Genomic DNA, 134,497 nt, shown 5'->3' with positions numbered 1-134,497 from the left:
CGCATCACAACATGCTTTAGGAACAGCTCTATCCAAGACTGCAAGAAATTGCAGAGAGTTGTGGACCATCACACAAACCAACCTTCCTTCCATTGACTCCATCTACACTTCACGCTGCCCCGGCAAGTCCACCAGCATAATCAAGGACGTGTCTCACCCAGGTCACTTCCACTTCTCCTCTCTCCCTTCAGGCGAGAGATACAGAAGTGTGAAAATGCACACACCTCCAGGTTCAGGGACAGTTTCCTTCCAGCTGTTATCAGGCAACTGAACCATCCTATCAACAACTAGAGTGTGGTCCTGACCAACAATCTACCTCATTGCGAAACCCTTGGACTATCAGACTTTACTGGACTTTATCTTGCATTAAACATTATTCCCTTTATCATATATCTGTACACCGTCGATGGCTCGATTGTAATCATATATAGTCTTTCCGCTGACTGGTTAGCACGCAGCAAAAGCTTTTCATTGTACCTCCGTACACGTGACAATAAACTAAACTAAAATGAAACCAAATTTCTCCAGCCTTGTTGGTGAACAATCATTACATTTGTGTGATCTCTTTGATGAGGTTAGACTGCATGCTTGTTGGAACCACTTTCTGCAGTCTCATATAGATTCACTTCTCGTGGTTATTGAGATAGATGTGTACGTGTGACATGTTTCTTGGATTAGGGTGTAACATAATCCAATGCCTTCCCAGCAAACCCACTAATTACTAAGCGCATCCCGACCTACTTTTTATTTTGAACAACTTATTCCTTTGGCTCATAAGGTTATTAAAACAAGGTGCAGTGGAGCCAATCCAATCTCAGGACACGTCTCACACATTTGACCCTGTTGGGCTGGTAGGCTAGGAGCAACCACGATAATATTAGTCAGCGTGAATTAACTGCATTGCTATACAATGCGCTGGGCGTTCCATTTGAGGATTATAAATTCAGAAGTCATAGGAGCAGAATTAGGTCATTTGGCCGATCAACTCCACCTTTCAATCATGGCTAATCTATCTTTCCCTCTCCACCTTATTCTCCTGCCTTCTCTCCGGAACCTTTGGCACCCATACTAATCAAGAATCTATCAGTCTCTGCTTTTAGAAATACCCAATAGAAACATAGAAAATAGGTGCAGGAGGAGGCCATTCGGCCCTTCAAGCCAGCACCGCCATTCATTGTGATCATGGCTGATCATCCCAAATCAATAACCAGTGCCTGCGTTCTCCCCATATCCCTTGATTCTACCAGCCCCTAGAGCTCTATAAAACTCTCTCTTAAATCCATCCGGTGATTTGGCCTCCACTGAATTCCCCAAATTCACAACTCTCTGGGTGAAAACGTTTTTTCGCATCTCAGTCTTAAATGGCCTCCCCTTTATTCCAAGACTGTGGCCCCTGATTCTGGACTCGCCCAACATTGGGAACATTTTTCCTGCAGATGTGTTGGCCTCCACAGCCGTCTGTGACAATGAGTACCACAGATTCACCACACTCTGGCAAAAGGAATTTCTCCTCATTGAGTCATAGAGTGAAAACAGGCCTTTGGCACAACTTACCCACACTGACCAACATGCCCCATCTATACCAGCCCCACCTGCCTGCGTTTAGCCCATATCCCTGTAAACCTACCCTATCCATGTACCTGTTGAAACTTTTCTCAAACATTGCGCTAATACATGCATCAATTACATCCTCTGCCAGCTCATTCCTTACATTCACCATCCTTTAGGTAAAAAAGTGGCCCCTCAGGTTTCTATTAAATCTTTCCCCGATCACCTTAAACCTATGTCCTCTGGTTCTCGATTCCCCTTCTCTGGACTAGAGACTGTGCATCTACCCAATCTATTCCTCTCATGATTTGATATACCTCTCAATAAGATCACCCCTCATCCTCCTGCGCTCCAAGGAATAAAGTCCCAACCTGCTCTCCTGAAAGCTCAGGCCCATCTCCTCTACTCCTTTCTGAAGGTATGTACCTTTATCCAGGCCAACAAGGCAAAGCTTCACCAAGAGCTGCATCAAATAACTAGACCCAAAATTCATTCCTTGGTGATCGTTTCCTTAAATTAAAACTTGATTGAAACATCGACAGTTCTTAAGCTACAGTCAGCCACCGATCTAGCTGAGAGCAGTCAGCTCAGCCTCTGTGATAACTATTGCCCTGAAACATATGAACAGAGAACAGTACAGCACAGGAACAAGCCCTTTGACCCACAGAGTCCATGCCAAACATAATGCCAAGTTAAATTAATCTCTGCCTGCACGTGATCCATATCCCTCCATTCCCTGCATATCCACGTGCCTATCCAAAAGCCTCAGAAACACCGCTATCATGTCAGTCTCCACCCCCATCCCTGGTAGCATATTCCATGCCAGAGACCCGGGTTCGATCCTGACTACGGGTGCTGTCTGTGCGGAGTTTGTGCGTTCTCCCCGTGACCACGTGGGTTTTCTCCGGGTGCTCCAGTTTCCTCCCACATTACAACGACATGCAGGATTGTAGTTTAATTGTGCCGCCTCCCTACAAGTGACAATAGTAATCTAAACTAATAATAAACTCTCCCCATCCAGGATTCAGCGGCTGATCTTGGCTCACCTCAAAGCCAGCCTCCCCCCCACACTGGACCCCCATCAGTTTGCCTACCGGACCAACAGATCTACAGAGGACGCCATATCTGCGGCCCTACACTCTGCCCTGACCCACCTGGACAACAACAACTCCTACATCAGGTTGTTGTTCATCGACTTCAGCTCCGCCTTTAACACTGTCATCCCCGCCAGCTTGATCACCAAACTCAGCGGACTTGGCATCACCACCTCCCCCTGCAATTGGACACTGGATTTCCTCACCAACAGACCACAGTCTGTTAGGATCAACAACCTCACCTCCTCCACTCTGACAGTGAACACCGGCGTGCCACAGCCCTCTCCTCTACTCCCTCTTCACCCATGACTGCATCCCTAAGTATGGCTCCAACGCCATCATAAAATTTGCCGATGACACCACGGTGGTAGGACTGATCAGGGACAATAACGAATCAGCCTATAGGGAGGAGGTCCAGAACCTGGCAGCCTGGTGTGCCAACAATAACCTCGTCCTCAACTCCAAGAAGATGAAGGAAATCATTGTTGACTTCAGGAAGACCAGAGGTGGCAGACATATAAACGGGACTGAGGTGGAGCGCGTCTCCAACTACAAATTCCTCGGGGTACACATCTCAGAGGATCTGTCCTGGTCCCTCAATACCACCAAATTGATCAAAAAGGCGCAGCAGCGCCTTTACTTTCTGAGGAGGCTTAAGAAAGCTCACCTGTCCCCCCAGATCCTGTCCAACTTCTACCGCTGTACCATCGAAAGCATCCTGACCACCTGCTTCACGGTATGGTACAGCAGCTGCACTGCAGCTGACAGGAAGGCACTGCAACAGGTGGTGAAACCCGCTCAGCACATCATCGGTGCCCGGCTCCCTGCCATGGCTGCCCTCCACCGAAAACGGTGTCTGAGACGGGCCGGGAAAATCATCAAGGACCCCTCTCACCCTAACCATGGACTGTTTGCCCTCCTCCCATCAGGGAGGCGGTACAGGAGCCTCAGGTCTCACACAAGCAGGCTGAGGAACAGCTTTTTCAATAACACCATTATACTGCTGAACTCTGAGTCCCGTCGCTAGCTATCTTTAGACTCTCCCATTTGTATACAGTTATTTGCCTGTGTACCAGTTTAATTCATCCACAACCCACACATTGTTAACCAGTATTTTTATTTTTATTTGTATTTTTATTTTGTATTTTTTATTTTTACTTCTACTATCTTGCACTATGACCAGACGCTAAACTACATTTGGGTTGTACCTATACTTGTATTTGTGCAATGACAATAAAGTTGAATTGAATTAATTGAATTGAATTGAATTGACTACAGCAGTTCTTCAGTCAGAAATCCCCTTCCCTTTGAGTCATTGGGTTGTGGTTTGTAGACCCCTCAAGAGACTGCGGCACGGAATCAAGGCTGAGCCGCCCAGATAACCACTGAGGGAGTGGTTCACTGTCTGCTGTGTCATCATTTGGACCAGATCTGATGTTGATCTCATCTGTGAAAATAAATTCACTTGGTGAATTTAGTTGGTGAGAGTATGGTTCAGTTGCCTGATAACAGCTGGGAGGAAGCGGTCTCTGAATCCAGAGTCGTGCGTCTTCAAAATTCAGGGGCGGCACGGTGGCGCATCAGTAGAGTTGCTGCCTTACAGCGCCAGAGACCCGGGTTTGGTCCCAACTACGGGTGCTGTCTGTACAGAGTTTGTACGTTCTCCCCGTTATTGCGTGGGTTTTCTCCGAGATCTACGGTTTCCTCCCACACTCCAAAGACGCACAGGTTTGTAGATTAATTGGCTTGGTATAAGTGTAAATTGTCCCTAGTGTGTGTAGGATAGTGTTAATGTGCGGGGATCGCTGGTCAGTGCAAACTCGGTGGGCCGAATGATACAATACAATGATACAATTTATTTGTTGTCATTTGAACCTCATTGAGGTTCAAACAAAATTTGGTTTCTGCAGTCATACACACAAGTAAATGGCCTGTTTCCGTGCTGTATCTCTAAACTAAACTAAACTAATCACTGAAGGAGGACATTCGACATTGTATTCTATTGCTTTGGATAACTCTCTACGGTTTACATTGCTTTAGATATAGATACAGCACAGAAAAAGGTCCTAAGGCCCTCTGAGTCCACGACGACCAACGATCACCCTGTACACTAGCACTATGCTACACACTTGGGGCAATTTATAATTACCTTGCCAACCATCGATTACCTGTTCTATGTCATCCCACTCGCATCCACTCCCTCGGGGCAATTTACAGAGGCCAATTAACCTACAGTGCTGCACGTCTTTTGAGATGTGGGAGAAAACCGGAGCACCCGGAGGAAACCCACACGGTCACAGGGAGAACGCACAAACCGCACAGACAGCACCCGAGGTCTGGGTCGAACCCGGGTCTCTGGCGCTGTGAGGCAGCAAGATGACCAGTTGTGCCACCAAACATTCAGCGGGTCAGGCAGCATCTGTGGAGAAGGGATCAGTGCTGGCAGTTCAGGTCGATGGCCTTTCATCAAAACTGGGGAAAGTTTGAAATGGAACCAGAGTTGTAGAAAAGGCTAGGAGACGCAGAGAGAGAGAGGAAAGGGGGATGAGTAATAATGGGTGAAGCCACAAGTTGTAAAACTGACAGTTAACAAAGGGTGGTGAAAAACAAAAGAGGAAGGTGTGAATATTAGGAGATAAATAAAATCGCACAATACCAGACGAGGACAGTGAGAAAAAAACTTGAATGCTGGAAGTTTGTGATAGGGGGCTGGAGTGTTATCTATCTACAATTGTTGGATTTAGTGTTGATTCTGAAAGTGAAAGTATTCTGTTGAATTACCCTATTGTCTCTCACCATGCCACAGGTGGATATTCAGCCCATTAGATTTATGCTGGCAAGACAAGAACCTGCTGAAACAGACACAAATTGCTGGCGCAACTCAGCGGGTCGGGCAGCATCTCTGGAGAACCCTTCTTCAGACTGCCTCTCCCCTTTTCCAGCTTTGTTCCTCCACACCCCCTACAATCAGTCTGAAGCAGGGTCTCAACCCATAACATCATCGATCCATGTTCTCCAACGATGCTGCCTAACCCACTGAGTTACTCCAGCACTCTGTGTCCTTTGTGCATTTACCAGCATTTGCAATTCAATGTTTCTACACAGAAGGTCATAAGTGTTAGGAGCAGAATTAGGCCATTCGGCCCATCGAGTCTTATCTGTCATTCAATCATGGGTGATCTATGTTTCTCTCTCAACCCCACCCCTGCCTTCTCCTGTCATGTTGGAATGGGTCACTCCAGCACTTTTCACTTTGCTCAAGATTCCAGCATCTGCAGATCATTGTAATCTCCAAAACCCTCAGATGGTCGGGTAAGATCACCTTGACATCAAGTCCCACAAGTGTACAAGGAACTTGGCGTACCATTGAAACATGCCACACAGCTCGCATTGCATCACCTCCCATTCCTCCCCTGCCCCCCACCCCGCCTGTCTCCACCCCCGCCCCTCCTAATGTTGTTACAGCTGAGGGCTCCCATCATAGTTCACACATCACGTCCCTCTTCCTGTCACGTGAGGGATAAACTCGGCATTCTCTAACAACCATGAAGACATCAAACAAGAAAATAATACAAGAAGTACTTTCCGTGAACTCAACCTCAACAATGACGAGACCCAGAGCCTTGGGAATATGACACCAAGTCGACTAAGTTATTACATTTCCCAGCGGTGAATATTGTATATACTGTACAGCATTAGAAAACAGTGCAGCTGAATAGTTTTGCATTGTGATCCTGTAACATTACCTCAGCTTCCCTTGCCTATACAGACAGCTTACATGCAGGGCTAAATCGGGAGACGAGGCATATATTCACCCTGGACATATTTCTAAATAATAATTAAATTCTTAAATAAAAACCTTGCACTAAGGGGCCAACTTTTCATAACCCAAAGAGCTTTACAGCCATTTGCAATGTGAAGGGCAAGCATCCCACCCCCCACAGAAGGCAACCTGAATGATCCGTTAGCTCTGCTTTATCGAGCTGTTGTCCAAGGTCTGATTATCACATAACACAGAACAGTACAGCATAGAAACAGGCTCTTTGGCACACAATGTCACAGTTATAGACTCATCGAGTAATAAAACCACCGGGCAGTGAAACAGGCCCTTTGGCCCATCTTCTCCATGCCAACCAAGGTGCCCCATCTTTGCTAGTCCCACTGCCAGTGTTTGGCCCATATCCTTCTAAACCTTGCCCAGTCCAAAGAAGGGTCTCGGCCCAAAAGGGTCACCTTTTCCTTTTCTCCAGAGATGTTGCTTGACCCGCTGATTTACTCCAGCATTTTGTGTGTATCAGCAGTTCCTTCCCACACTTTCCAATCCATGTATCTGTCCAAGTATTTTTTTAAAGTTGTTATAGTACCTGCCTCAACTACCTTCTGTGGCTGCTCATTCCATATACCCACTGCCATCCATGTGAAAAGATTGCCCCTCAGGTTCCTATTAACTCTTTCCCCGCTCACCTAATAACTATATCCTCCCGTCTTGGATTCTCCCTACTCTGGGTAAAAGACTGTATATTTACCCTATCTATTCCCCTCATGAGCTTATACAACTCTATAAGATCACCTCTCAGTCTCCTGTGCTCCAAGGAAAAAAGTCCTAGCCTTGCCAACTTCTCCTTACAGATCAGGCCATCACATCCTAGCAATATCCTCGTAAATTCCGTAATAAATCTTGATTAATCCTTTCACCAAAAACCATGTTGTTACCACAAACCATGAAGAACATGTTCATGGTTTAAATCACCAGGCCAGAGGGAGTGTAAATAGCTTCTGAAATAATTCAAGTCCCCTTGAGTTAATTATAGACTTTTCCAAGTTTTCTCGAACCCAGGAAACACATGCCAATGTTATTTCCACCAGTGGGAGAGTCTAGGACCAGAGGGCACAGCCTCAGAATAAAAGGACGTACCTTTAGAATGGAGATGAGGAGGAATTTCTTTAGTCGAAGGGTGGTGGTGGTGTGGAATTCATTGCCGCACACTGCAATGGAGGCCAAGTAAAGTGGGTATTTTTAAAGCGGAGATTGAGCAGTCCTGATTAGTTAGGGCTACTGGGAGAAGGTTCCAGGAAGAAAGGATAATGGGGTTGAGCAGGAAAGATAAATTACCCATGTTCGAATGGAGGGGCAGAATTGATGGGCTAAATTGCCTAATTCTGCTCCAATGTCTTCAGATCTTATGTGTTTAGTTTTACTTTAGTTTTATAGATTCAGTATGGAATCAAGCCCTTTAGCCCACTGAGTCCACGCCGACCAGTGATTATGTGTACACTAGTTCTATCCTACACACTAGGGACAATTTACAAAAGTTATTTAGCCGACAAACCTGCACGTCTTTGGAATGTGGAACCAGGAGAAAATCCACGTGGTCACAGGGAGGACGTGCAAACTCTGTACAGACAGCACCCGTGGTCGGGAATGAACCAGGGTCTCTGGAGCTGTGAGGCAGCAACCCTCCCGCTGCACCACCGTGCTGCTATTGTCTTATGTAAAAACAAGAAACTGCAGATATTGGTTTGCAAAAAAAAGACACAAAGTGCCGGAGTGACTCAGATGATCAGGCAGCACATCTGGAGATGATGGATAGGTGCAGTTTTGAGTTGGCATCTTTCTGCAGACGCACGCTGATGTTTGTCTTCAGAGATGTTTCTGGACTGTCCGGATCGGAGAATGCGTTCTCACTTTACATTAACTCCGACCTCTTGTCTTCATACAGCACTGTGTTCATTTAGGATATCTGCTGTGCCTTGCATTGGAATCACACCAAAGCAAGGTTGTTGGCCAGTTTTAACAGCGTGCTAGACTCTAATTATGCACCTGAAAATTGGCAGCCCCATAGTACGTTAGAGAGTTAAGTGCCTGTCCCACTTTCACGTCCTAATTGGCGACCTCTGCCGAGTTTGCCCTCGACTCATACTCGCAGCATGGTCGCCACGAGGTGGTAGGAGATAGAGAACAAATAGGGAACATCGGGTAATGAGTAACTTAGTAACTTTGTCAGCACCAGATATGCAACGAGTCTTTACATACTTTGTGAATTGTGTGCAAAATATTCGTAACTCTTCCTCATGCTCGTGAGTGGTCTCCGCGTACTCGTGGCCTCAGGTAGGTCGCGGCGTTTTTTTCCAGCCTGATAAAAATTGTCCACGAGTAAAAAAAAGTCGTCAAGAAAAAAATGGATACTTTTTACTCGTAAGTAGGTCGTAGTAGGTCGTGATGGTAGGTCGTGATGGTAGGTCGTGATGGTACGTCGTGATGGTAGGTCGTGATGGTAGGTCGTAGTAGGTCGTGATGGTAGGTCGTGATGGTAGGTCGTGATGGTACGTCGTGATGGTAGGTCGTGATGGTAGGTCGTAGGTAGTCGTGATGGTAGGTCGTAGTAGGTCGTGATGGTAGGTCGTGATGGTAGGTCGTGATGGTAGGTCGTAGGTAGTCGTGGGTCGGTAACTGGCCCAAGAAAAAAAATGCAAACATGACATCATTTTATCATGTGATCATTTCCACTCATAGCTAGTCATAGTTGGTCTTAGGTGTGGAAGACTGAGGTCGAGGGGGGTCGTAGGAGGTCTTTTACTTCGGCGAGTCAACACGACCTTGACATTTTTTTCAACTCGTCTAGGGTCTTCTAAACTCGTGGATTAGGTCGTCCAAGTGAGACAGGCCCATTACAAAGCTGTTGCAAGTGTCTTCATACTCAGTGCGCAATAGAGGGGGGGGGGCAGCGTGGGGGTGTCGCCAAGAACTAAGGGGGGCCCTCTGTGGGGGGGGGGGCATGGAGAACTAAGGGGGGCCCTGCGTGGGGGAGCTGCCGAGAACTGAGGGGGACCTAGCTTGGTAAGGGGGCCAGGAACGAAAAAGGGATTGAATACCTTTTGTAACTTTGTCAGCACCTTTGTATGCAAAAACAAAGAATTTCACTCAACCTAGCCAGGTACAAGTGAAAATAAAGTATCATCATCATCAAACCAGAACTACAGCGGGTAAGACTCGGCATATCCTGCAGCTATTGACTCACCAGCTGAAGTTCTCCAGCACGGGTAAGGAGTGTGACAGAGTGCTCTCTGCTTGCATGGATGAGTTGCAATAACACCCCAAGATGTTGACTCACTCCACATCCATCGTCTTTAACATCCATTGCCTCCACCTACACTGAAGCCCATTCAGTCCATTTTTGTTTAGTTTAGTAGTATGTGTAGGAAGGAACTGCAGATGTTGGTTTACACCAAAGATAGACACAAAATGCTGGTTTACACCAGTCTGAAAAAGGGTTTCACCCCAAAATGGGAACTGGGAGGAGAAGAGAGTCGGCGACACCGGCCAACGCTGGACAAAGGGCCGGTAGGAGGAGGTCCAGCATGGTCTAACCCCAGCGAGGCAAAGTGGCGCAGCGGTAGAGCTGCTGTCTTATAGCGCCAGAGACCCGGGCTCCATCCTGACTACAGGTGCTGTCTGTACGGAGTTTGTACATTCTCCCTGTGACCATGTGCGTTTTCTCCGGGTGCTCCGGTTTCCCCCCACACTCCAAAGATGCACAGGTTTGTAGGTTAATTGGCTTCGGTAAATATTGTAAATTGTCCCTGGTGTGTATAATATTGAGGACACGGTGGGCTGAAGGGCCTGTTTCCACGTTGTATCTTCAAGGTGGGCTGAGGCAGGTGACCCCAGAGCACAAAGCTGAAGGGCCGGAGAGGAGAGGGGAAGCTCGTTGGTGAACCGTGTGGTGGGGAGGCTGAGGACGGGCCTTGGAGAGGCGGTCAGGCAGCCGAGAACAAAGTGGGAGTCAGCGGTGGGAGGAAGTGCGAGAACAAATAGGGAACATCGGGTAATGAGTACTTAGTAACTTTGTCACCACCAGATATGCAACGAGTCTTTACATACTTTGTGGATTGTATGCAAAACTAAGAATTTCACTGTATCTACAGGGCATTCAGAAAGTATTCAGACCCCTTCACCTTTTCCAGATTTTGTTACGTTACAGCCTTATTCTAAAATGGATTAAATTCATATTTTTAATCATCAATCTACACACAATAACCCATAATAAAAAAGCGAAAACAGGTGTTTAGAAATTTTTGCAAAGTATCGGTAATTAAAAAGAAATAACTGATATATCACATTTACATAAGTATTCAGACCCTTTACTCAGAACTTTGTCGAGGCACCTTTGGCAGCGATTACAGCCTCAAGTCTTCTTGGGTATGACACGACAAGCTTGGCACACCTGTATTTGGGTAATTTCTCCCATTCTTCTCTGCAGATCCTCTCAAGCTCTGTCAGGTTGGATGGGGAGCGTCGATGCACAACTAATTTCAGGCCCCTGCAGAGATGTTCAATCGGGTTCAAGTCCGGGCTCTGGCTGGGCCACTCAAGGACATTCACAGACTTGTCACAAAGCCACTCCTGCGTTGTCTTGGCTGTGTGCTTAGGGTCGTTGTCCTGTTGGAAGGTGAACCTCCGCCCCAGTCTGCGGTCCTGAACGCTCTGGAGCAGGTTTTCTTCAATGATCTCTCTGTACTTTGCTCCGTTCATCTTTCCCTTGATCCTGACTAGTCTCCCAGTTCCTGCCACTGAAAAACATCCCCACAGCATGATGCTGACACCACCATGCTTCACTGTAGGTATGGTATTGGCCAGGTGATGAGCGGTGCCTGGTTTCCTCCAGACGTGACACTTGAGGCCAAAGAATTCAATCTTGGTTTATCAGACCAGAGAATCTTGTTTAGGTGCCTTTTGGCAAACTCCAAGCGGGCTGTCATGTGCCTTTTACTGAGGAGTGACTTCCGTCTGGCCACTCTACCATAAAGGCCTGATTGGTGGAATGCTGCAGATATAGTTGTCCTTCTGGAAGGTTCTCCCATCTACACAGAGGAACTCTGGAGCTCTGTCAGAGTGACCATCGGGTTCTTGGTCACCTCCCTGACCAAGGCCCTTCTCCCCCGTTTGCTCAGTTTGGCCAGGCAGCCAGCTCTATGAAGAGTCCTGGTGGTTCCAAAGTTCTTCCATTTAAGAATGACGAAGGCCACTGTGCTCTTCTGGACCTGCAATGCTGCAGAAATTATTTTATACCCTTCCCCAGATCTGTGTCTCGACACAATCCTGTCTCGGAAGTCTACGGACAATTTTGTCGTCTTAAGGCTTTGTTTTTGCTCTGACATGCACTGTCAACTGTGGGGCCTTATATAGACAGGTGTGTGCCTTTCCAAATCATGTCCAATCAATTTAATTTACCACTGGTGGACTCCAATCCAGTTGTAGAAACATCTCAAGGTTAATCAATGGAAACAGAATGAACCTAAGCTCAATTTTGAGTGTCATAGCAAAGGGTCTGAATACTTATGTAAATGTGATATTTCAGTTATTTATTTTTAATTATTTTGCAAAAATTTCTAAACACCTGTTTTCGCTTCTTCATTCTGGGCTATTGTGTGTAGATTGATGATTAAAAAAATGAATTTAATCCATTTTAAAATAAGGCTGTAACGTAACAATATGTGGAAAAAGTGAAGGGGTCTGAATACTCTCTGAATGCACTGTAGGTACCTGTGACAATAAAGTATTGAATCAATGAATCATTATAGATTCCAGCATCCGCTTTTCCTTGCGCACACCATCCAGACTTGGACACATGCAGGCTGCTCCCTTTTCAGCAGAACCCCGACTGCACTTGGACCGCGAGTTTTGCAAGAGTCAAGTAGACAGGGCGGCACGGTGGCGCTGCGGTGGGGTTGCTGCCTAACAGCGCCAGTGACCCTCGGTAAATATTGTAACTTGTCCCTGGTGTGTAGAACAGTGCTGGTGAATGGGGTGATCGCAGGTCGGCACGGACCCGGTGGGCCAAAGGGCCTGTTTCTGTGCTGCATCTCGAAAACTAAAACTAAAGCCACCTTTTCAAGGACTATTAGCAATCGGGATTAAATGCTGCTCTTCCAACGATGGCAGATGTTACTGATGAATGATTAAGAAATATCATGCCTGCAAGAAACGATGTGGTGAAATTCATCTTGGGAGGTACCACAAAGCAGACAACAACAGTCTATTCAACAACACACCCTATTTTGGCTTCAGTCCCCATACTAATTGCAATGTGTTTTCCTTTATTCATTCATAGGATGTGGGTGTCAATGGCAAGGCTGGTATTTAATTCCCAGCGCTAATTGCCCTTGATCTGAATGAGGCCATTTCAGAGGTGGTGAAGTGTCATTGTCGACATTTCCCATTAAAGGCAACAGCGTTTATATTTTTAGTTTAGTTAGTTTAGTTTATTCTCACGTGTGCCAGACAGTGGAAAGACAATACATGATTACAATCGAGCCATCCACAGAGTACAGATACATGATAAAGGGAATAACGTTTAATACGAGGTGAAGTGCGATTAAAGATAGTCCGAGGGTCTCCAATGAGGTAGATAGTAGCTCAGGACTGCTCTCTTGTTGGTGATAGGATGGTTCAGTTGTCTTATCACAGCTGGGAAGAAACTGTGGCTGAATCTGGAGGTGTGCGTTTTCACACTTCTGTACCTCTTGCCTCAAGGGAGAGGGGACCCACCTAAAGAACACTAACTTAGTTTGGTTTATGGAAACCTGGTGGTTTTATGGTCGCCATAGCGGAGGGTGGCACAGTGGCGTAGCAGTCGAGTTGCCACACAGTGCCAGAGACCCCATATTGATCCTGATCTCGGGTGCTGTCTGTACGGAGTTTGCACATTCTCCATGTAACTGCGTGGGTTTCCTCCAGGTGCTATGGTTTCCTCCCACATTCCAAAGACGTGCAGGTTTGTAGTTTACTTGGCTTCTGTAAATTGTCCCTAGTGTGTAAGATAGAACTAGTGAACGGGTGATCGTTGACCGGCACGGACTCGGTGGGCCAAAGGGCCTGTTTCTACACTGTGTCTCTAAACTAAACTAACATTTTAATTCCGGAATTTGTTAAATGAATTAATTTAATATCTGTATCCTGATGAGATCATTTCAGGTCACTGAACAGCTGTACTGTCATGACTCAGACACAATGCAAGCTGCCAGTTCACTTCCACATATCTTCCTGCTCCTTTAACCAACTTTCAATGGTTCAATGGTACTTTATTGTAATCAGTGTGACCCATTCTTCATTGTACTGCAGACTGGATTGTGCACTATTATGGTTACCTAGGATTATGGTTATTGACAACACAGGAAACAGGCCGTTCGGCCCCCTGAGTCCACGCCGACCATCGATCACCCGTCCACACTAGTTCTATGTTATCCCACCTTGGCATCCACTCCCTACACACTAGGGGCAATTTACAGAGGCCAATTGAACCTACAAACATGCATGTCTTTGGGCTGTGGGTGGAAACCGGAGCAATTCAAACAGGAGGAATTCATTTATAGTAAAAGCTGTTCACCGTAACTCGGTACATGTAACAGTAATAAACTAAAGTAGACTAAATTGAACTAAAGAAACGCATGCAGTCATGGGGAGAACGTGCAAACTCCACACAGATAGCACCCGAGGTCAGGATCGAACCCGCGTCTCAGATGCTGTGAGGCAGCAGCTGTACCAGTTGCGCCACTGTGCTACACCAATTTTATATTATTATATATATTCCACATGTTATTTTGTTTACGGGCCTGTTAAGCTGCAGCAAGCAAGTAAGAAGCAAGCAAGATCATTGGAGATGTCCTCATTCTTTAGGAAACGGGGGTTCCCCTCTTCCATTATAGATGAGGCTCTCTCTAGGGTCTCCTCGATATCCCGCAGCTCCGTTCTTGCTCCCCCTCCCCCCATTCGTAACAAGGACAGAGTCCCCCTTGTCCTCACCTTCCACCCCATCAGCCACCGCATACAGCATATAATCCTCCAACACTTTCGCCACCTCCAACGGGATCCCACCACTGGCCACATCTTCCCATCTCCACCCCTTTCTGCTTTCCGCAAAGACCATTCCCTCCGCAACTCCCTGGTCAACTCGTCTATTCCCACTGTAACAACCACCTCCCCAGGTACTTTCCCCTGCAACCGCAGGAGATGCAACACCTGTCCCTTTACCGCCCCCCTTGACTGCATCCAAGGACCCCGACAATCTTTTCAGCTGAGGCAGAGGATCACTTGCACCTCCTCCAATCTCATCTACTGTATCCGCTGTTCCAGGTGTCAACTCCTGTACATCGGCAAGACCAAACGCAGGCTCGGCGATCGTTTCGCTGAACACCTCCGCTCAGTCCGCCTTAACCTACCTGATCTCCTGGTTGCGCAGCACTTTAACTCCCCCTCCCATTCCCACACTGACATTTCTGTCCAGGGCCTCCTTCATTGTCAGAGTGAAGCCCAGCGCAAATTGTAGGAACAGCACCTGATATTTCGCTTGGGTAGCTTACACCCCAGCGGTATGAACATTGACTTCTCTAACTTCAAATAGCCCTTGCTTTCTCTCTCTCTCCATCCCCTCCCCCTTCCCAGTTCTCCCACCAGTCTTACTGTCTCCAACCACATTCTATCTCTGTCCCGCCCACTCCCCTGACATCAGTCTGAAGAAAGGTCTCGACCCGAAACGTCACCCATTTCTTCTCTCCAGAGATGCTGCCTGTCCCGTTGAGTTACTCCAGCATTTTGTGTCTACCAAGAGTTTCTTTGTTCACTCACACTAGGGACAATTTACATTTTACCAAGCCAATTAAACTACTAACCTGTACGTCTTTGGAGTGTGGGAGGAACCCGGTAAAAACCCATGCAGTCACAGGGAGAACGTACAAACTCCGTGCAGACAGCACCCGTAGTCGGGATGGAACCCAGGTCTCTAGCGTTGTAGGCAGCAACTCTACCGCTGCGCCCGATACAGGAGGAGAAATAACCTGAAATAAAACCCAGCCAAGCTCCCGAGACACAAATTCTGTTTTGAGTAAAACGAAAGTATCTTTTGAACTTCTCCCAAGGTGATTGTGTTACATCTACAGTAACGAGGATCTTTATTTCGCAAACATAGCCTGTCCGATATGGAAGCAAAACCACACTTTGTCATGGACTTCCCATTTAACACTGAGACCAGAGAGAAGTTTAGTTTAGTTTAGTTTAGTTTAAAGATACAGCACGGAAACATGCCCTTCGGCCCACTGAGTCCATGCCGACCAGCGATCCCCACACACTAGCACTATCCTGCAGAAAAGAGACAATTTACAATTTTAATGAAACCAATAACCTACGAAACTTTACGTCTTTGGAGTGTGGGAGGGAACTAGAGGCCTCTGAGAATGTGGCTCTAACAGCTGCCAGCCACTGTGCTGCCCGTTATCTTCTAACATTGAATGATTTTAGCGGGTAGCACAGGAGGAAAAGCCGTCCCTCATAATGCCAGAGCATAGACCTTGGGTGCTGTCTATGTGGAGTTTGCGTGACCCCGTAGGTTTCATCTAGATGCTTTTGTCTGTAGTATTAGTGCTTGAGGGGAGACCTGATAGAAGTTTATAAAATTATGAAAAGCATAAATAGGGTTGATCCTGACTACGGGTGTTGTCTGTACGGAGTTTGTACGTTCTCCCTGTGGGTATGCAAGGAATTGATCACATGCAGACAGGAGATTAGTTTAGCTTGGCTTCATGTTCGGCACAGACGTTGTGGGCTGCAGGGCCCGTTCCTGTGCTGTACAGTTCTATGTTCTAATGCAAACAAATGGTGACTAGTGTGTTGGAAGGAACTACAGATGCTGGTTTATACCGAAGATAGACACAAAATGCTTGTGTAACTTAGTGGAACAGGCAGCATCTCTGGAGAAAAAGAATAGGTGACGTTTCGGGTCTGAACCCTTCTTTAGACTGACTGGGGACTGGTGTAGATGGACGAATAGTTGGGTTGAGTTGTAGTGGGCCGAAGGGTCTGTATCTGTACTGTACGACTCCATGACTTATCTGAAAGGCATTGCAACACTCCTACAGTCCATCTCCGGAATGTAACCTTTGATTTTGTGGCTAATTTTCTGGAAAATAACTTGAACCCACGATTTACTGACTCAGAGGACACAGCAGGACTGACTGACCTATTTGTTTCGCTTTTTTAGCTGCTAAGAAAACACAATCCTCTTGTGCACCAACAAGTAATTGAAATATCATTCACTTGGGTGGGTTCTCTCAAATGTCTTTGCTTTGAAGAGATAAAGAAAGTATTCTTTTCAACAGCGGTACATTGGCGCAGCAGGTAGAGCCGCTGCTGCACAGCACCGGAGACCCAGGTTCAATCCTGACCACGTGCGCTGTCTGCGTGGAGTTTGCAGGTTCTTCCTGTGACCGCATGGGTTTTTTCCGGGTGCTCCGGTTTCCTCCCACACTCCAAAGACCTACAGGTTTGTAGGCTCATTGGCTTTGGTAAAAATGTAAATTGTCGCTCTATAGTAGGTTACTCAGCCTCTGTAAATGCACCCAGTGTGTAGGGAGTGGATGCCAGTGTAGGGAGTGTAGGAACCAGTGGGAACGGCGCGGACTTGGTGGGTTGAAGAGCCTCATTCCATGCTGTATTTCTAAACAAAACCAAACGTCATGTCTTCCCAAGAAGGGACTCTCGCCTCTCGTCACCACTGAAAGGTTAGACATGGAGTCGTACAGCACAGAAACGCCCTTCGACCCACTACAACTATGCTAACGTATTTGCCCATCTACACTAGTCACATTTGTTTGAATTAGAACATAGAACGGTACAGTACAAAATAACTACTAAATTAAGGATAATCCCAAGAGATATTGAGGAAAATCCCAAGAGTATTAAGGATAATCCTAAGATTTTATAAGCACATAAAGGGAAAAAGGGTAACCAGAGAGAGTGTGGGACCCCTCAGGAATCAAATCGTTCAATTCTGTGTGGCCGCAGGAGATGGGCAATGTCCTCAACAAGTATTTCTCCTCTGTTTTTACCATGGAGAAAGACAAAAGGACAGGGGATCTTGAGGTAGTCGCTGGAAGTGCCTTGAGAGTAGTCAGTATTGTGATCGCAGAGGTGCTGAAGGTCCTGACATGTATGAAGATAGACAAAACTCCCGGGCCTGATCAAATATATCCAAGGACACTGTGGAAAGCTAGAGAGGAAATTGCAGGAGCCCTCGCGGAGATTTATGAGTCGTTGTTAAATATAGGCGAGGTGCCAGAAGACTGGTGGGATGCAAATATTGCATCACTATTCAGGAAGAGTTGGTAGGGAAAAGGCTGGGAAAAACAGGCCAGTGAGTTTAACGTGTGTGGGTGGAAAGTTACTAGAAAGTATTCTGAGGGAAAGAATATACAGGCATTTAGTTGGACAATGGCTGATTAGGGATAGTCAATATGGTTTTGTATGTGGGAGTTTGTGTCTCGTGAATCTGATTGAGTTTTTTGAGGAAGTGACCAAATAGGTCGATGAACGCGGACCAGTAGTTGTTGTATACATGGATTTTAGTGAGGCATTTGACAAGGCTCTGTATGGTAGGCTGCTCTGGAAGGTTAGATCCCATAGGATTCAAGGAGAAATACTAATGGATAGAAAATTGGCTTCATGGAAGGAAGCAGAGGATGATGGTGGAAGGTTGCTTTTCAGACTGGAGGCCTGTGACTAGTGGTGTGCCTCAAGTTTCGGTGCTGGGCCTGTTACTGTTTGTCATCTATATCAAAGATTTGGATGAGAACATACAAGGCATGGTTAGCAAGTTTGCAGATAACACAAAAGTGGGTGGTATTTTAGATAGTGAAGATGGTTGTCAAAAATTGCAGCAGGATCTTGGCCTGGTGGGCTGAGGAATTATTGATGGAATTGAATACTGAGAAATATGAGGTGTTCCATTTTGGGAGCAGTTGTCGAGCAGAGGGATTTAGGAATGCAGCTGCATAGTTTGTTGATAGGATGGTCAAAAAGGCTTTTGGTACATTGGCCTTCATCGATCAAATCATTTAATATAAACGTTGGGAGGTCATGTTACAGTTGTATAAGACGTTGGTGAGGCCGCATTTAGAGTATTGTGCACTAAACGTTATTCCCTTTATCTTGTATCTGTACACTGTGGACGGCTCGATTGCAATCATGTATTGTCTTTCCCCTGACTGGGTAGCTCGCATCAAAAAAGCTTTTCACTGTATCTCGGTACACGTGACAATAAACTAAACTAAACTAAAATAACCAATAGTCGATTGGGAAACCAATGGTGGGTTGGCGGTGCAACCGACGTCGCAGCAGCCTCTGCAGTCCGTCTGTCTTTTTTTATTTTATTGTCCTGTTGAGGGTATAGTTTGTGGTGGGTTTTTAACTGTGTATGTGTGGATGGCGGGGGGGTGGGTGGGGGAAACTTTTAGATCTCTTCCCTGTACGGGGAACCAACCATTTACCTGTTGGGTCTCCATTGCCGTTGGGGCCTAGCGCCGTGGAGAGGCCTCCAACCGGAACGACAGCTCAAGTCACGGAGCCGGTGGAGCTGCGGACCTACCACCGTGGAGCTGGCCAGCTTCGGAGCGTGGAGAGCTGCGGTGGCGCGCTGCTGCGACCCGACTCCGGTGGATGGTGACACCGGGAGCTCGCGGGTCCCCGGTGGGAGACTGCTTTGCGGGGCATCAGCAACGGCGACTTCTCCAGCCCAAATTGCGGGGTTGAGAGTGACCTGGAGCGGGGCCTTACATCGCCCAGCGCGGCTTAAACAGCCGCGGGACTTTGCTAGCGCCCGCCGGGGGCTCCAACATTGGGACCTGGAGCAGGGCCTTACATCGCCCGGCGCGGCTTTAAGTGGCCGTGGGACTCGCTAGTGCCCGCCGGGGGCTTTGACTTTGACTTTGGGAGAGGAGTGGAGAGCAGGGGAGAGACAAGACTTTGCCTTCCATCACAGTGAGGAGGAGATTCACTGTGATGGATGTTTGTGTAAATTGTGTTGGTGTGTGTCTTGGTTCTTTTCTTGTATGACTGCAGAAACCAAATTTCGTTTGAACTTCATGTGAGGTTCAAATGACAAATAAACGGTATTGTATTGTATTGTTTTTTGATGTGGATTACACATTTCTTCATGCTGGATTTTAAGGCGTCTTTGAATCTCTTCTTTTGTCCGCCTCTTTTCCATTTGCCTTCTTTAAGCTGGGAGTAGAAGGTTTGCTTTGGTAGAAGCTCGTCTTCCATCCGAACAACATGACCGACCCATCCTAGTTAGTTCTTGATGACGAAGGCTTCGATGCTTGATTTTATGGCATCATTCAGCACGCTGATGTTGGTTCTTCTGTCTTCCCAACTGATACTTAAGCTGCTTCGAAGCCATCGTTGATGGAACTTTTCAAATGTTTTCAGATGGCGTTGGTATGTTGTCCAGGTTTCTGATGCATACAGGAGCGTTGGAATCACCACTGCTTTGTACACTAACATTTCGGTATCTGTTCAGATGTCACGATTTTGAAAGACTCTCGTTTGAAGATGTCCAAAAGCTGTTCCAGCACACTTAAGATGATGTTGGATCTCGGCATCAAGGGTCAACATTGGAGGAGAGGAGACTTGCAAGGTACGGAAAGTGATCCGCATTTTCCAGGGTGGTTTCACTAAGTTGAATTGACGGTTCTATCCGATTTGTCTCAGTTGGTGACGATTGATAGATAACCTGAGTCATCTTGGAGTTGATGGTAAGTCCAAGTTTCGTGTATGGCACTGTTGAAGGCAGTCAGGATCTGTTGCAGTTAATTTTCTGAGAGAGCTGCAACACATTTGTCGTCTGCGTATTGGAACTCGATGAGGGAGCTCATAGATGTCTTCGTTTTGGACTTGAGTCAGGCTGTACCTGCATGCTTACTTTCAGTGACTGATGAACAAGGACACTCAGATCCCATTGTACTTCCCATTTTCCTAACTTGACACCATTCAGATAATAATCTGCCTGCCTGTTCTTGCCACCAAACTGGATAACCTCACATTTATCCACATTAAACTGCATCTGCCATGCATCTGCCCACTCACCCAACCTGTCCAAGTCACCCTGCATCCTCATAGCATCCTCCTCACAGTTCACACTGCCACCCAGCTTTGTGTCATCTGCTAATTTGCTAATGTTACTTTTAATTCGCTGTTTTCTCTCTCCCTCCTTTCTTAAAAAGTGGGACAACATTAGCTACCCTCCAATCCACAGGAAATGACCCTGAATCTATAGAACATTGGAAAATGATCACCAATGCGTCCACGAATTCTAGAGCCACTTCCTTAAGTACCTTGGGATGCAGACCATCAAGCCCTGGGGATTTATCAGCCTTCAGTCCCATCAGTCTACCCAACACCATTTCCTGCCGAATGTGAACTACCTTCAGTTCCTCTGTCATCCTAGGTCCTCTGGCCACTAGTACATCTGAGAAATTGTTTGTGCTTTCCTTAGTGAAGACAGATCCAAAGTACCTGTTCAACTCGTCTGCCATTTCCTTGTTCCCCATAATAAATTCACCGGTTTCTGTCTTCAAGGGACCCACATTTATCTTAACTAATATTTTCCTCTTCATATGCCTAAAGAAGCTTTTACTATCCTCCTTTATATTCTTGGCTAGCTTACCTTCGTACCTCATCTTTTCTCCCCTTATTGCCTTTTTAGTTACCTTCTGTTGCTCTTTAAAAGTTTCCCAATCCTCTGGCTTCCCAGCTCATCTTTGCTATGTTATTCTTCTCTTTTATTTTTATACTGTCCTTAACTTCCCTTGTCAGCCACGGTTGCCTCTTACTCGCCTTAGAATCTTTCTTCCTCTTTGGAATGAACTGATCCTGCACCATCTGTACTATTCCCAGAAATACCTGCCATTGTTGTTCCACCGTCATCCCTGCTAGGGTCACTTTCCAGTCAACTTTGGCCAGCTCCTCCCTCATGCCTCCATGGTCCCCTTTGCTCAACTGTAATACTGACACTTCCGATTTTCCCTTTTCCCTCTCAAATTGTAGATTAAAACTTATCATATTATGGTCACTACATCCTATTGGCTCCTTTACCTTGAGTTCCCTTATCAAATCTGGTTGATTACACAACAATAAATCCAGAATTGCCTTCTCCCTGGTAGCCTCCAGTACAAGCTGCACCAAGAATCCATCTCGGAGGCACTCCACAAGCTCCCTTTCTTGGGGTCCAGTACCAACCTGATTTTCCCAGTCTACCTGCATGTTGAAATCTCCCATAACCACCGTAGCATTACCTTTGCGACATGCCAATTTTAACCCTAGATTCAACTTGCACCCTATATCCAGGCTATAGTTTGGGGGCCTGTGGATAACTCCCATTAGGGTCTTTTAACCATTACAATTCCTCAGTTCTATCCATACTGACTCTACATCTCCTAATTCTATGTCACCCCCCCCCCCCCCCCCCCCCCCGCAAGGAACTGAATTTCAATCCTTACCAACAGAGCTACCCCACCCCCTCTGCCCACCTGTCTGTCTTTTCGATAGGACGTATACCCCTGAATATTCAGTTCCCAGCCCTGGCCCTCTTGCAGCCATGTCTGTAATTCCCACAACATCATACTTGCCAATTTCTAACTGAGCCTCAAGCTCATCCACATTATTTCTTATACTCCGCGCATTCATATACAACACTTTAACTTCGGTATTCACCTCCCCTCTCGCACCGGTCACTATTGGCCCTGAACTTACTCTCTTATCCCTTCTCGAACTTTTCTTCCCATTAATTCGGAAGCCTTTTGTAACTTTTCCTGTACTCACTTCCCCTTTAACTGCCTTTATACTCCCAATTTGTAAATCCCCCCCCCCCCCCCCCCTCCACTATTTAGTTTAAACCCACCCGTGCATTCTTATGTACTATCTGAAAACAGAGGCCCAACATAAGAAGTAAACTGTGCAGAAAGCACACTTTGAATTACTCAGAAGTGGGTGTGGCAAATCACTATGTAAATTCATTCATGCCACAGCATCAAGAACACAACTTTTATAAGAACGTAAGAAAAACCAAGAACAGTTCCTTAAGGCGAATCTGATCTTGACCTGAACTCTCCCTTCTTTCTTGCGACTCTTGAACCCCCACCCACAGTCCAAAACTAGCTTGGTCCAGGATATATTCGGTGACTCGGCACCCAAAGCTCTTTGGAGCGGAGAATTTCAAAGATACACAATGAGAAGAAATTCCTTCGTCTTAAATGGGCAACTCATTATTCCAGGACAATGTCTCTTTGTACTGAACTCCTCCATCAGGGAAAGATTCTCTCAACACTAAGCCTGTCTAGCTCTCATGGAATCTTACACACCACGCTGCTAAATGTAGTGGGTGCAATCTTCAAAAAAAACCTTAGGCTTTGGAGAATTGCAAAACTACCAATATGACATCTTAGTTTTAATTTTAGTTTAGTTAAAAGATACATCGTGGAACAGGCCCTTCGACCCATTGAGTCCATGCTGACAATTGATCACCCATTCATACTATGTGTTTAAGAAAGAACTGCAGATGCTGGAAAATCGAAGGTACACAAAAATGCAGGGTTTCGGCCCGAAACGTTGCCTATTTCCTTTGCTCCATAGATGCTGCTGCATCCGCTGAGTTTCTCCAGCATATTTGTGTACCACCCATTCATACTAGTTGTGTGTCCAACACACTAGGGGCAATTTACAGAAGCAAATTTACCTCCCCATCTGAAGACAGACACAAATTGCTGGCGTAACTCAGCTGGGTCAGGCATCACTCCTGGCCAACATGGATGGGTGACGTTTCAAGTCAGCATCCTTCGGGTCTAAGGGTCCCGACCTGTAAATGTCCTCTATCCATGTTCTCCAGGGATGCTGCCTGACCTACTGAGTTACTCCAGCAGTTTGTATCTTGCCAAGTTAAACTAATCTCCTCTGCCTGGCCGTGGTCCATATCCCTTTATTTCCTGCATATCCACGTGCCTATCTAAAAACCGCTTCAACGCTCTTATCATATCTGCTTGCACCACCACCCGTGACAGGCTGTGGGAATTGTTGGAATAAATTGGTATTGTTATCGGTTTATTATTGTCACCTGTACTGGGATGCAGTAAAAAACTTAGTTTCATGGGCAATCCAGGCAGATTAGACCAGATATGAGTACATCAGGTGGTGCAAAAGAGATAATAAATACAGTGTGGAATATTGTGTAACAGCGACAGAGAAAGTGCAGATTAAAAAAAAGTGTGAGTACCACAATGAGGTAGGTTGGAAGATGGAGAATAGCGCATTTGGAAAATAGTAATCTAAGCAAGCATGGTGTCATGATGGGGGAATTACGTCAAACTTTGAAGTGTCGACATTGGCCAGGACAACTCTTTGATGGAGTTTACAATTTTACAATTATCTACAAATCAAACAAGGTCTTGGACCTCAAAATCAGCAGTGAGGACAATGGAACTGCCCGAGAGAAAGACACAAAGTGCTGGAGTAACTCAACAGGTCAGGCAACATCTTCGGAGGACGAAGATAGGCGACATTTCAGGTCGGCACTCCAGAGATGCTGCCTGACTCGCTGTTACTCCAGCACTTTGTGTCCTTTTGTTGTATCTTAGCACCTGCAATTCTTTGCTTCTACACTCCACTAGAGTTTCAACTGCAGTCCTCAAGCCCCCCCCCCCCCCCCCCCACCACCTCTACTTTCAGACTGAAGCAAGGTCCTGTCCTGAAACATCACCTATTCTCCTTGTCCAGAGATACTGCCTGTCCCACTGAGTTACTCCAGCATTTTGTGTCTATCGTCGGTGTAAACCAACATCTGCATTCCTTCCTACACAAGGCTTGGAGTTGGGCACTCCACCTCTTGGTGTGTTTCCGTTGGTGATAATGGGTTGCTTGAGATTCCTTAAAGCTTCGTTTTTCATGGCTCCTTCTCTCCGCCCTTACGTAGTGAAACCAAACTCTGTGCGATCCTTCAGACAAAATGTTGCCATCCATCTGTACACTGTCAATACAATTTGTTCTGACTTGTAATCCAATGCCCTCCAGAGGTATCTGAGCACTGATTTACAGCTGATAAGTGCTTCGCACTCACCAGATGCTTTCGGGGTATGATCAGTAATCACTGCCAAATCCTTTTTGGTCGCTTCTATCCGGAAATCCTTTCATGTCTTTCTCGTTTGCTGTTACCATTTCCTGCTTCTTTATCCGTCTTCTGTATCTCAGCTTGGCTGCACAGCTTTGATGAGGATCCCAGTGCCCTTTTGTCTACGGAAAGAAGTTAACAGATGTCGCACCTGCCCCTCCGCTTCCTCCCATCGCCCTTCAAGTTGAGACAGCGGTTCACGTGCACCTCTTCCAACCTCATCTACTGCATCCGCATCCGGTGCTCCCAATGTGGCCTCCTTTACGTTGATGAAACCAAGCGTAGACTAGGCAACCGTTTCACCAAACCCTGGATCAACTCGTTGCTAAAATTGGACAATTCAATGTTTATATCAAAAACTGACACAAAGTGCTGGAGTAACAAGGCAGGTCAGGCAGCATCCCCTGGAGAACATGGATAGGTGACGTTTCGGATCGGGACGCAATGTTGCTAACTTTAGGTCATAAGCTACCAAACCTTTTCACAGCTACATTTGGGCAGAGTATTAGTTAAGACCAATGGCACAGTAGTACAATGGTAGAATTGCTGCCTTGCAGCACCAGAGACCCGGGTTCGATCCAGGCATCAGGAGTTAGCACGTTCTCCTCGTGACCACGTGGGTTTTCTCAGGGTGCTCCAGTTTCCGTCCACATCGCAAAGACGTACAGGTTTGATCGTGTACAGGCGATCGCTGGGCCAGAAGGGTCTGTATCCATGCTGTATCTCTAAACCAAATAAAAAGAGTTGAGAGAATCAATTCTTGTCAGGAAGGAACTGCAGATGTTGGTTTACACTGAAGATACACAAAATGCTGGAGTAATTCAGCGGGTCAGGCAGCATCTCTGGAGAAAAGGGATAGGTCATGTTTCGGGTTGAGACCATTCTTCAGACTGAAAGTCAGGGGAGAGGGACACGAGAGATATAGAAGGTACAGAGAACAACTGATGAAAGATAAGCAAAAAACAATGATCACCTTCCCCACAGCCTGCAATGGACCATTATGGGCTCCACCTTTCCTTGATCATCGTTGTATTTTGCTTATCTTTCGTTGATTTATTTTATGTACCTATATCTCTCATTTCTCTCTCCTCTGACTGAAGAAGGGTCCCGAAAACGTAATCTATTCCTTTTCTCCAGAGATGCTGCCTGCCCCTCCAAGTTACTCCAGCATTTTGTGTGTATCTTCGGTGTTGTGCACCAACAAGGGAACAATGAAATTCTTTCATTTAGACAGGTACATGGATAGGATAGGTTTAGAGGGACGTGGGCCAAACACAGGCAGGTGGGACTGGTGTAGATGGGACATGTTGGTCAGTGTGGGCAAGTTGGGCCGAAGGACCTGTTTCCATGCTGTATGACTCTATGATTGTGACCCTAAAAGGTAAGTTTAGTAAAAGGCCTCGTACTGTTGAGTTGCCTCTTCTGGCAGCAATGTTGCCATACTGTAGCACTGAATGTACATTCATCTCATCTGCAAAATACACTATTGTCATTATTCAGCACTTCACCACCTAATTATGCAGCCCTTTCCACTGAAAACTTGCAGGTTGCAATGAAACAGCCTGGAACAAAATCCGTTCGAGTGTATTTGAATTACAACAGAAATCCCCGCTGAACATTTACACACAAAAGAATGGAATTAGGATCTGATTACTTCATCGGTCTCTGGAGAATAGTTTCAGTGTGGAAGTGGCCACTTTATATGGCCATGTTCTTCTCCAAAGCCCAGCAGAGTAAAAACAACTTTGAGGAAAGATTTAGAAGCATCTTTGCTGGAAAGATGCAACTCGAGAGGCCAGTCAATCACAATCGTCACAGTATTCTGACTCGTTCAATCAATTGCTGCTCTTTTTACAGTTATCTTCTTGTTTTACACAAGAGGAATGGGAATAGGATTACTTTGTCACACGTGACTAGGCACAGTGAAATTCTTTGCTTGCACACACAATGTATACAAATACAGGCAGCAGTTCATAATAAGTTCATAAGTTATTGGAGCAGAATTAAGATATTCGGCCCATCTACTCTGCAATTCAATAATGGCTGATCTATCTTTCCCTCTTAACCCCATTCTCCAGCCTTCTCCCCATAATCCCTGACATCCTTACCAATCAAGAATCTGTCAATAGACACAAGATGCTTGAGTAACTCAGCGGGACAGGTAGCATCTCTGGAGAAAGGAATAGGTGACATTTCAGGATGAGACCTTTCTTCGCTGCCTGACCTGCTGTGTTACTCCAGCATTTTGCGTCTGTCTTCGATGTAAACCAGCATCTGCAGTTCCTTCCGATGCAAGAATCTGTCAATTTCCGCCTCAAATATATCTATTGACTTGGCCTTCACAGCGTCTGTGGCAATGAATTCCACAGATTCACCACCCTCTGGATAAAGAGATCTCCTTTCTAAAGTTATGTCTTTTTATTCTGAGCCCTCTGATCCTAGACTCTCCCACTAGTGGAAATGTGCTCTCTACATCCACTCTATCTGGGCCTCCAGGAGGGAACTTTGTGTACGTTTAGGACACATCAAATGAATCGGCCACATAAAACTTTTCAGTAAAAACAAAGGCTTTATTAAGACTAATTATGCACACCCCCAACTCTCAGCATGGATCTGCCACGTGGGATGGCAATGTGGATTACACCAAGCTTTGTTTCACTTGATCTCTGGGAAAAATGAATAGAAGTCATGGCCAGGGACTAAGAAATGTCACAGCGATCAGGACACATAACAATAGGAGAGAGCTAAAGGAGGTCTCACCTCCCTGTCTGCACGGCTTGGAGCAAGTGGTAGGGCTCTGCTGCTCTACATTACACAAGGGCATAGAATATGCATGGAACAGTACAGCATAGGAACAGGCCATTCGGCCCACAATGTCCGTGCCAAACATAATGCCAAGTTAAACTGGAACAAGCTGCCTCGGTAAGGCCACCAGCATAATCAAGGTCCTCAGTCACTCCCTCTTCTCCCCTCTCCCTTCAGGCAAGAGGCACAGAGGTTTCAAAACACATACCTCCAGATTCAGGGACTGTTTCTTCCCAGCTCTTATCAGGCAACTGAACCATCCTATTAACAACTAGAGAGTGGTCCTGACCTCCCATCTACCCCATTGGAGACCCTCAGACCATCTTTAATCGGACTTTACCTTGCACTGAACGTTATTTCCTTCATCCTGTATCTGTACACCGTGGACAGCTCGATTGTAATCATGCAGTCTTTCCACGGACAGGTTTGTAGCACGCAACAAAAAGCTTTTCATGCTACCTGACAATAAACCAAATTAATCTCCTCTGCCTTCATGTCATATATATCCCTGCATACCTATCTATCCAAGAAGCTTCTTAAACTCCACAATAGTATCTGCTTCCACCACCACCCCTGGTAGCTTGTGCAAAAAAACATGCTTTGCTCATCTTCATTCAATGTTTGCTCTCTCACCTTAAAGCTATGCCCTTTAGTCTTTGACATTTCCACCCTGGGGATAAGTTTATCACTGTCCATCCTATCTTTGCCTCTCAGAATTTAAAATACTTCTACCAGGTCTCCATCAAACATTGTGTGTTGCAGAGAAAATAATGCAAGTCTGCCCAGTTTCACCATGTAGCTAATCCAGGCAGCATTCTGGTAAAGCTTTTCTGCATTATCTCCGAAGCCACCACATCCTTCACTAAGGAGGACACAAACAATCTCCCTGATGGACTAGTGGCTAGAGGATCTGGGGTGGCGGAGGAACTGAAGGAAATCCACATTAGGAAATGGTGTTGGGTAGACTGATGGGACTGAAGGCTGATAAATCCCCAGGGCCTGATGGTCTGCATCCCAGGGTACTTAAGGAAGTGGCTCTCGAAATCGTGGACGCATTGGTGATCATTTTCCAATGTTCTATAGATTCAGGGTCAGTTCCTGTGGATTGGAGGGTAGCTAATGTTATCCCACTTTTTAAGAAAACAGGGAATTATAGACCAGTTAACCTGACATCGGTGGTGGGGAAGATGCTGGAGTCAATTATAAAAGATGAAATAGCGGCACATTTGAATAGCAGTAACAGGATCGGTCCGAGTCTGCATGGATTTACGAAGGGGAAATCATGCTTGACTAATCTTCTGGAATTTTTTGAGGATGTAACTAGGAAAATGGACAAGGGAGAGCCAGTGGATGTTGTGTGCCTGGACTTTCAGAAAGCATTTGATAAGGTCCCACATAGATTAGTGGGCAAAATTAGGGCACATGGTATTGGGGGTAGAGTGTTAACGTGGATAGAAAATTGGTTGACCAATTACCTTAAACCTGCATGTCTTTGGGATGTGGGATGGCCGCCTCACCAACAGTCTGTCTTGTCCCTTCTGTTTTTATTGTTTTATTAAGTATGTCTTGAATGTATGTTTCAATGTTTCTTGGTATGTTTTATGTGGAGGGTGAGGGATCGGGGGAAACTTTTGCCAGCCACTTACCTTGACAGAGATGCGATTTTTTACCGTGTTTTTCCATCCCCCCCTGCAGTCTAACAACGTGGAGTGGTGCGGCCTTTCCTGGAGACCGGCCCCGTGCCTCAAGCCGAGGGTGCGGCGCAGACTTTAACATCACGGAGCGGGCGAGCCTTTGCCGAGGATCGCCAGCGAAAGTGCTCCAACCACAGGGCCTGCGGACTTTAACACCGTGAAGCCCGGTCTCCGGTAAGAAGAGGCCAGCCCGGAGCTCAGAGTGTTCTGATCCGTCCCAAAGCCGGAATTTCGATCATCCCGACATGAGAGCTTGAACATTGGACCATCAGCAGCAGCGACTGCGGAAGGTTCAAAGGCCACGACCATAGGTGAACCAAGGAGGAAGGTGACTGAACTTCATTGCCTTCCATCACAATGAGGAATGTTGATTCCACTGTGGTGGATGTTTATGCTAAATTTTATTTTATGTGGCTGTGTGTATTGTTGCTTTTCACTTAGTATGGCTGTATGGTAACTCAAATTTCACTGTACCTTAATTGGCTAAGTGACAATAAACGCAAACTTGAACTTGAATCCCCACCTGGAGGAACCCCTCTCGGTCATATGGAGAACGTACAAACTCCACAGAAAGAGCGCTCAATATCAGATTAAACCCAGGTCTCCGACGCTGTGAGGCAGCAAATCTACCAGCTGCACCACTGTGCTGCCTCACGAAGGAAAGTTATCCTTGAACTCGAGGGACCTTAAATTATCCATAACACTCCTCACTGACAAATAAAATATTGTACCTTAAGCTTTTACTCGATATTTATTTTGGCTTAATTTTCAGGTTTTGATATTTAAAATATAATTTTTTTAAATCTGCAGCTTTAGACCTCCGGTGGTTGAGAATCTTTAAATTAAGGGAACGGTGCCAGAGAATTTTAAGCCTTTTACTCCCAGGAACAGGATTTTTGAACTATCATCCGAGACCACCAACATAAAACAACATACTTTCCAAATACAAAGGAATACTTGCACAAGCATATCACCTTTCACAACTGCAGAGTGACCTAAAGCACTTTACTGCAATTGAAGCACTCCTCTTCAACATTTCCCATCACAAGCAATTATTGTCCCGTGTTCATCCTCCCATGCTCTACGAGCTACAAACATGTAGCTGTCTTCCCCAATCACTTCCATTACTCCATGTTCTGAAGCTTTGCAGGGCAGTGGAACAAGTTTAACAGATACTAAATGGGATCAGGTATCATTTAATCATAGCTAACCATGTCATCTAGTCATTGCGTTTTAGTTTCAGTTTAGTTTAAGGAGAGCATGGAAACAGGCCCTTGGCCCTACCAAGTCTATGCTGACCATTGATCACTTCCTCACACTAGTTCTGTGTTATACCACTTTCTTATCTACTCCCTACACGCTAGGGGCAATTTACAGAGGCCAATTAACCTACAAACCCGCATGTCTTTGAGACGTGGGAGGAAACGGGAGCAAACCCACGGGGTCACAGGGAGAACGTACATACTCTACACAGATGGCACCCGAGGTCAGGATCGAACCTGGGTCTCTGGCGCTGTGAAGCAGTGACTCGGGCCGCTGCGCCACTGTGTCGTTACACTCTTGTACAGGAATATTCATACATGACCAAACTTCCCCAGCAAAGCCACACTTACTGTTACTTACAGAAGCCTGGCTCCATCTTAGCTGACTGGAGACACTTAAACGGAATAATGGGCAAAACTGTGGCAAATTAGATATCATGTGAGGCCATCCACTTTGGATCCAGTAAGAAATTTTCTACAAGCTAAAATAAACGAAACCTCGGACCTGAAACATAATACCATGAGCTAAGAAAATGAAGATTTTATTCATCTTATAGGTATGAGGAAAAAAATTATAAAATGCAAAAAGATGGACATTGTGTGCAATAGGACTTTGAAAAATACAAAATGCAAAACAAACACTTTAGGGCTGAAATGTCATTACAAAAGATACTCCATATGGTATCTTCAGTCTGCAAATCAAACAGTTTTCATATATTATCTAGGAACTGCAGATGCTGGTTTAGACTGAAGATACACAAAATGTTGGAGTAACTCAGCAGGATTCCCAGCAGCATCTTGGAGGGAAGGAATGGGTGACATTGCAGGCCAAGACACTTAAAGAGCATTCTGGTGTAAACGGACATGTACTTTATCAATCAATCTGAAGAAGTGTCCCAACCCAAAACACCACCTATCCATGTTCTCCAGGTATGCTGCCTGACTTGCTGAGTTACTCCAGCATTTTGTGCCTATCTATTTTATTTTATCATTGAGTATCAAGGTGGTGCAGCGGTAGAGTTGCTGCCTTGCAGTACCGGAGACCCGGTTTCGATCCTGACGGGGGGTGGTGGGTGTCGGTACGGAGTTTGTTCGTTCTCTCCGTGACCTGCCTGGGTTTTCACCAAGATCTTCGGTTTCCTCCCACATTCCAAAGACATACAGGTTTGTGGATTAATTGGCTTGATGAATGTATAAAAAAAAAAAAATTGTCCAGTACAAAATTGTCCAACTTTTAGGTGGACTCTTCGGAAGGTACAAGGTACACCCATACACTGTACAAAGTAAAGACATTCAGCAGGTTTTTGCTAACAACAAAACACCAAAATACCAGCACAATTTTAATAACAGCACAGTTGACTCATCATACTTAAAAACGTGAGATTATGGATCTGATCTCCCAAAGCAGCTTGCAATATTTGAACCTCACATAGACAGAAAATGCTGGTGTAACTCAGTGGGTCAGGCAGCATCTCTGGAGAAAATGGAAAGGTACAAAGAAGGGTCCTGACCTGAAACATCACCTATCCATATTCTCCAGAGATGTTGCCTGGCCAGCTGAGTTACACCAGCATTGTGTCAATCTTTGGTATCAACCAACATCTGCAGTTCCTTTTTATTATATTTGTACCTCAGATCTATTTGCTGTTCAATAAACTATTAAGCTCAAATCTTATAGATAATTTAACAGGAAGTTATAATAAGGAAAATAAAATAATGTCCATTACATTATAAGATTGAGACCAATTGATGAAGTAAGAATTTCTGCTATTATCCATTGTGCTAGTGTTAGGAATTCAACCAAACAGATGGACAGCAGGAGAGGAACTTTGCACGTAAGAATCTGTTCAACCTTGGCAAAAGTGAAACGAGGAAATAACTGGGGTTTAAAATAATTGTAAATAACCTCTTGTCATGTACATTTGAAATTTTATACCTACAAAACTGCTTCCTACAAAGATAAACGATGTACTGATATTCAATAAAAGAAGCAGGTTTCAAAATGTTTTCTCCCAATACACTTCATGGTAAATATAGATTGCAATCCTCTACCACTCTCCCTCTCTCCCCCCCCCCCCCCCCCCCCCCCCCTCAAAGTTGTTCACATCTGTGTAATGCCATATGACATATTCAGTTCATGTTATAGCTGTCAGACATGTCAACGACTATGCAGTCACATGGATACACATAACTGTGTCAAACATGGTTTCAGGGGAGCTTTAAAAGACTTAATCAGTTAATTGTAACAGTGCTTATTTTTAAACAAAGAAAAATATAAACACAACAACACATGTTCGTGATGCTTTATTTGACGAGAAAGCAAAGGCATTACATAAAATTATAGAAAATATACCATTATTATTGAGAGAATAGTAACTTTTTAAACTGAATTACATGCCATACTGAATATGCAGCTGAGGATCAAAAGCAATATTCTGGAATCTGCTTACTACGTGTGAAATAGACCACAATTAAATAAGTTCTTAAGATCAGACCAATGTTTCATAAAATAAAAATAGCTAATTAAAAAATATATATAAATAAGTGTAAAAGAAGAGTACACAAAATATCATAAACCTTCATTGTGAAGTTTGTTTTAGACATTTTTAAAAAACACAAAAACTTAAAATGCTGGAACCTGTTCCTCAAGACCTCAGAAACAGCTGCAAGATCACCGAGACTGCACTGGAAAGCAGAGCTGATTGAGGACCCCCCACTTCAGACATTAATGATTATACTTCAGTGCACACAAATAAAAATGCCTGCCACACCTTGCAAGTCGTCACTGACAAGATCGCGGATTCTGGCAGAAGCAGCTTGAAAGAGGATGCATGTTTAAATAATAAACAAGACTTGACCCCCAAGCTTGAATATGCACATGAAATAAGGAAAACTCACAAATTTGAAGAATGTTCCATTAATGTAACTCTTGAAGCGTACAACCGTGTCACAGTTTCTCAATGTTTTTCCAAATAAATGCAATCATTAAAATTGGCCACGAAACATAACATTCTTTACATTTATGATCAAAGTCAGCTGTATGGTCAAGAATAAAACATCATCACCCATTTAGCTCTTAGATTCAGAACTTCAAGTCATTTGATGTATGCAATTGACATGCAACATCTTTTGAAACAGCTATAAACAGAGAAACAAGTTGCATTAACTAGCAATGTACTTGGCCACCTACAAGTTTATTCAGATGTTGTTCTGTCCTATTGCAGCAAATTAAGCAATAAAATTGAACCCATTATTAAATATCACTTACAAATGCAACAAATTTGAGCTTTCATTCACAGAGATCCCTACTTCATGGTCACCCTGCTTCTAACGGCCTTTCAAAAGTAGTTAAGTTTGTTTCGAATGTTACTGACATAAAACATGTAATATGCAACTTATTTGCATAAAGCTACGCGACACCACTCAAGTTCAAGTGCACGAGATAACACAAGTCAGCAATTGCGTACAAGAGTCTCAAACAGTTAGAGAAATGAAACTATTATATCGTTGAATATTTCGCTTAAGGATTTCAGAGCATGGACCCAGAACCCGTTCAAAGCGTGGACGATCCAACTTGACGCACTTCAGCGGTCCACGTGCAACTACAGTTGCTGCTCGCGGCCGATTCAACATGAGGGCAATTTCACCTAAGTACCAACGAGGTGGTTAGAATGAACATGACATCATATTAATGTTCACACATTACACGACGCATTAAGTTATACAAGCTCTTTCAGTTTATGAAGAATACCTTACACAAAGAATAGACTACTTGATTGGTTCAGGACCTTGAAATTAAAAAAAACAAACGAGAAATGCAGCACAGTTGCTGCCTCACAGCGTCAGAGACCCAGATTCGATCATGACCTCGGGTGCAGTCTACGTGGAATTTGCATGTTTTCACTGTGACTGTGTGGGTTTCCTCCAGGTGCTCTGGTTTTCTCCCACATCCCAAGGCCTGTGGGTTTGTAGGTTAATTGGGCTATGTAAATTGTCCCTAGTGTGTAGAACATGGATGAAAAAGTGGGATAACATAGAACTAGTGTGAGCGGGTGATTAACGGTCGGCGTGGACTCGGTGGGCCGGAGAGCCCGTTTCCATGTCCAAATTCCTCATATTTCACTTGGGCAGTTTGCACCCCAGCGGTATGAACATTGACTTCTCTAATTTCAGGTAGTCCCTACTTTCTCCTCCCCTTCTCAGCTCTCCCTCAGCCCACTGGCTCCACCTCTTCCTTTCTTCATCCACCCCCCCCTCCCCCACCCTCACATCAGTCTGAAGAAGGGTTTCGACCCGAAACGTTGTCTATTTCCTTCGCTCCATAGATGCTGCCTCACCCGCTGAGTTTCTCCAGCATTTTTGTCTACCTTCGATTTTCCAGCATCTGCAGTTCATTTCTTAAACAAACTCCATTTCCAAATTGTTAGATTGGATTCTTATGACAATTATCACCAAACAAACCTTGCAAGTGTTCTAGGGAGTTATTGAATTTCGTACTACGATACTAAGTACAAATAATGGAGACCTATAATTTCGCGATTCAGCCTAACAAACTAGGATTGAATTGACTCTTAGAAACATAGACAACTAGGGAAGGCCATTTAAAGGCTGAGCACGCTCAAATTGAGTTAGAGTGCCTGTCACCTTTAGATATTCCTTTACTTAATGTCTCCAGCTGACAAAAAATTCACCCAAGGAATTTGAACTGGGAAGCAGAAGAGAGAAAATTTACCTGGCAATGTTGTAAGGGATTTAAAAAGCAATTTATGTTGACCATATAAATAAAAAGGCCAGGCTTACTTCCTCTAATCTGTGCCAAGACAGTTAGCCTTAATGCAGCTTTAAAAATAGGGAATGTTAGAATAACCTCTGTAAGGAGAGAGGCCAGTGCCATTAGCCAGGTTTAATGCTCCTGATTGTTATTTAGTGCCTCCTGGTGGAATCTGTGGTGATTTAGACATCCAAGATGATCCAAACCTATTTGGGCAGACATCAGTAATCAGTTTATCTGAACAAATCTGTTTTGCTATGAACATCCTTTAAGAATAACTTTGCATAGATTCAAGTGGAAGCTGAATCTCTTTAGTCCAAAAGCATTGGCTGGTTAGTCAGCACATTTTAATGTGTCCTGCGTTTGAACTTAATGGAAACCATGAATTTGACCGAGGACTTTCTGTGAGCATTGCAAATTTTTAGATATTTATTCACAGGGTACATGGAATGCAAAGGATGCATTTCGCATTAAAGCTCCTGGAGCCCATTGGAGTGAAATCAACTGTACTTGCGGACTTTAACCGAGGGATTCAGGGTCTGTACGGAGTTTGCACATTCTCCCTGTGATCATGTGGGCTTTGTCTAGATGCTCTGATGCCCTCCCATATCCCAAAAATGTAGGTTAATTAGCTACTAAATATGGGTGGCATAGCGTCACAGCGGTAGGGTTGCTGCCTTACAGTGCCAGAGACCCGGGGTTGATCCTGACTACGGGTGCTGTCTCTATTCCCCAAGTCTGTATCAGTCCCTGAAACTGGCCAACTTTGTGTTCATAAATGAGATGTAACAAATTCCAATTTCTACCGCAAGCTTCTAATCATTGGAGACACAAGAGTCTGTAGATGCTGGACACTGGGGGGAAAGACAAAAAAAAAACAAATTGGTGGAGGAACTCAGTTGGTTTAGCAGAATCTGTGAGGGGGGAAGGAATTTTTGACATTTCATGTGCCAAAATGGCAACAATTCCTTCCCCCCTATAGACGCTGCCCGACCTGCTAAGTTCCTTCCGCAGTTTGCTTTTTTGCTCCAAATCATTAGCATCTAACGATGCAGAAACATTTAATTACAAAGGTACCAATGCACATACTGAGAATTAACCAATGGCAAAGACAAAATGTGATTACTTTATCATTTTGCATATTTTTCAAGAATGTCAAAATGGTTTTGTTGTGTTTGTTGTTTAACAGTTTTTGCTTTTGCCTTCATATAAATGTCTAAGAGCTGAAGGTATCAGTTAAAGGAATTCCACACATAGCATTGTGACAATTTACAAAATGTAATTACGTTTTTGTGAATGCTGTTATACACTTGATTGGAGTCGAACTTTTCTGAGCCAGTCTGTTCGCATATTTACAAATTTTCAAAGCCCACAATAACTTCCACTGGAAATTATACAGGTTATTTCAAGAGGAACAAGCAAACAAATCTGCATTAAATACCAATGAAAGTATTCAATGTTATTGATTCTCACTTTTTTTAATACGCTAGAATTTTTTTGTTTTTTTAAAAAAGAGATTTTTTCTAAAGAGATTTTTAAAATTTTCACAGCCATGTAAAATGCTTTTAAGTGACAAACCTACAGCTAGTAAAATCAATTCATCTTGTGCCCATATCGTTAACCAGTTGATGACCGATTCTGTATTTCTTATAAATAGAGAAATAATATCAAGTCATGAGGGAAGCACAAATATTCATCACGTCAAAATCCTAGTTAATTTATGTGATTTAGTTAAATAATTTAACATTTTATGTAAACAACTAACCACTTAATTTTCATTTGGAAACAAACCTTAAGTAGACACTTACCAAAATAGTCTGATGGCCCTAGTCTCCCAACCTCCACATATTCTTCATTATCAGATCTGCGCTGTAGCACTGAAGCTGTGCCCTAGTGAATAAAATTGATGAATTGTACATGAAAATTCAAAACACATTTTTTTTAAACAATCAAGTGATAGGAGCAAACAACCAGAATAGGATTCCGTGCTGGGTCTTTAAATTCATAGTGAATACCATCCATTCACATGATTATCTATTCCAACTTACGGGTACGTTTTCAATAGAAAAATATTAGTAAAATGTTAATATTATCCTGTACCATCCATGGTAAAGCATATTATTTTGGCCTATATCTCAATTTTCACACAAATATCATAAAATATTAATACACGTCAAAATAAATGTCCTTCACAAAATGTTTTATCTATACTATTACTAAACTTCTCATCTTGTCCTCTTCCGGTTTGCATTAAAAAAAAAAATTTGTGCAAAAACGGTACCCTAAATCGCTAGGATTTTTTCACCTCTACTCTAAGCGCACCAACCGGTTGTTCCGATCGGTGAAATATTAGAAAATTTATGAAGGTTTAAAAAATCGTGAGATCAGCAGATTGGACTTCTCGCCTGTCAGTCACCATGAAGGTAACGCCCCTTCCAGCACCCGCGGGGGAAAAATCCCCAGAGGCGGGGCTGAGTCCGTGAGCAGCGTGCAGAGAGTGAGCAATGTACGGACAGTGAGCAGCATGCGGCCTCTGAGTGAAGTCGGAGTGGGACCCGGAGCTGCTGCGTGAGGCCGAAAGCTGAAGGTGCGGGGTAAGCAGGGTGCGAGCTGCGTCTGCTGCGACCACCCCCCCCCCCCCCACACCTCCCCCTCCTCCCACCCCCCCCCCTTTAATTTAGAATCAGAGTCAGTTGAACATATCAAAGAGAATATGAAAGGCTTTACTCGCAGGAATAATAAACATCTACTAACTTTTTCCGTTATAGTTTTGTTAGATATTACATACATTAACTATGACTGTGGCAATGTCATTTCTGCTGTTTATTGCATTTTTCTCCCCCCGTTCATCCGTTGCGTCCTGCCTTTTTGTCTATATTTGAGCTCACTGGGGTTATAAAGAATGCTGTAAGCTCAGTGAGCATCATCATGTTGGGGATTCCCATGCAAAAGTGAAGATCCATAACCTGCTGGCTGCTCTTCTTCAGCGATTTCCTGACAATGCTCCAAGTTGGACCCAGAGTCCAGCAGCTGAATGTGAGCTTGCAGTAATCTCCTCACTGAACCTGTGCCAGGTCAGAACTGGTCATTCAAACAAGCGGAACTGTTGATGGTTCGGTTCAGGCAATTCTATTTAAAAAACCCATATAATGTGCTTTCAAATTCAAAAATGTATACACTTTTTCAATGTTTTTTTTAAAATGTTCTAAATTGTAAAGATATTTCGTTTTTGACAGAACAGTTTACTAAACCGGCAAGCATGCTTGAGCCAGCTATTGGATTTATTTCTGTTTCCTGGGCAGGGTTCATTCCAACACTAGTGCTTCCTTGGCACTAAGTCATGCATGGACCACAGACTGCCTTGCCACTTTGCATCAGGTGGATGCAGGAACCATTTTCAAAATGAGCAGTTTGTACACAGGCCTTGCTGTCAAAGAGTTCTGGAACACTTTCCAGTTTCCAAATACCCCCACACAAAAACATGTGTTCTTTCCTCATAGTGATTAAACTGTGCATTTCCAGTATTTTCGAGTTATTTTTCATTAGTATTTTTTAAATATATTTTTCCTGCGTACTATTTCAGTTATCACATCTTTTCCAAGAATGCTTATTCCCAACCCCTGCTTCATTCAACCTTATTATAAAGCTGACTCATATTTCACTTCACAGATGCCACAAAGGGTTCTTACATACTTTTTTTCTTAAAGACAATGACATGTTTGTGTCCTTTCAGATTTGATTTCAGATTAACAGCATTTGCAGTCGATTCTTTTTAACTAAATTATTTCTCTTGCCATCACCAGAATATAGAGCACACCATCCCATTCTCTTCAATCTTTCATCTAAGCTTCAAAGTTGCTTTACAACTGTGTTATGAAAATTATTCTGAGTAATAACTGTTGAGTGGAGGAGGCGGTGGCATTAACAATTAATGCCTGCATCATTTGAATATACAAGTATAAAACTCTCTTTTATACTTGGAATAGTGTAGCAGGTTATATGCTGATCTGGAAAGTTTGTGTCCTTGCATATCATGTGAAGTAGCCTTAAATCCCAACTGCTGACAATAATAAACTAATCTAATTTAATCATAAAAATGTCCAAATGGCATTGATTTTCCCCCCCAGAAATTTCTTCCCACAGAAAGCCACTCTGAAAGGTCAGTTTGATTGTCTACAGAATATCATTTAACAGTGAGTCACATCTAACAGAACGGAATGCCCTTATTTGCCTTCATCTATACCAGCAGAACAGTTCAGCAATTTATGCAAAAGCATCTGATTGCTTAATACATTACTTACTGTCAAACAAGATAACATGACATTGATAAATGAAGAGTGTTTGTGCATAGAAAGTCACGGAAAAATACGAAAATATTCACCTACACTGCTTCAGGAAGGGTGCCACTTAAATTGAACAATAAGTTCAATTTAGGGGGGGTGACACGGCGCTGCAGCGGGAGACTTGCTGCCTTACAGTGCCAGAGGTTTGATGCTGACTGCTGTCTGTACGGAGCTTGTACGTTTTCCCTGTGACTGTGTATTTTCTTTGGCTGCTCCGGTTTCCTCCCACACTCCGAAGACATACAGGTTTGTAAGTTAGTGGCTTTGGACAGTCTTGTTGTGCGTGGCCCCTTGGGCAAGAGTGACCATAATATGGTTGAGTTCTTTATTAGGATGGAGAGTTACATAGTTAATTCAGAAACAAGGGTTCTGAACTTAAGAAAGGTAACTTTGACAGTATGAGACGTGAATTGGCCAAGATAGACTGGCAATTGATTCTTAAAGGATTGACGGTGGATATGCAATGGAAGGCATTTAAAGACTGCATGGATGAACTAAAACAAATGTTCATCCCAGTTTGGCAAAAGAATAAATCAGGGAAGGTAGTGCATCCGTGGATAACAAGGGAAATCAGGGATAGTATCAAAACAAAAGATGAAGCATACAAATTAGCTAGAAAAAGCAGCCTACCAGAGGACTGGGAGAACTTCACAGTCCAGCAGAGGAGGACAAAGGGCTTAATTAGGAAAGGGAAAATAGATTATGAAAGAAAACTGGCAGGGAACATAAAAACTGACTGCAAATGTTTTTATAGATGTGTGAAGAGAAAAAGATTAGTTAAAACGAATGTAGGTCCCTTGCAGTCAGAAACAGGTGAATTGATCATGGGGAACAAGGACATGGCAGACCAATTAATAACTACTTTGGTTCTGTCTTCACTAAGGAAGACATAAATAATCTGCCGGAAATAGCAGGGGACCGGGGGTCAAATGAGATGGAGGAACTGAGTGAAATCCAGGTTAGCCTGGAAGTGGTGTTAGGTAAATTGAATGGATTAAAGGCCGATAAATCCCCACGGCCAGATAGGCTGCAGCCCAGAGTACTTAAGGAAGTAGCCCCAGAAATAGTGGATGCATTAGTGATCACTTTTCAAAACTCTTTAGATTCTGGAGTAATTCCTGAGGATTGGAGGGTAGCTAATGTAATGTAATGGGACCCCAGCTATTTACAATATATATTAATGATTTGGACGAGGGAATTGAATGCAACATCTCCAAGTTTGCGGATGACACGAAGCTGGGGGGCAGTGTTAGCTGTGAGGAGGATGCTAGGAGGCTGCAAGGTGACTTGGATAGGCTGGGTGAGTGGGCAAATGCATGGCAGATGCAGTATAATGTGGATAAATGTGAGGTTATCCACTTTGGCGGCAAAAACAGGAAAGTGGTGGCCGATTAGGAAAAGGGGAGATGCAACGAGACCTGGGTGTTATGGTACACCAGTCATTAAAAGTAGGCATGCAGGTGCAGCAGGCAGTGAAGAAAGCGAATGGTATGTTAGCATTCATGCAAAAGGATTTGAGTATAGGAGCAGGAAGGTTCTACTGCAGTTGTACAGGGTCTTGGTGAGACCACACCTGGAGTATTGCGTACAGTTTTGGTCTCCTAATCTGAGGAAAGACATTCTTGCCATGGAGGGAGCACAGAGAAGGTTCACCACTGATTCCTGGGATGTCAGGACTTTCATATGAAGAAAGACTGGATAGACTCGGCTTGTACTCGCTAGGATTTGGAAGATTGAGGGGGGATCTTATAGAAACGTACAAAATTCTTAAGGGGTTGGACAGGCTAGATGCAGGAAGATTGTTCCCGATGTTGGGGAAGTCCAGAACAAGGGGTCACAGTTTAAGGATAAGGGGGAAATCTTTTAGGACCGAGATGAGAAAAACATTTTTCACACAGAGATGTGGTGAATCTCTGGAATTCTCTGCCACAGAAGGTAGTTGAGGCCAGTTCATTGGCTATATTTAAGAGGGAGTTAGATGTGGCCCTTGTGGCTAAAGGGATCAGGGGGTATGGAGAGAAGGCAGGTACGGGATACTGAGTTGGATGATCAGCCATGATCATATTGAATGGCGGTGCAGGCTCGAAAGGCTGAATGGCCTACTCCTGCACCTATTTTCTATGTTTCTATGTTTGGCAAAAAATTGTAAATTGTCCCTAGTGTGTAGGATAGTGTTAGTGTACAGGCTAATCGTTGGTCGGCATGGACTCCGTGGGCTGAATGGCCTGTTTCCGCACTGTCTCAGTAAAGTCTAAAGTTTTCATGTTTAATGAATTGGAGGTTGATCTATAGCAGAAGATCCTTCCGATGATAAAAGGAAAAGATAATAAGAAGGGTGATCTGTATAAGGACCCCATCTCTCTGCGTCAATGATTTTTAAAGTCATAATTTTACAATGATTCGACGGATTTTCAGTCTTCTATAGCAGGCAATTCCAGGTGTAGTGAAAGCAAAACCAGAAATTGATAAGATTTCTACAAGTATTTTAAATTACAAAATAATACCATTGCATAATGTATACCAACTGCAACAAGTCAAAATAAGAACGCTTTCCCGATTTAGAGTTTCCAAGCGTGTCCAGCTCTACTCAAATTAAAATTGAGATGTGCATACATAGGGGGTTGGGTTTGAGAATGGATATCGAGGCTAAAACAAACTGATATGTAACTTATTTGAAGGTACACAAAAATGCTGGGGAAACTCAGCGGGTGAGGCAGCATAAATCAAGTAACTTATTTGAAGTGACCAAAGTATTTTGGTATAGAGAGCTGAAACCGATTTCAACTACTGAAGACATTTAATATAATGTATAGGAAAGAACTGCAGATGCTGGTTTAAATCAAAGATAGACACAAAATGCTGGAGTAACTGGAGAGAATGAATGGGTGACGTTTCTCCAGCATTTTGTGTCTATCTTAATATAACGTACGCAGGTTAAAAATCCCATTATTTTTCCTGTACCATTGAGATAATGTTATGCACTCTAGACAAGTCATATATCTGATAGTTTTCTATCGAAAATGCAGCCATAAGTTAAACCACAACCATTGTAACTTCTGACATAGTCTTGAAGCGAAAATGCTAACTCTATTTATCTTTTCACGGATGCAGCCTGATCTGCTGAGAGTCTCCAGTTTTTTTCTCTTGTTTTAGAGAATTTCAGTGTTTTATTAAAATTTTCGGTGCTAAATGATATGTGGCGAACCAGGATGGGCAATTTCCAGATCTGTTTTCCTGATCCACACCAACCCTTCTGCCGGGAACATTTTTTGGGGAGCATTACTGTCTCACTAAATTGTTGGGACTTGCTGGTAGTGCTGGGATAGACATAGTTGCTTTTAATTCTCAGCTCAGCCTACCTGAGGAGATGCTCACTCCAATTCTTGGTGCCCTGAGTTGCTCCCACCTTTGAAATTTGAATGAGCAACAGGTAAGCCTGAAAGTGGCAAGTTTGAAGTACTGTCAACTTGTTTTTCAATTGCAAGCTAAAATCAAAATATTCCCTGTGTATCTAGAAGGATCAGTCTTTCAGAATCAGAAAACTATGTTTTCAAAAATTCTGTAAGGTCGCCTCTGAATTTTTCCTAAACTAATTCAATGTGGAGAATGGCAGAATCTTTTGCACTGTTCACTTAACTAAGTTGTTCTGCCAAGTTTTACACCTTATTCGGGCCGATATTGTAGGTTTCTATTCACTGCTATTAAAACAAAGAATCATCTTGCTGACTATATTCTGTGAGAAGACAAAGGGTTACTAAAAACTAACAGCAGCAGTCATCCAGGATAACAAAATAAAATCTACTGTGGGCCCAATCCAGAAATGAAAATGCTTAAATATCACTTTGTCAGTGAGAAGACCCAACTACTTAATATCTTATTACATAGTGAAAGTAAAAATATGGAATATTTTGCAATCAATACTTATTTAGTTTCCAGGTAGATATTTCCCAGTCTGATCGCTAATTACTTTATCATCCGCCTTCCATTAAAAAAAATTGTGATTAAAAAAAAGTTCTATGAAAGTGCAAATGCTTCCACACCAATTGCTCTATTGAATACGTCGTACCTTCCAATGAGGTCTTAAACAAGCACAGACTTGTGTGCGTGCATATATATCTTGCCTTGGGCAGATACTTCTTCACGTTTATTTTTTGACAACTAGCTTCAAAATCAGTGACTGGTTTAAAAGATTATAGGGTCAAAATAATGAATACCATTAAGAATAAAGGTAGAATTCACTCAGCTTGGTTTACAATAACATTTGAATCAGGTGCCAGATTATATTAATTGTTTTCAGAACTTTGGTCTTGGTTTAGCAGTTAACCAAATAAAGTACAAAGTACAATCAGAAGCCACAAACTAAAATCCCCAATTGGGCATGTACTCAACACTGCAGAATATAATGCATGTAATACTGCTTCTTTTTACTTATTACAAATATATCTTACAATGAAAACCACAAATGTGGCATTTAATAACTTAAATACATCCTTCTCAACTGCAGACAAGTTTAATTGCCTGGTTTTCAAAGACGGCTAGTGAGAATATTTATTTGGCAGATCTTGGTAGGTCCTACATACCACATTTGGCCAACCAGTCACATTTTTGCATTTCAGTTAACTACAGATCAAATCGTGGAGTGGCTTGCTGCAAAGGAAAAAAAATAATCTTTTAAAGTTTGAGGAGTATTGTAGAGCAATTAAAAAAGGTAAGATATTTTAGTTAATATTTAACTAATGTTGAAAAATAGAGATGGTAGACAAATTAGGAATGTCAAGAATGATAGAAACATTTTTTTAAAAAGAGACAAACCCAGTGGTGTTTCATTTTCTTAATTTAAAACTGTATTTTAAGTGCATTTTTAATACTGTTGCATTAGAACTCCTGACATTTGAGCAAAGGCACAATCAACAAAAGTTTCTATTAACATGTTAATTCACTTTAGTCAGATCTTAGATTACGCATCTATAACTTAATCCAAGAGTTGACTAATGATACATTATGCAATAAAAATGAACTGCAGATGCTGGTCTATACCAAACATTGACACAAGGTGCTGGAGTAACTCAGCGAGTCAGGCAGCACCTGAAATGTCACCTAAACATTTTCTCCAGAGATGCTGCCTGACCCACTGAGTTACTCCAACACTTTGTGTCTATCTTTATTAATGATGCATAATGATTATAAGCTTGCTATAATAGTCAACTATACCAACCTCCTCCTGCTCTTAGCATTTGTGCTGGCAGTTCTCATCTACCCATTTTGACCCGCTCTGCTGCTGTAACCATTGGCATTAGTCCAACTACACCCCTCCTCCCAACCGTGTGACGCAGGTAGCTGGCTACAGATGAGCTGCTGCTGATACTTAGAGATTCTCTCTTTCAGTTTGTTCTTCAAAGAACAACACTTACCCCACATTATAACATATAACAATTACAGCACAGAAACAGGCCATCTCGGCCCTACAAGTCCGTGCCGAACAATTATTTTCCCCTAGTCCCATCTACCTGCACTCAGACCATAACCCTCCATTCCTTTCCCATCCATATACCTATCCAATTTATTTTTACATGATAAAATTGAACCTGCCTCCACCACTTCCACTGGAAACTCATTCCACACAGCTACCATGCTCTGAGTATAGAAGTTCCCCCTCATGTTACCCCTAAACTTCTGTCCCTTAATTCTGAAGTAATGTCCTCTTGTTTGAATCTTCCCTACTCTCAATGGGAAAAGCTTGTCCACGTCAACTCTGTCTATCCCTCTCATCATTTTAAAGACCTCTATCAAGTCCCCCCTTAACCTTCTGCGCTCCAGAGAATATAGACTTAACTTATTCAACCTTTCTCTGTAACTTAGTTGCTGAAACCCAGGCAACATTCTTGTAAATCTCCTCTGTACTCTCTCTATTTTGTTGACATCCTTCCTATAATTGGGCGACCAAAATTGTACACCATACTCCAGAATTGGTCTCACCAATGCCTTGTACAATTTTAACATTACATCCCAACTTCTATACTCAATGCTCTGATTTATAAAGGCTAGCATACCAAAAGCTTTCTTTACCACCCTATCTATATGAGATTCCACCTTCAGGGAACTATGCACAGTTATTCCTAGATCCCTCTGTTCAACTGCATTCCTCAATTCGCTACCATTTATCATGTACGCCCTATTTTGATTTGTCCTGCCAAGATGTAGCACCTCACACTTATCAGCATTAAACTACATCTGCCATCTTTCAGCCCATTCTTCCAAATGGCCTAAATCTCTCTGTAGACTTTGGAAATCTACTTCATTATCCACAACACCACCTATCTTAGTATCATCTGCATACTTACTAATCCAATTTACCACACCTTCATCCAGATCATTGATGTACATGACAAACAACAGTGGATCCAACACAGATCCCTGAGGCACCCCACTAGTCACCTGCCTCCAACCTGACAAACAGCCATCCACCATTACTCTCTGGCATCTCCCATTCAGCCACAGTTGAATCCATCTTGCTACTCCTGCATTTATACCCAACAATTGAACCTTCTTAACCAACCTTCCATGAGGAACCTTGTCAAAGGCCTTACTAAAGTCCATATGGACAACATCCATTGCTTTACCCTCATCAATTTCCCTAGTAACCTAGTAACCTGTCAAACATGACCTTCCAGGCACAAATCCATGTTGACTGTTCCTAATCAGACCCTGTTTATCCAGATGCTTATATATATTATCTCTAAGTATCTTTTCCATTAATTTGCCCACCACTGAAGTCAAACTAACAGGTCTATAATTGCTAGGTTTACTCTTAGAACCCTTTTAAAACAATGGAACAACATGCGCAGTACGCCAATCCTCAGTCACTATTCCCTTTTCTAATGACATTTGAAATATTTCTGTCATAGCCCCTGCTATTTCTACACTAACTTCCCTCAATGTCCTAAGGAATATCCTGTCAGGACCTGGACACTTATCCACTTTTATATTTTTCAAAAGTGTCAGTACTTCTTTTTCTTTGAATCTCATAGTATCCATAGCTACTCTACTTGTTTCCCTTACCTCACATAATTCAATATCCTTCTCCTTGGTGAATACCGAAGAAAATAAATTGTTCAATATCTCCCCCATCTCTTTTGGCTTTGCAGATAGCTGTCCACTCTGTCTCTCTAATAGACCGATTTTATCCCTCGTTATCCTTTTGCTATTAATATAGCTGTAGAAACTCTTTGGATTTACTTTCACCTTACTTGCCAAAGCAACCTCATATCTTCTTTTAGCTTTTCTAATTTCTTTCTTAAGATTCTTTTTACATTCTTTATACTCCTCAAGACATTCACTCCATGCTGCCTATAATTATTGTAGATCTCTCTCTTTTTCCGAACCAAGTGTCCAATTTCCCTTGAAAACCAGGGTTCTTTAAAATTTTTACTATTTCCTTTCAACCGAACAGGGACATAAAGATTCTGTACTCTTAAAATTTCCCCTTTAAATGTCCTCCATTTCTCTTCTACATCCTTCCCATAAAACAAAATGTCCCAATTCACTCCTTTTAAATCATTTCGCATCTCATCAAAGTTAGCCTTTCTCCAATCAAAAATCTCAACCCTAGGTCCAGTTCTTTTTTTTTTTTTTTTTATAATATTTTTATTAGAAGTAGACATATTATAAAGTATAGTTATATATTATAGTAAAAAATTTTTTCATATACATCAGTCATACATTATTAAAATTTTCAATTGTCGATTACTTCTGCTTCTAATGTTTTTTTTATATAGAAAAAGAGAGAAAGAGAGAAAAAAAGTTACAAATATCAAAAAAAACAAAAAAGGTGGAATGGATTACTTATAATACGTCATTGGAGATAGTAGGTTCGTAGATTATAAAGTATGACTTTTCATCTAATCCTGAGTTCAAGTTTTAGTTGGGTTTTCGTGCTGGGCCAATCTATCCCGTCAGATAATTAATGAATGGAGCCCATATTTTATCAAAAAGTTCTTGTTTGTCCATTAAGACAAGTCTAATTCTTTCTAGATATAGGGTCTCTGACATTTTCACAATCCACATTTTAATTGTGGGGGTCGTAGGGCCTTTCCAAAATTTTAATATTAATTTTGTCCCGGTTATTATACTGTAGTCGAGGAAATTTCTTTGGCTTGTTGTGAGTGTTAAACTTTGCTCTGATATTCCAAGTATTATTAATTTTGAGTTTGGATCCAGTTTTGTATTAATAACTTCTGAAATTATTTCAAAAATATCAGTCCAGAAATGTTTAATTTTTATACAATTTGCAAACGTATGTGTTAAATTAGCATCTAGATGTAGACATTTATCACAAATAGGAGAGATTTGTGGGAAGATTCTATTTAGTTTTATTTTAGAGTAGTGTAATCTATGTAAGACTTTAAATTGTATTAAAGCATGTCTGGCATTTAACGAACATTGATGTATATGTTGTAAACTTTCTTCCCACAAATCTTTCGTTATAGGATGACGTAATTTATTTTCCCATGTGTGTCTATATGGTTCCGTCGGTGGTACCTCGTTGTTTAGGAGGGTGTTATAAATATAAGCTATTAATTTTTCAGTGTTAGGATGCTTGTTCAAACATTCATCAACCCTAGGTCCAGTTCTGACCCTCTCCATAATTATATTGAAACTAATGGTATTGTGATCACTGGACCCGAAGTGCTCCCCAACGCATACCTCCGCCAACTGACCTGTCTCATTTCCCAACAGGAGGTCCAGCACTGCCCCTTCTCTAGTCCAGCACTGCCCCTTCGGTAGGCGGCGCGGCTCTCGCCAGCAGCGGCCTCTGCAGTCTGTCTGCGTTTTTATTATTTTATGTCTATGTTTTAATGTAGTTTTTGTTATTTTTGTTGGGGCATGTGTGTGGGGGGGTGGGGGTGGTGTGGGGGGGAGGGGGAAACTTTTAAATCTCTCCCTGCACGGGAGACCCGACCTTTTCTTTGTCGGGTCTCCGTTGTCGTTGGGGCTGCAACGAGGAGCGGCCTCCAACAGGAAGACCGGGGACTCCAGTGCCGACACTCACCTCACCGTCGCGGAGCTGGCCGAGTCCAGAGCGGGTGGAGCTGTGGTGGACGCTGCTGCGGCCCGACCCCCGGAGATTCGGTGGCTGCAACTGCGGGTTTGGCGGACGGCACCGGGAGCCCGCGGGTCCCTGGAGGGAGACCGCTTTTCGGGGCTTCCGCAACGGCGACTTCTCCCGCCCGAGTTGCGGGGTTGAAGAGCTCCTGGAGCGGGGCCTTACAGCACCGCCCCGCGCGGCTTGGAATGGCGGCGGGCTGCGAGCGCGCACCGGGGGCTCTAACACCAAGACCCGGTGCGCGAACTTGCATTACCCGGCGTGGTTTAATGGCCACGGGACAATTCGCCATCGCCCGCCGGGGGCTTTGACTTTGACTCTGACATGGGGGGGAGAGTGCAGTGGAGAGAGAAGATTTTTTTGGCCTTCCATCACAGCAATGTGATGGATGTTTATGTAAAATATGTTGTGTCTTGGGTCTATTTGTTGTAATGTATGGCTGCAGAAACGGCATTTCGTTTGGACCTCACGGGGTCCAAATGACAATAAATTGAATTGTATTGTATTGTATTGTATTGTAAGTACCTCTATGTATTGCTGCAAAAAACTATCCTGCACACATTTTACAAACTCCAAACCATCCAGCCCATTTACAGAATGTGTTTCCCAGTCTATGTGTGGAAAATTGAAATCTCCCACAATCTACTAATAACTGCTATCTCCTTACATATTTGCTCTTCCAATTCTCGCTCCCCATTTGGCAGTCTATAATACACCCCTATAAGTGTTGCTACACCTTTCCCACTTCTCAGTTCCACCCAAATAGCCTCCCTAGACGAGCCCTCCAATCTATCCTGCCAAAGCACTGCTTTAATATCTTCCCTGACAAGCAATGCAACACCTCCACCTCTTGCCCCTCCAATTCTATCACACCTGAAGCAACAAAATCCTGGAATATTTAGTTTCCAATCACAGCCCTCCTGCAACCATGTTTCACTGATCGCCACAACATCATACTTCCAGGTGTCAATCCAGGCTCTAAGCTCATCCACCTTTCTTACAATGCTCCTAGCATTAAAATATGCACATTTAAGAAAACCACTGCCTCTAATTCTCTGTTTATTTCTTTTTCTTCTTTCTCCCCTAGATTTTGGGTCCAAGTGCTTCCCTTCACTGCCTCCTGCCTCACACTCTGTCTACTAGCTTTAAACATTATAATCCATCTCATAAACCTAGTGGCTTTGAATGAGCATGTAGAGGTGGCAAACACGTGGACATAATATGCAGTGTCCTTATTATTAGTAGCTGTGTCTGGGTATTTTAGTAGCTTTGTTGATGTAGTGTTTATCTTTCTGAAAATATCTCTAATAGTCGAAGGCTTTAGAAAACCACTCATATTATACCAATTACAGATGCCTAAGATTGTAAAGTGCTCAAAGGTCTGTTGTAAAAGATTATAAATGAAAACATCTTTGTTCAAGAATGATTCAAATGATTTTTGGGGAAAGCTTACGCAGCCAACTACCCAGAAAATGCCAAACCTATATTTAAAAAATAAATCAGTGAAATTGCGTCAGACGCGAAGAGGTCAAAACTAAAATTTCAACGTTGTGATCCATCTGTAGCAAACAATAAGCTAGTGATTGAATTCATCTAATCCACTAAAGGCCAAACATTGTTACTTGAAAAGTCACATTGGGCTCCAAAAATAAAAAATCACCCATTTGGAAAATGGTTAGTATAATTTAACTAAAAGTCAAAATTAAACAAAGAGGAAAATATTGGTATTTCAATTGCTTATTGTATGAAACAGGCCATAAAGGTCAAATCTTGCAGGTTATGTGTCAAAAATTGGCATTTGAAACACAGAGGTGTTTTGATGAAACTTCAAGGAATTTGTCCAACTAACTCAGTCTGAGACTGCAATAAGCGCCTTGTATCTGCAAGGAGTGATCCGATAGCCGTTTATTAACCCTTTCCCAAAACCAATCAGATACCACAGAGAGCATATGCAAGGTATATTACATCTTGATTTTCTAATTCCTTCACCTGAATTATTAAAAAGCCAATTTAGAACCTCTGATGCACTTCATGCTTGCATTCTCCATATGCTTGCTACAGGATCTTCACTGCACCACTCATTTCAGGAACAAAAAAGGTCTGGGACATATTTTCCTCCAAATATATTCGTTGAATGATTATGGCCAATGAGCACAATAGACATGATCTTCATTGTGTGACAACTCTGAGAGAAAGGCAGGAAGCAACATCTACCACTCAAAAAAGACATCTGCTCCATTGGAGATGGAGCCTACAGATACCACTCCAACATCATCACCCATCTCAGAAAACTTCTCCTGTCAACTGAAAAAATATATATCCTACTCAAAATTGTCTGCTTTCAGAAATGTATCCTCATCCTGTCTGCTCCTTGATGGCATGGAGTTTGTGATTTTAACCAAGTCGTCTGCAGATCCAATCTCAATGCAGACTGGTGTTCAACAAGACGGTGGCAAAGCCCCAACACTTGGCTTCCTTGCCACAATGCTACACTTCAGCTTAACAAATGGGAATTTTTTCAAATTATATCACCTCCATTACATAACCAAGGCCACGCAATCTCAGTCATCGAGCTGCAGTGTACAGACATCACTTGTTTATGTACACAATCAAACGCTGAGCCACAAGTCACAATCGACTCAATTGAGTTATTTATTAAGCATGAGGGAATGAACCTTTCTCAAAGATTCTTTGAAGATATGTAACTTCTCCACTGAATGGTGGGGAGTACTGGGCCATAATAGTTATCATGATTATCAATTCATTGAATTGAAATCCAAATGGAATGGCATTTAGCGTGTCTTTAGACTTTAGGTTTGGAGATGCAGCGTGGAAACAGACTTATCGGCCCACCAAGTCCGCACCGACCGCGATCACCCCGTACACCTGCACTATTCTACACACTAGGGACAATTTACAGAAGTCAATTAACCTACAAATGCACACGTCTTTGGAATGTGGGAGGAAACCAGAGCACCTGGAGAAAACCCACACAGTCACAGGGAGAATGTACAAAGTCCATACAACCAGTACCCATAGTTAGGATTGAACCAGGGACTCTAGCGCTGCCAGCAACTCTACCGGTGTTCCACTCTGCCTGGTAATGAAAACCTGAAAAGCTTTGTTTAGGAGGCAAATCCAAATGGTGGAAGGAGTACGCCATCTGCTATACCATCCATCCACACAACCCCATCAAGCATCTCCAGCTCCATCTGATCTTATTTTTGGATCATATCTCCTCAGAAAACAAATAACTTGAGTGGTAGCAAGTCATTCCCAACTCCAAGGCAATACCCAACAAGTCAACAGTAAAATTATCATGTAGTGGGACAATGACTACAAGAAATTCTGAACCAATTGGCTTTGCTAATTACAAAAATGGCAGAGATCATGGATAAGATAAAACAAGAAAGCTTCTTCATTAAATCCTGATATAGAATCAAGTTAAGCCAACTGTGAGGATGGTCGAAAAATGCATGAAACTGTTTTTCGGGATATGTAGGGAGATATTTTTAAATTACAGTTTGCATATGATATTTTCATTAATACAAACTAGGTATCAAAGGAATACAGGCAGTTAATTTTTATTTAAGAAGGTTTCATCTTTATCAACGATAAAGATAAAACAATGAAAGATTTAAAAAAAAGTATTTTACAGGTTATAAAGTGCAAGGCTTGCTGATTCTGAAGCCATATAATAGCAATGGTGCTTATGGTTACAAATATAAAATAATGGTGTTTAAGACAGCATTTTTATTAGTTTATAATCTAGAGCTAGTACAAAGCCTATTGTTACAATAGTTTTTGCATCAGACAAGATGTGAAATAATCTTGATGCACGTCAGCTAAATAGACTCATATACATGTATTACCTTGGTGAATGCATCTTTTTTCCCCAGCAACATTATCAACTAAATTAATAATCAATCATGCATTCCTGAGGGGATTTGCCTCAATAGGATTCTCTCTATAATAACGAAATATCCCCAAACACCTGTCCGACAGATCAGAAACACTCTTCAGGAGTCAGGTGTGGATTTGTCAATGACCACTGTCCGCAGAAAACGTCATAAACAGAAATACAGAGGCTACACTGCAAGATGCAAACCACTGGTTAGCTGCAAAAATAGGATGGCCAAGTTACAGTTTGTCAAGAAGTACTTAAAAGAGCAACCACAGTTCTGGAAAAAGGTCTTGTAGACAAGATGAGACAAAGATGAACTTATGTCAGAGGGGCGGCAAGAGCAAAATATGGAGGAGAGAAGGAACTGCCCAAGATTCGAAGCATACCACCTCATCTGTGAAACGGTGGTGGGGGTGTTATAGCCTGGGCATGTATGGCTGCTGAAGGTACTGGCTCACTTATCTTCATTGATGATACAATTGCTGATGGTAGTAGCATAATGAATTCTGAAATGCATAGACACATCCTTAACTGCTCAAGTTCAAACAAATGCCTCAAAACTCATTGGCTGGTGGTTCATTCTACAGCAAGATAATGATCCCAAACATACTATAAAGCAACAAAGGAGTTTTACAAAGCTAAAAAATGTTCCATTCTTGAGTGGCCAATCACCCGATCTGAACCTAATTGAGCATGCTTTTTATATGCTGAAGAGAAAACTGAAGGGGACTAGACCCCAAAACAAGCATAAGTTAAAGATGGCTGCAATAGAGGCCTGGCAGAGCATCACCAGAGAAGACACCCAGCAATTGTTGATGTCCATGAATTGCGGACCTCAAGCAGTCATTGCATGCAAAGGATATGCAACAAAATACTAAACATGACTACTTTCATTTACATTACATTGCTGAGTCCCAAACATTATGGTGCCCTGAAATGGGGGGGGGGGAGGGGGGAGTATGTATAAACATTGCTGTAATTTCTATATAGTGAAACCATAATGTATAAAAATGGCCTTTATTAAAATCTGACAAAGTCTGATTTTTTTTTCTATTACAAATCTCAAATTGTGGAGTACAGAGGCAAATAAATAAATGATGTGTTTGTCCCAATCATTATGGAGGGCACTGTATCTCAGCATTGTCCTGGCCTCATGGTCAGGTAAGGTACACAATGCACTACAGCTGCTATGATAATTATCGCGTTCAGGTAAAGGAAAAAGTGGTGTCAGAGTTATGTTGAATGATACAACACCAAAAACAAAATTAAACAATTTTGCAAAATCCAAAATGATTCAGATTGGCAAATTCCCCAATAAAACAAATTGCTGGAACCAGCTTGGGGCCTTTACTAGTTTTGAAGCAAAGCCACCAACACAAGATTCTAACTTTGTTACCCTGCAACAGGTGTGATCTGAACTGCAGAATATTTCCAGTATTTTATTTTACTGTATTAAAAGAATGAAACAATGGCAATTTGCAAGATGGATCACTTAATTAAGAATTCTTTATAGCCAATAATGAAACAGATTAATTGATACATTTGTACACTGCCTTTACTATAACATCTCAGAGAATCCAGGCACAAATCTGTATACATTTCAAATATTTAAGAAGTTATTTTCATGTATTACGCATTCTTGAATGGAAGCAGTGCAAAATTGGTTTATATTACTGGATGTATATCAACAGGTTTACATCACAAACCAGAGACTTGGGTTCAAACCCAATTATAGTAATTGAGTATGTTGACTTCTAGGTTACTTAAGGGTTCCGTTTCTGAGAGGTGTCCACAAGCTTATTACTCAGTTTGCGAGAAACATTCATTTTTTAAAATCATAATTCATATTGTATCGCACAATAAACACTTGCTGCAATTCTTTTGTTTCATTGACTCATCAGCACAACATTACCCATAAGTAAACCAATAGTATACTGCATCCAATCTTAACTTGAAAAATGGTTTAAAAATATGGGAGAATTTACGTAAAGGATTTTTTTCAAATCTAGTCATCCATAACCCAGGAAGCCCCTGTACTTAAATTATCTGAAATCTGGAAATAAGATAACTAAGAAATTATCAGACCATATTAATAACTTATTTGTACATTAATGCATATGTGCCTCTCTTCAAGATGTTAAGGCTCTGATCAGGACAAAGGAAGCATAAATCATATTTGGGCACAGGATCAAACAAATCTCTCGGCAAGAAGTGTAGGAGTATAGATTTAAGGTGACAATTAGGAAGCCAAGTTGAGAACATGAAAAGAATGTGGGAGACAAGGTAAAGAAAAAATCTTCTGAGATTCTACAGGTATATTAAGAGTAAAGGGCAGCTGGGGCTAAAATAGGTCCAATTAAAGATCAGCATGGTCTTCTCTGAGCAGAGCCACAAATGAGGTGGAAGATATTAAATATATTAATATTTTTCATCTGTTTTTACTAAGACAATGGATACCATGAAATTGAGGCATAATTGTGATGTATTAGACCATATATGAATTGCGATCATATATGAAGAAGTGGTACTGTCTATTTCAGTGATGATCTTACTGAATGATTAGGAACAAGTGACTGTCTGCTGCTATATCTTGTGTTCTTAGCAGTAGAAAAGCTCCAAGTGTAATCTGTAAGGGGTGGCAATGCCCCTCTCGGGAATGGCTCACTAGTACCATGATTGACACAATGTAGTTAGCTTCAATATAGGAAGTTATCAAATATAGGCATGTTTTTGCTTCAACAATCGGTTGTTCCATCATTTTCAACATGTGCACAAACCCATGTTGCAATGTCACCTCCTTAATTGTGATTTACACTTTAAAAACAAAATTGGGAAGCTTTCTAAGCATGTTTCAAGGACAATGAGAAGTTCTTTTGTACAAATATGATTTGTAAATTAGATCAGTTTTCACGATCAGAGTTTGCTTAATAACCCAAAAGTGCACAGTGTATGTATTAAAAGGCACTAATCCTTTTTGACAAACAAGTATAAAATTCACATCTGTCTTCATGGCTTAAAATATTTTTTAATTACCCACCCCAAATATTTTAAATCCAAGTCCAGTTTTTCTGCTGCTTTTTTATACAGGAGTTTGCTACCTGGTGTTCCTAATACACACATTTTAGCAGGTGGCCCCAATCTGAAAGTTGGCCATTGGATCTTGATATAAATAAAAGCCCTACCCTCATTGCATTTTGGCATATTTGTTTCTGGATTGCGACAAGCTGTGTCAGATGCTGACTATGTGAGAATGGTCTCACACAGAAGAAAGGCTTAAAAAATTTATTCCATGCATCATCATAAATATAAATTGGAAAATAGTGATGGAAAGTGTGATAAATAATTTCCACAAAGAACTTAACCAAGGCAGACACATGTTTTATTTAGTCTCACACAACCTTTGACGCCAGATGCCTCTTGTGGTAATTTAGTTTGCTCTTCACTGAAAAACAAGTGCAGTGTGTGGTAGTTTTTTTTAAGCTGTAGCCATTATCATGGTATGAGCACCTTTTACGCTCACTTCCAGTCGCACCAGGGTATCGACTATATGTAATGCACATTTATTTGGAGTCGTAAATTCCTGAATTCATTTTACAAAACTTAATTTTAACGTTTATTACATTAATATGAAGATTGTCTGTGTGCCCATATTCTGTCAAAAGAGAGTCCCTGACAGGAAAAATGTAGATCTTCAAAGGAATAAGAAGGGTCTTGACCCAAAATGTTGTGATTCCATAATTCATTGAACAATTTTCCAATTTGCACTTGTTGATGTTGTTGATCTGGATTTTATCTTGAAAGAATTTCAGACCATTTATATTCATTTATGGTGGTGCATTTTAATTACACTATAGTCCAGAATATGGAAAACCATTTTGTGCTTGGTACCTCTGAAGCAAATGAGACCATCATGAAGTGTGCCACCCTTTCTTGTCATAAGTTACTGGTCACGGATAGAATTGTGCAGCACGGAAACAGGCCAATCAGCCCAACTCATCCACATCAACCAGTGTGTTAATCCCATCACCTGGCACTTAGTCAATATGCCTAAGTGACACAACTGCTCATCTGGACAATTCTTAAATTTTGTTAGTGACCCAGTTATAACAGGGTGTCGGGCACCCTCTCTCAGGCAGTGTATTCCAGTACTTACTACTCTCTTGGGTATCAAAAGTCCTCCCTTATAATCCTTCTAAATTTCTTCTCCCTTACCCTAAAGCATGACCTCTAGTTTTATCTATTTCCGATATGGGGAAAGGGTTCCTGCAGTCTACCATATCTATACCCCTCATAATATTGCACACTTCAATCATTTCCCCGCTTAACCTCTCCCATTCCAGGGAGAACAGACTTGACGTTTCTAGTCCCTCTTCTGAATCAAACTGCTCCATCCAGGTGAAGTTTCTTTGACTCTCCCAGCACCAACATATTCTTCCTTTACCTTTGTGACAAGAACTGCAGCACTTCAACTGAGATCTGATCAAGGTTGACAAACATGGATCTTAAACCCCTCCCTCATTTGTATTCAATCACTGAATAAAGACAGAAATCCATATACCTTCCTAAGCAGGTTATCTACCTACCCTGCCATCTTCAAGGATCTGTGGAATTGAACTAGGTCCTTCTATAATCCTTAAGCCCCTACCAACCATGGAGTATGCCTGATCCTCATCAGTGGTCCCAAAATGCATCACCTCACATTTATCTGGATTAAATTCTATTGGTTATTTTTCAGTCCACTTCACAAAAACAGATGGATATCTTTCTACAGTTTAAGACTATCTTTGACACTATCAACAACTCCGCCTATCTTTGTGTCATCTGTGAACATATTGTTTACTCTGACCTTTATGCGAACAAGGAATATCATTGTACCCTGGTGCATAGGACAAAGCAAAAACTAGTCTGAGGCACTAAACATTTTGTGGGAAATATTTGCATTACCTGCAAGTGCAAATCTACATATATTGAGGAATAAAGGGATCTTGGATTACCAGTATGCCAATCATTAAAATCATACCACAGGGATGCCCTGGTCACAGGAAATCAGCTACAATGGGCAGTCGATTTAATTCACAATCAGGTGAATCGATTTAATTCACATCAGATTCCCGTAAAACACATTTCATGCTTTGACACATTAAACAATTACCTAGTTGAACTGAACAAAAGTTCTGCACACAGTTTTGACTGTCAATTTTTTGGAAGTTGCAGATGTACAGAAAATGATACCAAAATTGGGAAGATCCTACATATCAGGAAAGGATAAACAGATTGGGCTTATTTCCATCTGAGAAAAGGCAGCCAACAGGTTACCTATTAGAGGTTTATAAATTTTGACAAGAGACGTACAGTGTGTTTCCAATTATGGGGAAGAGCATAACCAGAAGTCAATACTTAAAAGATAGTCATAATGAAATCCAAATACCAAATGATATATTTAGAGAATGATGATAATAAGAATGCACTTCCATATAGAGTAATTAAAGTGTTTAAGGGGAGGCTGCCCAAGACTGTGTAGAAAAATTATAAAATAATTAGCTACGGAAAGAAGGTAGGAGGTTCAAGTGGAGCAGAGCAGAAGTGGTCCACTTCTAGACTGCATACCTTGTAAAAAAAAAAAAAAATATCGAAGGACGCAGTATGCTTCCAGGGGTATTATATATTTATCTAGATACACTGAGCTGGCTTATACTGTGACATTCCTGACAGTTGTTTCCCATCAAGAGCATTTTAAATATAGAACTTCAGCTTTAAATTCATAAATTCTTCCTCAGCAATAGAGCAAATCTACGGCCAAAATACTGGTTGTGTCTCCTTGCTGAATTACTGGTCAATCATGCAAAACAAGAGAGTTACAACACAGATGGAAAGAAAATCAAAAAGAATTGAAGTGGCATTCCAAACTAAACAAAACTCAATGTACGACTGGCTGGATTCCTCAAACTGCACATCCACAATCAATAATACACACACTACAGTCCTTGTCAGTGTGCTACACCTTGCTATAAAACACAAGTGAATTTGTCTTTCCCAGCTACTTTGTTGTACACTCTCAGTCAATTTTGACAATTTGGTCACCGCATTAAAGCAGCCTTAAAAATGGCCAGATTGGCATTAAAATTCAGATATATGCAACAAAATCTGAAGACACTTCCTATTGTTTTTTTGTCTAAAAATGATTAACATTGGACTGAAAAAGAACTTAAGATCTTTATCTTTAAGCAGTAGCATCAATGAATCACATCTGCAAACCAGAGACTTGCCAATCTCTAAAATCTCTACAAAATATCAAACCCAATAAGCATTAAAAAATGTGCATATGTTGAGTATTGGATACCCTATATAATGGTCTAATCCACAATTCAGCTGCACAAAGCATTACATCTGTCATGCGAACCTATTTGCCATAACATCTTTGTATATGGTAATGATCATCAAATGGTGACGACAGCTCTTCAGTCAGATTTCAAAAATTTCATACGTGATAACTCCAGAGTTTTGGAACAGGATGGATGCATTCCACATCTGTTTGGCTTGGGAAGGTTTGAATTCATGTTGATACACTGTGAATGAATTCAAAACAGTGGGAAACAAGCATTTCAAAACCTCCAAGATTTTAATAGTTGACTCCATTAGCGTCAGTAATTTAACTCTTGGCAGACGCATTTTATTGCTCCAATGATGTAACTGTTACTTTAACTAAGGAAAGAAAAACTTGGAGGTAAAAGTATCTTCATTCATTAGCCTGCATGATATTCTTAAATGATGAAAATGAAAGTCTGCGTTCCTTGACTTACATAATGTAGCAACAGTCTTCAAGCTGCAGTATTCAAAAAACTAACAAAGATCCCTTTTATCAATAAAATGGCAAGAAAAGATCAAATAAGAAGGGCAGACTAGCAAAAGTTTCCCTTGCAAGCAAAGGGCGTTTTAAAATGATAAAACACAGCTCAGTATGATTTTTTAACTTCAGTAATAAATCTTATATTTAAACTTGTAGACTTTTTTCACTTTAGCTTAACAAATTAAACATTTTGGTACTGCTACAACAGCAAGTAAAATAAACCTCCAAATCATGTCTTGGCTTCGTGTAATTCACAACACCAAGTTTGGATTAATCATATTGTGCAGCAGCCAGAACCGACCACACCTATAACTCAGTGACAACGTGTCACCTCCATATCAGAGGGATTTTATATCAAGACTTGCTCAAGAGACTTTAAGTATGTAGTTGGTACTTCAGTGCAGTATCATGGGAGCACTGCAGTTTTGGATATTCAATTTTAATGATGAGACATTAAACTTTAGTCCTATCCACCCTCTTAGGTGGATTTAAAAGTTCTGAGGTACTTTTCAAAGAGAACCAAGAGATTCCCCAGACAATATTTAGTTGACAAATCAACATTAGAGTTAACTTAGGGACACAAGAATAAGTTGGTCGTTTGCATCGCTACTACTTCTTAACCCCAAATTCTCAGTGTCAAAGCTAGCTACATGCAGCTGGCTATGTTGGGAAGGCTATATATAACTCCTAAAACAGATATCCGTTCTGAACCCGGAGATGAGAAAAGATTGCCAGGCGGACAGAGGATGCAAGGCTGTCTCCCTGAAGAAATGCAACACCTACTGAACTCCTTTGAATCTCTAGCTCTCATCTGCTCAAAGTGCAGGAGGAGTATTACAAGGGTTACTTTTGGAATCTCTGGCCCATGATCACTCAAAGTGAAGCTGAGGTTTTATGATAGTGTTGAGAAACTTAAAGCCACGAGTCAGAAGCTTGCATAATCAGCAATGGGAACAGGCCATCTCACAAACTGCCCACCCAAAGTTGGGAGCCATTGAGGGTTTTCAGGTTCAGAAACACTGATAAAAGATTCACCAGAAATCTCAGGGCATTGTATCCATAGGTTGTGCGATATATTGGAGAGGGAGTCAGGTCCTAGGCATTTTCTGAACATTTGCAAGACAAGCATAGGAAGCTGTTGAAACATTTATCCAGAGTACATTTATCAAGCCTTACTTTTACCACAAATTAGAGAACAACTTGGACGACTGATTCTGGAATTGGTGATCAGCACAGCACTTGTTCCTGAATAGTGGTATGCACTAACTACTAGCATGCCTCTCCAATCAAAATCACAGCGCACTGGCAACTTAAACATTTTGCATGCGCCTGGAACCGACTGAGGTTGCCAACATCCATCAGGATCTCTTCAGAAACATTGCCCCTGAGCACATTTAAAAAGTTTGGCAAAGCAGTTCCTTTATTTACATACTTCAAAGAGAAGCAATGAACATTGTGGTTATACCATATTAATCTTGGACCACTGCGATTATTCTACTTTTTGGCATCCCTTCTAAGTGTTTTTTTAGGTTTCCTGTACCTGTAACACTGGTCAGAAAAGACATTTAGATGTCATGCTGGTAAATCAAGATAATATTCCATTATATGTGGTTAGGCAACTACATTCCACACAGATTTCATTTAATTTTATTACAGGCACCATTGTGGAGCCATGCAAAGAATAACCGAATGTTACAGCATAAGAAAAGGTTATTTGACACAACAAATCTACAGCAGTATTTTCTCTACAAACAAGAATTAGTTAGATCACAGAACTCAAAGCTGACACTTCTGTATAAGCAAAATACTGCAGTGACTGGAAATCTAAAATGGAGAAAATGCTGTGAATACTCAGCCAGTCAGAGAGTATCTATGGAGATGGTCTGACTTGCTAGGTATTTCAAGCACTTTGATTTCATTTCTATATTCCTGTTCTTCCAATTACCATACCTGCAGAAGTTACTAAATAATGAATAAAAATATTTGTAACAATGCAGAAACCATCAAAACTTTATCAGTAATATTTTTTTTTACTGGATTTGATTAAATTTCTAGAGTTCATTGGCTGGATAGTTATGTAAGCTAGATCATTGGATGTTTAAAAGGAGGTGGCCTATTCCTGCTCCTATTTTCGTGTTTATAAGTTATTTCCATTTTCTTCTCACTTCCACCAAATTTTAATTAGCTTTCCATTTTAAGTAGTTATAATACATTTTTTTTATTTATTTATCCAATTCTTAATCCTCAATCTGAAGCATTGTGTAGTTTCAGTACCATTGCAGTTGCAAATACTCTTCTTTCATCTCCATGGAATGTTTTTGTAGTGCGTTTACTTCAGAGATTATCTTAAATTTGTGCCATTTTATCTATCGCCGTGGGTTAAAAATAATTATTTGCCTCATAACTTCATAATCTGTAAATTTCCATAGGATCACTCTTCGCCTTCTAAATTCAAATTAACTAACCATTGTGCGGAAGTACTTCGAAATTAGCCTCCAAATGATAATAGTTATAGAAGAATAGCAAGAATTTACATGGAAATAATCCGGAATTGGAAGGTATCGGAAATACATTTTCAAGTATCAGGAATAAAATGTGCTCCCCATTATATCATTTCAGTAAGCAAATAACACAAATACAAAAAGTTTTATGAAAATAGCCTACCGCATTTCCTTGACAACAGGGTTTATTCTAATGATAACAGAGTTCTAGTTGAGAAATTTAAAAAAAGTTTTAAACTTAAGTTTCTAGAAAAGCATCAAGTGCAGCTCTCCTTATAATATTACCTCTGTGATAATGAAGAAGTCATCGCCTGGTTCACCCTGGACCACAATTTTCTCCCCATCTTCAAACTGGACAGGCTCTAGAGCATCAGCTACTGTCAAACGCTCCCATTTATCCAATGATTCTATAAAATGTAGAATAAAACACTGCATTTCATATGGATTATCAGTTAAAGTATCTTGAGTAACTGGCTTGAATTTTGTAATAATGACAGCAAAGCTACCAAAAATTTCCAGCAAATTAGGCAACATATGTGGAGAAAGGATAAATATTGCACTCTCCTGCTGCTAAATTATCACTTTGAAACAAGATCATGACTGATCTATCTCAAAACCATTTTCTTCCTCTATTCCCCATAATCTAAGATTCCTTTAATTTCCAAAAGGTTATCACTTTCTGCTTTGAATGCAATTGAGTGAAATCCCGCAACCTTCACAGGGTAGAAAATTCCAAAGTTTCACCAACATTAGAGTGAAAATATTTCTCCTAATTTGAGTCGCAAATAGCCTACCTCTTATGTTAAGACCGTGACCTCTGGCTCTCGATGACTCAATCAGGGGAAACAGCCTCCCAATGTCTACCCCATCTAGCCCTCGGCAAATTTTGTATGTTTCAACTAAGCCAATTGTTATTGTTCTACTCTACAGAGAATAGAGGTTTTGTTTATTCAATTTCTCAAACATCAAACCTAACATCCCAAGAATCATGCAGGCAAACCGTTACTCCACTTTTTCCCCAGCAGCTACATGTATATTTTTTTACAAAAGGAAACCAAAATTGTACAAGATACACTGGGTGTAGTTTTACCAAGGTCTTGCATAATTGTACCTGAACATCTTTACTGAAACCCTCTTTCAGTAAAGACCAACTTGTCACTTTACCAAATTTCTAGAAATACTGAGGTCAGATACCATCTGCCTTCCTAACTGTCAGCTTCAGTAACATTTAACTTTCAACAACATATGTACAATGCGGTCGAAATGAGTAGGAAGAAACTGCAGATGCTGATTTACACTGAAGATAGCAAAATGCTGGAGAAACTCAACTGGTCAGGCAGTATCTCTGGAGATAGGTGACGTTTCGGGTCAAGACCCTTCCTCGGACAGTCTGAAGAAGGGTCTCGACCCAAAACATCACCTATTCCTTTTCTCCAGAGATCTTGACTGACCCGCTGAGTTACACCAGCATATACAAGGCTGTCCATGTCCTTTTAAGTAGCAACATTTCCTAACTTCTCACCATTTATAGAAATAGCACTTCATATTTTTTTTCTGGCAATATATAAAGTCACACTTTTTTATACTGTACTCAATCAGCTACATTTTTACTCAAAACACTAAGTTTATCTATATCTCCATGAACGTTCCTTACATTCTTATCGCCATTCATATTCCCACAAGGTTTAGTAATGAACAAATTTGAAAGTGTTACATAGATTTCCAGTAATTTCTGTTTTTATTTCAAATTTCCAACAATTGCATTTTTTCAACATTTCAATAACAGCAATACTGACACTGTTGTCATTATTCTCTGTAAATGATTACAACTTCAGGATTTGTAGTTGTAATTTAACAATGAAATGCCAAAGTTACTATTGGCAATTTAGCATGCCTTTACAGATAGCTGTTTGTACTCTTCTCCACTGAAATCAGGGGAAGCCATTTGAATTGATATGAATTTTAGTCACATACTATTTAATATATTTATATTGAGAGGTATTAATTCCCAAGTAAAAACTTGAGGGGATGTGCAGACTGAACTAATCAGCAAAATGTTAAATATCTCCAATAACAATTACTGTTGAATATAAATACAATATAAATACTAGCTAAATACAAGGCAGATGGTTAGGAATTGAATTCCACTACATTTTTCTTGCTGCTGTGGACTGAAAATGTAACCTCCCTCTCTTTCATCCCCCACCACCCCAGGAATGAGTTTACTCCCTACTTCTATTTCTTCATTAGGGCCACACAAGATGAACAAGCACCTTTGGAGTTTTACGGGCAAACTTGAAACGTATTGTCCTGGGAAAGATCAGCCTACAGTCACCCTCATTCACACAGTGCCTAACACAATCCCACCCCAAATCACCCTACTCCCTGATCTGTTGAACTGAGACACTTCTCACCCTTCCAATTACCAACTATCCAAAATACGAGTCTTCTGACCCATCAACCCTCCCATCCCCACCAATCTCTCAAACAACCAGTCACCCAATCCCCCATGTCGTCATCCAAACTATCATTAGCCGTCCTGCCACCAGCAATCAAAGCATTTTCTCAGTCAGCTTTCCTTGAGTCTGGGACACAACCTGAGTTTGCAGCACAGGAGTACCAAAGGCTACACATCCAAATTATGTGTGCTAACATTTCTAAGCAGTAACAGTAATTCTGCGTTAAAGTGCCTAAAGGGCAGGATCCTCCAAAACAAAGGCATCTTTTCTTAATTAATGAACCAAGAAGGGTCCCAACCTGGAATGTCGCCTGTCCATTCCCTCCCTTGATGCTGCCTCACCCAGAGTTCCTCCAGCACTTTGTGTTTTGCTCACAATTCCAGCATCTGCAGTTCCTTGTGTAACCAATTTATTTTGTCTCACGAAGAATTATTTCAAACAACCTCATTCAATTTCAAATATTACAAAGGACTGTCATGGGAAAAGAGAAGATTTATTTAGAAAGTTCAACTTTTAAGAAATTGATTCCTCAAAAACTTGGGGTTATCAAAGTCATATTCAATATTTAAACCATATAGATATTGTATAATTTATTAAATTGAAACCATTTTTGCCTTTATAAACTTCCTAATATTAAAAAAATTACTCCAGACATCCGAGATCACCATGAAAGATATAAATGAAAACATTTGAACAATTAATTTTTTTAAATTCAGAACTTTGGTAAGAAGGTTAGTCTAATAAATTACAAATTTGATTAATTAGAAAAAAATAATTTCAATTAACTCGAATAAGTATATTTATTAACTGGCTATTTCTGAGATTCTCTTGATCTGTGATCTTGGTATTAAAAGCATCCATGTTACATGGCATACGGTGTCTCTTTCCCCTTTGATTTTTTGTTCTGCTCACAAAGAAATTAAAACTTTCCCTTGTAATTACTGAAGGATAGCATGACTAAATCCTTTTAAAGAAAAATAAAACACAATGCCAAAAATCAGATGATTTTTTAAGTAATCCTGACAAGACTACAAAGACATTAACAAGAAGCAACTCAATCCATTCAACTCCATTGTGTTAGTATGCTTAACCCATGTAGAACTACATAAATTTACACCATCATCCAGAGGTATAAATTTGCACATAATTAGACTATGACTAAACATTTCAGATGATGTCATGGATTAATATATACATTACCCTATTTTCAAGCCAGCCACATGTAAAACTACTATGTATATTATTTGCATTAAAAAACTTGAGTCAGATTAGATACATTAGCAGAGGTACAAAATTCCACTCATGGTGCTCAGTGTGGTAAAAGTACCAAAATGTCAACAATTCCACATTCTTTGTGTGTTGTGCTGCAGGGCTACTCAAGGTCAGCCACAGGATAATGTTTTTTGGACTGAGCAAAATGCTTCGGTATGAAGCCTGCTCTTCAGACAAGCTATATGTGTGGCGGCGACTAACATTAAACAGTTGTCAACTGACCCAAAATGGAGACCTTGCTCAAGAATTCTTCATACATCTTGCGCTTCCTCAGTGTACTACCCTGTTTAAAATGAAAACGTACAAAGTTAATAGAGGCATTTATTTCAGAAGTTACTATTTCTCATTTTCTGTTGAGTGGCTAAAACCAACCTGCCTACTATGTATATGTAATACATAAGCTTTGGAAAAGAACTTTGCAAAAAGGGAATTCATATCAACACCCTTTCCCAAAGATGACAAAAATACAAAATATATCTGCATAAATCTGCCTCCAATATATCTACAAATTTCATATAAAAAGTCCATACCAGAAAATAAACACAATAGCTGCAGCAAGATATTTAAAGTACACTCTCATGTAAGTACATAAAACAGTTTTGCTGGGCAAAGTATCTGTATACTTTGTGCATACTTAATAATGTTAAAAGAAAATAATTAAATTCATGAGGAGTCTTCAAGGGCACTAGGTCATGTTTCATGTGGAAAAAGGATCAAAATTAGAGAATGAAAACTCCCCTCCTACATCACTCGCAAAAGTCTTACACAATAAAATTGAACTTTAAGTTATTCAGTCATTCTAAACATCCCCTAATTATAGGGACGCTATATAAATTATCAGCATGACTACCATTTTCCTACTTTCAAAGGAAAAAAGGAATCACTAATTGTAATCTGCAAAACACCTGGTATCCTGTGAGATAAAAACAAAATTTGACTTAATACTCACCAAAAGCCAGAAGCCTTGCTAACCTTTAATTGTATATTCGAACAATAACATTCATTCAAAAAGGTCAGCAAATTATACAAAAAAATGAATGATTGTACAAGCTGCACATTCTAAGCCACATTAATATACTTATTTAAAAATGGTATGCCATCCATTGCTATTTTAAGCCTAAAAGGGATAAAGCACCATCACAAATAGTCACAACACTAACATTTTAAGTGTTATGAGACTTGACAGCTTCCACTCATCTTTTGAACCTGAATACCATCGAGTTATTCTGCACAGCTTTGTGCATATACATGGTTATTATTGAGGTTTCAGAACTGTTTTCTGCCCAAGGAACAGACAAAAGGACAGACAGTACAAAAACATCTCAAGAGACAATTCTGATCCAAAATCATAACAAACTGGTGGACTAAAAAATGCTAATGATTTTTTTAAACCTAAATGTGATATTTTTGATAAATTATTTAGGGGGAAAAAACTACAGAATAACAAAACACTGCCCTGATTAATGGAAAAGCACATTTGAAGTTAATTGCATTATCTTAGTTATATTTTTTGATACCTTTAGTTTTACAAAAAGATAAAAAATATTGCTTCTTACAATGGCTACATTTGCAACTTCATTTACAGCATTTATTTCATGTTTTATTATATACTTTATCTGGAGCACATATTAAATAGGCTAAATAGTGAGTAGCAACCCTTACCAAAGGTCCATGCCTCAAAAAGATAGCAAAAAAAGGCCCAGAGATATTGTTTACGCCAATTTTTTTTCTCTGAAGACAAATCACAACTGACATTGGAGATCACACATGCAATGAATTCCATGTCAACGTTACCACCATTTTCTTCCTCAATGCCACAACTGCGCATATTTCATGACTGTGACACAAACTTCTTCTTGCTGGGTTGTAATAAATGAAGCCATCCTCTCAATTGTAACTACAACATCTATCCTTTTTCCATTGATTGCTTCTTTGAATCCAGCTACCATGTCAGGTTGAACCAGACCACTCACAATATTGGTAAAAAAAATAAAACTGCATTTGGAATCCGAAACGAAAACAGAAATGCTGGAGGAACTCAGTGAGTTACGCAGCATCTGCTGAAAGACAAACCAGTTAGCGTTTCATATTGAATACCCTTCATTACAATTGAGAAAGGGGGAAGGCAAGTTTGTCCAGTTAATGCAGGATTACCACATTTGTAGCCACAGCATTTATGGCTGTTGAGTTGGGGGTTTTATTTTCAGTTATTGGTTACCTCCAGGAGGTTGATGGTGAGAACCCAGTCATGGGAAAGCCATTGCATTTCAAAATGGTTGATTAAACCCTCTCTTTTTGGAGATGTCACTCCAAGGCAAATTGTAATGAAGTATAACTCTGCAGCTGCTAATTTTTCAGTACTTCATGCATTCCCTGTTTTAAGCTGCCAGATCAGTTCTCAGTTCACCATCCCCCAAAGCTCTAAATTTGATACCCTTGTCTTTAATTCCAGGCATAGCTTTATCCAATATGTGAATTGCTATAACCCTGTCCATTCTTCCCCTGATAGTCCCCACCACCAACATTATCTCTTGATTCTGACATTATGTGCATACCTTCTTTCCTTTACTCAAACACTGATAGTAGAGCCTTAGGCGACTTGGGCCTAATATCAGCAATTCCTTTATTAAAGTAGCTCAGAGAGATTGAGCAATTTAAAAAGCACATCAAAAACTTTATTTCTCAAGCCTGTTTTAATTATATTATTTCCCTTACTTTCTTCTTTCCCGACATCTTGTCAGCATTCCATTGAGTGAATACCTAGGCGACATTTCACAGAATACACCCAAACTCTGAAACACATTCCTGGGGTTGAGAGAAACCCCCCACCACCACCCCTCTGCCCAATCAGGAGAGTAAAGTTAAGAAATTATCCCTGGAATGCTGCTGTTTACATTTCCATGAAAACTATCAAATACAGTAGTCTTATTTGTAACTATTTTGCTCCATTCATTTTTTTTGCCCCACAATGGAAAGAGTGAGCAAACTATTCCAGTGCTTCTTTCAATGATGTCAATTCAATCGGTTGCTTTAAATATTAACACATAAATCATCGGGTGGCACAGTGGTATAGTTGCTGCCTTACCAGCGCCAGAGACTCTTGTTCAATCCTGACTGCGGATGCTGTTTGTACGGAGTAGGTACGTTATCCCTGTGACCCGGAGGGTTTTCTCCAGGTGCTCAGTTTTCCTCCCACACTCCAAAGACATACAGGTTTATAGGTCAATTGATGTCAGTACAAAATATATTTAAAATATTGCCTAGTGTGCAGGATAGTGCTATTGCATGGGGTGATGGCTAGTCGGGGTTGATGGCCGAAGGGCCTGTTTCTGCGTTGGTTGATGGCCGAAGGGCCTGTTTCTGCGCTGTCTAAAGCCTAAACAAAGGGTAAATTATAAAACTCCAGAGCAAAATATTCATTTTCAAATGATAGATTAATGCATTTTAGACAATGTGTCAAAAAATGGTAGTATTTGCACCTGGATTTTATCCTCTTTAAATTTGTAATCAGGTTTATAAGTTCGACCTTTAATTCAAAGAATAAGAAAATGTTACCAATAAGTTTCACTTGACTTTTGTCCTTAAACCATCTTGTAGGTATGTTGCAAAACGTACCTTCAGCGGCGCTGCACGTCTGTCGCTGCCCGTGTGCGCGATTTTGGCGCCTTTGAGAGGGGGGCGGGTTTAAAACGCGATTTTCTCTAGGCTATTCAAATCGAGGTTGTTCAGCCTACTTAGTTGCTGACGAAAAATTGCTGCGAGGTTCGTTCGCTGCAGGTATTTTTAAACTTAATTGGTTAATTTAATTGTTATAGTAAGTTAAAAATCATCCTCTAAACCCGCGACCGCCGACAACGGGACGGATCTCATGCAGGGGACAACGGAAGGTAGGTTGTTTATTTTTACATTAAAAAGCGCTTCTTAAGATCCCTTTATACAAAGTTTTGTCTTGCGAGTAGCTAATTTGGGGCCCCATTAAATCCCGCAGTATTTTTCTGGGCATATGGGGTACAAATCCACCGCAATGGGAACGTTCCAAACCAGCGCGTTCCACAGGATCCCACTCAAAAGCTGATTAATGGCCATTAATTTACAGCAATTGAACACTAAATTCCTTCCATTTGGCCTATAAATTAATGTAAATGGGATTTAAAAATCATGTTTTATTGTGAATTCTTTGTGAATGTTATTTGGACACTTAGGCTATTTAAAAATGTTAATCTTATCTTAAGAAATGGATAGATGTTTAGATCTAGTAATTGAAGTTTGGAATTAGCTACAATTGGGTAACTCACTAATTATATGCTTTAATTTCAGGTCATCCAAGTAAGATTGTTTCATATTTGTTTCAGAATGCTTCAATCTATAATAACTGAAAAATTATTTCAGTTCTCTTAATTTTTAATAAAGCTATGGCCATTTCACTGTCCTCGATCACAGCTTTTGTGTTAAGTCAATGGAAAATCAATAGGGAACAAGATGCTAATTTCCGAGTATGGAAATGGCCATAACTTTTTTAATACTGAAGATATGAAAGTGAATTAGGTGTCAAATTAAACTTATTTTTGTGCTTTATCTGATGGGATAAATTGCAGACTTGATTTTTTAAATCTCAAAATGTTGTAACATTGCTACATCTTGGGGCTAAAAAAGTTTGAACCCAATCTATATAAAGGTTATTTGCTCTCTGTGTACATAAGCATACCCAGGATATAAGCTCAGAGCTACAAATGGCAAATCCAATACCTCTGTTTATTATTTATTGGAAAGCTAAAGCTGTTTACTATTTATTGGAAGGTTAAATTGTTTCCAAACTTTTCTATGTTCCATATTCCATCATTGTCAAATGCTTCCATTTAAATTCTCCCTTGCACGAGCCATCAGAGACTCATTTGTGTTGCAAGGCACAATGTTACACTAACAAACATTGCGACCAAAATAGCAGAGGGTGCAATAAATTGGTGTCAATCAGTAACATTTTACCACTATTATTAGGAAATGTAAATGATGGGCAATTACCTGAAACTTAACTAGTGCCAAGAAACAACAGTTAAAGAAACAGAACAGTCAACAAATGACTTTGGTTGCAACTTTGACATATTCTTTTCATTATTCAACCTTGTTGGAAGGAAGTTGTTTAACAGTGAAAATCTGCAGGTAATGACAAGTATCCAGACCAAAGCTGCAATGATAAATTCCGCAACACAGTTGGAACATGGTTCTAGGTTAATTTATAAAAATAATTTTGGGGGGAATCACCTCAAAAGGTGTTGGGGTACTGGAACTGTGAGAAAGGGTGATTGAATCAGTAGAAACATTCATATTTATCTCAATGAATTTATACATTATTTTAAAATATTTGTTCTAATTCTAAATTTCACGATACATATTTCATCAGAAGGTACTTTTATGCAAAACTAGGCATATTATTTTCCATTTTTTGATGTACTAATTCACTTTGTGTATTTTCTTATGTTGATAATCTAAAGGAACCAGAAAATGACATTTTTGAATTAGACGTGCAGATATAATTTACTCTTGTACATTGTGTGTGAAAATAGCATAATTGTTTGAATAGCCTCAACATTAAGCATTACAATGTTACTAAATGAACAAAAAATAAGTATATTGAAAGAAAGGAGACTGAAGGGAGACTTAATTCAAGTGTGCAAATCTATGAAGGATTTAGACAGGCATAAAATGAAACCTTTCTTTCACCTAATAATGAACTTAAAGGTAAGAATGCACATTTCAGTTAATTGATGAAAGAATTAAAGGGAATTTCGAAAATTTAAAAAAATCACCTAAGGATATTGCACAACCTCATTATATTTCAAAGGTACCTGGAAGAATGCTTGAAGAACCATAATGGTTATGGACCAAGAATCAAGAGGAAATGAAGAGGTCCATTTTTGGCTGGCAATAAATACAATGGATAGAGTGGCTTCTTTCTGTGTTACAATTTTCTGATTCCAACCTCTGCAAGCATACAATGTTAGACAATGTTTTGCAGATTTCAAGGGTTCAAGTATATGTAGTGTGGTCCCTGATCACGAACTTCTCAGTTTTCGGTTAATGACTAAAATAAATTATCAATCAACTCTAAAGCTGTCACAAATGGAGACTGATAACATAATACTGACCATTAGAATGCGTCTGTAGCTGTCCCTGTCGATTCCCCACAGTTTCAGGTCTGTCTTGGCCTTGACAGTTGCTGCTCGTGGAGTGCCATAAATCAGAGCAAGCTCTCCAAAACTACCTCCTTCTCCAATGTTTGTCACCCATTCTCCATTTACATAAACCTACGCAGAAAAATATAACCACAAATCAACTCTGATGAGCACATTCTTTTTTTTTCCTCTCCCCTAATCTTTGCCTAGGGGCAGTGATAAACAGAATGAAGGCTTAATGGTTTAGAGATTTTCTTAATAAACCTAAACTTTGTTTGTCTAACTATAAATTAAATATTCAAGTTTGTGCACAGCATTTCATGTCTTTTTTCTGCAATACAATTTGGGTTGGTTTTTTTTAACATTTCAACCTATTATTGTTTATTGAATCCCAGATATTTTGTGCATTCCATAATAATGGTCAAAACAAGCAGAATTATTATTTTTTTAAATCAGAATCACCAAAGTCCATGTAACTGATGTTATTTGTAAAACAATCTCCCAAGGCAAATATCTTAAGAAAAGAGCAAGTTTAAGATAACAGATATGAGCATGTGCAAGTAAATGCAGATGACTTGGCAACAGAAAAAAAATGTCCAGCCATCAATTAAAAAATTACGTTAGAAATTAAAGAGTTTGTGATGTTAGCAAAAAAACAGGAAGCCCAAGGAGAAAATTTATGAATTCAGAGCACCAAAGAACTGAAGAAAAAGGAAAGTAGAATACAGACATAATTTAAAAAAAAACATAGCAGACTGTAAAGACTTCCAGAGACATACAAAGAGGAAAAGATTAGCTAATGTTACAGTGGGAGAAATTATATCTGGGAATAAGGAAATGGCAGAGAAATTGAACAAATACTGTGTGTCTATCTTAACAACACACAAAATACTTTATGGAAATGGTGCAGAGCTTCATACAGGCCTACAGTAAATGAAGAATTCAAAGTGATTAGCATTAGTGAAAGAAAAAACGTACTGAAGAAATTAGTGGGACTGAAAGGTGATAAATCTTCATGACCTGATGACAGTTTGATGGTGATGATGACAGAGATAATGGATGCACTGGTTGACATCTTCCATAGATTCTCGAACAGTTCTCAGAGTGGGAGATAACACATGTAACCCCAGTATTTAAGAGTGAGAGAGAAAATGGGAACCAGTTAACCTGACATTAATGCCATTCATAAAGCTGGGAACAATTGCAATTGGTGTGGAAAAAATGGAAAATAACAACTTGATTGGAAGGCGTCAACATGGATCAAAGAAATGGAAATCATGTTTGTTCAATATACTGAGGATTTTTTTTCTGGTTTTAACAAGTAATTAAGGACAAACCGGCTGATACAGTTAAACGGTCCGCATCTTCAATAAAAGCACCACACAAGAGGACTTTAAACAATAATTATTCGCAAGATAGCGGGTGTAATATACTGATATGGATTAGAAATGTCTGACAGGCTGAAAACAGAAATAGGGATAAACTGGTCATTTTTGGATTGCATGGATCAGTGCTGGATACTCAGCTACTCAATCTGTAACAATGACTTGGAAGAGGGGATCAGAGTAATGTATCCAAGTTTGTAAAAAGCTGGATGAGAGTGTGGATTGTGAGGAGGATGTAGAGGCATTTGAGCAGACTACAGGCAGGTTAATGAACAAAAGGATGTGACAGTTGAATATAATTTGGAAAAATATGAAATTATCCACTTTGGTCAAATATTGAAACATTTAAACAGTGAATGACTGAAAGATGCTGTTTAGAGGGATTTGGGAATCTTTGCAGATGACTCACTGAAAATATTTCAAAAATAATTCAAATGATACATTTCATCTTATTGCAAAGGATTGAAGTACAAAGTCTAGATGTTTTCCTCCAATTTTACAGAGCTGTGCTGAAACCATTTATGGTTGTAATAACCATTTACAAAAAGAGAGGCTTGGTCCATCAAAAAGAGAACACACTTGCATTGAGCACAGCAACGGTACACCAGGTCCATTTCTGGGATGGCAGCTTCATTTCTGGAGAGATCAAGTAGACTGACTTTATACTTTCTTGAACTTAGATATCAAAAATTACTTACAAAATTCTCAGGGGGCTTGGAAGAGTATGTGGAAAAACTATGCTTCCCTGTTTGGCGTCAACAATCAGGTCAAGAAACAGTCTCAAATTAAGCAGAGGGCCACCTCAGGACTGTGATAAGTTGGAGTTTCTTCATTGAGAAGTGGTCTGCGGGGGTTCAGTTGATTATATTTAAGGCCGAGATAGGGATATAAAAGAAATGAAGGCTAGTGCAAGAAAGTGGCATTGAGATAAAAGATCAGCCATGAATGACAGAGCATGTGTGGGCTGAAATGGCTAGACCCGTTACTGTTTCTTTTGTTCTTCTGGCAAATTATTTCACCTAATCCACAACATGATGATCTGAGGACACAGGCTTCACATGAAAGGGTTATCTTCAACTGCATTATTTCAATAGACTTGTGGTTTATAAAAGTTTCTCTCTTTAGTATGGGGAAGCAGTTAGCATTAACTCATTCAAATGCTAACTAGATATACTAGTTTGTGATATAATATGAACAGTATGAAACCAAGTTGCGGGAAGCCTGAGAGGAACTGGTGGCTTGAAATTTTGGCTCTGAACGTTCTACATCACCAATAAGTTCTTTGCTTCATATAGACATTGAGAAATTATTCAAAACTCCATTATCAATGTGTCATTCTGTTATCAGGATAACAGCAGATGGACCTTAAATTATTTTGTATAACAATTTCTGTTTTATGTTAACTGCTAACTTGTCTTTGCAATAAATGTGCAAATTACCTGAATATTTCCAACATTAAATGTTTAAGTATGATTATAATTAACAGCTTTGTTTACCTTATTAGACTAATACATAATTCATCATAATAAGCTTATGTACAAACAGGCCAGTCCCATTTCATTTGAGCTGACCTCATTTCAAACAGTTAAATCAAGAAATAAAGCACCTGGAACAAATGGCCTCAGGGTGCATGTCCTGGTTTCAACAGACACTGATGGAAGTTACAGCAAGCGGTTAGATGTTAAATTGTTTCTTTGCAATGAATTACTAGTCCATCAATGGATTACCCCGACCCAACAGGTGCAGCTTGTTTAGTGAAACTCTGTGGAGGTCCATGCTGCTTACAGACACTCACCAATGCCAATGCCAGTGTATATGCATCTAATATCTTTATTAGTACCACCTTCCTTACCCTACTAACTGAAAATAGAAAACCAGTTGCATTTAAACCACAGTATTTCAAACACTTACATCAACTTCACCCTGATCGATTACATAGAAGTTGTCACCCTCATCACCTGGAAACAGAAACAGCAAATACAATATATTTTAAAGTTTAGATAACAAAGTTTAAGTCAACAATTCTTTCACAAAAGACTGCACTTTAGGGTGTTTTAGTTGCTTTGTCAAAAGACTACATCCATTAACAAGCTAAAGAATTTCCTAACAAGCGTTAAGAATATTTTAAGGCTTCCTCTTTATCTGATTGAAAAATCCTTTTTCTCAAGTTTCATAGAAAACGTTTTGGACACGAAATCCACGAATCCCTCAAGTTCAAAGTCTCTAAACCTTCAAAAGAAGAGCTTTATGGTTATTGGGTTAAGACTTCAAATGTCCAGTTTAATCCACTTCCACTTAGCCCCACCTTTTTTTGTGATCCATCCATGTTTCCTGAGGAAACAGATTTAATATTTGGTGGATAAATATTTTCCGGCATACATAAAAAGCTCAGATGCGTAAGACTAATCGGCCTTCAGAGAACTGGTGCAGTCTGAATGGAGAATTTATTTTTGTTTTATTTTGGTTCATCTATTATGATATGATTCAAACATATATCTTAGCAACCATTTGCATAGATGCAATTTCTTCGAATAGCTAAAATAAATTAATACACACATTTATCTATGTTTCCTCACAACTATCTTCCTGCTGACAGACAAGTACAGATAATCCTCATTATAACAGGCCTTGGGGTCCGGGGGGGGGGGGGGGGGGGAATGGAATTTGTTATTGCCAATTGTCCATTATAACCAAGTAAGGTATTCACTCCAACCGCTCCAACCGATATATTTCCTTTTCAGTTTCAGGCCACAAGCTTGTGACATCTATTTAACCTCAGATATCCTAATTTCTAATTAAACAGTATTTTAATATATTACATGCAATATTTTGGGCTATAAAGTCAGCCCTGTCTATTACGAACCTCTTTATAATGGATTTCAGTTATAGCGGATGGGCATACCCACAGTAATCGGGCACCACTGTCTTGTGAAGCAATTGGTTTGATCGACACATGTGCAATGATACTCTATTAAACAATGTATCAAACAGCCTTTAATATTTTTAGCTTGCAGTAATAAAAATACATTTTTAGCTGCCAAAAACGTTGTATTTGAAAATAACCTGTTGTTTCATGAAGTGACCGCTAGGCGGTTGGAGTGAATACCTTACTTGGTTATAGTGGACAATTGGCAATAACAAATTCCATTCCCCCCCCCAGACCCCAAGGCCTGTTATAATGAGGATTATCTGTACTTGTCTGTCAGCAGGAAGATAGTTGTGAGGAAACATAGATAAATGTGTGTATTAATTTATTTTAGCTATTCGAAGAAATTGCATCTATGCAAATGGTTGCTAAGATATATGTTTGAATCATATCATAATAGATGAACCAAAATAAAACAAAAATAAATTCTCCATTCAGACTGCACCAGTTCTCTGAAGGCCGATTAGTCTTACGCATCTGAGCTTTTTATGTATGCCGGAAAATATTTATCCACCAAATATTAAATCTGTTTCCTCAGGAAACATGGATGGATCACAAAAAAATGAGTAATGTTCTTCCCTCTCATTACTTCTGGGGATTTGTTTATATTTGCAAAGACATCCTCTGGTTACCCAATACGATGTCAACGGAAATGTATTTACTCTATCATACACTTTCATTATATTGAACACTTTGACTAAATCTCATTAATTTTTTAATTTCCTTCTATGTAACCGAAATCTATTAACTTATAAATCTTCCATAAACCCTTAAGGCCTTAAAAGTAATTCGAAGACTATGTTTAAAATTAGATGCAATATTTCAGTAATAAATTAGTAGTCTTTTTAAAAATAATGGTTCATCACATTGTTTAATACAAATACATTTCCATTAATTAAGCCAGGAATCTTGTGCGTCACCAAAAGCCTTTTCACATGGCTGCCAATTAGGATAACTACTTTCCATAGTTATTCTGCTTATGCACCCATTTAACAACATATTTATTTATTTTCCTTTACATTCTTCCTACCAAAATGGACGGTGAACTGCTTTTGTATCCACATTACGATGCTTGCCCAAGGGTGCACCTTCTTTTATTATCACTGCTTGCCTATCATTTCTTGTTACATTCAGTATAGTTCATCACCAGTTTAGGAACCTAACACCTACAAAAAAAAACTCCCTTTGCCATTTCATTTCAACATAGCCTTTACTACAAAATATATTTATATTGCAACTTTAATATAGGAAAACATCAAGTTGCATCACGGGAATGCTGTCATTTAATAATTAGATTTTGCCACACAAGGGAATATTAGGGTAGGCTGCCCAAAGATTGATAGAAGAGGTTAGATTTTAATTAACTCATTTTAAGGGGTCTAACAAATGAAGTAAAGGCAAGCTTTTAAATGTCCATTAGCTGTGCGTTTAAATTAGGTGTTTTTAAAATTGTTCGTTCCATACAATATTGAACCTCTCAGGATCTGCATAAAAATAAATATATTAGAAGGGATAAATTAACAAATTTGCAGTTTTGTATTACAGGTCTGTAGTTACACACTTCTTAAAGTCACATCTATTAAAAATTACTTCATTCTTGAATTTAATTCAGTGCATTCTCATACAAGTGCAGTGTGTAATATAAAGGAAGCAACCACAAGAAGGTTGTAAGATTAGCAAAGATCCCTGGAAAAGGCTGTCTTCTATTGTTGAGAAAGAGCACAATTACAGTATAGAAAACCAAATGGCAAGTACCTCCATAGGGGAAAAAATAGTCTTCAAAATTAAAATAAAAAAACTTAACATTTTATTGAGGTGACCATCTTCAAAAACAAATTATAGGCACACTGAGAACACATGATCTGTCATTCACTGCCTAATGAAGCTTATCAACAGTGAGAGCAAGTTCTGTTATGTCAATATGAAACCAATATTTCATCTCATTTAGCCACAGAAACAAATTAACAATGAATAAGATTAATTTATGTAAACCTTACAATTCAAAATTGAAAAATGCTGGACGTCTTAATTAAAAAGACAACAAATTAAGTCACCAACTGATTTTTGCAGTTTCTATGTTTGCAGGCTGCACTTTGGAGCTGACAAAATTGCAGTCACCAGTTCATGAAGGATGCAAGTGGCAAGAAGTGTAATGTGCACTTGTAACTGTAGTACCATATTGGACATAAGCGCTGCTGAACCGCCACTGGACCGTCCCCGGTCCCCATCCCCCTGAGTGTCCCATCCCTGCCCAGATCACCTCTGCCTCTCCCGCTCGGCCAACCGACAGCCCGGATCAACAACAGCAGCGGCCCCAGGCCCACAGAACCCACAGCTAGCGCCAACTCCAGTCCAATCCCGCTCCAACTGCAGAGGAACACACGCGACGGCGACACGTGCCAGTTCGCCCATGGCCTGGCCGAGCTGCGCTCCCTCAGCCACCACCCCAAGTACAAGCCGTATCTTGCACACCACCGGCTTCTGCCCCTACGGTACCCGCTGCCACCATGCACAACCCTGAGTAGGAGCGAGGGCCCCGGCCTCGCCTGGGCCTGAGCGCCAGCCTGGGAGCAGCCTCCCCTGGCCCGGCGCTAGACTGGGTCGCACTGCGGGCGGCCTTCAGCCCTGACCTGAAGTTGGAGCTGGCCCGGACTCTGGGCTTGGGGTTGGGCAAGGGAGGGGGAGGAGGTTGCTGCTGCCGCCAGCACCACCGTCACCAACAGCACCAGCAGCTCCAGCGGGCGCCCGTCCTGCCCATAGCCGGCAGGAGCCCGCCCGCAGACTCTCTCTCCGACCAGGACGACTCCAGCAGCAGTGGCTCTGAGCCGCCTGCCCATCTTCAGCAGGATCTCGGTGTCGGAATGAGGGGAGGAGGGTGGAGGTGGAGGGTTGCCGGCCAACCCAGCAGGACAGGCAGGGCTGAGCTGGAACCAGCGGCTGCAAGTCCGGGGCCGCCCCACAAGCCCAGGGCCATCCCGGACACCTACGGGACACCAGGGAGGGGACTGGGACGGCACAACCGCAACTCAACAGCATCCGCAGCGACGGTGAGCTGACCCCGACCAAGACTACGGACGAAACGCAAGCTTGCACACAATGCAGCACCACTGTTGCCGAGACCGTTTTATATCTAGTGACCTATGACCTGGGCATGCGCAGTCGGAATACCGAACTCGCTTATTAATGCGAGTGATATTTAGAATTATTGAATGTAAAATTATTTCTAAAAATAGATGTTTCGTTCTTTTTTTAAAAGATTGTTGTACAGATTCAAAAGCTGTAAATTTTTTACAATAATTAATATTGTGTAACTCACTGATTAGGAAATCTAAAATAGTTGGAATGTATGAAATATATGCTGTTAGAGAAGCGGGATCAGAGAATACAAGGATCTAGTTCCTGGAAAGTGGTGTCACATGTAGATAGGGTGATGAAGAATGTTTTTGGCACATTGGCCTTCATCAGTCAGGAAATTGAATACACAGTGCATTCAGAAAGTATTCAGACCCCTTCACTTTTTCCACATTTGATACGTTACAGCCTTATTATAAAATGGATTAAATTCTTTTTTTTTTATCATCAATCTGCACACAATACCCCAGAATGAAGAAACGAAAAAAGGTGTTTAAAATATTTTGCAAAATAATTAAAAATAAATAACTGAAATATCACATTTACATAAGTTTTCAGACCCTTTGCTATGACACTCAAAATTGAGCTTAGGTTCATTCCGTTTCCATTGATTATTCTTGAGATGTTTCTACAACTTGATTGGAGTCCGCCAGTGGTAAATTAAATTGATTGGATATGATTTGGAAAGGCACACACCTGTCTCTATAAGGTTCCACTGTTGACAGTGCATGTCAGAGCAAAAACCAGGCCATGAAGACGAAGGAATTGTCCGTAGACCTCCGAGACAGGATTGTGTCAAGACACAGATCTGGGGAAGGGTATAAAACAATTTCTGCAGCATTGCAGGTCCAGAAGAGCACAGTGGCCTCCGTCATTCTTAAATGGAAGAAATTTGGAACCACCAGGACTGTTCATAGAGCTGGCCGCCCGGTCAAACTGAACAAGCCCGCTTGGATTTTGCCAAAAGGCACCTAAAAGACTCTCAGACCGTGAGAAACAAGATTCTCTGGTCCGATTAAACCAAGATTGAACTCTTTGGCCTAAATGCCAAGCGTCACGTCTGGAGGAAAACAGGCACCGCTCATCACCTGGCCAATACCATCCGCAGTTCCTTCTTACACATAGATATTCAGATGTTATGTTACAGTTATACAAGATGTTGGCTGCACTTGAACTATTGTGTTCAGTTTTGGCCACCATGCTAGAGAAAACATGCCATTAAGATAGAAAGGGTGCAGGGAAAATGTACTCGGATATTACCAAGACTGGAGGAGCCTGAGCTATAGGGAGAATGGGCAAGTTAGGAGTTTATTCCTTGCAGCACAGGAGGCTAAGAGGCATATAAAATTATGAGAACAGATAGAGTGAATGCACAGAGTTTTTCCTAGGTTAGCGGAATTAAGAACTAGTGGGCTTCAAGAACAAGAGGGCATAGGTTTAAGGTGAGACGAGAACGATTTGATAGGAATCTGAGGGGAAACTTTTTCACAGAGTATATGGAATGAGCTGCCAGAGGAAGTGATTGAGGCAGGCACAATAACAAATTTAAAAGACATTTGGACAGGAACATGGATAGGAATGGTTTGGAAGGATTTGGGCCAAACAAGGAGAAATGGGACCACCTTAGAGCATTTTGGCTGGCATAGATGAGTTGACTCTATTTCTGTCAGCAAGTATAAAATTACACCTTTTTGTGTTGTACAAACGGTGAATGAAATAAATTGCCACATAATGAAGTTTGACTGAGATACAAAAACATTAGCCTCAACTTTCTTATTCAAATAGTGCCATGTGTTCTTTCAAGTCCACCCTAATAGATCAGACAGGGGCATGGTTTAATATTGCTTTTGAATGGTGGTATCTCAGGAGGGACACATGTAGGCAAAATTGCCAGCAGTGATCAATGGCTATACTCCAGAAGTCAAAATGAACAAAAACTGAATATAGCTGAAAGACTGCTGTCTGCACCAAATTAAAAATCAGACTTTCAGAAGAAAACAAAATAAAATAAAAGTGATTCGGAAACATTAGTTTCCATTAAGATATCATTAACATTACCTTGCTGAATGACAGTTTCACCTGCAATGTGGGTTACAGGAAACATGGCATCAAAGATATCACTGAAAGAGAACAAGAGAAACGAAAAGTGAGTATTGACAAATACTTAACAAGGAGTTCATGTTCCTTAAAATAAAGTTAATTATTGAAATGTTCCTATATGTACATTTCTGAAAATATAAAATGTTAAGAGCATAAACCGCATAAACCAGTCGACCAAGTAGCCTCTTCAAGTCTGTTCTACCATTGAATCCGATTATGCTAGATCTAATCTCTGATTCCTGAGAAGTCTAAAAACCCGACTTAAATTTGAGCATACCTCCAAAGCTCCCTGGGATAGAAAATTCCAAAACGACTCATGAGAGAAAATTCCCTCATTATCTCCCTCTCTGATGCACATCATCTTATTGTGGCTATGTCCCCCAGTTTTAGATTTCCCCACAAGAGTAAACTTCTTTGATTCTACTCTGTCAAGCCCCCCACATTTTATGTTTCAGTAACTTTCTTTATCATTCTTTTAAACTCCAGAGAGCATAGGCCTCATCTGCTTAACCTTTACTCGCAAGATAACCCCTTCATAACTAGGTTTAATCTCGAGAATCTTCTCTGGAAGTCTCCAAGGCAAGTATATCCTTCTTGAAATTAGGAGACCAAAACTGCAAGCAGCACTCGGGGTGCGGCCTCACCCAAGTACTGTAATGGTAAAATGAAAAAACTTCCCTTGCAACATTCCATTCACCCATTTACTGGATGTATCCTCTTGCTAAATATTCAGCCAGCAAAAGCTTTTCTGATAAAAAAAAAGAATGCACTAAAAAACAAAACAATGAAGTACATTATTATTCTATTTCAGTCAGGGTGATTGCTCTTAGAATTTATTCTTCACAATTTCTAATCTATAAAGGTTGCCAGACCAAAAGCAGGATAAAATGGAAGAGACTCGACTTGAAAATATGATCCTCTGTCCAGTTATAGCAGATTATCACATTCTGATAAAGTTTGACTTGAGTGATAAAATATCCAGATGCAATGGTGCACCTAATGCATGTGGGGACTATTCAGTCATCAGTTTTTACCCCATTGCAATGTATGTAGGAGATGCAGAATAACTGATTATTTCAAATCATTCTAGAAAATAAGTTACATTTGTTTTGTAATTGCTTTGTATTACCTTATTAGGTTGACGGCTTTGTAGAATCTCTATATTAACAACTCCAGCTTGTTTACAATTTAAAATACTCAAAACCTACAATTGTCTCAGTTTGAGAAGTCCATAGTAGGAGAAAGTAGGAAGTAAAAGGTACAATCTGCATCAAGATCGTCTAGGTAGCCCAGATGTTTCAATAAGTGAGTTCGGTATTCCGAAAAACGCAAGGAATCATGGGATTTGTCAAAGGTCGAGCGCTATAAATAAAAATTGAACAAAGCGCTGTAATTTTAGTGAGTATAGTTTGGGTCCGATTTTCTGTCTCTTTTCAGTGAGAGACCAGGACGGACGGACCGGGTGTACCAGGTAGGGGGAACACACCCGGTTGGGGGGGGGGGAACCCTCAAGTGCTGCCGAACTGCCACTGGTCCGTCCCTGGTCCCCACCCCCACCCCCTCCACTCGGCGGCCGGAGAAGTCAGGACCGACAGGACACCGTTCCCCAGGCCCAGAATGGAGAAGCACCAACCCCAGCTCACCTCCGTCTCTCCCGCCGGGTCAACCGACAGCCTGGACCGACAACACCAGTGGTCCCCGGCCCACAGAACCCACAGCCAGCGTCAACTCAAGCCCAACGTCAGTGGATTCGTGGACCAAAGGACCAGTTTCTATGCTGTATCTCTAAACTAAATTTACTCAGGTGAACTTCTGGGGAGTTCAATTTACTGAAATAATCCGAGTCAGTGTGTGATAAAGGATCTATTCATAATGCCAAATGTTATTCCTACTGAAAGCCTTCAGATGAAGTTCTGCACCGTGGTCAAGAACTCAAGAGCTTTTCCGCATCACTAATGTCACACTTGAGTGACAATGAAATTAGTTCCTCTTTTTGTTACGTTATTCACAACGAAAGTCTCTTAAGACATTCCGCAAATTGCTATACAAACACTTGATTGGAGTTATTCTTGAAGGTTTATATTCTATTTGCTGAAGCATGATGTGGGGGCAAGGCTCAACAGCCACCTTCTGATTATTTCAAAGACAAAGAAACATGAACAGTTTCATTACAGATCCATACAGACCACACGGTGCCTCAGGAAGGCCGTCAGCATCCATAAAGACTCCTCACACCCCTGTAACGGACTGTTTGAACTACTTCCCTCCGGCAGACGTTACAAGGCCTTCTACGCCCGAACCTCCAGACTCAGAAACAGCTTTATCCCCAGAGCTATAGCGGCTCTGAACCGGCCCTGCTGAGTGCCCCCCACCCCCCCTGGACTGTCTCCCTCGGATGGTCACGTCACACAGCTTATTTATTTATTTTACTTTTCTTTTACATCGGTTGGAAGCTGCATACTAAATCTCGTTGCACTGACGTGCAATGACAATAAAAGATATTATTATTATTATTATTAAATATGGTCGCTGTGATTAATGGAGTCAAGTTTGAGACTGAATCCTGCTTCCCACTCATTGGGATGAAGCAGTATTATAGTGTAGAGGTTCTTAAATGGTCCTAGCCGAAACAAAATTAAACGCCAATCTGTTTGAAGCAAGCTCTCAAGGACTAAATTACTTTGACAAAAATGACTTTTTGCAATATTTCCCCCAGTAAATTGGAGGTAAGGCACAAACATGGGAAAGAACGATAGCCAAACTGCAATTTACACCAAAACAAATACCTATTTCCTTCGCTCCATAGATGCTGCTGCACCCGCTGAGTTTCTCCAGCATTTATGTGTACCAACAACTACTCAAAGTGCTTTTAAAACAAAATTTAACAAAATGCAATGTTGCAAAACTTACTTGTGATAATTTCAGAAGCAACACACACCAAATGAAGGAAAGCTGGTTGATACAGACAGAAACATTCTCCCATTATATATGGTACAATAAGAATTTGGAAACAAATAAAATTATCTTTAAAATTAAGAAATTTAGACCATCTCTCATTGATAAGACATATAACCAATGGGAAAGTCTCGGAATTAGAAGGATCGGGGATATGTACGAAATGGGAAACCTACAATTATTCCAACAATTACAATTAAAATTTAAACTGAAAAACAACCAATATTTTAAATATCTTCAGATTTGCGATTTCATGAAAAAATATATACAAGGATATCAAAAAATAACTCCTGAATTATTGGAAGAAGCAATGAATATTGAAGCTGACTCACAAAAATTAATATATTTATATAATAGTATTCTAAATATAGACCTACCATCGACAGAGGTACTTAAAGAAGAGTGGGAACGGGAACTAATGATAAAAATTACGACGGTTACATGGGAAAAGTACTTGATATATATTCACAAATGTTCGATTAATGTAAGACATAATCTAATTCAATTTAAAATTTTACATAGATTATATTATTCAAAAACAAGATTGAACAAATTTTATCCAAATATATCCGCCATTTGTGATAAATGTCTATCCCAAAATGCAACTATAACGCACTCCTTAGTTTCCCTGCATAAAACTTCATTGATTTTGGAGTGATATTTTAGAAATATTTACAAAATTATTTAAGATAAGAATGGAACCTAATACTGAAATGATTATATTTGGTGTAATGGAAGATGGGAATAAATTGAACACATCTCAAAATTTATTTGGTTTAATAATAGCAAAAAAATTAATACTTAAATTTTGGAAAAATACATCAATACCAACGCTTAAAATGTGGATTGCAAGCATATTGGACACCGCACATCTTGAGGAAATGCGATTCCTCCTAATGGATAAATCAGACCAATTCATAACGAGTTGGTCTCCATTTGTCGTCTTTTTGGAATCATATGGTGCAACACAATTGTAAAAAATAACTGTTTCAGGACTGGACGAGGGTTGGTCAAGATTATAAACAATGATCTCCTTACTTTTTTTTTTTTTTTTAATGTTTTATTCTCTTTTTTCTATTTTCTTTTTCTCAACTTTCTTCACTCATTCGTCTTTTTTTTTTCTTCACACACTATATATATCTCACGTCTTTCTATCCTTTACTATCTAATTTATTTTTCTTATTCTAATCTTTCTTTAATATAACAAAAAAAAAAAGCTGTACATAAAATGTATTATGAAAAAATATATTAGGCACTTTGGTGCCATATGATTGTACTTACTTCTAATAAAATAAAATATAAAAAAAAAAAAGAAACATTCTCCCACAATATGCAGAGAACATTACATCTAAATTCAATTCCAGTCAAATGTATCAATGCAATCTCACCATGACTGATTGACTTGGTACAACTATATGCAGCTGACATTGGCCTTTTCATAGATTAGGATAGAGTTTAAGTACCAACTAAATAACGGCAAAAGGTTTTCCGAAAGACAATAAAGGATGTTTTGTTCTACCGAAATGCAGCATATTCTACCTATCTATAGTTGCAAATAACTAAAACATGGATTTAACCTGAACTTGCAAAATTGATAATGTATTATTGAAATCCTGAATATAGAAATATGGAAAAACTACTGATGCAATCCTATTTCAGGATTAATATAAAAAAGTACACCAAAAATTGCAATATTTTGTAAAAAATGTTATCCCTGATTTATCTATTTTAGTGAAAGGGCCAAAGAATGTTATCAATTGTATCTCAGTAAATTGCCTCACAGCAATTCCATGGACACCACCCACTAAACGCAAGGAAGCTCAAAAGGAGATTATGAAGAACACAAAAGAAATGTAATCATGCATTTAGCACTATTCTGTGGAAGTAATACAGCCGACCTGTCTAAATTGTTTACCTGATACATTAAGATAACTAACAAAATTGGATAAAGAAACGTTATATTCTAGAGAATGCGGCTAGATCTTATCTTCCCACGATATACTAAAATAAATTTCATTTTTTGAAAAAAATCTCACTTCTTTTAGTCTCCAGCTGGAAGGAATTTAGACTGGCAGGTATCCCCAAGGGCAATGACGTTAACCGAACAGGTATTAGGACTTAGAATATGCTCGCTGACATTAACTTCTCTGAGGTCGGCAAGTACAGGGGCCAGAATCTTATCTTTTAGCAGGTTTTTATTCCCCCTTTCCTTACCCAATACAAAACTCCTTTTTGCTACTCAGACTTGGGTGAACGGACACAACTTACTTAAATAATAAAACAAAACCAGAACAAAATCAGAAAATGTTAAAAACACTCAGTACGTGAGATGGCATCTGTGGAAAGAGAAACAGATTAACGTTTCAGATTGAAGACTTTTTGTCAGTGTTTCTCACTTTTTCCAGCATGTCCTGTTTTTATTTCATATTTTTTTGCAGTTTTATTTTCATAAAATCCATGAAACTGGAATTAAATGATTTATTCAAATTACATAATAGCAAGAAATAATGATTTATGCCCATCAAGCTCATCTGCAATGACCTTTGACTTTAAGACTTGACACAGAGATATGTTCGAAATATTTTTATTTTCCCTATACAAGGCACGAAGGACGCAATGGTGGAGGAGCATGGTAAAAGAAGGCAGTTCTCTTAGTCACAAGAGCAGTTATAAGTCTAGAATCATGTTCAAACAACACTTTGGTACTTCTACCATTAGAATAAAGAGAAGCACCAATATGAGTATTGGCACTGAATTGAAATATAATCAATAGACATTTTTAAGTGGGCAGGAAATAATAATGGAAAATGCTGAGACCACGGATAATAGATTTCATTTGGAAATGAGAAAATGTAAGGATTTCTATTGGAGCAGAAAGGACTAAAAACATTAATTTGAAATGTTATTTACAGCGTTCCAACTACTTGATGCCAGTATCCTCAGATAGTGAGAATTATACATGACTGCACTACATTTTAGAGGGGAGTAAAATGCAGGATTTCACAAGGAAGCGAACAAGCATTTTGAATCGCACATGTAGAAGGTATGAGAGATTTTCCTCAAAGAATCCACTTCCAAAAAACGAATCTTCGGCCTAGCTAAGCATCCTCCACATTCAACAATACATATAATAGTTACAATAAGTGCTTTATTATATGGTTTCATTTCATTGTAGATTAAATGTCTCAGTATTAGATGTAACACACAAAGCTATGTTTCATATGACATTCAATCCACAGCCAATATTAGTTTGTAAAAAGACCTGCATTTATAAATGTTTCTTCAATCATCTCAGTAGTCCCATAGCCAACATTATAACCAACATTCGCTTTTCATTGTTGTCATTTTGAAAATCCAGCCTCCAATTAGTGTGTTGCAAGCTTTCACAAGTAGCTATGTATCTGTTTGGATAAACATTAGTCAGTAAATCAGGGATTCTTCTTTAAAAAATTCCTGCGGAATTTTTTATATCCACCGAGCAAATGGACCTTCTGTTTAATGTGTGATTGATATCAGTGCAGCACTCCATCTGTAGTTTTAGCTGAGATTTTGCTGCCCAGATTTTAACTTGTACCATGTTGAGTGAGCCATGGATGGTACTGTGCAAGTTGGTAGAAATTGTTCCTTTAAGGAAACACCGTTCCTCTCTCAAAAGGTCCATCAAGATATACCATTATAACTAGTAGCAACCTGCACATAGAAGGGGGCATGTTGTGATGCATTCACCTTAGTTTATGATCACAAGAGTCTGTTGTACTTTCTTGCATGACCGACACGTCTTTATGGTGTTCACCCAACCACAACAATAGATATTACTTTATCAAATTTATAGGAAGAACCTTAAGCATTGCGCACTTATTAAAACTGAATCATCTGTTTTTCTCAAATAAAACGTCAGCTCGTATCAAAAACTTTGTGTAAAACTATGTTAAAATATATCAAAAATCACATATGTGTCCATGTGTCCAGTTGTATCCACATTGCAATTCTTTCTCCTGACTTCTGATATGTGCACTGAAGAGTCGAAACAAAATTATTCTAATTCAATGAAAAAAAACTAGCCAAGTTCAACCTACTTTCAAGCATGTAGAAAGATGGAAATGCAGGTGCTGGTTTCTAAATAAAAACACAAAGTGCTGGAGTAACTCAGCAGGTCAGGCGCTGGAGAACATAGATAAGTAATGTTTCAGGTTGGGACTAGGGGTGGAAGATTGCAACCTTCACGTGGTCGGCCCTGTTTCGACGAATGCAATCAACCCGGCGTGCACAATCAAATAAGATCAAATAGAACAAGTTGTCCTACAACTTTAGGTTGTGCACGCCATACGCAAGAAGAAGAAGGAGGTTGGGACTAGAGTTTGAAAAAGGGCCCTGACCTGAAACATCAACTATCCATATTCTCCAAGGATGCTGCCTGGCCAAAGTTACTCCAGCACTTTGTGTCTGCTTTCTAGCATGTTACTTTGAGATAGAAGCCAATAAATGCTTGATCAGATTTTAAATGTGTACTGCCAGAATTAAAACATAATGTTTCTACGTAAAGCTTCTCCACTGAACAATTACGCATGTACACCCAATGTCAGTTACCAATACTGAAAAGTACTTTTTCTCCTTTTCCACAAAGTGCTTACAATGCTAGAATAGTAAGTGGTTGAGTGAGCAGTTGAGTGGTTGCAGGAAGAGCCAAAGCCAACAAATGCACTATGTTTTAAGGAGTCCATCGTGTGGTTCACTTCCCAAGGTTGCGAGCTTAATTAACCGCTGCTCAATGCTGGAAATTGGTCAAAAAACAGCTGTCTGGTCATAGTGGTATCAGTATTTTGACCCTTGGAGTGTTAAGTTAATTTTATTCTCAAATTTTTGGGTAGAGAGATATTAGTTTAGTGGCACATTCATCAAAATGCAAGAAAATTCCTTGTTCATATGAGGCTCATAGACTAAAGGTTGTAAACATGGTAATGATAGAGCCAACAATAAATAGGACGAATGCAAAACAGCAGAACAATGCAAAGATTGCAGCAAATCTGAAGTAGTGCGAAGATACCACTTTAGTGCAGAAGCTGAATAACCGAAGGAGGTAGAGTTAAGAGTAAGACTGTAGGTTAATTGGCTTCTGTAAATTGTCCCTAGTGTGTAGGATAAAACTAGTGTTTGGGTGATCGCTGGTCGCTGGTCGCTGGTCTTAGTGGGCAGAAGGGCCTGTTGCAACGTTGTATCTCTAAACTAAATGTTTTCATTTGGGCCATCAATGTAAAAAATCTGCCACCTTACACATCAACTCTCTATTCCAGCTGCACAATCCGAAAAGGAGAGGGAAGCATGGAAAAGTGAAAAAAGGGATTTTGTTCAGTTGTGCGGTTCATAGATTGCATACTTCTTTCATAGAGGATGAAGCTGATCAGTACCTTCTCCATTGCTCCTACATTACTGAACTACAGTTTCCAAAATATAGAAATTTCACAAAGTTTACCAGCGGCACCCATTTGTCTAGAGAGTGTTGAAGGTACACAAAAATGCTGGAGAAACTCAGCGGGTGCAGCAGCATCTATGGAGCGAAGGAAATAGGCGACGTTTCGGGCCGAAACCCTTCTTCAGACTCTCATGAGAGAGTGTTGTCTAGAGAGTGTTGTTGGGTGCACCAGGATCAAGTTGGTATAGAACCATGTCTTCAGGGCCGGATTTATGTATAGGCTTGACAGGCTTAACCCTAGGGCCTCGAGATCTAGGGGGGCCTCGGCAGAGCTGGATTTACCACAAGGCTTCATAGGCTGAAGCCTAGGGCCTCAAAATCTAGGGGGCCTCCGGCCAAGGCAGGACACCTGCCATTCAACTCTGAGCGGGCCCCCCTCTCTATCTCTCTCTCTCTCTGTCACTCTCCGTCTCTGCCCGCCATCCGTATCCGTGTCGCTCTCCGCTTGCTCCTCATCAGCCGGCACAGCAGGCCGCCTTGCACATGCACACTGCTACGGCCAGCACTTCCTCCCCCTGCTGGACTTAAGCAAAAAAGGGTTTGTGGGGAAAAAAGACCTACCTTAAATTTAGTTGCGTCTGGTTGGGTAACTATGGTAGGGTGAAGACTATTCCATGCTTTAATTGTGCGGGGGAACTCAATAGAGCAGCCAGCAACTCTGGATAGAAGAAATTGGGTGACGTTTTGGGTAGAGACCCTTCTTTAGACTCCCTCTGGTTTTAGTGTTTTTAGTTCAGCGTGGAAACAGGCCCTTCAGCTCACTGAGTCCACGCAGACCACCGATCACCCGTACACTAGTTCTATCCCACACATTTGCGACGTAAGTCAAGAGTGTTTTATTCTCTCAAGTCCCAGTTAGAACAATGAAATCCTTACTTGCAGCAGCACATCAGAATATGTAAACATAGTACTCTGTAAACAATGTTATAAATGAGAAAACAAAACTGTCTATATTTATATATGAGAGTGTGTGTGTGTGTGTGTGTGTGTGTGTGTGTGTGTGTGTGTCCCGGTTGACAACAGAGGGAAAAAAAAAGTGAGAGCCCTGCAAGGTGTGTAATTTTTTTGACACTGTCAAAAGCCTTTCTTGCATATGCTGTCACAATGCACAGTAGTCCCTAAACAACCCTTCACTAATTTTCCTTACCCTCCATTTCAGAATAATAGTGTTTTAGGCCGATAACTCGACACTTGCAGTGGCAATAAATAAATAAGCCCAGCTTTCCAGCCCCTTATCTCATTGGCCACGCTCGGCTGCAAATCGGTGTCAATCTGGTGGACCATCTTCCTCTATTCGTGGGAGTGGGGGATTGGGAGGAACCTCACAAGTGCAGCAGCCTAGGGCATCTCTTCACCTAACTCCGGCACTGCATGTCTTCCAGGTGTTCTATGGAGACCCCATCCTCCTGTATGATCCAGTTAAAGAATCAACAGCTACGGCTCAGCATCTGTATATGTATGCATGCCAGGCATCATAAACATATTATAAATTCAGGACTGAAGTGGAGGTGATCATGATTCTGGATCAAAAACAAAATAATTGAAATGTTTCCTAGATCAACTCCATTTTAGCTGGAGCTAGCTGGGTGGAGAGTTGCAGTATTGCAAGCATGAAGATTAAGAAGGTTGCCATGATGGTACAGCCTTGCTTAAATGGTTTAATGGTGGGCCTTTGTGTAGGATCATAGCATTGCAGACACAGCGTGGTAACAAATTCCAAAGACAGTCAATCCAATATTTTTTCATAATCCATTTCAGTCAATGAAATCAAAGGTTTTGTATGGTAGAATAAGGTGAAGTTGGTTTGGGTCTACATTTTTATTTGTGGTGTTATATGGTGCAGATTAAAATGGAAGAAATTTGCAATGCATCTCTGTAAGCCATAAGGAGTTGTTCAACCTCTGAAAAATGGTTGAGTAGAATCCTTGTGAGCACTTGGCCCACAGCAAAGAGCAGGAAAGCCTCTCTGTAATTACTGCACAGACTTGATTCCCATCATGAACACTGTCACAATTAATAGCATCTCAAGATGCTCTTCTCCTTCTCGGTGAAGGAGGAAGACATTGTGAACGCGAGCCATTTTTCAGTCCCACAGCAAGGATTTGTCTGCTCCAGATAATGAACTGTTATTTCAACTTTTTGTAGATATGAGATTGGCATATTCAGTATGCTGCAAGATTCAAACATATGCATTTAGAAACAGAGCCCCAAAGATCTTCAAGGTGATCAATACGGTCATGTTGTAGTCGTATAATTGAGTTTGTAAAGATAGCCATGTATATATTGCTGGAAAAGAGTACAATAAAATATACATTCCATTGTAGGAATACAAATTTAAGTACACAGTGTTAAAATGGAATATTCAGGAGTGAAGGTGGAAGTAAAAGGAAAGTTTCCTTTTAAAATAAGGAAACAAGAACCTCTGGTTTTTAACAGGCAAATAATATCTCAGCCGGGGATAGGTAATCTACTGTTCACAAATGATCAGTCAATTAAAAAATGCAAACTTCTTCCTCTGCCATAAAGTAAATATGTAAATATGGTCAATGGTTAGGGTCAATAAATCCATGAGAAACCAGTGGAAAAATGAACAGAATTGAGCAAGGATGTTTGGCCCAATATAATTATTGAAAGAGAGTAGTCAAAGGATCATGAATGAAGAAAAATGACAAATTATAAAAGTTTGTTCAGATATTCAAGGCATTCTGCTTGCGAGAAGGGTAATGTGGAACAATCAAAGCAAAATGGAACATCAACAGGTACTGAAAGAAGGGAGAATCGATAACTTTATTCAGTAGATTTTAAGACTTCAATAGCTCACAAATTAAAAAGGGATCAAATTGAAAGAGAGTACCATAGAACCGTAACTTTTAAAGGGCTACAAACATTTCAACCAAAAACTACCTTTGTTCGGATGAGGAAATTCTCTGAATGTAGATTTCAAAAGAATCAGGGAAATCGAAGTAAGTAGTTAGAAAAGACACAGAGATGCTCTGTCTGATCAGATATGTAATGTTAAAACTTGAAATACAGAGGCCGCTCGGCCCATTGGGTTCATGCCAGCTTCCAGAGGAAGGATCCCCTCTCCTTGTTTATCTGTGCCTTTGTAATCTGTTCTCTTTAACATGGCCACAAAACACTCCTTTTGAATCTTTTTCCATTTACCTACATAAAAAGAGGTAATTTATCTTTTAGGATGTAGGATGTAGGGTTAAATATCTACTATATTTAACATATTCAGCATGCAAATATGATGATAACCTATTTCTAAAGCTTTTTCTTACCAAGTTGATTTGTACTATTTTAAGATGCACATCAAAGACTTAGAAATTGGTTAAGCAGGAAGCACCATCAAAATGATGTCCTGCTTCTTTTGGCCAATGTTATCGTGTTATGTATGTGTTTTTCAAGAGATTCAGTTTGTGTCCAATTACAAAGACCTGAAGCAGTTTTGCACGTCCATAATCCATGTACAATGGAACATAAGTGAGTTTCCAGAGTAAATAGCTCAACTGAAAGCCGTCCTCCGGCTCTTTTACTCACCTACTTTTGCACTGACCCTGAACCAGTTCTTGTGTCACATGCTATCAAATTACAAGCCACAGACAAGCAAACGAGTTCCCCGTGGCTAGACGGTGGCTAAATACTTAATCAGACAATTCCTACAAATTTTAATCATCTGCTTTGCAACAACCTGTCATTCCTCTTTCATTTGCATTCAGGATCCTGAGTTACATGGCCTAATTTGGTCTTTCTTCCTTCGGTTACAAAGCAAAAACACAAAAAAGAATGCTGGGAAACATGGGAGAGCAAGCAGCAATACTAGCATTCTGAAGGGACAGTGGAATTTGATTGAAAAAGTCAAGCCTTTTTTTAAAGCAGATTAAGAATAGGTTTTGAAAATTCTATTATGAGAACTAATTTGTTTCCTTTACATAGGCTTTACTGGAAAAAAGATTCCAACACAAGAAAAAGTTTCCATGCATCTTCGCATTTATGGAAAACTCATGTTTAGATAAAGCCCACAATTTATTGGGCTCAAAGCAGACATCCCTATTTTACCACAGGATGGTATTACCTTACAGCCAAACTTTGCAAACATTCATATATATAAACCAAGAAGCACAGACTATCTGTTTTATTAACTTAACATGAAGCTAATTCTTGGCTTCACTGAAATGGATCTGATAAAAATAACTAGTATTTGTTGAGCACCTACCACATCCTCAGCCTATCCCAAAATGCTTCAAAGCCAAAGAGAGTACTTCGGAAAGAGGTAGTCTACATACAAAAACCAGTATACAACAAGGAATAGTGAAATAAATGATCGGGAACGTGACCTTGTTTATATTAATTGAGGGATGAACTGGGAGATTTTCTATATTCTTTTCCAAATATCGCCACGCATCTTCAACATCCAGTCGGAGAAACAAGCCAATTCCTGTTTCTTCGCTCGTACTTAAGGCAATACCTCTGACAATGTGCCATTCCCACAACACGCTCCGATGCACAAGCAAACATTTTGCTCATTCAACCAAACCTGATGATTAAGAACCAAAAGTCCGTTGAGCAAGTTTGGTACCACATCCTTCCTATCATACATTTCAACAGCCAGCCACGAATAATCCTTAACAATTGCTTATATTTAATGGTACTGCATCAGTTCTAAAATGACATGTAGACAGACTCCTGTCTGCCACCAGCAGATCCTCAAATTAGCCATCACCATTGACTTCTCTTCCACCACTCCTTTCCTCACTGTATCCCAATCCATCCTCCCCATTATGTAATTTAAATACTGTCTTAAGAAAGCACATCACAAGTAAATGTAGTACCATTAAGTATGGCACTGCTTTAATTAAAACTTCAGACTTTGTACAGGTCTGCATTATCAAGCTAACAATACAAATTCATATGAATTGGGAAAAGGGGAACTCTCTTGTTAGTTATGTTTAGTTTAATTTAGTTTAGTTTGATTTAGGGATGCTGCGTGGAAACAGGCACGTTGGTCCCCCAAGTCCACGCCAACCATCTATCACCCGTACACAAGTTCCATGTTCCACACGCTAGGGGCAGTTTACAGAGCAAACTAACCTACAAACCTGCATGGCTTTGGAGTACAGGAGGAAACTGGAGCACCCAGAGAAAACCCAATCAAGGGAGAACGTGCAAACACCGCACAAACAGTATCCGGGGTCTGGACCGAACCCGGTCTCCGGGGCTGAGGCAGCAGCTCTAACACTGCTCCACTGTGCTGCCCTTTTAGCAAAAAAATATATAATGGATATTAGAACAAATGAAATGCTGTTTGCTTTTACCTATCCACACATCTGTGTACTTACAAGGTTGGCCTCCAGGGATAATTAGGTTAATGTATTGGGAGCATTTGATGACTCTGGGCCTGTACTCAATGGGGTTTAGAAGGATGAGGGGGAGAGATCTGATTGAAATCTACAAAATAATGAAAGGCCTGGATGGAGTGAATATAGAAAGGATGTTTCCAGTAATGGGAGAGTCTAGGACGTACCTTCAGAATGGAGGCGAGGAGGAATTTCTTTCGCCAGGGGGCAGTGAATCTGTAGCATTCATTGCCACAGACGGCTGTGGAGGTCAAGTCATTTAAAGCAAAGATGAATAGTTCTTGATTAGTAAGGGTGTCAAAGGGTACTGGAAGAAGGTTGGAGAATAGGGTTGAGAGGGAAAAAATACATTAGCCATGATCAAATGGCAGAGCAGACTAAATATGGGCGGCATGATGGCGAAGAGGTAGTGTTGCTGCCTTACAGTGCCGGAGACCCGGGTTCGATCCCGCCTACGGGTGCTGTCTATACGGATTTTGTACGCTCTCCCCTTGACCTGCATGGGTTTTCTCAGAGATCTTCGGTTTCCTCCCACACTCGAAAGATGTACAGGTGTGTACGTTAATTGGCTTGGTGTATGTTTAAAGCTAAAACTAAATCTTGTGGCCGTGCATTAATGAGACTGTTGGCAAATATCACACATGCCCACAAAGCCCGTTCTAATTGCAGTAAATCCTACAAGTCATGAGGTGGATAGATCTGATGTCTTGTGTTGGCAAGTAATGAAATCAACAGCTACTGTGTGGCTGGAGCCGGTGTCAAGAACCTGGGTTGTCATAAAGTTATAGCAATAAGTTGCAATAAAAGCTACATTTGGTTATGGCTAGCACTGCGGTTGGAGTCAGATTCAGAATGGGCCAGGTGTGTGGTCAATGTCAGGGTTGGGGTCAAGGTCAGAAACATGGTAGGTTTGTGGCTGAGGCTGGGAACATGGAGAGCTGTGATAATTCTGCTGTTTGCAGCTTCAGTGGTAGGAATTAACTCTCAACTACCATGGATGGCGAGAAAGTCTGAAGCAAGTTACTCTACTCTGAAAGGATGCACTAAATCAGAAGCAAACTGGGCTTGCTTTGACAGGCTAAAACATACAAGCTGGAACATACAAATAAGTTCTTTCCATGCGGAGGGTGATATGGAATGTCATTGTAGTTTTTTGTCATTGCCACAAATATCCATGTTATTTGTTATCCTTGTGAAGTACATGACCCAATCCATTGCAAATAACAATTGTAATTATAACAGAATCTAATTTTCATGGAAGAGGTGTCCCAGTAGGTGACTTGAGGATTAAGAGTGATAAGCAGTCTGCAGTAAAAACAACTTAATTTCGAAGGATTTTTACTCTGATGTATAGAAAGAACACACCTCCCAGAGGTGCTATTCAGCCATTACACATTCCCACCCACCCCAGGTAAAAAATAGCATACAGCTGGCCCCTAATTAATTTAATAATTCCCATTTCAATACATGCAAATGTACTTGCAGATGTAACATTTAAAATATTTGACAATTAAGGTGGAGCTCCCTTTCTAAATTTTTATTACCAATTTTTGGATTTGGGACAATTATTTGTTTTTGAAGCGTAGTAATGTAAAATTAAGAAAATTAAAATCTTATATTTACCTTAAAACCAAGGTTAAATGCTGCCATTAGCATTAATTTGTTCAGAAACCCATAAATAAGATTTTAAATGCGCAGATGAATCTCTGCTATACCTTCTCAAATGCACTCTTATCCTATCCACAAAACCATCTTCACCACCTCATCTACCATGAATGACTGAAAAGACTCGAAGTGCTGGATAGTCTATGCCTACTCCTACTTATATTTTTGTGACAGTGAGCTTTCATATTAAATATCAGTCAGTTTCACTAGCGATTGTCCTTTCAATTGGAGACAACCTTTACTCAAGCTTTGTAAACGCAATTTGCTGTGTTCTTCCTCCTCTTTCCAAACAATTCATTGCTTTCTTACTCTCTAGTTCAGAGTCCAAGCATCTGCTATAATTTTGTAGTTTAACAATTTTCTGCCACCAAGATCAAGCTAAAATTCGTCTCCACATTGAACAACCAGTTGCAGAATCTTTGTGGAAAAGTGCACTTTTTAAAATATTATTCTGCCCCACATTGTCAAATTGTGCCTTCAATTCAATGATCAATTACTGCATTATTAAGTTTCTGGTACTACTTAGCACAAATAAAAAACTTTTAAAATGTCACATTTACCCAGTTTTTAATCAAACAAGCATTTCCATCAGACTTAAATTTACACTATTGCTGGTCTAAAAAACATTTAACGCACAACCTGCATATCTGGCTGTAAATTCATTTGGCTACTTTGTGAATTTATTAAAGAAAAGTGAAAACATTTTATTAAATAAATAAAGAAACATTGATATATTGCCTTACCAGAGCTTCAAGTTCCAAATTCCTTAATTTGCAAACAAAGCAAGTAATGTGGAACATAATATTGTATGACAAATTATATAAATTCCTATGTTTACTTACACCAATGCTTGCTGCCTAGTTTTCTTAACTTAGCATTATATCATTAGTAATCTCTGAAAAATTATTTACTTCAATAAATACCTTAACGATTTTTTTATTGCCAGTTGCTGTTCAAAATAGACATTTGCCTGCACAACCATTCTTGAATCTTTTTTACAATATATCTTAGAACAAACTGTTTTTGGCAAGGAGTCAGAGCATCAAAATCAAATTGCTATTAATTTGGTAAAGGAAAATTAACTTTATGGCAGTATACACATGCAAAAAGTAAGTAAGCATCATTTGTTTACTGCATAAACTTGTTCCATTATTATCCACTTGAATTAATGCTGTTCAACTGAGTCTAAGTATCTGGATTCTGCAGCTGACATTGCAAGATATGTCAAATCTTGCAGCTGTTCTTTCCTCAAAGGCCATCTTTGTTATTTGAAAATGTAGCAACTGTTGCATCTACTTTTCAAGGCCAATAATGGACCCAGCTGTTAGCCTGACAGACATATGAAATCCTGGGTTTAAATAAAACTTAAAAGAAACAAAAATGGAAAAGTTGAGACAGAAACCCCTGTTTGGGTTTTGGGGATTCCTCAGTCTCAAGGATCTGAATAGAGTAGATAGCTAGAAACATAGAAAATAGGAGTAGGCCATTCGGCCCTTCGAGCCTGCACCGCCATTCAATATGATCATGGCTGATCATCCAACTCAGTTTCCCATACCTGCCTTCGCTCCCTTTAGCCACAAGGGCCACATCTAACTCCCTCTTAAATATAGCCAATGAACTGGCCTCAACTACCTTCTGTGGCAGAGAATTCCACAGATTCACCACACTCTGTGTAAAAAATGATTTTCTCATCTCGGTCCTAAAAGACTTCCCTCTTATCCTTAAACTGTGACCCCTTGTTCTGGTCTTCCCCAACATCGGGAATAATCGTCCTGCATCTAGCCTGTTCAACCCCTTAAGAATTTTGTAAGTTTCTATAAGAAGTTTCTATGAGTAAGTTTCTAGAAGGCTTTATTAACAAGTTAACTTAATGGAGATAATTTACATAGATATTTAGTTTAGTTTAGAGATACAGCCTGGAAACAAACGCTTAGGCTCACCATGTCTGCGCTAACCAGCAATCACCCCGTACACCAGCACCAGGGACAATTTACAATCTTTACTGAAGCCAATTAACTTAAACCTGTACGTCTTTGGATTTGTGGGAGGATACCGGAGCACCGGGGGAAATCCCACACGGTCACAGGGATAACGTACAAACTCCACACAGACAGCACCTGTGGTCAGGATCAAACCCAGGTCTCTGGTGCTCCATGGCAGCAATTATACCGCTGAGTCTTCTCACTATTACCATTGGCCAGGAGGTACAGAAGCCTGAAGTCCCAAACCACCAGGTTCAGGAACAGCTATTTTCCTGCAACCATCAGGTTCTTGAGCTAATCCTACTTGAGCAATGGAACACTACTGCATTTGAACCCGGGTCTCTGGCGCTGTAAGGCAGCAACTCTACTGCCGCCCCAGTTCTCAACTAAAAAAAAAAATCAATACCGTACTACACCTAAACAAATAATTAAAAATAGAGAAATCAAATAAAATTTGTGCACCATTGCACAGGCTATGTATGGGTAAAATGTTACTCCAACCGTCCCTTTTTCTGCGTCCTTCCCTTGAAAAATATTGCCAATTTGTCACAAGGATACCTCCTCTGCGGGCCAGTGGACGACATCGTCGGGAGCTCGCAGGTCACAGGTTGGTGACCTGTTTTTCCAGAGCTCCCGCAACAACACCTGCGTCCGCTGGACTGGAGGGCCGCAGCTTCGGCGGCTTCGACCACCCCGGGCCGCGGAGTTTGAACCGGCCCGTTCGCGGCGCTTGGATTCAGCCGCGGGACTGACATTACTTACCATTGCCCGGCGGGGTCACAACATCCGAAGCCTGGATCGCCTCGGCGCAGAGGGAGAACAAGGAGGGAAGAGACAAAGACTTTAAGACTTTTGCCTTCCATCACAGTGAGGAGGTGCCTGGTGAAGTCACTGTGGTGGATGTTAAATTTGTGTTTATTGTGTTTTTGTCATTTTTGTTATATGTATGACTGCAAGGCAACGAAATTTTGTTCATACCGAAAGGTCTGAATGACAAATGAATTCAATTCAATTCAATTCAATTAATCCTCTGATGCTACACGAGTTTGGGAGTGCTTTCTTCATCTTAGGAAAGGCGTTGGGGTAAGCTATCTGGTGTTTGTTGACTGCGGCATGCAGTTCCACCAGTGCTAAATGAACAACTGTCTGATTAGGGATGTAGACCACTGTCATGATAATGGAGGTTAATTCCCTCGGGAGATAGAAGGGAATGCACTTCATTGGCAGGTGTTCCAGGTGCGGTGAGCAGGATTTGGACAGGAGCGCTACACCCGAGCACCACAAAGAGTTTACCAAGACGCAGATGCCTCCGCTTCTCCCTTTTCCCAATGCCTCCGTTCAGTCCATACGATGAATGGAGAAACCTTTGGGCTGGAAGTTTGAGTCTAGGGAGCTGGGGGTGATCAATATCTCTGTGAAACAGAGCACACAGTAATTCCTCATTTCTAGTTGATAAAATAGCCTTTCCTTGAGAGTCCCCCCCCCCCCCCCTCACTCTATTCAGACTGCATTCAGACAAACATTTGGCACAGTTCACTCGCTAGTAATAACTCACCTACATTGATCTTCCCCAATCTATTCTCTACAAGCTATTCCCCAAGGGCTGTTAAGGCTAAACATTTTACAGTATGATTTTGCGGGAAATTGTTAATTTCCGACAGTGTGAAATTTTAGTTTACGAACAGATTTCAGGAATTGAACTCCTATGTAACCCGGGAACCTTCTGTATATAATTTGATGGGGGGTTTTTTAATGCCACAGAGGAAAAATAAACTTGAATCGTACAAAAAGAAATTCCTGGAATAAATATGTACATAGTTTAAATTCAAATTTGCTTTTACATGGAGCCAAACCACAAACCTCAGTGAATATCAAATGATCATCATGTGAAAAATAAGAAATCAACTAACAGACATGATAGGTTTGTTAGTCTGTGCCAAACTTTGATGATGTATCAAGTAGAGTAAATGAGAAAGAATCAAAGAAATCTATTTTGATTTTGATAAGCTCCTCCCACACAAGAGATTTGTGACTATGGATGCAGCACATAGATTGAAGGATAATTCGCTCATATGATTGGCAGTTAGTCAACTGATCAAATACAAAGGAATAAATTGCTCCTTCTCAGGTTTCCAGGCAAGTGTGGTGTCAAAGGGATTAGTATTTGGACCCCAATTTATATTAACGATTTGACGGAGGTCACAAATGTAACTTTTCCAGGTTTGATGATGGAGCAGAACTAAATGGATACAAAGAGGCTCCAAGAGCTAGTCATCAAGGTTTGGTATGTGGACAACATCACTAGTGATGGAGTAAACGTGGAAAAAATGTGGGGGAAAATGAGGTTATTTGCTTCAGCAGATAAAAGAAAAAATATGAAATAATAGAAATGTTAATATTCAAAGATACATGCACATAAATAATTGAGAGCCCAGTTAATGTCCAGCAGACAAATTGTTCGTTAAGTTTTATTGCCTCAGGATTTGAGTGCAAGAATAAAGAAGTTTTACCATAATTGCAAAAGTCCTAGGTGGGCTTTGGCAAGACCTCAACTAAAGTATCATGTACAATAGGATTATTGTGGAGGAGCGAAACAAATATGCACTTGCGTGGTCCAAGGTTTGGGGGGTGTAGGTGGTGACGTAGTGGGGCGTGCTGTATGAGAAGAGATGTTCAACAAGGCTTCTATTCTAAAAAAATGTGAGAATTAGCCTCAATAAAACATTTAAAAACTGAGAGCTTAGAATAGATGCGGGGAGGATATTTCCTCAAGCAAAGGAATCTAGAAATTGGAGTCAGTCTCTAGATAAAAAAATCAATTTCAGGCTGAAATGAGGAGAAATTTCTTCACTCAAGATGTGAAGAGTTTGTACTTTATCTTGGAGGGCTGTGGAGTCTCAGTCACTTAACGCATTCAATACAAATTAAGTCATTTTTGGATTTGACAAGAATCAAGTGATACGTGGCTAAGGAAGGAAAACGGTGGTGTGGTAAGTCAGCCATATGACAGGCACAGGGTGGCAAGTGGTCTATTACTGCCCCTAGTTCTTACAAAAGACGTAATTTAGTTGATTTGCTTAAACTAAATGCACAAAATTATGCATTTGAAAGCAGGATCAGAAATTCGCGGACAAATTATGTGCATTACTGTGAAGCTATGAGTACATGGGAAACATCGTTTTTACAAAAGATAAGTTTCCCTTACAACACTAACTCTGGTGCAGTTATAAAATAAATACATAGCTTATTAGCCATTTCTTCGTATAACAAGTAACCAACCCATTAAGTTGCTGGCTGTCGAAGAAATAAAAATCCAAAAGAATAAACATCAAAGGGATAGAAGAAAAGAAATATGCTTAGATCCTCTCAGAATAAAAAAAAAACTACTTCAAAGAAATGACATTCAGAACGGAAAACAACTTTGCTTCTTTGGCCAGCATCTTCAAAAGTTGGCATCTATGGACCTCCGCCAAAAGCAGTGATGCAATGGAATCCAATACTGTAAATACATTCAAGTGCACTCCAAAGAGAAGAATGAGGTGAAACATGTGATCAATGCAAGTCTCCCTCCAAGATCACATTCTATGGTATAAACTGACCAAAAGGGCCAAATTAAAATTCATAGTTAACATGTGGAGAATAACATATTACTTTGAATTGAGAGGCAACTAAAAATTATAGGGTAGTTTTAAAAGATGCCCAAACGTGCCGTTTCATCTTGGCTTGGTGAGAGCAGTAAGGAGATGCAAGAAAAAAAAAAGAATTCAGAGAAATTACAACGTTTTCATAGAGAAAGGGAGAATTGTTAAAGCCACACAAAATGAACATAAAGTAAAAGCACAACAAAGAAAATATTCAACAGATCAGGTAAGGAGAGAAAAAGTTAATGTTTCCGATGGATGACCTTTCACCAGTATTGACTATCATCCCGGTGTCAAAGGAAAATAGGGTAGCATGCCTTAGTGACTGTCAACCAGTGCCTCTGACATCCACCATCATGACTTCAGAATGCGATCTCGCTGGCTCTCCACTCAGCACCGGACTACTTGGACAATAAGAACATCGGGCTGTTGTTAATTGACAGCAGCTCGGTATTCAACATCATCGTCTCATCCAAACTGAGTCTCTGCTTATCCCTATGTAATTAAATCCTCGACTTTCTCATCAGCAGATCACCATCAGTATGAATTTGCAACAATCATTCTTCCTCGATAACCATCAGCACAGGAGCACCTCAAGGCTGTGTTCAGTCGCCCTGCTCTACTCCTTATATACTCACGACTATGGAGTCAGGCACAGTTCCAATGCCAACTTTAAATTCATCGACAATATCAGCATTGTTGGACGAATGACAAGTAATGATGAGTCCAGAAAACATGAGGGAGATTGATAATCTGATTGAATAATGCAAGAACAACAATCTTGTTCTCAACATCAGCAAGATAAAGGAGATGATCGTTGATCTAAGAAAGGGGAAAAACGGTGATCCACCCACCCATCTTTGTCGACGGTGGAGAGAGTGAACGGCTTCAAGTTTCTGGGCATACATATCTCTTAAGATCTGCTCGGGGCTCAGAACATCAGTGCCATCAAAAAGGCAGCTCATCAATACCTCCATATCCTTCGAAGATTGAGGCGATTTGGTATCTTTTACATATGAACGGTAGAGACCATTTGCTTCACAGCCTGGTTCAGCAACTCAAACATTCAGGAATGAAGGAAGCTGCTGAAAGTGGTAGATAATGTCTCATCCATCACAGGTACTGACCTCCTCACTATTGAGGGGAGACGCTGCTTCAAAGAGGCAGCCAAAGCCCACATTCTAGCCACGCTCCCATTTCATTCATCCCATTGGGAAGGGGGTGCAGAAACATGAAATCCACGACCACCAGATTTAACAATGAATGAATGAATTAGACAATAGACAATAGGTGCAGGAGTAGGCCATTCGGCCCTTCGAGCCAGCACCGCCAATTAATGTGATCATGGCTGATCATCCCCAATCAGTACCCCGTTCCTGCCTTCTCCCCATATCCCCTGACTCCGCTATTTTTAAGAGTCCTATCTAGCTCTCTCTTGAACGCAACCAGAGAACCTGCCTCCACCATCCTGAGGCAGAGAATTCCACACTCACAACTCTCTGTGAGAAAAAGTGTTTCCTCGTCTCCGTTCTAAATGGCTTACTCTTTATTCTTAAACTGTGGCCCCTGGTTCTGGACTCCCCCAACATCGGGAACATCTTTCCTGCCTCTAGCGTGTCCAAACCCGTAACAATCTTATATGTTTCAATGAGATTCCCTCTCGTCCTTCTAAACTCCAGAGTGTACAAGCCCAGCCGCTCCATTCTCTCAGCATATGACAGTCCCGCCATCCCGGGAATTAACCTTGTAAACCTACGCTGCACTCCCTCAAATGAGGGGAGCAAAACTGCACACAATACTCTAGGTGTGGTATCACTAGGGCTCTGTACAACTGCAGAAGGACCTCTTTGCTCCTATATTCGACTCCTCTTGTTATAAAGGCCAACATGCCATTCGCTTTCTTCACTGCCTGCTGTACCTGCATACTTACTTTCATAGACTGATGATCAAGGACCCCCAGATCCCGTTGTACTTCCCCTTTTCCCAACTTGACGCCATTTAGATAGTAATCTGCCTTCCTGTTTTTGCTACGTGGATAACCTCATATTTATCCGCATTAAACTTCATCTGCCACGCATCTGCCCACTCCCCAACCTGTCCAAGTCACCCTGCATTCTCATCGCACCCTTCTCACAGTTCACACTGCCACCCCGCTTTGTGTCATCTGCAAATTTGCTAATGTTACTTTTAATCCCTTCATCCAAATCATTGATGAATATTGTAAATAGCTGCAGTCCCAGCACCGAGCCTTGCGGTACCCCACTAGTCACTGCCTGCCATTCTGAAAGGGACCCGTTAATCCCTACTCTTTGTTTCCTGTCTGCCAACCAAATTTCTATCCATGTCAGCACTCTACCCCCAATACCATGTGCCCTAATTTTGCCCACTAATCTCCTATGTGGGACCTTATCAAATGCTTTCTGAAAGTCCAGGTACACGACATCCACTGGCTCTCCCTTGTCCAATTTTCTAGTTACATCTTAAAGAAATTACAGAAGATTAGTCAAGCATGATTTCCCCTTCGTAAATCCATGCTGACTCGGACCATCCTGTTACTGCTATCCAAATGTGCGGCGATTTCATCTTTTATAATTGACTCCAGCATCTTCCCCACCACCAATGTCAGGCTAACTGGTCTATAATTCCGTTTTCTCTCTCCCTCCTTTCTTAAAAAGTGGGATAACATTAGCTACCCTCCAATCCACAGGAACTGATCCCGAGTCTATAGAACATTGGAAAATTATCACCAATGCATCCACGATTTCTAGAGCCACTTCCTTAAGTATCCTGGGCTGCAGACCATCAGGCCCTGGGGATTTATCAGCCTTCAGTCCCATCAGTCTATCCAACACCATTTCCTGCCTAATGTGGATTTCCTTCAGTTCCTCCGTCACCCCAGATCCTCTGGCCACTACAATATCAGGAAGATTGTTTGCGTCCTCCTTAGTGAAGACAGATCCAAAGTACCTGTTCAACTCATCTGCCATTTCCTTGTTCCCCATAATAAATTCACCTTTTTCGGTCTTCAAGGGTCCAACTTTGGTCTAAACTAATGTTTACCTCTTCACATACCTAAAGAAGCTTTTACTATCCTCCTTTATATTCTTGGCTAGCTTACCTTCGTACCTCATCTTTTCTCCCTGTATCTTCTGTTGTTCTTTAAACATTACCCAATGCTCTTGCTTCCCGCTCATCTTTGCTACGTTGTACTTCTTCGCTTCAATTTTTATACTGTCTCTGACGTCCCTTGTCAGCCATGGTCGCCCCTTACTCCCCTTGGAATCTTTCTTCCTCCTAGGAATAAACTGATCCTGCACCTTCTGTATTATTCCTAGAAATACCTGCCATTTTTGTTCCACTGTCACCCCTGCTAGTGTATCTTTCCAGTCAACTTTGGCCAGCTCCTCCCTCATGGCCCCATAGTCCCCTTTATTCAACTGTAACACTAACACCTCCGATCTATCCTTCTCCTTCTCCAATTGTAGATTAAACCTGACCATGTAATGGTCACTACCTCCTAATGGCTCATTAACCTCGAGGTCCTTTATCAAATCCGGTTCATTACATTACACTAAATCCAGAATTACCTTCTCCCTGGTAGGCTCCAATACAAGCTATTCTAAGAATCCATCACAAAGGCACTTTACAAAGTCCCTTTCTTGGGGTCCAGTACCAACCTGATTTTCCCACTCTACCCGAATTAATTAATACAATTTATTGACCAGGTATGTATACATACAAGGAATTTGCCATGGTGCTTTGCTCGCAAAAGGATAAAGATACGATATACAGCAGACACTTAAAAATAAAACATCGTAATATAAACACGTGAAAATAAAGGACCAGAGTAAAAAGAGGCTACAGAATTTTGGCTGTTGAGTACAGCTACTAGTCGTGGAAAAATGTATGTCTTTATGTCTGGTTATGGCAGCTTTGATAGTTCAGAGTTTCCTCCCATACGGAAGTATTTCAAAGTGTTCATGGCCAGGGTGAGAAGGGTTAGAGATTATCTTACCTGCTCGCTTCCGGGCCCTTGCAGTGTACAGTTCGTCAATGTTGCAGCCAACAATTTTCTTGGCTGATTGAATGATGTGCTGCAGCCTCTGGATGTCATGCTTGGTGGCTGAGCCAAACCAGACCATGATGGAGAAGGTGAGGACAGACTCTATGATGGTAGTGTAAAACTGGACCATCATTGCCTCTGGCAGGTTGTGTTTCTTCCCAGTAACCATTAGACTCTGGAACACGACACAACTCTAGTCACAGCAACTATGGACATCTATGGACTTCTTCGTTTGCATGACAGACTTCAGCTTTTGCACTATTATGGTTACCATAAAATAAATTTATTGTATTTTGGATTATATATTATTTGTGCTCTATTACATTTACAAGTCTCTTAAACTGCAGCAAGAATGAATTCCATTGTTCTGTTGTTGGTACAAACATGACACTAGTTCTTAAAGACAAAGGAAGATTTAATTATGGTGAACTTTCTCAATTGTTCCCTGTAGTTTTCTTGATTAGATTTAATTTAAACCATTAATAGCATCATACAAATACGTCCCGACCCAGACAAGGAAGAGTCCTGAAGGGATCAAACCCAAAACGTCACCCATCCAGGATACTGCCTGACCTGCTAAGTTCCTCCACTTTGTTTCTTTCAAGACAATTACAAACTCAGTTAAATTCAATAGGGACAAGCTATCAGGGAAGCAACTGTATGGGAGACGACCCAGCCTGCAATGTGAGAAAGGAATCTCCAGTCTTTTGTTCTTCTATTATTTACAACGTCGGTTTTTGTTTGACATAAGTACTCTTTGCCCTGTTAACAACTTTTCTGCGATGCATCCATTGTACTTATGTCACTGACACCTTTCTTCAACAATGCCAAAGATTGCTAGCTGCAATTTAACAGTGGAAATTCAGCTTTACCATTTTCTTAAAATACTCAGTGCTTTTCACATATTTGCAATGCAAGAATCACCAAACATTCAAAAAATGAAAATAAATAATTTGAAATCTGATAGATAAACCAATTTTTGTGCACGGGATGTAGATATCACAGGCACAGCCAGAATTTACTGTTCATCTCCTAGGGAACAACTGCAATCTAATAACTAAATGATAATTAAGCCCAGCAAAGTATTTTAAAAATCAGGATACACGTGGATGCAGGAAGGGAATCTGCAGCTATGAGTGATATTCCAGTGCACATGCTTCCAAGCTAACGACACCGTGGGTTGAAGACATGATGCCTGTAAAAGCCATGATGAATTCCTGTAATGCATCCAGTAGATGTACGATTGAAGGAGGGAAAGGTGTATGGCTATCAATCAAACATGTCATTTGGCCTTTAATGGGACAATGAGCTTAGAAGTACCTTGGCAAAGGGGGCAAAATGAGATTGAGCGCCCTGATAAAGACAGGAATAAAGTAGATAATTCTGGAAAAAAACCCTGCAGATTAAACAATAAGTTCCTGCTCTTAGAATGCCTCTCAGTGGGAGCAAGTGTGTACTGCTACGATTTAAATAGGGCGCCGATCTTAAATAGCCAGGCATTCCTTGATTTGCTTCAGCTGCATGCAGCAGGTTCTCCTGACAAAAATATCAGAGGGATCGTACTACTGGTTTTGGTGGACTTGTTGAGCTGAATGTCTACCTTCCATCTCAAATGCAAGACATACATTAGCATCATAAAACAATGTGACCGAGAAGAACCACCTGGAAGACATTAATCTAGGACATGATTATCCAATACCCTCATCTTTAGCTCTCAAATTTTGACATACATGGATTGATGTCAGTTTAAATTCAAAAAGAAAAAAGGCCTGGTTCAGAATTGCGTGAAATGTAGAGCACATAAACAGGCCAATCAGGCCCCGAGCCCATACTTTGATTTATGTTTTGCTTGAGTTTTAACAACCTTCGATTTCCTTATTTCTTATATTTGGCTCTAGTCTCTTTTTAAATGCATAGACACTGGTCGTCTCGATCACTACTTTTGAAAACATCTAAAACATATATAAAACGTAACGTGAATGCACTCATTATCTGAGATTTCATTTTCAATGCACTCTCTTAAATATCTCTCCTTAAACCCAACATTCTGCTTACAGTCTCAAGGCTGGGAAGCTAATTATTCTGGTAAATAAGTAAGTAAGTTTATTGGCCAAGTATTCACATACAAGGAATTTGCCTTGGTGCTCCGCCCACAAGTAACAACATGACATACAGTGACAGTTACGAATGACTCAGAAAACACTAAACATTAATAATAATAAAACATTAATGATAAAACACCATTGATCAAGCATGTGAACCAACAAAATACCAGATCAAAGGGAGGCTACAGATTTTTGACTGTTGAGTAGAGCAACTACTCGTGGATAAAAACTGTTTTTATGTCTGGCTGTGGCAGCTTTGACAGTCCGGAGTCGCCTTCCAGAGGGGAGTGATTCAAAGAGTTTATGGTCAGGGTGAGAGGGGTCAGAGATGATCTTGCCCGCTTGCTTCCTGGCCCTTGCAGTGTACGAGTCTTAGTTCTGGTACGAGTTCCAACTGTGTTTGCGGTGATCATTTTCATTAATTTGTGTAGGAAAGAACTGCAGATGCTGGTTAAAATTGAAGATAGACACAAAATTCTGGAGTAACTCTGCGGGACAGGCCGCATCTCTGGAGAGAAGGAATGGGTGCCGTTTCGGGTCGAGACCCTTCTTCAGACTGAAGAAGGGTCTCGACCCAAAACGTAACCCATTCCTTCTCTCCAGAGATGCTACCTGTCCCGCTGAGTTACTCCAGCATTTTGCGTCTATATTCTTTAATCTAATATGTTGCTAATGAATAAATAATTACAACTGAATTATCCTCGTCTACTTTCTGATTAGATGAGTGCTAATAATTCAATGAGGTTATCAACTAAGACTTTTCCTTTTGAAATCCATGCCAACTATTCATTCTTCTGTTTTAACTATCACATGAAAGCTCACGACTGAATTTCTTGCAAATAAGCTGATCAATTGTAAAAGCTGGCCATGATTGAAGTGCAGTTGACAGCGTCAGCCAAATGCTCATTTAACGTGGCTATGTGCTTTCTTCAATTCTCTTCTTCATGATTTGGCTATTACAATGTTGGATTAAGTGGGGAAGAACATTTACTTCCCAGCTGAGAAGCTGAAAACACCAAGGATGACATGCGAGAGGCCGAGTGGACAAAGTGGTGGTTGTGGAGTGGGGAGCAGACAAAGCGATGGCCAACAAGACGTGGCAGGTGGTGAGAGGGAAGGAAGCCCCACGATGACGGAGCGCGTCCTGCAAGCCGGTGGTGGCAGGGGAAGATCCGTCCGCTATAACCAAAATCTGTTATAAAAGGCGTCCTTAAAACCAGGGTTTACTATACTGCAAAAATATGTCAGTTAAGATGACGATTTCAATCAGTTCAGTTTAGAGATACAGTGTGGAAACAGCCCTTCGGACCACTGAGACCGTGCCGACCAATGATCACCTGAACATCAGTTCTATCCTGCACACTGGGGACACTTTACAAAAGCCAATTAATCTTCAAACTGGATCGTCTTTGGAATGTGGGTGGAAACCAGAGCACCTGGCGACAATCAACGTGGTCACAACGAGAATGTACAAACTCTGTCCAGACAGCAACCCTAGTCAGGATTGAACCCGGGTCTCTGGCGCTGTAAGGCAGCAACTCTACTGCTGCACCACTGTGCCACCTTAAAGTTTATAAGCATTACTCATGCAGGCACGATGGGCACAAACGCAAAGTAATTGAATTTATGAAAGCAAACTGAAGGACTTTTATCTATAATCGCTAAATATAGTGAAGGAGTGAAGGAGTTTTGGTGGTTGTGATATTGGTGGATAAGTACAACAACAATGTACCCTTACCAACAGAGCTTTAGAATTGCATTTCTACAGCAAGTTGATCAGTAAGCCTATCTGCAATATACCATAAGTATATTTTAGACCTTGGCGTCCCAATAAAGATTGAGCAAAAGCTCTTTTGTACTTGATATAAGCGAGTTTAGTATTCTGAAAAACACAAGGAATCATTGGATTTGTCAAAGGTCGAATGCTATAAATTAAAATCGAACATAGCGCTGTAGATTCAGTGAGTATAGTTTGAGTACAATTTTTTGTCTTTTTTCAGTGGGAGACCGGGGGAGAGGGGAGACCCGCAACCCTGGAGTCCCGTCCCCCCCCCCCACCGCACACTCAAGTGTCCCATCCCCGGTGACGTCCGGACCGACAAGACACCGGCCCCCAGGCCCAGCGTGTAGAGGCTCCAACCCAGGCTTGATATTCCAGAAAAAAAGTAGGGAGTATTGGCCGGGAGTCCAGGAGGCCAGTTAGCCCCATAACCAGTAAAATAACCCCCAAAGATAAATATTTCATGAAATAAAATAATAATAATAATAAATTTTATTTATGGGCGCCTTTCAAGAGTCTCAAGGACACCTTACAAAAATTGAGCATGTAGAGGAAAAACATGTAAGAGGAATGAAATAAATAGTAGAGGCATGACTAGTACACAAAGTAAAGACAGAATTCAATACAAAACACAGTATGAGGCAATTAATGCACAGATGAAAAGGGACAGGGACGTGGGGCTAAGGATAGGCAGAGGTGAAGAGATGGGTCTTGAGGCGGGACTGGAAGATGGTGAGGGACACGGAATTGCGGATCAGTTGGGGGAGGGTGTTCCAGAGCCTGGGAGCTGCCCTGGAGAAGGCTCTGTCCCCAAAACTGCGGAGGTTGGACTTGTGGATGGAGAGGAGACCTGCTGATGTGGATCTGAGGGACCGTGAGGGTTGGTAGGGGGGGAGAGGAGGTCAGTGAGATATGGGGGGGGCAGATGGTGGAGGGCTTTGTAGGTGAGGACCAGGATTTTGTAGGTGATCCGGTGGGAGATGGGAAGCCAGTGAAGTTTTTTGAGGACTGGAGTGATGTGATGCCAGGATTTGGTATGGGTGATGAGTCGGGCGGCTGCGTTCTGGACCAGTTGGAGTCGGTTGATGTAGGTGGAGCTGATGCCAAGGAGAAGTGAGTTGCAATAGTCCAGTCGGGAGGAGATGAAGGCATGGATGAGTCTTTCAGCAGCCGGCGGTGTGAGAGAGGGTCTGAGTTTGGCGATGTTGCGGAGATGAAAGAAGGAGGTTTTAATGACATGGCGGATGTGAGGCTCAAGGGAGAGGGTGGAATCAAAGATCACGCCAAGGTTGCGGGCCTGGGGAGATGGGGAGACAGTGGTGCCGTCGATGGTGAGAGTGGGGTTATTGATTTTGCTGAGTGTGAAAGACTTCATACAGCTAAAAGAATCTTACAAACAATGTTACCTGAAATGTCTCTTTGCCTCGCACTGTGTGCAAACAGCACAGAAAAAGTGATTTTGGCTGCAGCCATCTTCTGCTTCAGTAAGGGAAGCTGGTCGGTGATTGGCCGCAACACCCCTCAGAGACTGTGTCTGATTGGCCGCCGAGTGACCGGCGCATTATGTGATTGGACACGATGCTCTTGGAGACAGAGGCTGATTGGACGACAGGAGACCAATTTGTTGATGGGACGAGAATTTTAAGGGAAGCTGGTCGGTGATTGGACGCAACCCCTTTAGAGACAGCGATTGATTGGCCGCCAAATAATCGGGCAGAAAAAAATTGAAAAATAGGAAAACAAAAAAATCGGAATTACGATTTAAATCAGAAATATATCATGCCTGGCCAACCACAGCTCACCGCCTCTCCCGCTGGGCCAACCGACAGCCCGGACAGACAACTCCAACGGCCCCAAACTCACAGCCAGCGCCAATTCCAGCCAAACCCTGCTCCAACTCCAGAGAAACCCACTCCCCGATGGGCCGCTACGGCAACAAGTTCCAGTTCGCCCATGGCCTCAGCCGCTACCCTAAGTACAAGCCGTACCTTGCGCACCACCGCCTTTTGCCCCTACGGTAACCACTGCCACTTCATCCACAACCCCGAGGAGGAGTGAGGGCCCCAGCCTCGCCTGCACCAGAGCGCAATTTTGGGCTTAGCCTCCTCCGACCCGGCGCTAGACTGGGCTGCGCTGCAGGCGGCCTTCAGCCCCAACCTGGCGTTAGAGCTGGCCCAGACTCTGGGCTTGGGGCTGGGCAAAGGAGGGGGTGGAGGTTGCTGCTGCCGCCATCACCAACAGTACCTGCAGCTCCAGCGGGTACTCGGCCTTCCATGGCCGGCAGGAGCCCATCCACAGACTCTCTCTCCGACCAGGACGACTCCAGCAACAGTCGCCCGTCTTCGAGAAGGGCCAGCGGCTGCCCATCTTCAGCAGGATCTCAGTGTCGGACTGAGGGGAGGGGGGTGGAGGTGGATGGCTGCCGGGGCCAACCCGGCGGGACAGGCAGAGCCGAGCTGGAGCCAGCGGCTGCAAGTCCGGGGCCGCCCCGTCAGCCCAGGGCCACCCCGGACACCTACGGACAGGGATGGGGCACCGGGAAGGGGGACGGCCCAATAGCAACTCAACAGCACCCACAGCGACGGAGAGCCGACCCCTACCCCGACCACGGACGAAATGCAAGACGGCACACAATGCAGCACCACCGTTGCCAGTCGGAATATCGAACTCGCATATTGCAGGAACATATTTTCAGACAAAGATGGTAACATTTTTACTAAAACATGCAAACTGGTTGTTATAATTATGAGTTTTAAAAAATATTTTAATCACAATTTTCCATATCAAGTCCATATTTTATTATCTAAAATATACGAAACAAAAGTTTGCTAATAACAGAAGCACTTCTCTCTCACTCTTTCAATATGAAAAAATAATGCCCAAATGAGAATTTGCTATGTGGTACAAATACAATAAACAGTAACATTTGGTTGCAATACCCTTTTATCCTAACATTTTGTTAAATCAGAGACAGATTTGGAAGACACAAACACACAAGGAATAAATAAACCATTAATTTGAATAACAAACATTGTCATCAAGTATTCATCCTACCTTCGTTCATTATCATCAAGATGAGCAAAAAGAACATTCTTAGAAATAGCTTTTGCTAGGGCAGTCATGGTCTTGTAGTCCTTTGGTATTACCTAAAAAACAGTATAGACAAATGAAGCCTACCAGAATTTATCAGCTTTCAGATGGTAATAGATATTCACCATAAAATGTCCACCAGGAACTTATGTACTACCCTAATGAAAGGAACACAAATTTATCAAGTCTATAATCATAGATGCAGAGTTGTACAGAGTGACAAAGGCCCTTCAACCCGCCATGTCAGACCTTTGTGCCTATCTAAATTAATCCCATTTGCCCACTCTCTGATGTCTACTGTGCCTTGCCCATTTAAATGTCTGGTTACATGTCTCTTAAATATAGTGAATTTATCAGATTCCACTAGCTGCTCTGACACAGAGTTCCAGCTATCAACCACTTTCCATGTAAAAAAAATGTCAACTCAAATCCCTGTAAATCTCCTTTCTCTTACTTACACTCTTGTTTTTGATACCCATATCACTGTAAAACAAATTCTGACCATCTACCCCTCTTATAATTTTATATGCCTCTCACATCACCTCTCAGCCTCTTTTGTTCCATGGAAAACATGCCCAGCCTATCCAATCGTACCCCATAACTCCATGTTTCCAATCCAAGCAATCTAGTGAATCTTTTCTGTACTCCCTCCAAGACAAGTTTTGAGGCAAATAAGCAAGTAAAATTCCAGGATGGATCTTACTAAGGAAGAAGGACAGAGTTCGCAAAATAAATCCAATGGTTCAGGCGCTGCAAGCTCATGAGGGACATGGCCAAAGTTCACAAAGTTAAGGATATTCATGAATCTGATATTCTAACTTCAGCTGTAAGAGGTTACTAGGTTAGGGAGGAACAAGTTCATAGAGAGATTTGAAAAGCATGTTGAACATTTAATATATTTGAGATAGTTTAGCTACGGTTCAACATAGTGTTGATAAGAAATAAAAGAATGCACACAAAGTAAGATCTGGGGTAGGAGCAACAGAGATTTGGACGAAATCAGATTTACTGAAGACTAGACTAAGTGGGACCCGTTGGGTTCCAGTCGCACGGGAGGCCTGATTCCCCCAACGCAACCTATTCCCCAATCCAATACTCAACCATGGAGTGGGAGAGGGGGTGTAGTGGTGTGGGCAGGGGGTGGTGTGAGGGGGGTGGGGTGGTGTGGGTGTGTGGGGAGGAGGGGGAGTGGGGGGGGAAGGGGTGGGTGTGTGGGGGGGAGGGACTCCACTCAGCAGCCACCAGCCACAGCACCACACAGCACCTCCCGACTCTACTCAGTGGCTTCCCCGACTCCACACAGCGGCTTCCCTGACTCCACACAGCGGCTTCCCCGACTCCACACAGCGGCTTCCCCGACTCCACACAGCGGCTTCCCCGACTCCACACAGCGGCTTCCCCGACTCCACACAGCGGCTTCCCCGACTCCACAGTTGCGGACTCACTCAGCACGGCGTGCGGACTCAATCAGCACGGCTTGCGGACTCAATCAGCACGGCTTGCGGACTCAATCAGCACGGCTTGTGGACTCAGCTCCGTCTCGGGGGTTTATTCTCCTCGCGCCGGTGATTGACAGCCGGTGCCGGAAGGGGCGTTACCTTCATGGTGACTGACAGGTAAGAAGTCCAATCTGCAGATCTCACAATTTTCCACCGGTCGGAAACAAAACTTGGTGCGCTTGGAGCAGAGGAGAACGGTAAGGTGGCGAACAAATCCTAGCGATATAGGGTACCGTTTTTGCACAAATTTAAAAACAATGCAAACCGGAAGAGGACAAGATGAGAGTTTTAATAATAGTATAGATAGATAGGATAAGGCTGGACAGCAGCACAGAGTCATACAGCATGGAAACAGGCCCATATACCGACCAAGATGCCCTATGTTAGTCCCACCTGCCCACATTTGGCCTATATCCCTCTAAACCATTCCCATCCATGTACCTATCCAAATGTCTTTTGGACAGTGAATAGATCAATTTCCCTCATGGGATTAAAAAAAGTCCTATCGTATCACATCGAACCGTTAACACAATCAATTAAGACATAAGTCATGATGGGGAAGAGGATGGTCAGCAGATTAGTGGAAGAGTCAAAGAGCAAAAAACATAGATCCCTTGGGCAAGATAAGATAGCATATGGTGAAAGATAAAGAAATTAGGGAAAGATCAGGATTAGGATGGGAAACATTTAAAGGAAGTCTGTGTTGATATGCCAGAATTAGGAAGCAAAGCAGCTGAGGCTCTGTAGGAAGAAACTGCAAACCCACCTCGACCTGAAACATCACCCATTCCTTTTCTCCAGAGATGCTGCCTGACCCACTGAGTTGCTCCAGCATTTTGTGTCTAAGCAGCTGAAGGTGTTAGTCAACTGTTCTAAACTGACGTTCCCAGGTAGTCAGGAATTCAGATTTTTAATACAAGATAAAGAGGAAAAATAAGGCAAAGTGAGTAAAGGTGGAAAAAATGCCAGTTGTCACAAGCAGACCTGGATTTCTGAACAAAATCCAAATATGTATCATACCTTTCGTACATAAGAGACTGCATCTTCTTCAGTATACACTTCAGCACTCACACCACCTCTTCTGCGCCTGGCCTTTACAACTGGATTTGGTGGTGGTGGTGAAATCTCATCATCATGCGAGTCTGACTGAGAATTAGACTTCTGTCGAGCCAAAATTTGTTTGCACTCTTCCTAGATGTAAACCAGAAAAAGATCTGTTTTATATACACATTCCAATGTCTTTGTTAAAACCAAACATACTAACAATAAAAATTCTCCAAAGACTGGTTAGAAATGTCTTGTTGTCAGTGGTGTCCAATCAGGTTGAATAAAACTAGACCTGGTCCTTCCCCATTGATCATGGCTGCCTGCATTTACCTGGACTGGATACAAGGAGCAATGCATCAGACTTACTGCACCTCGCAAAATTATACAAGGTCAAAGCATCTAAATACCTCGGTGGTGAGCAAACCCTGGGCAATATATTGCTGAGATCCCAGCTTGAAATGGCCTCTTTAACAGGAGGCAAAGCTAGGGAGCACAATTATATCTTATTGTCAAAACAAAGGCAGCAAGTCAAGAATAAATAACGTAATTCTTTCTTATCCCCATTCAATTGAATGGGGTTTATGATCTGGCGTCAGGTATAACTGGCATTGGATCAGGGAGGAAAATTCAAAAACATGATGCTGATGGATCTCACCAAGATGAGGATCCTTCATTGGATTGGTCGACAGATACGCCATCATCTGTCACTCAGCACATCCCAGTCTTCCAGCAAGTCCTCTCATATCTAGGATTTAATGAATTGCTGCACAATTTGACCCATAACATTACGCTCTGTTTTTTAATCTGCAAGATACCAGTGTTTTGTTCGCAATAGCTACTTTATGTTTCTGTTGCATATCATTTCAACTCCTTGTCCCACTCCCAAACCTACCATCTGCCCTCATCCTTCCCCACAGCCGTGGTTAGCCTAAAGCAAACTAGAAGAACAACATCTTATATTGCACTTGGGTAGCCTCTGACCCATATAGTATGGGTATTGAAGTTTCCAAAATCGGGTAACCCACAACCCTTGTGTTACATTCCTACTCCCCCGTCATACCCAAGCTCTTTCCACCATTGCTCATTTTTCTCATCCCTCCTCCTCATTACCAAGACTCGTTACCCTCACCCACTTGGTTACATCTGCCTATCACTCGCATATCTAACCATCTTATATTTCTTCTCCCTTGGATCACCTTTCCACACCCACTCCACAACCTGGTCCCATCTACCGATCTCCCTTTCCTATCTGGTTCCACATATCTCCTACCCGTCTCATCACTCTCCTTTCCCCTACCCTCAGTCACTCCAACAGTTGCGTTGGGGGACCAGGCCTCCCGTGTGACAGGGACCCAATGGGTCCCACTTAGTCTAGTAATATTTAAAGCTGGAATTCAGAAAACAATTTCCCTCAAGACAATTAAGTTAGTTCTCACACCTGAAGGGTGTGGGGATACAGAATGAACATTATTCTTAAAATATATATTGTTTTAAGGTTAAAGATTAACCACTTTCTTCTCATCAAGTTGCTTTTGTAGTTATTCCACATTTGCTTGAATAATGATTCTATTTCCACCCATCTCATAAACTAGATTATACACATACAAACCTGCAAGATCAACAAAACAGGTGTTCTGAAATGTGGTTAAAACTTCCTTATTAAATTAATTTTATAAGCAAATCTGGCACTGATTAAATCAAAGGTAAACCTCAAGGCCTCAAATTAAAAAAAGTAAGCTTTCATATATCGTGAACATTTACCTCCCCAAACTCCGCCACCGTGGGCACATCTCCAATTCCAATGGTTTTGGGTTAGAGATAGCTATTGTCGATCATGTCAATAGCACTTCTGTGCAATGCTGTCCATATTTTAAACAATTTTAAGCAGGAAAAACGTTTACAATACTTTCACAATATTGAGCAACTACAAGTTTATCATGTGCTTTAAAACTTGGCACAATATAAATCTGTTCATTTTCGTATTCGAGGTCAGTGTCGAGTTACTTAACTGGAACAATCTTCCAATTTGGAGTTAAAAGGAAACAAATTCCCAGTCTTGATATTTTGCCTATAATACTTATTTTGAGAACAAACTCTCAAGCTTCTCATTCTTATGTCTTTGAAAGCCTGGATCCAAACTGGCTTTCAGTAGCTATGAACACAATTCTAGGTTCACCTGGCAAAATATATCACAGCATCAGCAAATAGCTGATAGGTCATCATATTCCTGACGGTACTGATTTTACTTACACAGTACACTTTCAGAGATGCCAGCAGTCCTCTGAAGCTCAGTCAAGTGCCCATTTATCATATGTGACAGTGGTCAATGAAAGTAGATAAGACTGTGGCGGTCCCTGGGGGATAGGCCACTCCTTGGATCATCCCCCTCGCTGATTGAGGAACAGGGGCGTTGGTCTGCCACGGGGTTTCCTGACGACTCCCTAGGGGTAGAGATAAGGGTGTCGTGGTGTGTACTCGGGCTGCTGGAATTAAAAAGCTTCTTTTGAATCCGCCTGGTGTCCGGTCTTTTCCTGACCTTGACCAGGCCACTACACTGGTGACACCGCGTCGTTCATCACGCATCGTGATGGATAATAACGCCGTTGCGTTGAAGCTCCCAACTGTGGACCGAAGAACCCGAAACCTGGTTCCAGCTGGCAGAGGCACAGTTTGCTGTGAGAGGTATCACGCAGGATGAGACTAAATATTATTACGTGGTTGGCTCGCTTGACCAACTAACTGCGAGGCGAGTTAAGCCTTTCCTCAGGGACCCCCCGGTAACAAACAAATATACTGGCCTTAAAGCATTTCTCATCAGGAGGTTTGGCCTGGGTGACGCCGAGCGGGCAGCTCGCATTTTCAGAATGGACGGCCTGGGCGACCGCCAGCCGCAGGGACGCTATCCGCAGGTTCCCCCGTCCGACCACAGTTAGGGGCCTGCAGGAATTCGTGGGGATGGTCACTTTCTATCACCGCTTCCTGCCGTCAGCGGCTGCAGTCATGCGTCCGCTTTTCCACCTGATTGCTGGTCATCGCAGGGAGGTTGATTGGTCCGTGGAAGCAACAGCTGCATTTGAGAGGGCTAAGCAGGCACTGGCTGAGGCCACAATGCTCGTCCACCCACGAGAGGACGCCACGACCGCCTTGACGGTGGATGCTTCTGAGGTTGCGGTTGGGGCAGTGTTAGAGCAGCTCGTTGAGGGTTGCTGGCGGCCACTTGCCTTCTTCAGCAGGCATCTCAGTGGTCCTCAGCGTCATTACAGCGCCTTCGACCGTGAGCTCCTTGCCCTGTATCTCACCGTACGTCATTTCCGCTATTTTCTGGAGGGGAGACCATTTACTGCATTCACGGACCACAAGCCACTAACCTTCGCGTTTGCCAAGGTATCAGACCCGTGGTCTGCCCGGCAGCAGAGGCAGTTGGCGTATGTGTCCGAGTACACTACCTCCATCCGGTTCGTTGAGGGCGGCGGGTGGCCGATGCCTTATCAAGACCTGCAGTCCACACAGTTCTCCAAGTCGGTGAGGGGATCAACTATTCCGCCCTGGCAGCCGCTCAGCTTGTTGACGAGGAGATGGCCGCCTATCGTACGGCGGTTTCGGGCCTGCAGTTGGAGGACGTTGTCTGTGGCCCTGGGGGTACCACGCTGCTGTGCGATGTCTCCTCTGGAGTTCCGCGACCCATCGTCCCCATCGCCTGGCGGCGCAGGGTGTTTGAGGTGCTCCATGGACTTGCACATCCCTCCATCAGGGCGACAGTAGCCCTGGTAGCCTCCCGCTTCATGTGGCACGGGCTGCGGAAGGAGGTTAGACATTGGGCGCGCACTTGCATCCCGTGCCAGACCGCCAAGGTGCAACGACACGTGCACGCGCCATTGCAGGAGTTCCCCATTCCTCATAAACGTTTCGACCACATTCACGTGGACATCGTGGGACCACTGCCGTCGTCCCAGGGCATGACGTATCTATTCACCGTTGTGGACCACTTCACGCGGTGGCCTGAAGCCATTCCGCTACAGAATTCCACAATAAACACCTGTGCTCGAGCATTGTTGGCGCACTGGATCGCCCGGTTCGGTGTTCCACTGGACATAACTTCCGACCGGGGGCCTCAGTTCACGTCAGAGCTGTGGTCGGCCATGGCACGCCTCCTGGGTGTTCGTCTGCACCACACGACGGCGTACCACCCGCAGTCGAACGGCCTAGTGGAGCGGTTTCACCGGCAGCTTAAGGGTGCCCTGAGGGCGCGGCTCACTGACCCAGACTGGGTAGACGCTCTACCGTGGGTTTTGCTGGGGATACGCACCGCACCCAAGGAGGACTTGGCCTCCACCTCTGCCGAGTTGGTGTATGGGTCTCCGTTAACGGTGCCCGGGGAGTTCATCTCGCCGGCACGTGGCCAGGTGGAGCAGCCTTCGGACGCTCTGCAACGTCTTCGGCAGACGGTGGGCAAGCTGGCGCCGGTGCCCACGTCTCGCCATGGGTCCTTCCGTCCGCACGTTCCCTCTGCTCTGGAGGACTGCCAGTTTGTTTTTCTGCGCAGGGATGCACATCGGACACCTCTACAGCGGCCGTACGAAGGTCCCTTCCGGGTCTTGGAACATGGCTCGTCGACTTTCGTCCTGGACATGGGGGGGTCGGCGTGAGACCGTTTCAGTTGCACGGTTGAAGCCAGCACATATCGATATCGATCGGCCTGCGCTGGTAGCGCTGCCCTGAAAGTGAGGGCGGCCTCTGTCTAGGGTACCTCCTCCTCTGGCTACTTCGTCACCCGCACTTGTTGACCAGGCGCCTGTTCCGGGGCTTTGCGTTGTGTGCACCCGGGCTGGCCGCCTTGTACGCCCTCCTGTCCGTTTCGTACCTCGGGTACTTGGGGGGGGTCCTGTGGCGGTCCCTGGGGGGTAGGCCACTCCTTGGATCATCCCCCTCGCCGATTGAGGGACAGGGGCGTTGGTCTGCCACGGGGTTTCCTGACGACTCCCTAGGGGTAGAGATAAGGGTGTCGTGGTGTGTACTCGGGCTGCTGGAATTAAAAAGCTTCTTTTGAATCCGCCTGGTGTCCGGTCTTTTCCTGACCTTGACCAGGCCACTACAAGACTTCATTTCATTGCTGAATGACAGTGTGCACTATTGAAAGATCACCTATAAAATGCATTAAACTAGACATTGAGGCAGGTATCAAAAACACAATGGCAATAATCCTGAGATCATTGGCACCAATTCCAATATTCTTCCTCAATGCAACATCAAGTAACAGATGACCTGATCCCAGCGTGTTGGTGAACACAGGGACCTTCATGGATTCATAATGACTGATATTTGCATCAACATAACTGTACTTAGCAATTCATTTTAAAAGGGTGTTGATTCCCAAGAGATGTAACAAAAAAAATCACCCGGAGAAAGCCCACAGTCACAGGGAGAACATACAAACTGTCCAGACAGCACCCGTAGCTAGGATCGAACCTAGGTCTCAGGCGCTGAGGCAGCAACTTTACAAAATGAAAAAATGAACAGGTTATGGTTAAACTCATTGTTTCTTGATTGCACTCCTGATAAGAGATGTGCTCAGTAATACAAGTAAAATGGACCCAAATGTAACCCAAACACTTTATGTTAACCTCAGCTAAGAAAAATACACTCTAAAGGGCATAGCCATGATACATTTGTTTGGTTCCATTTTATATTTAACATTAGTTATTATTTTCACTCATTTTCCTGGAAATTGCTGGGACTTTGGGAAGATATTATATGAAATATCCTTTGCACTGTTGCCTTATGCAATACTGTTAAGTTTTAGCAATAGAGAGTTCTTATAATTAGGAATTAATCTTCAATGCTTTTTTGCTGGTGTAAATGTTTGGATGTGGAGATTAACAATATTCCACTTTTGTCTTAAGTGAGCTGTCAGCCTATGTTCTCGTTTTACAGGAAGAGCTAAACAACTGTTCCAATTCAGTAATAATCAGGTGGGATTAAAAAGAAGAACAAATTAGGCATCTTGAAAATGTTTCATATAATCGTTATAAAATCAGTGGGACTTCACTATTATTCAATTCCACTTAGTTTCTTTCACAGCACTGACTGAAAATGGAACAATCCACATTGGCTTACAAGACCTGATCACGAGCTGTCATGTCGCATAGCCATTAGCATTAGATTTAAATAGGACACAATGATAATCTTGAACAGCGGATCAAATTATCTCTTTGGCCTTTACTGGTAAAACGTCTGTTAAATTCCTCACGATCAACATTACGGATGCCACCTATGACAGGAAGCTTAAAAGAACCAGTTTGGATTTGTCTAAACTGTATAGAGACAGGCTGCTTCAGAATAAATTACTTATCTTCCGTCCCTCTAAGCCTAATCAAAACCAACAGAACATGAATGGATATTAGCCTTTTGCTGATAAGCACAGCTGTAGGAGAATTAAAGACACAAAATAATTTTAATAATTCAAGACAAAGCAATTTGCTGGACAGATAATGGACAAAATCTGTTCCTTTATCAAGACTGCACAAGGTTCTATTGTTAAAAGATAAAAGATCCAATGCACAAACTCAAAGTTATTAAATCAGTTATAAATAAGAGCCACTTGGAGAAAAAACATAACAATTATCTAGTAGCCCTATGTTTTCCTCCATTTCAAACGAAGTTCTAACTCGACGTTAAACTCAAACTAAATGCTGGAATCCCCAACCTTTTTATGAGGGAGACACCATAGTCATGATAACTTTTATTGGTAAAACATGAGGGCTGATCAACAATTTATCAAGGCATGTAGTCAAAGACAATAAATCTCATCATCCCAATGCTATCTATATTCCAAGAAAATATAAAAATAAATCCACAGCAACTACTATTTACAGCATACCGGTTACATGAAAGAACACAAGAAACAGGAAACAGGAAACAGGAAGCTATTCAATGAAATCAATGCTAAAAATGTCATTCAATCAAAAGAGTCCTGATCCAAAACGTCACCTATCCATTTCCTGAGACGTTGCCGAGTTACTCTAGCACTTAGTCCCATTTGTAAACCAGAATTTGCAGTTCATTGTTTCTACATTTCACATTCCTGCCTGTGTCCTATGCTCCTTACAAACTGTCTAAATCCTACAAACCAAAAATCTGTCTGACGTAGCCTTGGAGTATATTCAACCATGCATTGACACTTGGATTAAAACAAAATGTTTGTATCTGCATAATGAACTAACGCACTCTAAATTAAAAATAATTTTAAAAATTTTGAGCAGCACTCAAGTAATTATATTTTATGATCTTCACAATGGCAAACTCATTTTAAGTTTGCAATACGTTCAAAATTCACGAACAATAATTCATTTAAAGTTTCATACACACATTTTAATTAACATAATTGAATATTAACAGAATTATTTTTATTCACAATAAGACCAGAGTAACCACTTTCCATTTTTGTGAAGGCACAATGCACCTCAAGCCTCAAGTACGCTATAAACAATGGCAGGAATCCAAATCTGAAGCAACCCATTCCTTCTTCTCTGTCAAGCACTTCTTATATTACCCGTTACCTCTGCAAAGGATTTTCAGCCATATCAGAATGCAGAACTGGAATGGAAGCAAATTCCGGGCAACTTAATGCTTTCTTTCTTTCTATGCTCGCTTCAAAAGGGAGAACAATGTACCTTCATGACAATGCAGTGATCTCAGTCTCCATGGTCAAAGTGAGAAGACCTTCATCAGGTTGAACCTTGAAGAGCATCCGGCCCTAATCGTATACCTGGCTGCATTCCCAAAGTTTTCATGGACACCTTCAACCTCTCATTACTATGGTCCGTGATCCCCACCTGCTTTAAACAGACATCCATTATACTGGTGCCCAAGAAGAACAAGACGATATGTCACAATGACCATCAACTGGTGGTACTCACATCCATTGCATTTCTTTCTTAAACATTTTGCCTACTCCACTGCGAAATCTCCTCAAGGTATGTCTACTTTGAAGAATTTCTCCTCCACTCTCCGAAGCTTCTTCCTGCCCCCCCCTCCACCCCCACATCAGTCTGAAGAAGGGTCTCGACCCGAAACGTCACCTATTCCTTCGCTCCATAGATGCTACCTCACCCACTGAGTTTCTCCAGCATTTTTGTCTACCTTCCATTGTGAATAAATGCTTTGAGAGGTTCTCAATAGTGCAAATCAACGCCTACCTCACTGATAAACTGCACCCACGTTAATTCACAAACCACCACAAAGATCAACATCAAATGTCATCTTTCTGTGCCTCCATTCTGCGATGGACCACTTCGACAGCACGAACACTTAGGTCAAGCTGTTGTTCATCGACTACAGCTTTGAGTTCAATCAAAATTAGAAGTTTGTACGTTCTCCCTGTGACTGCATGGGGTTTCCCCTGGGTACCCCGGTTTCCTCCTACACGCCAAAGATGTACAGTTTTGTAGGTTAATTGGCTTCAGTAAATTTGTAAATTCTCCCTAGTGTGTACGACACATTGTCAAACTCAGGATACAGGATCGCCGCTCCTCCCTATACCACTGGATCATCGACTTTGTCATCCCCAAATCAGTGCAGATTGACAACGACCTCTGGTCTGCATGCTCAGTCCCCTGCTCTATCCTCTCTATGCCCAAGACTGTGGAACTAGACACAGTTCAATGCCATCTTTAAATTTGCTGATGATACCACCATTGTCTTACAAATAACAGACAGCGTCTGGTAGGGGTGATTGATAATTTGCTTTACTTTCAGAAGAACAATCGTGCATTTAACATTAGAAAGACCAAGGAGCTGGCTGCTGACTTCAGGAAAGGAAAGCTGAGGGTCCAAGGCCTGTCTTCATTGGCGGGACAGATTTAAGTTCCTGGGGATGCACATTTCTGATGATGCCCAGCATATTGACGCAAGCACAAAGAAAGCTCACCAACAACTCTGCTCAGAGGTTTGAGGGGATTTGACATGTCGCTGAGCACTCTCTCAAACCTCTCCACAGAAGAGCATATAGACTGGTTGCATCTGCAACTGGGTTGGAATTCAAACCTCCAGAATGAAGGAGGTTGTAGAAAATAGTGAATACTAGACTAAGTGGGACCCGTTGGGCCCCATGTTCACACAGGAGGGCTGGTCCCCCCACGCAATATTCCACCTCTCCACCAATTCCAATATTGGTGGCCAGTGGGGAGGGGGCTTTCTGGAGCGCTCGTATGGGTGTTGTGGGCTGAAGGGACTGGTTTACAGAGAGCTAGTATGGACATTGTGGGCGAAATGCATTCTTGGGGTGGCAGCTCAGACACTCAAGTCTGATATGCTGGCAGCTCACTCACGGGCTGGTGGGCTAGCAGTTGATTCACGGCTATTCCTCGAAATTGCATTTCAAGCAGGGTGAAAGGCCATCAAATTCCAATGCAGTTTCATACCATTTCAAACAGGGTGCAAGACCACCAAATTCAAATGCAGTTTCATACCATTCATGCAGGGTGCAAGGCCACCACATTCAAATGCAGTTTCATACCATTTCAAACAGGGCGAAACCACCATAAAACCACACAAAACACCACACTCACAGTTCAGTAGACATTCAGTGTGTTCAGTTGATTCACAGCTCAGGCAGAGTCGTGACCTCTCCGTCCCCCATCTTGCAGAGACTGAGCCACACCCACACTTCTGGGTTTTATAATCCCTCCCCCCTCCTACCGGAAGGGGCGTGGCCTTCATGGCGTGATTGAAAGGAGAGAGATTCTCAACATATTTTACACACTACTAACACTTTTATTTTTCAATGATGGGAAGAATCCTCTGCACCTGATGAGCGGAGGGGGACTGAGTAAGATGGCCAAAAATCACAGCCGTAAGTGGTAGCGTTTTATCTAAAATCAATTTACAGTGCAAACAGGAAATTGTCAAGTTTAGAGTCTTAATCATCTGCCATTTCAAACCAACCACCACCAACCATTTGCTGTGCTTTATTTCAAACCAACCACCGCCAACAACCATTTGCTGTGCTTTATTTCAAACCAACCACCGCCATCAACCATTTGCTGTACTTTATTTCAAACCAACCACATTTTCATTTTCAAACCACATTAAGGGCACTCAAGGTCAGTAAAACCACACGCACAGTTTAGTAGACATGTGTTCAGTGTTATTCACAGCTCAGACTGAGAGATGTGACCCTCTCGCTCCCCCATCTTGCAGAGACTGGCTGAGGCACTCAACACTTCCGGGTTTTATAGTCCCTCCGGAAGGGGCGTGGCCTTCAGGAGAGAGAATCTCAAAAATTTTAAAACACTAATAACTCTTATTTTTCATCGATGGGAAAAATCCTCTTGTCCTGCACAGCGGAGGGGGACTCTGAGTAAGATGGCCCAAAATCACAGCCGTAAGTGGCAGCGTTTTATCTAAAATCAATATACAGAACACCAGGAAGTGGTCAAGATCAGACTTTTAGTAATATAGATTGCCCAACCCATCATTGGTATTAACCTCCCCACCATGGAAGGGATCTACAGGATATGCTGCCCTTAAGAAGGCAGCTAATATTATCAAGAACAAGCATCACTCAGGGCACACTGTTTTTTTCCCGATGCTGCCATCGAGAAGATAGGACAGAAGTCAGAGAATCATTACCTCCCGGTTCAAGAACAGCTTCTTCCCATCAACCATAAGGCTCTCGAACCACCGTGCACAACCTTAACCATAATCCTACCTCACACCGAACCCCAACAGACTTTGCACAACCACAAATGATCTGAGTAGTTTGGTATTTGCACCATAATGTTCGACTTCACTTAAGAATAACCGATAATTTATTGTGTATTTATTGTTGTTGTCTCTAATACACCTGTAAAGATGCAGCAAGTAAGAATTTCATTGTTTCGGTTCATGACGTAACAACCGCTCATGACTCTTGACTCCCTCTTTTCTCTGAATCTTAAAACCTGTTCAGTTCTGTTGAAAGGCTATTGAGCTGCAACATTAACTGTTTCTCTCTCCATAGATGCCTGACCTGTTGAGTATTTCCAGGATTTTTTTTCTTTCACCACCCCCACTCTAAACCCACGTATTCTTGCCAAAGTTCAGAAGGATCACAATGACCTGTAAAAATCTTTGAAGCAAAGTAAAAACACTAATCATAACAAATTAATCATATCACAATTTAACATTCAGTAAAAGGCGTATGGTAGTCATCATAATTTAAAATAGAAAATATAGTTCAATTGTCAAGTTCAGAACAACAGCCAGAGCAGCATTTAGGTCAAACTGGCGATTATGTACTTGCCAATCACCAATCAGCACTGGTTCTAATGTGACTGAACCTATTGCAATTAAACTGCATCTCCTGCCAGTCATCAGAACCATGATTCAAATTGCATCTCAATGCAATGCACTACCTTCATTTCATTCAAGGTTAGATAGAAACAAAAGTACCTGACTACAATTGTTTTTCTTTTGAAAGGCGATCGGGTGGGAAACAACCGCATGGATACTCTCAGCAAACAACTCATGATCATAGTAGTAGTCGGCCCCCCCTCGGTCATGACTGACCATGGGTGATGCATCCTAGTTGATGTATGGTCGGATGTAAGCCTGGGCGATGTCATATGGAGGACAGGCTGTTGCCCATGCAGCACGTCCCCCCTCTCCACATCGCTGATCGATCCAAAGGAACAGCAGGGCTGTTACAGTTTGGCACCAGCACCGTTGCAGGAGCTTCCAGAGCAAGGTTGTAGACAACGATGAATTACTTTAGGGGTTCCGACTCCGGATTTTCTTGAGGTTTACTCCAGGAGCCTTTTCCATGACTGGATATGGCCACAAGGCAGTGGAGGTTTTAAATCAGAGTTTTCCCTCTCCTAGATGGGCCACCTTCCCAGGCTGACATGGTCAAATATAATCTAATAATTCAGATGACCATGCAATTTATAATGGTCCCATCAAACTTTTCACAATTATAAAAATGAGCATTGCTTTAAAATTCAATCTGATATATTATTTTACTCGTGGGGGGTGCATTACTCCTTTTAAAGATATGCCAACTGATGCAATATTGTTTACAATGTTAGACTGACAATTACAGTGCAAGTGTGAGAAACCAGAAGGGGTAGACCGGGGGCAAAAGACTGGATGGGTGGAGACCAGGCGGAGGGGGACTGGACCGGTTCTCGGCAGCTGATGCACTCAGAGCCGGACCTCATCCGCGGCCAGGATCGAACCCGTGTCCCCAGCACGGCAAGCGTTGCCGAACCGCCACTGGACCGTCCCCGGTTTCTCTCTCCCCCCCCCCCCCCCTCACTCGAGTGTTCCGTCCCCGCCCGGACCGACGGGACACCGGCCCCCAGGCCCTCCGCCAGCGCGGAGAAGCGCCAACCCCAGCTCACCTCCATCTCTCTCGCCGGGCCAACCGACAGCCCAGACCAACGACACCAGCGGCCCCAGGCCCACAGAACTCACAGGCCCACAGCCAGCGCCAACTCCAGCCCAACCCCAACTCCAAAGGAACCCGCTCCCCAATGGGCCGCTACAGTGACAAGTGCCAATTCACCCACGGCATGGCCGAGCTGTGCTCCCTCATCCGCCACCCCAAGTACAAGCCGTACCTTGCACACCACTGGCTTCTGCCCCTACGGTACCCGCTGCCACTTCATCTACACCCCCGAGGAGGAACGAGGGCCTGGCAAGGGACTGGGGGAGAAGGTTGTGGTGCCGCCAGCACCACCAACTCCAGCACCACCAACATCCATGGCCGGTAGGAGCCCGTCCGCAGACTCGCTCTCCGACCAGGACGACTCCAGCAGCAGCGGCTCCGAGTCACCCGTCTTCGAGCAGGGCCGGCGGCTGCCCATCTTCAGCAGGATCTCGGTGTCGGACTGAGGGGCGGGGGTGGAGGTGGAGGGCTGCCGGCCAACCCGGCGGGATAGGCAGAGCCGAGCTGGAGCCAGCGGCTGCAAGTCCGGGGCCGCCCCGCCAGCCCAGAGCCACCCCGGACAGGAACGGGACACCGGGGAGGGGACGGCCCAGCAACAACTCAACAGCATCCGCAGCGACGGAGAGCTGACCCCGACTACGGGCGAAGCGCAAGCCTACATACAATGCAGCACCACTGTTGCCGAGACTGTTTTATAGCTAGTGACCTATGACCTGGGCATGCGCATTCGGAATACCAAACTCGCTTATTGCTTGAGCAAACGCACTAAATTTCACTCTATATTCCCCGGCACTCTCTTACGCACAGGCCCTTTGGCCACCAAAGTCCATGCCGATCACTGATCACCCGTTCACACTAGTTAGTCATAATCATAGAGTTATACGGCGTGGAAACAGGCCTTTTTGCACAACTTGCCCATGCCAACATCCACACTAGTCACACATGCCTACATTTGGCCCATACCCCTCCAAACCTTTCCTATTCATGCACCTATCCAAACGTTTCTTAAACCTTTTGATAGTGCCTGCCTTAACTACCACCTGTTCCATATACAACTCACACTACTCAACACTGTACCTCGGTGACTGCCAATCACCCCCCCCCCCCCCTCCCCCCCCGGACACTCCTCCCACAGGAAAAACACTATGACTGTATGCATGTAAATAGATTTATTTATTGAAATCATATTCTATGTCGCTCTCCAGGGAGATGCTAACTGCATTTCGTTGTCTCTGTACTGTACACTGACAATGACAATTAAAGTTGAATCAGAATCAGTTGAATCAGAATCTGAATCAGTATACCTACCGCCCTTTGTGTAAAAAGGTTGTCCCTCAATTTCCTATTAAATCATTCCTCCCCTCACCTTAAATCTATGTCCTTTGTTTCTTGATTCCCCTACTCTGGATAAAAGATTGTGCTTTGACCCAATCTAATTCTCATGATTTTATACACCTCTATAAGATCACCCTTCATCCTCCTGTGTTCCAAGGAATAAAGTCCTATCCTTGCTCAACCTTTCCCTATAGCCCAGTCCGAGTCCTGGCAACATCCTCGTAAATCTTTTTGCACCCTTTCCAGTTTAACATCTATGTTATCCCACTTTCACATCTTCTCACTAGAGGCAATTATACAAAGGCTAATTTACCCAAAATCCCACACTTTTAGGATGAGGGAGGCAACCAGAGAGCCTGACGAAAACCCTCAGGCAGTCACAGAGAGAATGTGCAAAATGTGTAGGAAAGAATTGCAGATGCTGGTTTAAATCGTGGGTAGACACAAAATGCTGGAGTAAATCAGCGGGACAGGCAGCATCTCTGGAGAGAAGGAATGGGTGACGTTTCGGGTCAAGACCCTTCTTCAAACTGATGTCAGGGAAGTGGGCGGGACAGAGGTAGAATGTAGTCGGAGACAGTCGGAGTCACGCGCAGGCTCTGCGATCGTTTCACTGAACATCCCTGCTGTCAGCATTAACCTACCTGATCTCATGGTTGCTCAGCACTTATCTCCCCCTCCCAATCTGACCTTTTTGCCCTGAGCCTCCTCCATTGTCAGAGTGAGGCCCAGCGCAAATTGGCGGAACAGCACCTCATATTGCACTTGGGTGGCTTACACCCCAGCGGTATGAACATTGACTTCTTCAACTTCAAATACCCCTTGCTTTCCCTCTTTCTCCATCTCCTCCCCAGTTCTCCCACCAGTCTCACTGTCTCCAACTACATTCAATCTCTGTCCCGCCCACTCCCGACATCAGTCTGCAGAAGGGTCTCGACCCGAAATGTCACCCATTCCTTCTCTCTAGAGATGCTGCCTGTCCCGCTGAGTTACTCCAGCATTTTGTCTACCCAGGAGAATATGCAAACTCCACACAGATAGCACCAGAGGTCAGGATCAAACCTGCGTCTCTGGCACCATGAGGAAGCAGCTCTGCTAGCTTACAATTTGGGAGGATTATATTTTAAGGCTTAGATTTAGTTTGAAGGACTCCACAGTTAACGTGCCCTAGCTTGGTGTGCACTCATTTTCCCCACCTCTGTGCTCCTTTTCCAACAACCTGTTGGGTCCATTTCACCTCCAACCTTTGTCACTTACTCCACACGTCTGCCAATTTAACAACCCCCTCACCTGTATTTGCCAGGCCTTGTCCAGCCCTCCTAATTTATTTTCCAGCTTTCTCCCCGCCACAATCAAGTCTGAGGAAGGACCCCAGCCCGAAACGTAACCTGTCCATTCCTTCCACAGATGCTGCCTGACACGCTGAGTTATTCCAGCACTTTGTTTCATTTTGGTAAACCACCATCTGCAGTTCATTGTGTTTCTCTCACTGGGTGTGCAGTTGACAACATGAGTGCAGTATCCCAAAGGTCAATTACTTGTGGGTTCCAATCAACAGTGCCAATGGGTCAACCAGCCATCACTCAAAAACTGTCACATTTCTTAAGTAAGGGAGACACAATCATACTCAATGCAACATGACACACACAGGGAAATCATCCAGGGACCATTCTTACCCGAATTTTTCTTAAAATTAAATTTATATGCAATGCGTGTAGCTTTTTGTTTAATTTTACCTTTTCCAGCTTATCGAAATGCTCCTTGAGAAACTTCATGGGTCGTTCGGGTTTTGTAATGCAGAGGCTGACAATGCATTCCTTCAGGATTTGCTGGATGTTGTGCTTCTGGACGTAGACTTCGCATCCTTTCAAGCTCTCATCTTCCTCCATATTCGACGCCGCCATCTTTTATGCGGTTTTATATTTATATTCGTCATAAAAATAAGTAAACCCCAATGAATAGCTCGTCTCGTCCAAACCCTCACGGGGCGGATGAATTACTGTGTGTGTGTGGGGGATGGAGGAGGAGGAGGAGGAGGAGGGGAGGGGGGTGGGTGCGGATGCGGATGGATTAGATGATGTGTGGGAAGATGTCAGTTGGGTGCCATCCCGGGTGTTGGTGGCAGCGATGGGGGTCCCCAGCCTCCGCCCTCCCTCCCTCTAACGCCAACCGCTGGCGGTTGAAAGGCAAACCGTCGAGCGCTACCCGACCGCCCCGCGTGCGCGCGCGCTGCCCCCGGGGACTCCAACCACCCGCGCGCGCGTTCCCTCCCCTCCGCTCTCCTCTCCGCGCACCTACCTCTGCCCTGCAACCAGCCCCGCGGACACGCGCTCGATCACTCGCTCGCGTGGACGTCCGTCCGTCCGACTGACAGCCTGCCTCCCACCACCACCACCACTGCGCATGCGCTCGGCAGACCTCCCCCTCCTCACCCCCACCGGAGCATAGGCGCGCATGCGTACTGTACGCAGCGCACCCCTGATGCCGAGAGAACGAGTCAGAGGGGAAAGAGAGGGGAGGGGGGAAATGAGCATGCGCGGACTCCGCCGTTGCTGCCCACGTCACTCAAAGCCAGAGTCCTGGTGCGCTGAGCTGAACAGCAGCTTCTTCCCTGCAGATGCTTTTTGCAAAGATGGTTGGAATGCAGTACACTGTTGCCAACGCTTAAGAGATTTACTGTAACGGAAATCAACCATGTTACCGGATGTTGGAGATCCAAAATAGAACGAATGCATTTTTGTTGTCGCAAAACAAACCCCAGCAGATCCGGAAGCATAAGCGGATGTTAGTGAGAGAGAAATAAAAGGACAGATTTATATCAGTGACCTTATGGATGTGTTAACCAACTTCAAAGCCAATTGAGCACTGTTGAAATGTACTCACTGTTGCAATACAGGAAAACCTACGAGCCCATTTATTGACAGTTAATGGTTACCGACTTCCCTAAATTAAGCAATAGAACGCAAATAACCCGCTCCTGTTTATGTCTTATGTGACTTAATAAAAAGCATCAGATTTGGAGTCTGAAGAAAGGTGTCGACCCGAAACGTCACCCATTCCTTCTCTCCAGAGATGCTGCCTGTCCGCTGAGTTGCTACAGCTTTTCGTGTCTATCTTCGGTGTAAACCAGCATCTGCAGTTCCTTCCTACAGATTCGGGGCATGATACGTTTTGTAAAACGATTACAATTATTCCAAGCCAACATCTGTCTGCATCTACACCCATGGCCCTTTTAGCAAATCTTATCCATCCAAATAACCCTAACCCTTTATTGATTAGTTAATAACATTGTCAATCCTGCAGGATTTTCCTGTCGCAAATTAATCTCAAATACATTACCAGAAACAACACAATAGTATTAAAATAAAATGTTTCTTCTCATTTTCTCATAAGAAAATAGGAAATGGGGCTAGGAAATAGTTAGTGGTTCAACAGTTAGAATGGATCTAACCGGGTGGTTAAAAATCTGTTCATAGAACGGTACAGCACAGGAACAGGCCGTTTGGCCCATAATATCTTTGCCGATCATGATACCAACACTTATCCACCTGCACTTAATCAATATCCCTATATTCCCTGCATATCCATGTACCTATACAAATCCCACTTGTATCAGCCTCCACTACCACACCCAGCAGCATATTACTTGCATTTGATATTCTCTGTGCTAAAAAATGTGCCCCACACAGCTCCTTTGTCCCTCTCACCATGAAGCTGTGCTCACAAGTATTTAATATTCCCATCTTTGGAAAAAGCGTCTGACATTATCTATGCCTCTTATAATGTTATATACTTCTATCATCTGTCCCGTCAACTTCTGGTATTCCAGAGAAAACAATCCAAGTCTATCCAACCTCTCCTAGCCAATATCCTCTAATCCAGGATCATTTTGATTACTTTTTCTGCATCATTTCCAAAGCCTCCACATTCTTCCTGGAATGGGACAACTAGAACTGTAATATTCCTTTTCCAATGCACTGGTGTAACTCAGCAGGTCAGGCAGAATTTCTGGAGAACTTGGATAAGTGACGTTTGGGGACTCCTGATGCACCCTGATCTGCTGAGATAGTTTAGTTTATAGTCACATGTACGGAGGTACAGTAAAAAGCTTTTTCGTTGCATGCTATCCAGTCAGCGGAAAGACTATCCATGTTTACAATCAAACCATCCACAGTGTGCATAAGGCTCTTCTAGCAGTGATATCACACAAATTTGACCAGGAGTCAAATAGGGAATAAAGACATGAGGAGCAAATGACCACCAACATCAGAGCTCCAGCAACGCAGGATCAATCGGCAAAATGTTCCTGTGACATCTTGAGATTGCTTTGGGCACTCCAGTCCATGCTATGTTAACTGCTTCCCTTTCCACAGATGCTACCTGACCTGCTGAATACTTCAAGTATGTTCTGTTTTTATTTCAGATTTCCATCATCTGCAATTCTTTCAATTTTCACTGAACATTACACTGAAACCGAGTGTTTCCTAACCAGAAGCCTTGGATGATCCAGGAGATCCGCATTCTGTGGACCAGATCCCGGGCATTCAGGTCTGGTGATGCAGAGGTGTACAAGAAGTCCAGATATGACCTTGGCAAGGCCATCAAAAAGACCAAAAGGGACTTTTGCTCTAAGCTGGAGGATGAGGCAAATGTTCGGCAATTGTGGCAGGGCTCGAATGCCATGACTTCCTACAAGGCAAAATCAGGGGGAAGATCAAGCGACAGCGAAGTATCATTTGTACCCGATCAGCTGGTGAGAATAATGTACAGGTGGGT

At 41.9% G+C, this 134,497-nt stretch overlaps 1 protein-coding gene across 2 annotated transcripts; it reads right to left on the bottom strand.

The window, feature by feature from the left end:
* Nucleotides 1-32,678: 32,678 nt before the first annotated feature.
* Nucleotides 32,679-132,167, bottom strand: prkar1b (protein kinase cAMP-dependent type I regulatory subunit beta). 2 transcript variants are annotated; one of them, XM_033040544.1, is made up of 11 exons: nt 132,020-132,167; nt 131,458-131,625; nt 115,933-116,103; nt 113,378-113,469; nt 81,261-81,322; nt 75,056-75,102; nt 71,733-71,891; nt 65,812-65,872; nt 62,144-62,265; nt 36,969-37,050; nt 32,679-34,036 (listed from the first exon to the last, which is right to left on the bottom strand). In XM_033040544.1, the coding sequence occupies exons 2-11, from the start codon at nt 131,623-131,625 to the stop codon at nt 33,864-33,866; spliced, it is 1,137 nt and encodes a 378-aa protein (XP_032896435.1). In that variant the 5' UTR covers nt 132,020-132,167; the 3' UTR covers nt 32,679-33,863. The 2 variants fall into 2 exon arrangements, with proteins under 2 accessions (XP_032896435.1, XP_032896436.1); XM_033040545.1 differs by having other exon boundaries at nt 131,458-132,028.
* Between the last annotated feature and the right edge of the window lie 2,330 nt (nt 132,168-134,497).

Source organism: Amblyraja radiata, chromosome 22, assembly GCF_010909765.2.
Source record: "Amblyraja radiata isolate CabotCenter1 chromosome 22, sAmbRad1.1.pri, whole genome shotgun sequence".
Taxonomy (NCBI): Eukaryota; Metazoa; Chordata; class Chondrichthyes; order Rajiformes; family Rajidae; genus Amblyraja; species Amblyraja radiata.
Note: the sequence above shows the minus strand (reverse complement) of the source record. Positions and strands in the feature narration are given on the sequence as shown.

Bases quoted from the DNA above. Each gene is read 5' to 3' on its own strand.
- prkar1b (XM_033040544.1), bottom strand. From the start codon at position 131,625: ATGGCGGCGTCGAATATGGAGGAAGATGAGAGCTTGAAAGGATGCGAA. The intron at 116,104-131,457 runs GTAAAATTAAAC...GTTTACATCTAG, and splicing joins ATTTCGATAAGCTGGAAAAG to GAAGAGTGCAAACAAATTTT. The intron at 81,323-113,377 runs GTAGGATGAATA...GTTCTCTTTCAG, and splicing joins CTTGATGATAATGAACGAAG to TGATATCTTTGATGCCATGT.